The sequence below is a fragment of the Ciconia boyciana genome, chromosome 1, assembly GCF_034638445.1.
Source record: "Ciconia boyciana chromosome 1, ASM3463844v1, whole genome shotgun sequence".
Classification (NCBI taxonomy): domain Eukaryota; kingdom Metazoa; phylum Chordata; class Aves; order Ciconiiformes; family Ciconiidae; genus Ciconia; species Ciconia boyciana.
In genome coordinates, this window is record NC_132934.1 from 63,097,458 (window position 1) to 63,241,636 (window position 144,179).

General features: G+C 37.0%; 4 protein-coding genes across 15 annotated transcripts; 3 read left to right on the forward strand and 1 right to left on the reverse strand.

The window, feature by feature from the left end:
• Positions 1 to 11,880: 11,880 nt before the first annotated feature.
• PARPBP (PARP1 binding protein) lies at positions 11,881 to 70,838 on the reverse strand. 11 transcript variants are annotated; one of them, XM_072871468.1, is made up of 12 exons: positions 70,578 to 70,774; positions 70,284 to 70,468; positions 69,200 to 69,352; positions 60,163 to 60,393; positions 58,286 to 58,381; positions 56,570 to 56,740; positions 54,045 to 54,199; positions 36,728 to 36,911; positions 33,371 to 33,549; positions 28,923 to 29,004; positions 18,184 to 18,334; positions 11,881 to 17,536 (listed from the first exon to the last, which is right to left on the reverse strand). In XM_072871468.1, the coding sequence occupies exons 2-12, from the start codon at positions 70,314 to 70,316 to the stop codon at positions 17,202 to 17,204; spliced, it is 1,770 nt and encodes a 589-aa protein (XP_072727569.1). In that variant the 5' UTR covers positions 70,317 to 70,468; positions 70,578 to 70,774; the 3' UTR covers positions 11,881 to 17,201. The 11 variants fall into 11 exon arrangements, with proteins under 11 accessions (XP_072727569.1, XP_072727577.1, XP_072727598.1 ...); XM_072871476.1 differs by having other exon boundaries at positions 70,719 to 70,734; XM_072871497.1 differs by lacking the exons at positions 70,284 to 70,468; positions 70,578 to 70,774 and adding an exon at positions 70,784 to 70,838.
• Positions 15,544 to 16,831, forward strand: PMCH (pro-melanin concentrating hormone). The gene is made up of 3 exons (XM_072869107.1): positions 15,544 to 15,792; positions 16,312 to 16,513; positions 16,782 to 16,831. The coding sequence occupies exons 1-3, from the start codon at positions 15,544 to 15,546 to the stop codon at positions 16,829 to 16,831; spliced, it is 501 nt and encodes a 166-aa protein (XP_072725208.1).
• On the forward strand, positions 70,836 to 96,823 carry NUP37 (nucleoporin 37). 2 transcript variants are annotated; one of them, XM_072871577.1, is made up of 10 exons: positions 70,836 to 70,910; positions 72,279 to 72,498; positions 74,812 to 74,936; positions 75,926 to 75,998; positions 82,108 to 82,202; positions 91,806 to 91,896; positions 94,400 to 94,581; positions 95,131 to 95,181; positions 95,566 to 95,659; positions 96,472 to 96,823. In XM_072871577.1, the coding sequence occupies exons 2-10, from the start codon at positions 72,343 to 72,345 to the stop codon at positions 96,583 to 96,585; spliced, it is 981 nt and encodes a 326-aa protein (XP_072727678.1). In that variant the 5' UTR covers positions 70,836 to 70,910; positions 72,279 to 72,342; the 3' UTR covers positions 96,586 to 96,823. The 2 variants fall into 2 exon arrangements, with proteins under 2 accessions (XP_072727678.1, XP_072727669.1); XM_072871568.1 differs by having other exon boundaries at positions 70,867 to 70,933.
• A 7,442-nt stretch (positions 96,824 to 104,265) lies between these two features.
• Positions 104,266 to 120,986, forward strand: WASHC3 (WASH complex subunit 3). The gene is made up of 7 exons (XM_072871592.1): positions 104,266 to 104,423; positions 106,087 to 106,185; positions 108,489 to 108,554; positions 109,979 to 110,107; positions 111,678 to 111,788; positions 115,732 to 115,796; positions 119,193 to 120,986. The coding sequence occupies exons 1-7, from the start codon at positions 104,373 to 104,375 to the stop codon at positions 119,275 to 119,277; spliced, it is 606 nt and encodes a 201-aa protein (XP_072727693.1). The 5' UTR covers positions 104,266 to 104,372; the 3' UTR covers positions 119,278 to 120,986.
• The last annotated feature ends 23,193 nt before the right edge of the window (positions 120,987 to 144,179 follow it).

Genomic DNA, 144,179 nt, shown 5'->3' on the forward strand with positions numbered 1-144,179 from the left:
TCCTCTTTTAAACTTTTCCATTTATAGCTTAAACTCCTACAGCTGGATTACTACTCATTGCCTTATTATTTTAGAAGGCCAAATTCTCCATAGTGTTGCAAACTCAGAATATTTTCAAGGACTGCAAATACATTATGTGGTAAACAAATGAATCAACAAAGAATAAATGTGTTCTATAATTTCCTAACCGTTTTTTGTCAAAATTATCCTCCTAAATCTCTTTTTATCTTAATTTATCCTTTTAAAATTATCTTAATGTTTGTAACCTCTGTTCTTTATAACTTAAAAACAGATACAGTGTACATAGGCAACTATAAAAAACCCTCTGTGTTTCTCCACTAGCCTATGGCTAAAGCAATCTAACCCATATTTTGAGATTTTTTTTTTTAAGTGAATTTGAAATATGCCAGCTAAATGGCAAGTTACTAGAGCAGATACAGAAATTACTTAGAGAATTCTACAAGCTTTAATACACACAAAAAACCCCTGCCAGAAATGATCAGGAAACCTTAAAATTATAATGCTTCTTATGAAACAAGCAAGGATGATGTATTGGAGAGAGCACCCAAATTCTGTGTATAAATTATACAGAAACAGCAGAGCATGTTACACTAGTGGAGGAACGATAATAGATATAAGGATTAAGCTGTAGAAGTTAATGAATGGTTCATAACATTTGAAAGCATACTTGTGCATGTTATATGCCAGAAAAATACATGCAAAATCAAATATAATACCTCTTGCATACCTACCTATGGCAGGTGGACAACATTAAAGTAGAGTTCTGGTTGCTACTGGTACAATTTAAAAATATAGCTTCTATTCTCCTCATTCCAAAGATTTTTGCTTATATAAAAGATCAAATACTGGGCTCCAGTCACACTCTCAGATATGTGTGCATGAACCTAATCACCTATGCAGGTATTTCTTTTGTTAACAGGATACCTTTTTCAATGCCTGAATATATAGTCAGTCATGCTTAAACATGATTGTTCGGCAACTACTGTGCAGTTGCAGTTTCTTGCTCTTAGTATAGCCTTTTGGATAGTTCACATGGGACTGCAAAGACTGAAGGGGGATGATCTCTCATTAGTTTTGTGACCATCAATCAAGCACCATATGAAAAACTGTATATAGCATACTTCATGTTGACCCAAGCTTTATATAGCAAAACAGAGAAAAAAAATATATTTCTACATGTGCTTTTATTTTATTTTAGGTATTATAGTTGATTCATTATTTACTGATTAAATCTCCTTCCTAATTTGAAAACTTAAAGGAACAGAAAGTTCATAATTTACCATAGCTATCTATATGAACCTCTGATTAAACTGAGACATGTATCAAAGAAAGAACTGATATCTCACCTATTCCCAAAAGCACAGAGCCATCTTCCATAAACTTCCAGGGTTATCTTGCATTTTCAACTCAATATCAATTCAAAAAGTACATTCCTTTCATAGGTTCTGCAAACAGAGTACCATTAGACAAGATACAGTTCCATTGATACTGGAGCTAATAAACATGCTTGATTTTAATTTACAGACTAAACATGCATCTTAGGAAAGAACATGTTTCCTATGTTTATAAGAAAAGATTACAGGAAAATGAATGAGGGTGATAATTTTTGTGAAATTAAGGAGCCATGGTTCTCTTTTGAGCTGCAAAAATGATGTTAGACATGCAGGTAAAATGTACTATCGATATGTAGACAGAGCTTCTGTTTGTTCAGCATCCAGGGTTCACATCAAGAAAGGACTTATAGCCACAAATGAACATAAAAATTTAGCAGTAATGAAAGGAACCACTCTTACTCAAAGGAACCACTCTTACTCAAACTAAGAAAACATATAAGCACTCTTCTCCAAATAGGGGACAGCACATGATCAGCTTGAAAGGGAAAAAGCTACATTTAGTTCACAGCATAAACTTTCCTCATCAACAAGACCTACAAACATCTCTAAATCACAAACCAGTCTTACAGTCTATTGACTTGATGCTTTCCATCTTCACCAGCTGGCAGTAGCGATCTTCTAGGCTTTCCCTTTGGAAGCCTTCAAGTTGTTCTGCCCAGAGTAGCGAACATATCCCTTTTCTCTTTTGCAAACTAGAGTGCTCACAGTTAGAATTAATATTTACATACATATCTGACTCTCTTACTCTTCTTTTATAAAAGTAGCCAGCTGTCTCCAAGATCCAGTATTGCCAGACACTTAAAGGTGATGTAATATTACAAAATTTATTGCTGACCTTTGTCTGCATTACCTGCCTTTTGTCACCCTTTGCCAAGACTAACATGCCTAGCGTTTGGGGATTCCAACAAGCTAATAACTAATACTAGTAACTGCTGTTATTAGTATTATAAATAACTTGACAGAGAAACATTTACACTTCTCCATGTGAATTTTCCTCCCAAATACCAAATACTCTGACTCGAGGCTGAGTTCTATTCAGTCATATGCCAACAGCATTTTTTTTTAAGCTTGTGACATTTTAACATTTAAGATAGGTATTTCACTGTCTGGCTAAGCTAGAAATGTCAAGTCAATGCAAAGATCTCAACGAGACCCATCTCCTAGTCCCAGAATACTCAAAGATAATTAACTTCACTATGTTTTTGTCTATGTATACATTTACACGGATACTTTTACTTTAATGAAAAGCTATTGCTGGTCAATACCATAAGTGTTTTGCATTTATATTCATTCTGCTCTACCTATGAGCTCTTTTGGACTAACAGTAACTAGATATTCTGGCTGGTTTTGACCAAGGAATGCAAGAAAGTTGCATTCAGACTTTTTAATTCTTAAAACAATTGTTCTATAGCAGATGGTATCTACAGAATGTATTCAATGACACTACTTATATATGTCATGCATTTGACATTTGTGAGAGCATAAGACCTCAGCCTCCCACACACGAAATTTCTGTGTGACAGAGACCCACTGTGTTTTCAAATTATTGTAAACATAGGCACATACACACAGGTAACAAAACACTGCATTTTCCTTTGCAGGCTTAGTTCAACACGTATCATACTTTTCAAAATAAACAATGGAATACATCATCAACATAACTTTCTTATCTTTACATTTAAAACTATAATTAACATTTACTTTTGATATAAAAACAAACTGCTTTCTATTTCACCACATTTTCACTATTCTAGTTCATCATCTGATGGTCAAATTCTGCTGTTTCCTAAAACAGGTATAAGTCTAAGTCTAATTATAAGTTTAACTTCAGTGATCTCTTTTGGTTGATAAAATGCTTACTGATTTAACAAGCTTCATCTCTATATGATTACAAGAAATAACAAGTTAGTGTTTAAAATGGGAAGGAAATGTTATATAAGCTTCTCTTGATAATTAAAACCAATTTTTCATTAAGCACATTAAGCTCTCACAAAAATATGTAAAGTTAATGACAATACCTAGCAAAATGTAGAGCTTGCCTATTTCTAATGAAAAAAAATATTTAAAGGACTGCAATTAAGTACGTCATCGGAAGCGTGATTTTGCACAATCATCTTGTGGCAAATACTGCAGGGACAATCTTATTCGATATAATCAATGTCATATGTAACTGTTTAGCTTTTGTACCCATTTTAGTATGCTGATGATAAACAATTTCCTTACCATTCTAGAAATGTTTGACTGTTTATGAAAGAAAATTCAACAACAGGAAAAAATCCAGATGATTGCAATTGATACATTTTTCTAACATCAAAACACTGTTGGTTTTTAAGATTATCTATGACTTCATCTACAAAAATATTTGAGATTATGTAATCAGAAATGATGGTACAAAGAGAGTGCCAAATAAGGACCAATACTTAAGTGCTCTTAAGTACCAGTTTACTACAAAAATATCATAATAATGGTAAGAAACTTATTTTTGCTCTTTCAACTTACATATGTGAGGAGGAGGCAAATGAACCAGCTTGGCATCTACCCTGGACATCTTCATATCTTACCACACAGTTCTTCACATATTATTCCCGGATTTTTTTAACATATATATTCAGTTCAGAGCCAATATTACATATTATGCATAAATCAGAAATTAAGTCAGATTCAGAAGTCAAGTAGGTCATATTCTTTGTACAAAACTGTAAAGAAGTGTGGAACTGTACCACATGACTTGGCTTCTCTGTATTTTCTCTGACTTCTGTTTCTATTCATGCCTAACAACCCTATGGAATGTAATAAATATGCACTTGTTGCCCATTCATTAAATATGATGAAAAAAATGGCTCTTCACCACTTTCCACCAATGAATATATGGCTACATATATGGCTCTCCATCATTTGGCACCAATAAATACAACGTTTCCATATGCAAAAGTCTTGTATTAAATTTTCTGGAACATTCTATGGCTTTATTAAACATATTAACATAAAATACCTTAATGTAATTACATTTTAAAATTAAAAGTCATGATACATGTGTATGAAGTAGAATTCACAAATACAAATGCTGAGAAAAGTTGTTAATGATTAAAATTGTTCTTGCAAAAAGCAGTGATATTGCAAGACAGATATTTTTGACTTGCAAGACAGAAAGAACAAGCTCATCACTTCAGGTTAAAAATACTTATGCTAAATGTTAAACTTAGATATTTATCCATTAAATAAATGAACAAGAATAACTTTCATTACAAAAGATCAGAAAGAAAACCAGTTCACTCTGATCACCTACAGATCTTGTTGTTATTAAACTTGTTTTGACTCACTTTTACATCCTGAAGAAAGCATTTTTGTTGAATATTCCAGATTCTTTCGTAGATGAACTAATAAAACAGATAGACAATGCAGGTTAAAGAGTCATCTGCTGAAGCAGGAGATATAAATTAAAAGAAAGTTAAGCTAATGGTATACTAATGTTTAGGAAAATGTAAATTTAGCAAACATGAGATTCCACTGAGATGTAAAAATTAATTCAGAATTATGAATCACAGAATGGTTGAGGTTGGAAAGGACCTCATGTGATCTAGCCCAACCCGCTGCTCAACACAGGGATATCCCCCTTATGTATGTCCAGTTTGTTTAAATGTCCCCTAACCTGATCCTCCTCTACCGAGGGAAAGTCCAGATGCTCCCTCTGGACTCAGGGGCATGGGATTCTTGAAGGCAAATTCTATCTGTAGAGACCGAGGCAAAACCAGCATTGAGTACCCTAGCCTTTTTATGTCCTTTAGTGCCCAGTCCCCTGCCCCTTTCAGCAGCGGACTCACATTTTCCAAATTCTTCCTTTTTCTACTGATAGAGCTATAGAACTCATTTTTGCCCTTTGCACCTCTCACCCGATTCAACTCCATTTCGTCTTTGGTTTTTCTAAGCCAGTCCCCACACACTCAGTGTCTCTCTATAGTCTCCCAGGTTACCTGTCCCTACTTCCACATCCCTTATGATTATGTTTGAGTTTTGTCAGGAGCTTCTTGTTGATCAATGCAGGCCTCCTGCCACCTCCCTTGACTTTCAGATAGACAAATCTTAAGTTTAGAGGAGGTGACCCAGCAATCCTGGACCACTCTTCTCTATGTCCCATGGGTTTGTCCCAAGCAGAACCCTAAACAGAGCAAAGTTTGTTCTTCTGAAATTCAAAGTTATGATCCTATTTGCCTTGTTCTCTTCTCTCAGGATCCTGAACTCCACCATTTCATGGTCACTGCAGCCAAGGCCATGACAATCTGCACAACCAGTTCCTAATTATTGGTACCAGGTCCATCAGAGTGCTTCCACTCATCAGCTCTTCAGTCAATCTGCGTCAAGAAGTCATCATCAGTGCACTCCAGATGTCTCCTGGACTGCTTGTGACCCGCTGTGTTGCCCTTCCAGCAGGAAGGAATTTATAGATTTTACAATAAAATCTAATCTTAAAACCTGATTGTTCTTTGCCAGGAATTGCCCAGTATGTTTATTTAAAATTAATGATTGTAATTATAGATGGCATCTCTGAATCAACAGGTAGTGGCAACCAGTTCTTGATCATGACTGCATATTAGTAATATCTTAGAAATCGTAAATGAGTTCAACTGAATCCAATCTTAGCAATTCAGAAAAACAGCTAATGGCTAAAATTCCATTAAGCAGCAATTTTTAAGCATGAAATCTGTGAAATGATTAGTAGCTCAAGTTTCCAAAAATTTTGAATTAGGCTTGGGTAAGCAATGGGTAAATGCAATCTCTGTCTTCCATTTTGGTCAAGAAAAACATTTGTCAAAAACATAGATGAGATTTCAAGATTATACCATCCCTACATAATACTAATTAAGACAGTGCTGGGGTTTGGTTTTTTTTTAATAGTCCCATTATTTTGAAGGGCAAGCTGGTCTGAAGTGTGATACAGTAAACAAGGGTTCAGTAGATGGTGAGGAGCAAAATCTATCGCTGAGTTCAGATCCTAAGTAGAACAACACTGGCAAATCACTATATATCCAAAAAGAATCACTATCCATACAAAGTAGCAATGAGTCATACAGCTGAAGCTGTAATCTATATTGGTTCTATTCTTTGTGTATATGTACCACTTCCATTTAAAAAAATGAAGATCTCATATATAAATATCACGTGTACCCAGCTGCCTCATACCCACATGTGTAGGATAAAGGGAACCCTTGCTCCCTTAAAAGTCACTTACAGCTCAATGTCCATAGCAGGCAGGGCCAGCAAAAATGAAACCAGAGTATGTTATGGGATGCATGCTGATAACATCTCAGAGAATCAAACACATTGTCAGCAAGTAATTATTCTTTGAATAGTGAATCAATGTGGATACAATATGAATGGCAGACAGCATCCCCCAAAATGGTGAGACAGAGTGATTTCAGCTGCAAACAGTACTTTTATCCAAAACTTGACATCTAAATGAATCACCAAGTTGAAGTCAATGTTTGGCAAAAGTCATTGCGGCAGTACATTTCTCAAAGAAGATAGCTGATGTTGCTTGCCCTTGGGCAAAATGACCCTTAATATTCAAAATAAGAGGTATGCCAAACGTGCTAAACACAGGGAAATACTAGGCTAACCATTTCAATTTTTTGCTGGGAAATTAACTGAGTCTTACAAAATATAACTCTGGCTAAGGCAAACCTTTCACAATTCTATATCAATGCAAAAAATTACTGATATTTCACCAACAACAGCGCTATCTTCCATTAAAGACATCCCATCCAGCATTAGTTCATAACTAGAATGAGATAATTGAAAAGCACGTTGGTTTTGCTTCTCATTAACTAAAGTTTTGTGTAATTCTTTACCTTGTGGCATTGATCTTTGTAAACCTTGATGCTCATCAGTCCAGCGGACTGCTGCCACAGTTAACAATCCTGGCGCCAGTGTTTATAGACTTGTTCAAAGCTTGCTGAAAGCACTGGATAACAACAATCCACCCATCTGGATTGTCAACACTAAAGAAACAGACATCTGCCAGAGTAATTTGGCTGACTCCAACAGGCCCTCATTTATGGGAATTACAAGGCATGCTGGCATAGAGGTACATAATATGTCCAGAAACTTATGTGATTTCTCCTGGATAGCTTCCATTGGAATCTCCAGTGTGACTGCCATTCTGTGCAGTAACTCTTGAAAACTTTTGTAAGTATCTGGCTGTACTTTTGATTATCAGTCATAGCACAGTCTCATCTGCAGACAAAGGTAATACAGTGTAGAAACTGTATGATTAACAGCCTGCAAATCCTCTTCCTCAGAGTCTGAGACAGATGTTTGAATCATATACAAAGTTCACATGCTTGGGATGAAAAAGACCTGACTGTAATTGATATAACAGAAGCAGGTACAATTTGGCTAGATTGCTGACATAGATAATAGTCAAGAAAAAGTATTGCAAGGATACAATAGTCACTAAATCATAATATCACTCCTAGATCTTGCATAACAATCACAAGCATTGCAATAATGACCTACTGCTGTAATTAAGAGATCACAAATATTGTAAGGTTCTGTACACCACAGTGCTAATACCATATGAATGGCAGGAGTAAACAGTAGAACAGTCAGTATCAAGGACTAGTATGGCAAACAAAAGAGAGAATACCAGGTGGGTCCCTTGTAGGTTTTGAATTTTACTTCACAATAACAGAATGAAAAGAGATCTGATTCCTCGTGCTAGGACCCAGGAGGAGAAACCCAGACCCATGCCTTAGGTATGTGGCTCAACTTACCACATGAAAAGTATACTAGAGCATTTCTGTGTTCTCTGTGGCATCACAGCTTCTTGTAAACACCTCTGACCTTTGTGTTCATTTCAAGAATTACTTACAAAATAGCATCTCTCAAGAATGTTCCTCACATCCAAAGCAGTGTAAAAATACTTTGTGGACTCATAATGCAATGTTATTGCTTCACAAGAAACAAGATTCTTAAAACCTGAGGTTTATACTCTGTCGTAAGAACAAAACATTAGTAGAAACAACTCAGATGAAAATGCAATTATTTTTAAAAGGGAATGGAATGTAAAAAAGAACTAAATAAAAATTAACATTATTGGTAAAAAAAAATAATCAGGTAACAAACAACTAAGTGTTTGGATTTTTACAAAGTGCAGATTTACTGTATGCCTGGTCTGTGAAAAGGAATTGTGGTAGAATTGGATTCATTCATCTTATAGCCCCATGTGAGCAGTATGTCAACTCTCATCATGCAAACAGACTCAGAGGATTCAGCTCTCTAAAAGAATCTGTACTGACACGCATGGACCACAAATACACCTTCAGCAGAATTTATGGATAAGACCCGTGACAACATTGGTAATAACATTCTTTTACCTTACCCAGACTTCTTTCATAAAAAGTTGCAAATAGAAGAACTGCTTCTCCTCTCAAAATGCAAGTCACCGTCAGTCTTATGATCATTGTGTATCAGCAATAGTATTCGCTGCTGTTTAGAGGGCTTGATCCTCTAATGGTTCTATTAGCATTGGTCCAGCACTTTCAAGAGGCAATACTTCCAAATAAATTCTCCTGCCTCAGTGTTAGGCAAAAACAAATTACTCACCTCAGCACTATCAAAACCATATGAACAATAATGGTGAAGAGTAGAAATCACAGGAATTCTAGCAGACTTGTACTGGATAGCCAAGTTCATGACCTCTCACAGATATCATGTACTCAAATGAAGTTCAAAATTGCAGTTGCACCTCCTGCTTTTTCCTGTATTTTTTCTTGGCTGAAATCCTCTCATCTGCCTGCAAAGAAAAGGGGCCCGGTCTTTCTTAGTGTCCTGGTTTCCGCTGGGATAGAGCTAATTTTCTTCCTAGTAGCTGGTATAGTGCTATGTTTTGGATTTTAGTATGAGAATAATGTTGATAACACACTGATGTTTTGGCTGTTGCTAAGTGGTGTTTACACTGGTCAAGGACTTTTTCAGCTTCCCATGCTCTGCCAGGTGCATAAGAAGCTGGGACAGGGCACAGCCAGGATAGTTGATCCAAACTGACCAAAGGGCTATTCCATACCGTATGATGTTATGCCCAGTATAGAAACTGAGGGAGTTGGCCGGGGGGTAGCAATCACTGCTCGGGGACTGGCTGGGTGTCGGTTGGCAGGTGGTGAGCGGTTGTATCATTTTTATTTTATTTTATTTGTCTTTTTCCCTCCCTTGGGTTTTGTTCCTCTATCTCTCTTGTTGTTTTCCTTCTCATTACAATTCATTATTATTATTATTACTATTATTTTGTTCCAATTATTAAACTGTTCTTATCTCAACCCACGAGTTTTCTTACTTTTGCTCTTCTGATTCTCTCCCCCATCCCACCCGGAGGGAGTGAGTGAGCGGCTGCATGGTGCTTAGCTGCTGGCTGGGGCTAAACCACGACACTTAGCCTCTTGATTATGCTTATAAGGAAGTTCCTGCTGTTGGTTGGTTTCAGAAAAATTGACTGTGGCTCATCCACAATAATTTTGTGCACTAGGGACTTCTCTCAGAAATGCAGATTCTTACATCAAAACAGACTAATTCAAACTTTTTTTACAGAATACAAATGTAAGTGCAAAGATGGATATATAAAATACAGTTTGTTTGATGAGGTACAGTTGACTGAAGAGAAACCAAATAGTCTAAAAAGACATACACAAAGGCCAGGCATTCTGGCAGACATAGCAAAGCCTTCTAAGGCAGACTGAGGTTAATAAAGCTCAAAAAAATGACATAAGTATTTCATCTATACTCTCAAGTCCAAAGCTATTCCTTGGGTTATGATACCAATAAGCTTCTCTGCTTACAGATTTACCTTGAATCTAACAGCAGGTAAAAATTTATTTGAATCTGTTGTAATCAATAGGTCGATATTTGTAATTCTGTTATTCAATTTTCGCCTAGTAGTCTACCTTTTATACAGCATGTTCACCATCACCACTGCTTTTTTCTTCATTAAGAAGCTAATATTGCTTGAGGAATCTTCCTCCCTCTTTCCACTTTACTAATTGGGAATCCCTTAATAGAGTTACATATGGACTGTTTTGCAAAAGGTCTTTCAGAATAAGAAACTTAGTTTTTGGGAGGGAGGATTGGTTTCTGGGTTTGTTTGTTTGTTTTTAAACAGTGAAAAGAACAGTTCAATTAATTTTAAGCATAGTGTATTGGCAAATTATTCCCACGAGAACAGACCATTTTATTCAGTAGGAAGAATCCTAAGAAAGGACACAATGACCAATACACCTATCATTATCTTTTGCTAGAAGGAACTATACATGCATTATTCAGTTCTTCTGCTGAGTACAATTCCTTAAGAAATATGTATGTTTCTATGCAGTTCCTCCAAATGAAATTCTGAAATTCCTTTCAAAATAACAAACAGCAGAAAATATTTTAAAGTTTTCCAAACTATGAAATTTATTTGTAACACAACCAAATGCAACATTTCATTCTATAAATACATAGACTATAATTCAAGAGAGGACTAAAATGGCTATTCTGGGTCTTGGGCAGAAATTCAGTAAAAGTCACCTAGTTTGCAGGGATTCATCCCCACCCTTTCCTTGTACATTCTCCTGCCACATAAACAGAAGATGATTTTAACTTCTCCAAATATTTAGAGCTGTGCTCCTGCACAAGTCCAGAGCTGTCCCTTTATAAGCAGCATAGTGCCTCCTTCATGCTAAATCAACTTGTTTATTCTAGGTGACTACCAAGTCAATAGGGACGAACAATGAATCAGTGCTAGGCAAGAGTCTTAATTTCCTACAGTCAATAATGAAGTGTGCTAATTACCTCTGTTATGTCCTGTGAACTGCAGATCAGAAGTTCTGTCCATTAATAGCACAAGGAATCTCCACTTTAGCACCTACTTGTTGGATTAGGGGTGGGAGGTGTTTGGAACTAAAACACTTATGTTAGGTACTTAAGACAGACAGTCTATGCAATGAGGTGCTAAGGTCACTTAAATAAAGTGTCCATCTTGCAAGAGAAAGTTCTAGGCCCTGGGTCCAAAATGAGCAAATATATGGGTAAATATACATGATACAGCTAATACCCAAGAAGGGGTTGGGATTTCAGACACAACTCATAACCTCATTACTTCCTACTGACTGGCTGTAGCCAGCTTCTTGTCAAATGTGCTTGCTAGATTCCATTTGCATTCTAGTTTGAAGCAAAACAACTGGCTAGCCCAAAACCAGTATGGAAAATACAGGATTCCTCTTCAAGGCTTAGGAAGGAACGGCAGTTCCTAAGCAAATAAATCCTTTCTGGAATTTTTTAACCTCCATTTGTATGAGTGCTAAACAAAATGCACAAATCAACAATTAATACCATCAATCTATTCTTTTTACTCTGTCCAAGATCACAAGAAAAAGGATCAGGAAAAAAAAATAAATCTGTGCCTGAGAAATTAAAACAGGTTCACCTAAGTTTCTGACACAATGCACAATGTATGTTGTTAACTCTATTGCAAAAATGGATCTCTTAATAAAATAAATGCCACAAATTCCTTTTTTCTAATACAAAAAATCTAATATATTCAGTTATTTATCAAGGTAAGAAAATGCTTTGTTGTTACTCAAAACTACTCAAATGTTTTAAGTGCCCTGGAAATACATCTCATGCACATAACTCCATCCTTTTACATTCTGTAGGGATAACAAAGACAGCCTGCATTTTCTTCTCTGCTACTAGAGGATCACACAAATGAACAAGTACATTATGAAGAGTTTGGGGTTGGTTTTAAATCAGTCTTCCAAACTCTCAGTATGTGTGGCTCTTGGTTCAAATGACAAATATCTTCTAACTGCACTCAAAAAGGACTGAAATACAGCTGTTTATATAAAATCTACAAGATCCAAACTAAAAACAAACAAACCAACCCCCTCCAAACACACCATCTTTTAAAATCAGAAGTAGTATGCTACTGGGCAAATTAACATTGACCAGGTATTTTTGTGCTATTTTAAGAATCAGTAAAATTATTTGTTAAGGTTGCTTAAATACTCTCTCTTGCATTGCAAAGTTTTTCAATTCTGATAATAGTAAAAGAAAATATTTGGCTTTATATAAAATATACCTGTTTTATTTATTGTTCAATCAATACTAGGCATTAGGCTCAAACACTTGTACGTGGAAATTACCATAGTTACAAGACCAAATAAAACTATTACAATTGTTTCGTAACCCATTCCTAGAAGAATTCAAAATGAGTATATGAGAAATTCCAGGCACATTATCACCTAGATTTTATTTACTCACATATACCACATCAGATTTCAGATGTTAAGAGTTCACATTTCATTGTAACAAGACGCAGTGTAGAAGCAAGAAGAGTTTATCAAAATAATTGTTATTGCTCTGTAAGCAGCACTAGTTATTATTTACTATAAAAATAAAAAGCCAATTTGATAAAAAATGATAAAACATAGAAGCTGGTATATTAAAACATTTTACATTTTTACTAAAATTGAAAGTTTCAAGATGAAAAGGAAAAAATGTGTTAGGATTCCCAAAGGCATTATGAAGAGATATACACAGTGCATTGCAAAGCTGCAGGTGTACAAACGTTATCTACTGCTCTGAACAGGCAGAAAAGTCACCGAATTTATAGACATATGCTATTGATCTATTGATTTCTTCACAGTCTAATTAGGAGGTTCTACTAATTATCACTAGAACCACCTCAGATTTTCAGCAATCCTTAAAAATTAACAGCCAGTTCAAGAAGGATACTGGGGGCAGTACCATAAGTTTACCCTGATCTTATATTCTTCCACAGACATCAGCTTAAAGACACAGTAGACAACTAAACAGACACTGTAGATGGACTTTCCAATTGATCCAGGTCAGTTGTTCTTAGTTTAACTGTGCCTTGTATTAAATGAAAGAGAAGCATTTGAAAGCAAGCCATATATGATACGCTCTACATACCTGTGGGTACTATAGCTTCAGATAAGCAGAAGCTCTTGCCACATACACAATTACTGGGTGGATAGCTTGTTCCCCAACTCTTAATTTATATACCAAAATATAAAGAGAAAGGTTTGCAGCCAATGGCAGCTCCAAAGCACTCCTCCTGTTCTGCCTAAGGCTGAGCTAAATGAAAAGTACCATCACAGAGCATACATGGCTTTTGCTTTATTAATTGAACAAAACTGTACAAATACTGAATGTGAGGGAAGAAGAACTGAATGTGAGGGAATGTGAAATACTGAATGTGAAATACTGAATGTGAGGGAAGAACACAAATTAGCAAAGGGAGGTTGGATGAGAAGTATAAAACCATATACAATTGACTTTCAAATTTGTCTCCTCTGTAGCCAGGCAATTAAAGTCAAAGAAAAGAAACCACTTCAATTGCCCAGAGGCAAGTACAGGCTCTACAGCAAGGAAATTAAAAGAATGAGAAACAATAATTCTATTTGTCAGAGATGCTCTGCCCGGAAAGGATTAAATGCACTTTCCTCATGTGAGGAAAAGTGGGTATACCCAAAATGTCTTAGTCAAAATCTGCTTAGTCCAGCAGGACATATTTTCCCATGAAACTTCTTACTGAGAAGTTACTTTGGCAAGGCAGTCTTCTTTTCCAGGAAGTTTAGTAGTGAACAATGATTAAAAATACCACAGTTACAACAACACTGGTCAGTTCTTCTACATAACATCCTCAGTCTGTGGATTAGTGTTGTATCATTGCCTGTTTTCAGCAGGAATCATTATTATTCTTTCTGTACTTCCCTAAGACTATGCAACACCCCTTGGCAGCACTCATATTTCCTCCTTGGACTTCTTGTAACAAGTATAAAGGCAAAATATATACTTGCTATCTGCGACTCCCATTGATGTGTTGTGGACTTGCCTAGACTATTAAATATCAATCTTACTTTCTCCTTCACACCACATCAGTGGTAGGTACTAGTGAAGACCATCAGAAAATCAGTACAAAAAAGTGAACCACTGTTAGAAATCACTTTTGCTAATAAAAGCTTACATTTTGTTCCTAGTGTATGACAGTACAGAGAAAAAGCAGGAAAAGCAAAATGGAGAGTGAGTGAGGAAAACAAGGGGGAAGCAGTACTCTTTCTGCTTAGTCAGTTTCTTGTTCAATTTCCTAGTGGTTTGCCTTGACTAGCAGGATGTTTGGTTCCCTGCACTAACCTAAAGGTTAAAAAACCCATGGATTTAAGAGATGGGAACCAGCTAAGAGGTACACAGCCACTGAATAGGTGGTTTGTATCACTGACATTAAGATTAGCTAAATTTGAGGTGGCCCCATTTGCTTTCCAGATTAGGTAAAAAAAAAAACCAAACCAAAAACAAAAGTTATGAGGAAATTCCTACATTTCCTTCCACAGGGCAACAGGTAGACTTCAAAGACTTTTTAAATGAAAAACTGAAGTTTACTTTTCTGTCTACTTTCTTAGCAAGCGTATCTGACTACATTATATTTGTATCTGGGAAAGGTCCATTTTCAGAAAGAAAATGCAGACAAATATAATTACTTAGGTATTAATAAAGATTTCTAGATATGAGCTCTGAAAAATGTAACCTGACATAACGGACTTCGAAATATAAATTAATGATTTCAGCTCTAACACTGTAGCAGTCTAAGCTTGTTAAATTTCAAGCTTTTCAACTCTTTAGTGAATCAGTTTTGATCAAAAACTATGACAGATCACACCTTTACAACAGTTCTGCTTACTTATGTAGATTAGTTCCGTTTCTTAAATTGCCTTAACTGGAAGTAAGGCTTTATAAACAACACAAATGGACATCACTTCTTCTGTGAACTTTGTTATACTGATCCATCAAAAGGAACTAATCTGTACTGTTCTAAAAACATACAAAGAAACAAGCTATCCATGCTAAAGAAATGTTTAAGTAGTTCTAAACAACAGATGGGATTAGAAGGATTATAGAAAAGGTTACTTCTTAATATGAGTCATTTTAAAAGAGTGAACTCATCAGCCATTGAAGTAGTTTCCATTCAATCTGTAAAATATATAAAGTGGGCACAGATGGAGAACATATTAATTTACAACTGGAAAGCTTTCTTAAAATTTGAAAACTGCTTAACCTCTATGCAAGCATTAAGTAACTAAGAATGTGTATCTCATCATACATGTTAATTCTCTCTCTCTCTCTTTTCTCTCAAGGTTTTCTATTCTCAGTTTCAAAATCTCTGCAAAAGGTAGAAGATGAAGATATGTTGCTAACCACGTTAAAGCTAGGAAAAACTCTTCGAAACGGAGATAGAACTGCAAACAGAGGAGCTATACCTTTGCTGAAACATTATAAGACTGAAGACAGCAGTGTTTTGGACGAAGAGGATGACAGAAACATGAAGTTTTTGGTGAGTTTTCAGGTTTACATTTTGGCTTAATTTTAAAATGGAAATTCTCTTTATAGTCTTTTAGAAACAAGTACAATAACTTAAAGCAATAACCTGGTGAATATACAAAAATATCAGTTTAACATACTATAGCCAAGAATAAATTTTCAACTGTAAGTATCTAATTCCAAGATTTTGAATGTGTAACTTGGACAGTTGAATAAGAGAAATCTGATTTTTACAGAACTATATGTAGCCAAAACTTGTGGGGGAAAAAGCCTGTATTTATGTTTCATTCAGCATGTCCCTATATGCAGCAACAGGTTTTTAACTTCACCAAATATAAGACTCATTATTTTATCATGTTCTTAACCATAAAAATATTTCAGCCAAAGATGTAACGCAGGTCATTACTTTTAAAATATCATCTTGAAAGACAAAATACTTGCACTGCTAAGTATGAAGTATAAAATATCAAGTACAGAAAGTGAACACAACTGACTTTAAATAAACTGCTACCCTTGTTTTCCCTTAAAACAGGACACAGGTTCCAGACATGATTTCTTAAATCATGTTATGCCAATCAACTTAGGTAGAAAGCAACTACCTTATCTTGCACTGAAGGGAGCCATGGCTTTTCCAGCTGACACTGAAATTCGAAATATTGAATCAATACAGGAAAGAGAGACTGCAGATGAAGAAAATTTAGCTAAATTCCCTATAGGAAGAAGGGATTTTGACAGTAAGTATATTTTCATTTTTACACAAAACTTATATCATTCTGGTAAAGTATAATGCAATGTCTATATAGCAATTTGATAAAGGTTCATTTAGAAACTCCATGTCATGTTTGGGATTTCCCAGGGCTGATGAAATCTTGCATTTCCAGTTTACATCTATTGTGATTTGGTGCACAGGGGAGGAAGCATTTGTTAAATTCATATTTCCAGAGGTCATAAAGAATTATATCTGTTTGATGATTTAACCTTTCAGATTTTTTTTTCCTGTAGTGCTCAGGTGTATGCTGGGAAGAGTCTATCGACCTTGTTGGCAAGTCTGAAACCTAATGGTCTACACCACCTTCTTTGAAGATTAAACGTTTTATTATGAATTTAATGTAATTTGAAGTTACTGTGTTTTAGTGTGGCTATACATATGCATCCAAAAATACTTTCCCATTGCATTGTAGAGGGAAACATAATTCATTACCAAAGAGAACATAGCTGTAATTACTAATGATGTACTGTTATCAAAAAATAAAAGACTCCTGCATAATCTAGACTTCTAAGTATTTGTCTAATATTACACACAAGCTACTTCCACTTATTTGAGTATGAAAGGAAGCAATTAATGAATTTCACCCTTTTCTCACAAAATTTTACAACTTCTGGACCAGTCAATGTACCATGTATGTCAAAACAAGAAGAACCTTATAGTAAAAAAAAGTGAGTTAATTTTGCCTGACCAGCAATTAACTTATTCTTGCTGGCGGTTTTGCTGTGTTTTCTCTTTCCACCAATTTTGCTGTCCAATTCCTTCTGAGGGTTGTTTGAAGTCTTAAGTCTTTTAGCATTTTTTTGCAAAGATGGTTCACTTTCCTTATCACAGATTACTTTGTCATTATTCAAATCCATCTGTTCATTCTTGGAGTTCTTGTTTCTTGGCTGACAATTCAGCTTTCCCATTTCTGCATAACTTCTAGTCTGGTGAACATTTTCAGAAATAGTTCCAAGCATTGGTACATCAAGACATGAATTCATACCTTCTGTCATGTAAGAATATAAAAAAACATATGTGAAGAAATAAAAAGTTACCTGCAATTATTCATCTTTTTTCTATCAGAGAACTGCCATGTGAATTTTTTAATCAAAACTAGTGCTTTATCAGTAAAACAAAACTATGCTGGTCATTGCAGTTACATTTGCTATGCGTTCATAAATGTACTGCCAACTTAAAATGACATTGCTCAAAACCATATAATAGCAACTAACTTCGGGAAGTGGATTTATAACTTTAAGATATTGGAAAAGATGTTTAAAGGGCCTAGAAATTATATATATGATATGTTTTATAGTAGTACAACAAATTTTTCCCTTTTATGAATGGCAAAAATACAAATTTCACTTAGCTTACTTTTGTAAAATAAGAAGAAACATTATGTATGTAAAATGTATTAATTTTTTTACCTCAAGATAGCATCAATACAAATTTTTCAAACAGATTTATATTCTCAAAGCATTAGCATTACAATTTTAATGCAAAGACATTTAACTGCTCATAGCATACACAGAGGATTGAGACATCTTTTTTTTCTTGAAAACATATTTATACTTGAGTTTTACTAAAGCCTTGTTTGATAACATTTGAAATACCAGCTATCACATTTATTTACTCAATCCTACTACAGCTTACCTATGAGATATCCAGCTTTTAAATGTTGCTTTGGTGCAGGATGTATGCAGGTTGGAATTTGGCTACTGCTGAGGAAATGCTGACCTTTTATTTCACTCAACTCATTTTTATATGTACATGCAAACTGAGATTTGATTGAAGATTGCTTCATCTGCAAATAGCAATCCAGTATTAGCTTTAATTATTTACAAAAGTAAAAGACAACACCTGCAGGACTAGTAAAATAATAAGTTTCCCCATTCTTCCATCTGGAAAGCTTTTAGGTCACACAAGATACCAGAAAAATTAGTATGCTCACATAAAAAATATTTATGAAGTATTCATTTAAAAAGTGTAAAAGATTTCAAGAATACTAATAAATTATTCTATTAAAGTCCTAAAATAATTTTAAAACCTTTTTTCGTCTCTTTCAGAAAGTTACGCATTAACTTTTAAAGCTGTCAAAGCCCCCTTTTTTGATAGACTGCAGACTCTACCATTTTGAGTAGCTGTCATAGCTACTACAGTCAATTATCATATTTCTACAGGTCATCATCTCCGAGATGTCAGTAATATAAACTAAGCTTTAATATACTTATACCTAAAACTGGAATATAAAGTATTATTTCAGATCTATCTTTGGCAAATTTCAGATTTCCCATTTACTCACAAAATAAAGGCATTTCCTCATTGAATGCCAATGTCTAACTCCACATTTGTCAAAACATACCCATTGTGCTGGTTTTGGCTGGGATAGAGCTAATTTTCTTCATAGAAGCTAGTATGGGGCTATGTTTTAGATTTGTGCTGAAAACAGCGTTGATAACACAGAGATGTTTTAGTTGTTGCTAAGTAGTGTTTACACTAGCCAAGGACTTTTCAGCTTCCCATGCTCTGCCAGGCGCACAAGAAGTTGGGAGGGGGCACAGCCAGGGTAGTTGATCCAAACTGGCCAAAGGGCTATTCCATACCATATGACGTCATGCTCAGTATATAAAGCTGGGGAAGAAGAAGGAAGAGGTGACATTTGGAGTGATGGCGTTTGTTTTCCCAAGTAAGCGTTATGCGTGATGGAGCCCTGCTTTCCTGGAGATGGCTGAACACCTGCCTGCCCATGGGAAGTAGTGAATGAATTCCTCGTTTTGCTTTGCTTGTGTGCATGGCTTTTGCTTTCCCTATTAAACTGTCTTTATCTCAACCCACGAGTTTTCTCACTTCTACTCTTCTGATTCTCTTCCCCATCCCACTGAGGGGGAGTGAGCGAGCGGCTGTGTGGTGCTTAGTTGCTGGCTGGGCTTAAACCACGACACCCATATAGCGTAAGCTGCCAGAAATCTACAGTATTAAAGAACACTATTGTATCTGGTTCTGCATGCTCATCTCCACCTCCTAGTCTTGGAAACAGTGAACCTAGTCTCATAGCACAGGCAAATCCAAATATTTGGTTCACTACAAGAAATTAAATAAAGTTTTTCAATATATTCAATATATCCATATTTAATGGAATCAATGGTTACAGGTCAAAATTCCTCAGTTTACACTTAAGTCACAGCTTCACATCAGCTTAGAATTTCAGGGTCAAGCTTTCTAATTTCTGGCCCATTTATCACAAATGCCAAAGACTCTGCAAGACAAACTCTGCCCTCACTTCCATTTGAAAGCCTACTGGATTATACAAAAGATGTTGAAAGGTATAGCACAGAGCAGATAATTAAAATATATTAGGATTTTTAGCTAATAATTCTATTACAACAGCACAGGTAAATTCAAATAAATTCGAGCTGAACAGGTGCTACAGTACAAACACCAGGAAAAAGAAAAAGCAAGAAACATTGTAACAAAATAAGTGTTGCTATATATATAGATAACAGAATGATTTGTCAAATAAAAGGTTTACATTCCGATTAAAGGTTTCCGATTAAAACGTTTGCATTATGCAAGTCTACTTTTCTTCTTAACAAAAGCATGTTTAAATCTTACAGTTCAGGTTTGACCCTTATAGATATATTTTTCTTTCAACTCAAAATCTCAGATTTAGACAGAAAGAAAATGTTCCCAGAAGCCTCCTTTCACACAGGCCTTCATCCACAAAATTCAGTCACAACTTATGCCACTTTCATCAGATACTGTTTTCATCCATATAAGCTAACAGACTGTAGCTTTTTATCATTGAGATGCAACTTAAGTATCTCTTCATGATACTGCAGTTGGCCAGGTGAACACACCTACAGTCTTTTTGGAAAAAATATCCCATTTATTTACAGAAATGTAGTTTTTCTTTCTGACTTAATATGTCTGTACATATATAGTTTTACTGTAAACTCAGTATTCCCTTCAGGACTTAAGACGACCCAGTTTTCCTAGTTGCCCATCACTCTCAAACTTCAATTTCTCTATGCCAGATAACAGCCTGAGAAAGAAAGACAGATTTAACAGGGAGAACTAGCTAGCCTGACTCTCAACAATTCTAATCTTTTTTAAATGTTAATCTACTCTGTACTTAAAACATTTACCATAAGGTAAGACTATATACATAGACATTTACAACGTTTTGTGTGCTTCAAGTTTATGCCTTAGCTCACCGAGTCATTAAGTGTATGTCATTAAGTTTATACTCTTTTCAGAAAGTGTTTTGAAGGGTAGAGAAGCTATACCCAGAATAAGGTTAAGAATTTGAAAGAATTAAAAATGCAACTCCAATCTAGTTTAAACTTAATCAACATCCTATTGTACAGTTACAATATTTAGAATATAAGGGGCTTACATTTTCTTTAAGCTTAAGGTTACTGTAATATTAATGAAAAATATTTTCCTGTATTTGCTGTTTCTTAAACACTTAATCTTAATTCTTTAAAATTCCCTCAATTCTTAATGATTGTTCAGCAAATGACACACATCAAAAATTATGCAACAATAACTTGCACAGAGTTCTATCACATATTCATATTGCAAGAGGCAAATAAGCTACAATTTGTGCTGAGCTGATGAAGATATAATAAACACAGCATGAAGAACATCAAACTGGAGCAAGAAAGCCCGATAGTTACCATTCTATAATCAACAATAAATCCAGATATTTTTTGGGACATCAGGATTTTTTTTTTATCACCCCCATCTGACACTTCATTAATTCAGTTTGCAGGGATTAGAATATGCGGAGTCAAAGGACAGAAGTCAAGTTCAAATACCAAAAAACCTGCAGCACAAACCCATCTGTCTCTTTCAACTTCACTGAAGCTTGAAATATGCCTCAAAACTTCACTGTGTATTGCATCACATACCATTTAGTCATTTGCAATCAGTGTACAAAGCTCTACCAAATATGACTGTTTCAGCTGATGCTAGTACTAATCTAGAGGGTATACATAAATCAAGAGTGCAAGACTAAATTTCCTGAAGCAAACTTCCCAACTAGTCTAGGAATGTATATTCACTACTAAAATCAACTGTATTACACTGAGTGAGGTAGCAATAAGTAAATTTTAATAGCCTGAAGGCAGAACAAAAGAGCACAAGTCTAGTGCTGAATTAAAAAGTAGCGCTCCACTGGAACGGTTTTGAAGAAAAAAGAGCAACTTAAAACTTGATTGAAGCACACATAATAAAGCCTGTCAACAACTTGAAATAACCCTTAGAAATTAGAGTTCTTTTACATTAAATTCCCTGAAATCCACTGCTTTGAGGGCACCATCCCAATGACCCACAGCTCTGGGAGAGCAAAAAGATGTCGGGAGCTCAATTTGCTAATCAAGTAGTTGCACACAGATGGCGTGCAATGAGTTCAGACTTACTATCCCCTCTCCTCTTCACAAGCAAGTGAGATGTTGCTGTTATCCCTATACAAAGAAAGAAATTCTGCTGCATTTCAGAAAAAGGGGTTTGCTGATACCGCTGTTCAGCTGGAAGAAAGTATGATAGAATTTAAGACAGTGTTTCAGCACACGTAGGTCAATTAGTAGTCCTAATGAGTAGGTAAAGCAGGACATTCTCCCACCTTGACTTCTATATCTAGAGAAGTTTCAGTTGTTCGAGATGCCAATATAAAACATTCACTTTTATATGAAATATCAATGGTGCATGCTCTATTTATTTCTAAAAGTTAGTTGATAATCTATTCCAGATCTCCTTCCAGCATCTGCATACAGATAGTACTGCCAATATTTAGTCAGTAAGAATGTTGAGATTTGGTTTTTATACACTGGAATGGCATAACAGAATTTGAAAACCTACATCAGTAACAACAAACACATGTTTTTATTTTCTAGCCAAACAATTAGAGTACTATTTGGAAAAGAGATAAAAAGAGAAAATGTCTTTTCTCCACCCTTTCCCGTGTCATTTTAGAAAAAAATATTAAAGGTAAGTTGAAAGAGAAAGTTGAAAAAGGGAAGGGAGTGAAAAGGGAAGAGTAACAAAACAATAAACGGTAAGTATCGTTGCCAAACCAAGGCATCGTGTTATTCAAACATGAAAAGTGTCCTGAATAGCTCAGGTGATAGCAAGCTTTTATTGTACTGAAACTATGAAATTTTTTTAGCATGACATCGTACCAGCCTTTTGCTATCCCAAATTAACCTACTAGTGTTTGGAGAACATTTAGCCTCAAATCACCTCATTATTGGATTTTGAAAGTACTCAAAACTCACAGCTATGGATCCTAGGAAAGTAGTTTAGCAGTCTTGTAGAAACAAAAATGGTATTTTCTACACAAGTGTGGTTTATCAACTGACACTAATAATGAAGTCTTTCTTCAGATTTTGTGCTGAACATAACCTTTTCCTCCCCTCCGCCTCTCTCCTCCAGATACTCATTTTTAGCATACTCCATACACATTGAAACTACTAATCAGCTTAGTGTTCTCCATAATTCTATTCCACTTAGAAATAAATATCTCTTGCTACAACAGACGAGACTACTACCTGAAGAAGATTGTTTCCTCTATTACTATGAATTTTCTGCTTCCAATTATAGTGGACATACAGAAAACTCTTGATAACTTCCTGTTGATAGTTTTCCAAGTCACAGTTTATTTGTACTGGAATCACAAATAGGCAAAACAATTCTCTCAAGTAACAGCATTTAGAGAACTAAGCAATGAAAAATAACAGCAGTGCATGAAGCTAGATATTAAGTCATTTTATATAGGCATGAAGAAGTCACATGAGAAAGGCAGACTGGGATTTTTTGCTTTGTGGAGCTTTTTCCTTGGAAGGATTTCTATACACAGTAAAATTACAATGAACTTCAACCATGCCAAGATTTGTTAGAGTTCTTAAGCCACAAATTCTTTTTAAAACTAAAACTACAGTTATGTTCCCAACTGGAGGGAAATAGTGCCTCATATACAAAAGGTTGTCTCCAGTTACATTAAATAAAAAACATGCCAAACTACTGAAATTCCTTGCAGCTGTTTCAGGGTAAATGTGTTAACAATGCAGCAGGATTTCTAACACAATGTATCAAAAGGCCAAAACAATCCTAAGTTTACAAAAAAAGATCTGTTACTCTCTCATATATCGCATGCTCACAGACTAATAGCTTTTGTTCCTTTCTTCTTAACTCCTGAAGTTCTCAGTTTCACCCAATCCCATTAGTCCAGGAACAATATTTTACCTACAACTTGAAAGTCTAATTAATCTTTTCTGGTGCAGAAAAAAGATGAAAATCTTATTATGCAACATTTTTGTTGTCTTAAGTTGCTCTTTAACCTAAACAAAGCGGGTGATTGTAACAGTCCTTCCATTCCTCTCTCACCAATAAGCAGGACTTACATAACTCAATTGAAATCAACAAAATAAGTAGTCAAACAATAGGGTATCTACCCATTTCAGATAAATGGACGTATGATTCAAAGAAGCAGACATAAGGTTGGATGAACCCTTTTTAGATAAAATACCTCTCTCCTGTCCAATTAAACTTTCTATAAAGTATTTTTCTATAAAGTATGTATAAAGTATTTTTTATAAAGCAGAAAGGAGTGGTAAGGACAACTGACAACAAGAGACATAACTCAGTAGATATTCTACAGACCTTTCTGAATTAAAGACTACTTCCACAAATTACCATTCACCAGAAGACACTTCTCTTAAACAATAGATCACAAACTTGAAACTCTATACTGTCTCTCTAAGGAAGACTGAGTTTCTTCTTCTTATTCTTACCTGCTTCTGCTGGAGGGAATGGAAAAAAATGCAACATGCTAGTTCCACAGACTTCTTTCTCCTCAAGGGATAAGAGCGACAGCTTTGCCTCCCAACAAATGCTGTTACAGTTAGGTGATCTTTCTGCATCTCTTCCAGTATTTAATAAGGATTGAAAGACAAAAATATTTCTTTGACTTTCACTGTTGCCAGGAATTTGTTTTGGCACAAGGGAAATACCCACAGATTTATTTTATTTTTAAACACCGATGCCAGTTCATAGCTACCTGTTTACTTTATCCACTCTCCATATTTTTAGATGCTAAACATATATGCATGATGTTGTGCCTTAGGTCTAGATATTATCAATCTGCACTCCTCCACATAATTCTGCAGAAGTTGAGAGATCTGTTCATCTTAAGGAAGGAGAGGGCATCATGATTCCCCCCCTTCTTTTTTTTTTTTTTAATTTAGAGAAGTGTTTCTCCTTTCAATTCCTAGATTTTCCTAAATTCCTTTATTCAATACATACATCTTGATGGGACTCAGCATACAACCATACTAATCATCACTACTGTGTTTTTCTTCCCCCTCAAATATAATGGAAAATGAGACTTTTATGGGACAAGTTCTAATTAGAGATCATGAATATGTACTCTAGACTAACCATCCAACTAACCACCTATCAGAGGTAGCATGGAAAAATGATCCTTAGGACAATTTTATGGAACTAAAGCTACCATCACACATACTGCATAAGAAACTTCTCAGAAGAATCATTGACATTGAGAAGAAACATCATGTTGCTATTGTCTTATTCAAAAAACATATGTATTTTGTCTCTTCTGAGTCAATTGTTAAAATGAGTGTATTATGCATAACAAAATTCACAACTGTGAATTTTAAAAGCAGCCTGCACACATTTCAAGATGGTTGTAATGAAATAATAATGAATACTGATATTCAAAGTAAGAAGGTGATAAATATTACTACAGCACTTGAGATCTATGGTCATGGACAAGGAATTCATTGTGCTATGTGCTGCACAGTAAAGGCAGAACAAAATTTATTTCTACCAAGAGACATTACAATCCAAGACAAGAAATATATGGATTCATAGAGAAAGGAACTGAAACTAGTCGTTGTAATGGGCATCCATCTCAACACAAAGCACTGCTAAGTTTTGGGGAGAGGTTGATTTAAAGGCACTGAAAAAGGTTTTAAAAGGAGGCTAATGAGTTCTGCAGATACCTATAGGAAATCTCTTCAGCCATAAGAAAGTATAAAACAGACAGCTGAAAAAGCTAGTCTGAAAATTAACAAACCAACAATGAAGATTGGTATTGCAGGCTGAATGTAAGCAAGGACAGATATCTCTAAGCAGCAAATCAGAAACAATCAATGGGGTGGGGTGGGTGAAAACAAGTAGCTTGTACCTACTACAACTTAAAGGAACAGATTGAGATGCAAACAGAAAATGGCACCTAGTGTCTCATCACTTTGATAACTTTTTGTACAGCAATCTCAGTGAAGAAAGGCCAAAGCTGCAACTGTCAAGTTCAAGAAAAATACATGGCAGCACATCAAAAAGCAAAATGAATCTTTAATAAATTATAGTTGAGTGGACATATGGATAGAGAAGAATATATTCCAGAGGTGTTACGGAGTGAAAAAGTAACAGGTAGGATACTGTCCTCAATGTTAAATATACCAGGAAAGATAGACGTACCAACTCAAGATCAACAGCTGGGTATTCACAGGATGGTACAGAAGTAACAAAAGATGTCAGTTTTGACAGAAGGGACGCTTAGGTCAGATGTAGATCTGTGAACTGTTCATATATAGACGATAGCTGAACTTCTGTTTGTAGATGTATTCATCCACAAAGAAGGTACTGAAAAAGAAAAGAGAAAGACAGGGCCCTATAAAGTTTTCATAGAAAAAGGAAGAAAAGGAAGGAGAAGAAATATGCAAAAGAAACTCTGTATAAATTGTTAGAAAGGTAGAAAGAAAACCAGAAAGAGACAAAATGAAAGATGAACATTTCAAGAAAGAAAATAGGATTTTATGTGAGAGGATGGAGATCAAAGATGAATGGCAGAGAACTATCTGAGTTTCAGTTAGAAAAGTCATTAGCTGTTTCGCAACAGCAATTTTAGTTCACTGGAAGGAGAAGCAAGACTAGAGTGAACATAGGAATACCAGAAGAATAATTCCAGACTTCACAGGAACATAGTGAAGTTTAGATGGCAATGTTTGGCTGATACACGGAAAAGAGAATTGCAAACATAATGTGAAACACTTAGAATTCTTATCTTGAGTAAGAGGACTCTGTGCTGATACATAATTGAGGAACATTTACACTCTGAACTGCTTGATTTTTATTTTCACTTTTTTAAATGGAAAAACATCTTGAGATATTCGGCCTCAGTTCCATGCTGTACTTTGTCTCTCTGGTACAATAGGATATACTGGAAGAAAGCCACAAAGACTGATTGTGATTACTAGAGGCAGTTTAGCAGCCTCAATGTTGCTCTAAGATATGAGTTGTATAGCTCCAAGCAGCCATTCAATTTAACATGTTAATTACATGTTATCATCCACATTGTTAAAGTAGGGGAAGAGAGTCCACCATTGCAGATATAATCTACAAAAGATAACACTATAAGCAAGCTTTACAGTCTTCTAAGATGCCAAAGAAAGTTTGGAAGTATGAACCACAGACTTTAGACCTGTTGCTTGTTCTCTTTGAATTTGGGTTTTCATAAGAGAAAAGGTCATTTATATTTCAAAATAATCATCCTCAACTATACTAGGCACCTGGTGAGCATCAAAATCAGTTCTAGAAGTTGATTGAAAGATCTCAAAAATTATTGGCTAAAAGCATTAGATGTTTCATTCTGTTTTGCTACAGGTACATTCTATTTCATCAATCATGGTGAAATAAAACTAGGACAAGAATCCTACAGAAAAAGTCAGATTCTTGTATTGTATTAACAAGGATCATTGGAGTCACAGAACCTTTACTAGAGTCAGGCACTACAAAAGCAGCATAGGAGACTGTCATGATGAACCTTTGCATGCAATTCCTGCTCCTGAAGTAGAATTCATTCAATTATTCAGAGACCTTTGAAAGAACTACTATTTGCACAGAAATTATGGTAGCTAATCTGGTATTTTTCACTAGCAAAAGAGTATATCCAAAAAACCCGCCATAGTTTCATAATAAGAATCAGCCTGAAGACACATATTTTTGATACTTTGTGTCAAAAACCTTGTAAGTTTCCAGAAAAGGTCTCAAATGTGACAGGTAATTACTTTTAGATAATAATTTTTATACTTTGATACTGAACACAGCTGTTCATGAATCCAAATACAAAACCTCCATTTAGATAAGAAAACTATGTATTTCAATGTATTATGCAAACAGCATATCACATTTTTGCTATTTGATGAGTAAAGCTGCAATTTAAATATGCTGCTTACTGTGAAATTAATATAATGAAGATCCTTTATCATCTTCAATCTTTCATAATCTGCCTATGAGTTTTAAGCTAAATTTCACCATAATTAGTGCACGTATCCAAAACACCTATCATCCACCCCACCCCCATTCCAAAAAAGCACTCGGAATGAAGTTGGAGTATATTTAAAACACATGCTGGAAAAATTAACAGTGCTTCTCATTTTACTTCCTTTTAATGACTTTCTACTTCTCAAACATGTAATATGTTAAAATTCCCCTTATGTCTAGTGGCAGAAAGATATCTTCCATTGTGCTGTTCTAGAACTAATTCTGATGGCTTAAAACACCTCTGTTTCCTTCCTTATATACTAATTACATTTGTGTTTTTACCTGTTGTCAGGACTAAGTTTGTAAAAAATATTAAGTCACTACTTTTATTTAGCTCTCTGTTGAAATGCTGTGGAAGATACAAGCTCTGTCTCTTTCCATAGTCCCAACATTCAAGTTCGACAATCCTGAGGGAAAAAAGACCATGTAAAATGCAGTACACTGGAAGACTGCAATTTTCAGAAACGTTGAAGTTGTACTTGTGAACGGTGCTACTCACACCACCAACATACTCTTCTAATGTTCCATTTCATCTACAAAATAGCAAACATTAGCATATTTTATTGTTCACAAAGCAATGTTATGGAAATATCCTCAGAACGTCACAAATAAAAAGCATCCCAAAAAATGCAACAAAAAAGTCATTATTACACTTTTAGAATGCCTATATTATCAAAACTGAAATCAGGTGCCTGTGTTCAGTTTTATCTCGTTTTTCACATAGCTTCAGCTTTATTTCTATAGTCCTGAAATACACAGATGGTTAAATGAAGAGATATAGATTAACTCAGTACATCTCCATTAAGAGATCTTCATTAAGAAGTACTTTTAAGTTTAAAGTCTTTCTCTTCTGGAGTTTTAGATATTTCCATTCATATTACAACACTGCTTGAGTTGGGCCAATTACCACAAGTTAATCACAATTACATTTCTCTAGCTATGGGATACATTTCAGCCAAGTATTTGATAATTTTAACACTGTTATTTTCATTTTAGTATAATTATTTCAGTGCATCTATAGTCGCATAGCAATTCCTACACAGTACCTTAATTTTTTTTTCATCCATAGATTTCTGAATACGTTGTCTAAGAGGTTTTGGAGAAGATCCATTGGATTGTGCTGGAGATCTATATTAAAAAGAGATAAGAAGTATTTAGAACATGTAAAAGCAATTAGTTAAGAAAAATGTTACCATACCAAGTTCCTCAGAGACAGGAAGGCAAGTATCTTCACTCTCCAAGCCTTACTTTGTTTTCTCCCTTCCTAAGTAACCACATGTACTCTGACAACTGAAGACACCATAATGAAACCAAACCTACAGTTCCAATTTCTGGTATCATTTTGCAGAATGTTTATAATATTATAATTCTGCAGCCACAGTGTTATTTGTAATGCTGGTGATGAGTTACCAAGTCACCATTCTACTTACACCCCCTTGAATAGCATCTGGTTGACATCCAGAATAATTTTCCTCATATTTACAGACTTTTCAATAGAAGTACTCTCACAAACAAAATGCCTCCACCCTCCTATATTTCCGTATGTGAACAGTTATGTACATTAATCAAAAACTTTGATGCATATAATGCAAAAAATTATTGATGCTTATAAAAGGGGACTTTTTGGTCTTGAAATGAGAACTAATCTGTGCATCTGTAAATAATTACTTCTCCATTTATGCTTATGGGAGGCCAGTGTGCATATGAGGACAGTTTTTTAAAAAATAACTCATTCTTTATTTTATTTATTTAGCTCATTCTATCCAATTATTCTATAAATAAAATTTATTTTATTATAGCTCATTCTTTATTTCTTTATATTTGTCTGTGGTTCAAAATTTCTGCAGGACCTTGCAATGTTTTTGCTATTTAAATTGCCAAAATATGTAGCTTCAGCATGCTCCTGTTCTATGCTGCTGTTCTGGTTCATGAGTCCTCTTTGTAACCCGTAATGACAAAATTCTCAGCATCCCACTTTTCCAACAACTGATGATTCCTCAGGATAAGTGGCTGATTTAACCATCACTGCTTCTCCAGTGCATGGATACATTAGTTTCCTTTTCAGTGCCCACAGAAATGGATTTTCAAGAGATTCTTTGTTTTATACACCAGATCAACATGGGTATTCCTTAAATAGAAGGAAATTTTAAAAAGCAAGAAAAGAAATGAGCAAGTAGTAATGACTGGCTTTAACATTAATAGGATAGGAAGATGATGGGAATGATATGAAAAACAGCAGGAAAAAAAAAATAATTCCCCAAACCCTGAATAGCTGTTGAACCTGCAAAACCAGAAAAAGACAACCTTTATTGCAAAAAGTTATGAAAATACTTAATCCATGGTCATGCAAATTTTAACTCTAAAATATAAATAATATCATTAATTATATCAGAATCACCTTACTTTGATTTAATATCATCATTACATTTTTATGTTTGCTTAAAAAATGTAAAAATACTATGGGAAAAATAGCACACTTCTGCCTTGCATGCAGCTTCAAAATGCAAAAAAATAGCAAGAGAATTTTATTTGAACTTCTATAATACATATCTAAAAAGAATATTTTCCAGGAGATTGAAATGAGATGGTTACAGAAGGAAAATATTTGATGGATATTCTAAAGGACAGATTAAGTAAGAAAAACTTCAGCTTGGTTAGGATGTTCTAAAACACTGAGGATGTATTGTCAGTGCTTACATTTTCAGTTCCCAAGTACACATGTGTTTCACAAATTACAATGAAAATATTTTTAATTAAAGAAAGCCAACAAAAAGTTAAACAACACAGTAGCTGCTTCTCAGCAGTAGCTTTTTTGCAGGATTTCAGTGCAGAGAGATAAATCTGCCCAATTGATCTAGAATTTTATTATAGGAGTAACAAAGCAAGAAAAAATCCTGAAATGCTGACGTTTTGAAAAAGAGGTGCTCTTATTTAACCTCAGTCTTCACCTGAAAACTAACAGAGCTCTCTTAAACTGACCAGAACCCAGACAAAACTACTCACAAACTTTAAACGTATTTTGGGATTCTTCAGTAATGAAGTCTCTAGAAGTAACAAAAAGCATTGCAAAAAACCTCAAAACAATAACTACCATGTGATCAAAAACCATAAAACAATAACTACCATATGAGGTGACCAATCTGATACACAGAATCAGCTTAGCAAAAAAGAATCTGAAAACTGCAGTGACATTTACTGCCAAAGGTACTGCCATTTATTCTGTAAACTGTTCCAGATTTACTATTAACAATAGATTGGCAAAAAGACTGCAAACACTCTAGATCAAATATTTACGACATAAGCATTAACAAAAAAGTGCTGTAACCATAGAGGTGCCTGTACATTGATGCAAGTCAAGAGTGACACTTTAGCTACTATCCTGTGTAGCATTAATGTGTTCAACATTCAAAGCAATTGAGCTTTACAGTAAAGCTGCTAGAGAAATACAGAACACAAAGATTTGATTATTTGTTTCATTTCAAGTTTCATTTCAGTTTTTGCTAAGTTTTTTATTCCTAAACCAATTATTTAGTATCATAAATTCAATACTTTGAATAAATTACTTTTAAATCAAATTTTTAAATGGAAGCATACAGATAATATTAAAAAAATTATATACTAGAAAATAAAATCTAAAACAAATTGACCACTCAGAATTACTAAGGAAAACACAAGAATTGTCTAGATTACAATATAAATTCCCAGACAGCAGTACCTGCTTACATGTACACCAAGATTTTAAGTCAAACAAATGTCTTATCCCTTTGGGGAAAATTCAAGAAAATTAAGTAATCTGAAAAATCAAATGAGGTACGTGAAACCAAAGCACTCAGTGGGCACTCTTATTCAAAAATAAGTGGTTTAAAGCCCATTTTAAATTGAAGAGTTACTTAAAAAAAAAAAAAGATTTCTAGCTCTGAATAATAGCAGTGTTTAATTCAGAAGAATTCAGGTGGGCCTTGACTCCATTCACATAGAGCATTAACCTAAATCTGATTAAGCTCCTTTTCATTCTGATAAAAATACAACCACAATGAGGTTTATTAAATTAATGAACCAATTTAAAAAGTGATGTGGATCAGTTTTCCTGAATCTGAAGTAATGGAAAAATAAGAGACTGAAATCAGGGTTATTTTGAGCTTGTTACATAATGAAATCGAAATGTATAGCTACAGCTATCCACAGATATTTGAGGGTGAAAGAAATATTCCACAATAAGTTGTTACAAGCTGCCTTTTATATTAAAAATTATTACAGATTTATTTAGAATTCTTATTAGTGAAACTATTTTGTTTAAGTTTTATTAGAATGTGCTTGTTCCTTTGGTTTCTTAAAAGAGGTCTAACAATAAATCTAAGGGAGTCCTTAAATTCTTCGACTTTTAAGATCCTCCATCTTCCAGTTTAGGACCTATCACTGTTTTTCTCTTTCCTTGCTGTTATCCTCGCAACCTGGCACCTGTACATTCTGATAGTGGTGTTATGGTGGGCTCTCATGGAAAGCAACTGCCACCAGCATAAGAAACACCCGCTTCTTCCCCACTTTTCCTACCCTTTCCATTGCAGCTCTTCTTTTATGTTAGGGAACCCAAAAATGTATATGCACAGAGCTTAATAAGAAACTGGCCATGCAGCCCCTGCCCTGATGAACAGACGCTTCAATCACCGCTAAAGGCACCAAAAGCAGGGACAACCAATAAGGGGTTTGAGCAGGTCCTTATAAAGACAATATAGTTACCCTCGGGAAAGCACTATTGGGGAACCAATCACTGTACTACAGAGGATGCTTGTCTGGGAACCCTGGCTGCTTTACTTCCCAGATGGCCATCAGAGAGAGTTTTCTCTTTCCTCTCCTCTCCCTCCTCTTCTGATTTTATTCTTCCCCAAAAGCAACTTTCACCATTAGAGTAAATGTATGCCATCAGCTACAGACCCTACTAATAAATCTTCATGCATATGAATGTTCCAACACCCTTTGTGCAATACCATCCTGATTGGTGGATCATGATGTGAAACACTATTTAACTATTTAAAACTGTCTCCATGAAATAATTACTACGTAGGAAGAAAACAGGATATAATCCAAAAATCTCTTGTGTCATAGCTAGACAAAGGAGGCATCTTCAAATTGAATAATAATCTAATTAGCTACTGATCAGACAGTATTTGAACTTAGGAGTTCAAACTTGAGGGGTATTTGGAAGGTTTGTTGCAAAGGATATTCCTTCATGGGTTTTGTGCAGCCCAGAAAGGTACTAGCTCAAAAAGTCCATATTACAAAAGTATCTTGAAGATACAGAAAATGCAAATGAGGAGGCAGAATACTTTTGAGAACTTGAGACTGTTCTAAGAATGCTTTCGCTTTACACCTAACCTCACCACAGACTGCATTTGGTCATTTGCTTTGTGTAAGTAATATCAATGCTTTGTTAGCCACTCAGTATAAGATCTTGAAAAACAAACAAACCCAACACAAAAAACCTTCTAGTACTCACCTGAACAGTGTCAAAACAGAGGTGATTCCAAACAAGTTTAAGCTTTCGTCATCATATAATAGTTCTGCTTTGTTCTGGGTAGGAGGATTGACAGCTTCTTCATCCAGAAGAACTAGTAAGACCTTTACAGTATCTCTGCCACAATACACAGTGCCATGATTTATGGAATGCAATTTTGGCTAAAAGTAAATACAAATAAAAGGAACATACAACAGGAAAGGTTAGCAAGCCAGACCAAGAGCTAACCTGCAAAAGCAACCCATATCAGCACAAGGTGCGCGAATCCCCTCCTTCCCTTTCACAATAAGCATTTACGGGGAACCTGCCCATGGGAAAGTTTCTTCCTCATCCCAAGCAATTAGTAGAGTTTAGATCACTGCCAGCTGGAGGTATACACTGATGAGCAAGTCACACAGATAAATATAAAAATCTGTGATGAAACCATGCAGCAGAAATTAACATATTATTTTCTCACAACCAATTTGAGTGCTATGAGGTACACAAACACATTCTGGTGAAGTCCAACTCCTCTGACTAACTGAATCTGCTAAAGCAGTTGGTTAAAACTGAGGTTTCCATCAAGATTTGACAACAGAGGTACTTGGCATAATCTCCTGTTGTTTGGAACAGGATGAATTCCTCACGATTTTCCACAAGAATAAAGAATTCCTTAAAGAAAATAATAATCCACATCTGGAAGTGCTCAATGCTACAGTCAGCAGTACAGATGTAGAACTCCATAGCCACTATGGGACTGCAAGAATTGCAAGTTTGCTATATTTTTCTTTAAAAGTACTAGGAGTTCCACAGAGAAATTCAGTGCTTAATACACAGTAGTAGATTTTAAAAACTATAGGCTTTCTTATTTACCAATACACAGAAACATTGCATAGCCTGACTTTGTTCAGAAGGACAGGACAAGCAATGAACTGCATTTATCTAATCAGTTAACTGCTTTTAAACACAGACTTGAAAAGATCAAACTCTATTTCTCTCTCTATTTGATTACATCAATTAGTGTATGTAGTTTTCAAGAAACCATAGCAACACGTCAGTCAGTTACTATAAGTCATAATCAATAGCTAGAAATAGCAATTACAGAAATGGTTGTTACTTGGCTTTACAGAATTGGCCTATTTCAGTACCATTTAATTTCCTCAAAATTTATTCTGAACCTTATCCATGAGCTGCAGAAGGACAACCTGCATCACCATGGTCTTCATCATGGGCTGCAGGGGAATCTCTGCTCTGGTGCCTGGAGCACCTCCTCCCCCTCCTTCTTCACTGAGCTTGGTGTCTGCAGAGTTGGTTCTCTCGTGTATTCTCAAATCCTCTCTCCCAACTGCCGTTGCACAGCATTTTTCACCCTTTCTTAAATGTTATCACAGAGGCACTACTACCATCACTGATTGGCTCAGCTTTGGCCAGCAGTGGGTCCATCTTGGAACCAGCTGGAACTGGCTCTGTCCAACATGGCCACAGCTTCTCATGTCTTCACAGAAGCCACCCCTGCAGCCCTCCCCATTACCGAAACCTTGCCACGTAAACCCAATACAGCACTAGATTTGTCAAGCCAAGCAGCACATCAGTCACATCCAGACCGCAGTCATCTCTGATGGCTCTCAGTTGCATCCGTACTGTGGTGAGTATGGATGGACTGTAGTGAGTATGGTGGAAAGGATTAGCTAAAAGCTCATCATCCTCTGCTATGTACTCAAGTTTCCTCACTGAGAAGAACTATAGTAGAATCTGTCCATCCACTAATAGATGGCATGTTCCAGCTATCAATTAACTTAAACTCAAGAACTGGCAAAAACTTAAACACAGAACCACAGACTCACAGTATACAATTAAGTTCATAAGCTGCCCTCCGGTGCCCATTTTGAGAAAAATATTAACTTCACACTGCTCTCAATGGGATTAAGTATTTAACCACATTTCCTAACAACATCAGGATACAACCATCTTTGCTATCTTCTGCCTCAACAAGGATACTGGTGAACATTTCTACAGAGTCATTAGGCTATGAACTTCATCTATGGAGAACAATAAGAAACACTAACCATTTTGGAAAAGCCATTTTTTGGTGAATTTCTCTGAAGAATGAAGTTTTATTAAAATAGTTTTACCTGGCTTATAATGATCTAAATTTTAAAAAAATTTATCAGGAATACAAGTAGCTAAATACAGAACTGATAACGGTGATCAAGTTTTCAGATGGGGAAGAGAAAGAAATAGAAGGATATGAAAGGGAAACAGGGAAATGCAGCGATGAAAGATTCAGGGGAAACAGGAAAATGAGGATAAAATATATACTCCAACTGCTCAGTGGAAACACACATTTTAACCAGTTTAAGTAGCCACTAGGGTCTGGCTGATTTTAGCTCTCATAGAAAATAAAAGGCATATTGGAAGTCTGATTAAAAATCTTATGTTACCATGGGGTAATTCCAGTGATTTCACAAAACAAAGCATTCTAACAATGTACACACATTCAAAGCGTCTATAAGTTTTAAAAAGTTTTAGATAAAAATACATTACATTAGATATTTTATAAATCAACAACATAAAATAATTAAAGCTGGTTTATGTTTTCATCACAAAAAACCATCATAATATAAACCTGACTAGATTCAAAGTACAGAAACCACAAATAGAAATCCTGTATTTTGCTCTTCACACCTGACTTAATGATTTTAGTTTCACGGAAAGAATCAGGATATTTAAAGTTCTTTAATAGTTTCATTAGTGTCTTGAAACACTAAAAGATAAAAACTTACATGTTGATTGTTTGGGGTTTTATTTTTATTCCCCTCCCACTCCACATTTCACCATGTTTTGGACTTCTTCCATATTTAACCTTATTTTGAATGCCTTACCCTTAGAAATACTTGATGCTGAGCTAATTAAAACCTGTGTATTTAAATCAAAATTACTGATACATTACTGATAGAGATTCTCAAATCTTAATTTCACTTTCATGCGTTTTTCTGTTTGGAAATGTGTTATAGCTCTACTGCCTTGAAATTAGTGGCAAATCTGACAGTTAAAAGTATCTAGATCTGTAACAACTGCATGAAGAAACTAAATTTTGAAGAGTATATTATTTACAATTTTGAGGTAAGAAGTTTAGTTTAAGTAAATGAGCTTTTCAATATCCACACTGTAATCCTCAAGTGTAAGTCTTTCAACAAGTTTAAAACCACAATGTAGAGGAAATGACACCGCTCTGTACTGTTAGGAAAAGATAATACTCTATAGAAAGTCCTTTAAAAATAAAAAAGAAACAAAACAGGCGAAAGACATTTGCTTTCTTGTAAAGCTAAACAGTAAAAAGAACAAAAGAAGTCCCATTACCCGTGCTGGACTGACTCCAGTAGTGCTGGCAGTCAAGACTTCATGTTGCGAATCGATAATATTTTTAATCTTCAAATCCAAATCTTGTACAACTTCCTCTACTGCCTGACAGAAAGGATCCCCATTGCTTCGGCCTTTTATCAAATGCATCTTCACTGTTGACAGAATTCGCCCCCCTGCAATTCTGAAAATAGGCACAGGGTCATCTCCACATTAATCCTGGCAACACTTTAGTATACCTATTAGTGTTGAACATAGCCAGTCTTCACAGTTAATCAAAACTCTTCAGAGAACAGCTTTGATCTTTTAAATCAAACAGCAGTGTAGAAGTATTGTCCAACATAATAGTTTGGAAAAAAAAAGATTATAAGGAAAGGTAATGAATTCAGCATTTAGTAATACTCTGAGCTGCAACACAAAACTGACTTCTCCATATAAGTTCAAAGAAAAGTACTTTCTTTAAACCTACAGTTACTGTTTTGCTCATAAGCTGTTAAGTGTAAACAAAACGTTTCACTGGAACATGCATTCCAATTTAACAGCCTATTAGATTTTTGAGTCTTTTGTGCTTCATGAAAGTGCTTCAAAATATCAATCTGCTTTCAATTTTATTTAAATAGATAGTAATTAGACTAGATGAACATCACTGTTTGCCATAAAGGCACACACTATTAATCTCTTTTTTTCATCAACTAGAAAAAATGCCTACAGAAAAGAATTTAGTAGTTTAATTATGAAATGTCCACGCAGTTTGACATAAAAAATATAAATAATTGAATCTGATTGATATAGGGGCTTTATTTCAACTCTTCTTATAGAAGGATTAGAAGACATTTGTGAGTGCACCTAAACTATGTGTAGACTGTTAATTTCACTTCATGGTCCTGTACCTTGAAACATCCACATTGCATGTATGATAGACTACTTTTGGGATGACTTTTGGATTAGAACTACCAGGTCTCTCCCCACTGAAACTCCTGAGTGATTAGCAGTTACAGTTGTACAGATGATGCTCCAATAGGCAGTACTGAGAAAACTGCACAGTGTCTTGCTCCCTCAGACTTGCAAGATCCACAAATGTTATAAAAATGGAAATATAACAGGCTGCCAGGTAGACTGCATTATCCTGAGTATGTAAAAAAAAGAAAAAAAAAACAATAATCAATTCTTAAAGAATCACAAGAAAACCCAAAGATCTTGTGTCCAAAAAATGGCTACAGGGACTGAGGCTCTTGTGACAGTGCACCTTGATTTACGCAGACCTGGTGAATGAGAAGCAGTAGTTACAATTCCAAGAATTCCACTGACCATTTGTAAGTGCATCTTTCTACTCAGGGGTTGCAAGTGCTGCCCTGAACAATGCTGCTCAAAATTAGTAAAATAAAATAACTTCAAGCTTATAATGAGAGTGAGCATAGTCACATCACAAGAATGGAAAATCCAAGTGTTAGGAGTGAATTGCTCGTTTTGCAAGTGCAATGTGGGGCAAGTCGGTGCAAAAGCCATATGGAGGTATGAAGGTAGGAATCACTAGTCATGAGGCACTATTATGAACTATGACTATGAACCAAGTTAAGTAAAATTAGCTAGGGATTCACAGATCATATCTCAGATGATCAAAAACTATATTGAGACAGCAAATGTGTCTTGACTACTTTGATGAAGATTTAGTGAAAGACAGAATAAACCCCTTGAGTTAAATGCTTAATAATTTTGTCCAGTACCTACACAAAACATAAGTGAAAGACTGTATGTTTTAGCATTGCTTGAGTTTGGGCAAATAAAAAAAAACATTACAAGAACCACTCAGCTCTCCTACATCATAACGCATCTCTTCTCAAAAGCTTTTTGAAGTTGCATGCTGTTTGGAAACTTTACCAATTCTCCAGTCTTCTCAGAACATGAACCCACCACTCAGACTGACAAAGTTGATTATAATCAAGATTCCCCTCACCCCTCCAAGCAATCATTTATCATCTGTTTAACATCACATATATATAAAGGACTTCATTATTTCCCCATGACATTTTGTCTTCAATTTTATTCTCTTTCTGCTTATTTTCCTCAACCTTTTCAGACTGTGGTATTCCATATTTTTAGCTCCAATTTATAGGGGTTTTTTAATTGATTCCCTCCTCTTTTACTTTTTCATGTACAGAGTTATTTTCACCTTTGAATACCAGCTGATAACACATGTAAGAATAAAGAAAGAAATAAAATAACAACAAGAGGCACAAAGGACCCACTCTTAAAAAAAAAAAACAACTCATTCCCAGGAAAAATAGGTAGAACTCTGTGTTCAGAAAATTCCCTGAACGGAAATTAGAGATTGAGACAGCACTCAGGAGAAGTACCATAAACGTTTTCTCTGTTCTTACAAGGCATGTATTTATTGCCAGTGTTGGAGAGAAGATCCTGTGCTTGTGGACCTCTTTGAAGTTGTACAATCACATTTCAAATCCTTAAAATAATGTAGATTCTCTGCAGTGACAGTAGTGACTCAAAAAATTAAATGAAAACCAGCAAAAAAAACCCCCAGCCTTCCAGTCACCATGTTTTTGACAAAAAATTTCCAATGAAGCTAGATATGCTCGTGATGCTAAGTTCAGTTATGAGACTTATTTCCTGTCAGCTTGTTGTTGTTGTTTTTTGTTTGGTTGGTTGGGTTTTGCTTTTGGGGTTTTTTTAAGTTTTGTAAAGCCTAAGTTTATACTTATTGTCAGGCAAAAGCAGCAAAAGCAACAAAAGCAATTCTGTTCATTCTGAACTCCTGCTCTAAGAATTTTTCCTTTGCAGTCAATCTGCTTCATGATCTATTGCAATAATTCATCTTCCCTTTCTTACTCTTTCTTTTTCCAGACTTTAAGAAACATTAGCCACCTTCCTCCAACATGTAATAATTGGATAGGATGGCCAACCCTAAAAAAAAGGGTAGCCTGTTAAATCTTGCCTTTAACAGCAGAATTACTGAAGTTTTATTTTTTTTCCCCTAAGAGTTAGGTTTATAGTCCAAATCAAAGCAGAAATGCAGCATGTTGAGTGTAACCTAACATCAGTCTATCTAGCTCAGACACCAATAGCTTTGATTTAACTATACCATGGACTGTACAAAACAACTCCATATTTATTCACACACCCTGAACTCTTGAGTTGCTATTGGCACCTACAGTAGAATTTTTAGATACATCTATGATGCTGCAAATCACAGCTCTGCCAAAAAACCCCAAAGCAATGGCAATGGCTTTATTACTCTACATGACATAGCCAAGTGTGAGATGATGACCAATTTTTCAACTTCCTCCATGCTTCTGCCTATATACCCTAAAAGGATACCTTGCAAATTGAAGGAAAGGTATATTTTGTAGACATTAAATTCTGAAGAAGAATTTTAGAATTCTAGTTGGGAGAACCTCCATCAAATGAAACTCTGCATGTCTACATTCACATAAAATATAAAGTAAGTGGGCAGAGCTAGGTAAGAATAGGAATCAAGTCAGAGGAAAACTAGTTTGTTTATATTGTTTCCTGTTAAAATACATGGAGGGAACTGGGCCAGAGACCTTGCTGGTTTGGCTTATTCTGGCTGAACAAGACTCCCGTAAATAACTTAGAAAACCTGAAGTTAACTTGAAACTTTTTTTTGGCTTTTTTCCAGGTCAAAACCAAATATTTCCACACAATTCTCAGCTTTAACTTTCACAGATTAAAGATTATTCAATTCACATTAGATTTGCAGGCTTTTTTAAACAGAAAAACTTGTGCTTTGCAGAAATTTAAGCACAATGTATGCACTTAGCCAAAAGAAAAGTCACCATATGAAGTCTCTCTGCACACAGGTCAAGAACCATCCAGATCTTAGAAAAGATAGTTAAAAAAAAAAAAAAAAAGGAAAAAATATGCTGGTGTACCTCTGCTCCAAAAACCACAATTCAGTCTAACCACAAGAGAATGAAAAGTTCAAGGGAAAAAAAAAATCATCCAGTGCAAGTTGTCAAGAGGTAAGAAGAGAGCACTGCTGAAGAAAAGTTCTGTCTCAGAGATGCATACAGGAACTGTAGCCAAGTCTCCTGATGCTTCTTGCCAAAATGCTTTATTTCCCTCAGCCCTAAACTGACACTTTCCAAAATAATACCCTTAAATGACAAAAGCATTGTATTAAATGAGTAGTATCTGTTTCATAAATATTGCACTGAACCCAGAACTCCATGACAAACAAGCAGGTGAAGGGATTGACTGAAGCTGTCTTTGAAAGCCAGGTTCAGTCCTTTCTGTCTACAGATATCTTGAGCTTATCTACATCATTATAATTTTCACACATTTTACATACATGTAAATGTATGTATGCTGGAAGAAAAAGTATTATTATACAGATAGCACTGGGCATCAGTTAATTAAGATAATCATGCCCTTAATTTAAATGCTATGCTCTGTATGTAACTCGACTACCTTGTAGTTTTTGCTAAGGGGGAAAAAAAAAACAAACCACAAACATAGAAAATGTTTTTATCAGTTTTTATTTTTTTGCCTCTTCTACCCAATGCCAACTAAGGCTATTTGCTATTAGAAGTAAAGTTCATTTAATCTCTTTTTCTCCCCGTATTCCTTCTTCTTTTCCAGGAAAGAGTTCCAGTCCCCCATCAGATATACACAGTACTAACTGGAGCAAAGAAAAGGAAAAGTTTATTCATACTTCAACTAGAATTTATATAAACCAAGACATAAAATGCTGATCTAACGTGTGTGGATTAGTATTGAAACACTGTGCCATAGCTTATGCCATTTTACCCCAGGATATGATATAACAAAATAAGTTATGTTGTGAGATTTGTTTTATTAGTCTTGAATTTATTTATAAAATGTTGAATCCACCTCATTTGTGCTATTTCATGAATATTTCAAAGCTTTCTACAGAAAGCTCTAACTATGCCTAGCAGTTTCAAAAAGTACAGTCAAGCCAGTCTCAGTAGGAGAGGCATTTTTTTAATCTCTTTGTATATGCCATCTAGAGCACAAATGGAGATGGCTAGGTCTCTGTCCATGTTTATAGAGTGCTTTCTGTGGTAAAGAGTATCATCCCTTTCCCAGAAAAAACAATTCACTGGATCAAAAAACAACTTAACAAATAACCATCTTGAAGATGAAACTATAAATTAATTCAACAATAAATATAATAGTTCTGTTTAAAGCAATCAAATAAGTTACCTGAGCAACTTCAGATCCACTAGTAGGACTTCATTTTTAGTGAGGTTTAAAAAGATTAACTAAAAGCATGAAGATAAAAGGAAAATGTGGTAAAGATGCAACTTGGGGTTTTGGGGGTATGTTTGTTTGTGGGTTTTTGTTTTGTTGGGGTTTTTTTGTTTTTGACAAAAAGGAGGCCCTATGCCAGATTGCTCTGATATTACTCTTTTATAGGTTTATATTATTTGGAAAATCAGTTGAGCTTAAATGAACTTTAAAATATCTGGCATTGCACTAGAAAAAATAATGTTTATATGAACAGAGTAAGGTTGAAAACTATTATCCACTTTGCAGTTCCTAACAGCTAGAAGGGCAGCAAAACCTTGAATATGGAATTACATGGGCAAAGTTATCTGTCTTCAGATAATTTTTACAGCAGCAAAAGTTAAGAATTTTAGTTCTTAATTCTGAAAGAGGAGCAAGAAACTTAACTGAATTCAAGAATGAACTTGATACATTAAACAAAGCAATGCCATTTGTCTAAGGCAACAGAGAACTGGAGAGACCTCGTCCCTTTCTAGGCAGGGTGACTGCTAACAAGCTTTCTCTGATGTTTCATTCAGATCATAGGCTGCTGACATGAAGTATTCTAGGTTAAAGAGCTTCAGTCTCGCATCCATGGCCTTTTAAATCATATTGAAGGAGGACCCTTATCAAATCCAGTTAGCAGTAAACATTTGTCAGTTACCACTATGACAGATGTAAAATAGCAATTTTTTGTAAACACTAATAAAATGATCTTCTGTTCAGAGTCATATGTAACAATTCTTCTTTGTTCAAAAGGTATGAACTGAAAGAAACCTCAACTAGAAAATCCACTGCTATCTTTACCTATGATAGAGACAACCAAAGAAAATCCATCAGAGTAATTATAAATGCTAAAAGAATCAACCCTTTAGAAACATCCACCTTCCCCCGTCCAGCAGGGAACGTTCAGACACAAAAGCCTGGATCCAACAGTACAGTGGTGATCTTCCACTAAGTGGACTCAGCAAAGTCCAAATGTGTCCATCAGCATGTCTATCTAGTATTCCATAGTAAGTCCATAGCAGAAGAGACCTAGAACCAAGCACCCTTTCACTTCTTTCACGGCCTGCACTATTCTTCATTTGCTTCAGCCAGCTGGAAAGGGTCCAAAAAATGCTACCATCTTCCATTACACAGTCTCAATTTACACTCTTATTTCCTATCCACAAAAGCCAGGACTGCCGGGTGGGTGGGTGAGGGGAAAGCATGTGATAGCACAATTAAAGATTATGTTAATGCATGCATCTCAGATGACTGAACTAAGACTTCACTGGCAGCCTCTAAGTGTTTAGTTTTACAGATAATGTTCAGTTAATTTTTTTTTTTTTAATTAACAAGTTCCCAAACATTTTAGATCAACTGACAGAAGGAATGGCTTACCATCTTCAGCATGAACCAGCACTAAAAGAGGAGTAGACAGTTCAGGTGGGATTCATCTCACCTGTCTCATAGCCAAAGAAAAACAGATGTCTACACAAAGATAAAATGAATCACATGCTAAAAATGCCTTATTCGCATCAGTGCTTCTAACAGGAGTTTAAAGTAATAGTACAATGTAAAATTCTACCTGTTAACTAGGCATTGTATAAATCATATCTTCTGTCACTTGTTGCTTCTACTAAAAATATTCTCAGATCTTGTGCCTGCTTGAACCCCATCATCTGTGTACCAGTCCTATCTATTTCTATCTCATTTTCCTTATCAAACCATCTTTTCTTATGTTGATGTAACTCATTTATAAGAAAGTAATTGCATGCCTTGTCTACTTTGTTCGTACTGAGATTACCACATAAAGAAGCTCCTCTGCTTACCTAAAATCTAAATGAAATCAGCAAGAGCTCTTCTTACAGAACTGGGGCCTTAGTGTGCAAAGTTAATATGATGCAGAAGCGCTTCTCTATTTTCTGGAAATGCATCTTTTGTGGAAAAGACTAAAGTAGCATACAGAAGGAAAAAAAAAAAAGAGTTGAGGATATGGACAATATTCAAAACCTGATAAAAACCAGAACAGACTCCTGAAGCCTATTCCAAGAACAGAAGAGAATATATCAAAATTCTATTATCCTAAAGTCAACATTTTTATTCATTCATTTTAACTTCTCCAATCAAGGTAAAAAATAGATGACAAATATACAGCTATCTAACTTATGTAGTGGAAACATATGTCTTAAAACGCATTACAAATACCAAGTGATCATAGGGCGGGAGGGGATCACAGCCTTTTTCTTTGTTATGGATTTAGGAAGCTGTTTTAGAACTCGATAAGAACTGAACAGTTATCCAATTTTTGAATTTAGAACTATATGAAGAGAGTAGTGATCTAATTCTATTCTCAAACGCAAAGAAGCAGGATGTCAACTAGAGCTTCACCTACCTGGGTTAGAAGAGTGGGACAAAATTTATCTGAGAAACAATACAAAATACAAATGCTCTTAACAGAGCAGTAACTGTGCCTTTAAAGCAAACCCAACATTTTTTCTAATTATGTTATATGCATTTAAAAAAATTAGTTCATGTTAATTTAGATTACAAAATTTCAACAATAAAATCATATCAGTGAACTTATCTAGATTTTAAATATATCTGTAAAAGAAAAAACTAACTATATCAACTAACTACTACTCATAGTAGTAGTTAGTTGATACTACTCATAGTAGTAACTATATCAAACTAACTACACTCATAGTACTCAAAAGTTCCATCTCAAACAATGGATGCACGCATTATTACTCTAATTTTTTAAACTATACAGAACTAAATATTAGGTGAAGACCCTACCTTAGGCCCTTCAGAGTTGTGCAGTTTACTAGATCCACAATAAAAGCACAGCAAAAAAGAATCCTGTTGCTAAGTATTCTTCCATGTTGCTCCTGCCGCTTTTGCTGTATTGCCAAAAATGTCTATCTTTTAGCTTGGTGGAAGAAACAGAGTGACCCTTCCTCAGGAAGTGCCACCATCTAAAAGATCTGGTACCTTCCCAATAACTTACTGCAAAAAACAAAGTTGGTGTTCTGTCAGTGTTTGCTCTCACCAAGATTAATTTTGGATATCCTCCATACCAAGCAATGCTCCTCAAGTCCGGTGACAAAGCTACTATAAAATTAAACAAGTATTCTTCTCAGAATAAGATTCTTGATGAGCAGCCATGCGCATTCCATGCTACAGTTTCATTGTTCCACCATAACATAACCAACTTGATAGTTCCCTCTAGACATAATCACTTTCCTGAAATTTACTGAAAGTTAACAGGATTGGAATTATGGGCAGGGAGCTGCCAGACTGCTTCTCAAATCTGAATTAAAGGGAGGCCATGGAAACAGATGAACTACTAGTTTGGTATCTGCATGATGGCATGAGGGTAAGGCTTTTCAATCCAGCACTGATATAAAAGTGCCATAGAACCACAGCCTCCATGTCTTCTTTTTAATTAAGGGACTATACTTGAATTTCAATATCTAGGACATAACAGTCAGTGTATTCTCCAGCACCAGCCTAAATTAGGAAGTTAAGGAAAGGGACAGCAAATTACAAAAATCGCAATTTAATTAAATGCAGTATTGTACAATTGGAGCACTTAAGAGACCACACTTCACCTGTGATGTCTTAAGTCAGACTTACTTCAAAAGATCAGCTTTCTCAACTAAAGTTTTCTATTTTCTTGCAAATCCAATTTAAACCACAATTCGGTTTATTTAAAAAATTATTTACTTCTAAATATATTTTAAAACATTCTCAACATTAAATTTAAATTATGACAACCAGATTAAAGTATATCAGTATTTCCATTATAAAGTTAAATGTGTAGGTAAAGCAGATAATTTACTCCAAAATTATGTTAAAGCATGGTAGTCTTTGAAGTGGCAAGCATTTTCAGGGAAAAAATTTTTAAGAGTCTGGTTTCAGCCTAATTTTTTTTCTTATAAAATAATTATTTTCTTATGTAAGCCTTTCTGATATTTTTCTATTTCTTCAAAATGTAAGAACATTTTTAATTAAGTCACAAGCACAATGTTTGTTAACGTGGTAGAATGGTAATATAGTCTTAATTTGGGTCATTCTATACAATCAGTAACTTCCACTGCAAATATTTAAACGCCAAAATATTCTTCATTTCAATGATGCTGAGTTGAGAAACTAAGGTTTGAGTGTCTAAGTTCTCAGTATTTTACTGAGAAACAGCACATTGCAAATACTCTAAAACAGTGTAAAGACATTTATCCAGTAAAACACAACAAAACAAGTTAGAAGGAATATAAGCTCCTCATGGGTACAGAACTACAACTTCATTGGAATAAGCAAGACACGGTGGGACAGCCTGACAGCTGGAGTGCTGCAAAGGATGAATACAACAAGCTCTTCAGGAAGACAAGGTGGGGGAGTGCCCTCTATATGCAGGAGCAGCACAGAGGTATGGAGGAGCTCTTCTATCGGACAGACCAGAGGCTCATTGAGAGCTTGTGAAGCAGGGTCAGAGTTTGTTATAGACAACCCAACACAGGAGGAAATGGGCAAAGTATTCTTAAAGCAACTCTCAGCAGGCTCTGTATCACAGACCCTGGTTCTTACAGGGCGCTTTACCACCACCACCCCAACATCTGCTGGAAGAGCATCACAATGGGATGCAAGCAGTCAAGATTTCTAGAGGGTGTCAGGGATACTGGATGGGTGACACATGGAGTTACAGACAGCTGAGTCTGCAATTCACTAACAAGGAAGAATTGGCCAGGGATGTGGAGAGAGAGGAGGGAAAAAAAAAAATCTCAATGGCAGCCTTGGCTGTAGCAATCATGAAGTAGTGGACTTCAAGATCCTAGGGGAGTGAGGAAAGAAAGCAAGTAGCAGAGTATAGACTGACTTCAGGAGAGCAGATTTCAGTTTATTCAGTGGACTGGTACATGGAATCCCATGTGAGAAAGTTCTAAAAGGCAAAGGTGCTCAGGAAAGCTGACATGTTATTAATGACAGCATATTACAAGCACAAGAATAGTCCATCACAATACTCAGGAAAACATGTAGAAATATCCGTAGAGCAGCTTGGCTAAACAGTGAACTGCTGACAGAGCTTCAATGTAAAAAGGCTTTACACAGGATGGTGAAAAAGGGATGGGTTACAAAGAAATAATCTAGAAACATTCCCCGGGCATTTAGGGCTGTTGTCAGGAAAGCCAAAGCTCAGCTGAAGTTGAGACTTGCAAGGAATGTTAAAGTAGCTTCACCTGCTGCTTTTGTATTAAAAGGCTGAACAAAGAAAATGAGGGACCTTTGCTGAAAGGCAGGAGATTTTGCAACAGTGGACACAGATAAAACTGAGGTACTCCATGCCTTCTTTGCCTCAGTCTTCATCAACATGGTCTCCCAGGCCTCTGATTAGAGAAAGTTTTCAGAGAACTGCCAGCAGTGGATAAGGATCAAGTCAGGGTTTACTTGACAGAACTGAGCCCATATAAGTCCATAGAACCAAATGGGCTGCATCCAAGAGCACTAATAGAACTGGCTGATGTCCTTGTAAGGTCACTCTATACCATCTTTGAAAAGTCATTGTGATCATGTAGTATAACAGGAGCTGGTGGAAGGCCAGGACTTATGTAAAGTTGATAAGGGGGACTCAGACTGGACTGTCTAAACAAGAATTACTGTCCTTGGGAGAGAAGGACATCCTGGAGAAATATGTAAGCTAACTAAGATGTTTTGGGAACCATCTGAAACAACTAGTAGAAGTGTGATAAGAAGCACCCTCACATAAACTATCCTCATTATAAAACTAAAAGTCACACCCCTTGAGCTGGAGACCCCAGCCCAAGCAGAGACCCCTCACATTTGACCATGTGCAGAATATTAAAGTAGCACTGTAGCTTTAAGTTGAAATAAGAGAAATGTAGACCAATAGAAAACTGCTTTGTGTAATTACTTATGCATAACTAGACCGTATAAATACTATACCTGCATGACCAAACTTTGTGCTAGCTTTGTGGAGCTACCACCTAGCACCCATCTCTGTGCAGACATGAAATAAAATACCTCTGCCCTCTGTGTATACTGGCGTCTCGCACACCAGGTAAATGACCTCACACTTGTGGGATAACAATCAGGAGAGGTTCCTAACAAATGGAAAAAAGCAAATTTTGCAAAAAAGACCAAAAGGACAGTTTGGGGAACCACAGGTTCATCAGCCTCACTTTGGTCCCTGAGAGAATAATGTAAACAGTCCTCTGAGAAAACATTTCTGGGCATGTGAAGGATTAAGTGGTGGCTGGTAACTGTAAGTATGGATTTATCAAGTGTAAATTATGCCTGACCAATCTGATTGCCTCCTATAATAAAATGACTGGCTTTGCAGACCAGGGGAGAATGGTGGATGCCATTTACCTTGACTGTAGCAAGGCTTTCAACACTGTCAGAAAATACTTTCAACATACAAGTTTGGTTGTTACAGTCTGGATGGATGGACAACTAGGTGAGTTAAAAACTGGTTGGATGATCAGGCTCAGAAGGTAGTAAACATGTTGTACTGTATCTGGAGTCCAGTAACAAATGGAGTACCACAGGGGACTATCCTGGAACCTTTTTTTTTTTCTTTTAAATAAAATCTTTAAATCTTTTCTTTTATCACTCAGTGATAAAAATACATGCTCATCAAGTTTGCAGATGACACCAAATTGGATGGAACGGTCAGTATGCTTGAGGGCAGAGCTGCCATGCAGAGATGCCTGAACAGATGGGAGGAATGGGCTGACAGGAACCATATGAAATCCAACAGGACATGCAAAGTCTTGGAAAGGGATAACCCTTTGCAATGATACAGGCTGGGGAGCAGCTCTATGTAAAACAACCTGGGAGTCTTCATGCATGTTCAGCAAGCTAACCGTGAGCCAGGAGTGTGCCTTGGCAGCAAAGAAGGCCAACAGTATCCTTGGCTGCATCAACAGTAGCGTAGCCAGTAGTCTGAGGAATGTGATTATCCTTCTCTAATCAGCACTTGTTGGACCAAATTTAGAATACTGCATCCAGTTTTGGGGCCCCCAATCCAGGAAAGACACTGATAAACTGGAGCAAGTTCAGCAGAGGGCTGCCAAGATGGTCAGGGAGACATGCCCTGTGAGAAGCAGCTAAGGGAACAGCTTGTTCAGTCCGGAGAAGAGAAGGCTTCAGGGGGATCTCCTAACAGCTTTCCAATACCGACAAGAAGGTCACCAAGAAGATGGAGCCAGGCTCCTCATGCTGGCAGTTAGTGGAAGGAAAAGAGACAACAGGCATAAATTGAAACAAGAGAGGTCCCAACTTGATATAAGGAAAAACACTTTTCACCCTGAGGACACTCAAGCAGTGGAACAGGTTGCCAAGAGGGAGATTGAAAACCTGAGGATGGAAACGGCATGAAGCTTGACTGGATCAAGCCCTGATTAACCTAGGCTGACCCCATAATTGAACCTGCTTTGAGCAGGATGTTGGACCAAAAACTTTCTGATGTTCCTTCCAACCTGAATTATTCACAGAATCATATAGGTTGGAAAAGACCTTTAAGATCATCAAGTCCAACTGTAAACCTAACACTACCAAGACCACCACTACACCATGTCCATAAGCACCTCATCCAAACGTCTTTTAAATACCTCCAGGGATGGTGACTCAACCACTTCCCTGGGCAGCCTGTTCCAATGCTGGACAACCCTTTCAGTGAAGTAAAATTTCCTAATATCCAACCTAAACCTCCCCTGGCACAACTTGAGGCCATTTCCTCTTGTCCTATCACTCGTTACTTGGGAGAAGAGACTGACACCCACCTCACTACAACCTCCTTTCAGGTAGTTGTAGAGAGCAATAAGGTCTCCCCTCTGCCTCTGCTTCTCCAGACTAAACAATCCCAGTTCCCTCAGCTGCTCCTCATAAGACTTGCTCTCCAGACCCTTCACCAGCTTCGTTGCCCTTCTCTGGACAAGCTCCAGCACCTCAATGTCCTTCTTGTACTGAGGGGCCCAAAACTGAACACAGTATTCGAGGTGTGGCCTCACCAGTGCCGAGCACAGGGACACGATCACTTCCCTGCTCCTGCTGGCCACACTATTCCTGATACAAGCCAGGATGCTGTTGGCTTTCTTGGCCACCTGGGCACACTGCCAGCTCATGTTCAAGTGGCTGTCAACCAACACGCCCAGGTCCTTCTCTGCTGGGCAGCTTTCCAGCCACTCTTCCCCAAGCCTGTAGCGTTGCATGGGGTTGTGGTGACCCAGTGCAGGACCCGGCACTTGGCCTTGTTAAACCTCATACAATTGGCCTCGGCCCATCGATCCAGCCTGTCCAGATCCCTCTGCAGAGCCTTCCTACCCTTGAGCAGATTAACACTCCTGCCCAGTTTGGTGTCATCTGCAAACTTACTGAGGGTGCACTCAATCCCCTCATCCAGATCATTCTATGATCATTCTATTCTATGATCTAAGTTTAAGAAGCCCTATAGACAATGTTTTGAACACGCTTGCACAACTTTCCAGCAACTTCAGAACACAAAACCCCAGGGCTGCGTGAATGCTATCCAATTAACTCAAACATTCAGCACAAGACCAGATAAAGTCTCATATGCTTTCTCTCCCAAAATACTACTGCATCTCCAGACGCAATCACAGCTTCATAAAGACAACACATAAGAAATAGCATTTTCCCTGTCAAGGGAAAGCTCAATGCACTAATCCACGTGCATGATTAAGTCAAGCTGTATAACTTCTACAACAGACTGTAGAAGACTGCTCACGGACCTGAAATGAAAACCCACTCCAAAGCATCACACTCGCTCAAACGTGTTGAATGAAACAATACAGCTAACTTCACATTTAAACAACTACTAATGTGGGCTGTGCAATGGTGTCACCTAGCGGTCAGTGCTTACAGCGAAGTCAGGGCCCAATTCAAGAAGAAAATCTACTGCCCATCTACCAACTTTGCTACTCTACAAAAGCAGTGGGGATTTTTAAAGTATGTGTGTGTGTGTGTATATATATATATACACACACACACCCCCCTATATGAACCAACAAGTGCAGTAACCAATAAGACAAATGCCTTTCTGTCATTCAGTTTTAAGTCACACACATCTTTTACGAACTTGAAAAAAAGTCATTCCGGAAGTTGAATAAGTCAGTCCTTTCCAGACGCAAGAAGCATTATTGTCTGACCTAAAAGAGAAGGATTTCCAGAATGATGGATTAGTACTGCACTTCTTCATTTATACCAAAAGAAAAGAGTTTCCAGATCCTCAGGTGTATGAAAATAATCCACTTCGCTAACAAATACAACATTGCTACGTATCTTGTCAAGAAACAGGCACAAAAAGTAGAACATCCAAGCTCTCTATTTACTGCATAAATATTGTCCAAGTCTTGCATGTACAGAATCTGTAAATAGTTTTAGGGTTACAAGTTTCACAGCATCCCCAAACTTTAAGAAATGTTTATGCTACTGATTCTTGAAACATTAGTGATTTCTTAGACATCTGGAGAATGAGGAGAGGCAAAGTTGAACTATTTCAGAATTCCAGAGATTTGTAAGAATGTTTTCATTCTGCTCAGTGAATACACCTTGAAACTACCAAAGTTCATTATATCTTTCCTTTTCTCCTGCTACCAGGTCTGCTTACACTTTGTGCCATATTTGAATCAAATAATCATAATTTCATTAAATTTCCACTCTGGTTGACAGCTTTCCTTTCCCTCATCTCGTCTACTGTTCACTTTCTTAGCCAAATGACTTGGGGATGAGAAACACAGTTTTGTTATTCTCCATAGGTTAGCAGATACTTGGTTGCACCGTATCTCCTACTATGTTCAAAATACTCTTAAGGACATCCCATCACTGTCCAACTTCAGTTCGGTTTCCAGAGCAAAGGAACTTGACTCAGGCAGATGAAGAAAGACTCTTTTCAACATGTGTTCCACAATGACCCTGCATTTATTTGGCTACTTTGTATTTTATGCAAGTTCAAGTTTCATAAGATCTCCACTGTAACAAGATGAAACTGAAATAACAGACTTCTAATCATTAAGTAAACAACCGAAAATACTGCATTTTTCTTGTGGCATAGCAAATACTAAGACCTGGGTTTTGCACCTTGGCTAATCTCTACATCAGAGAAAGAGCAATACCACAGATAGGTTGTCCAGTTTGCTTTTAGATTTCTCAGCAGGCTTCTAAAGCCTAAGCAACTGAAACTTTTGCTGCACTGTTGCTTTTTTCCCCTCTGTTCTTTAGATTGCAGCAGTAACAGAACTAGAGAAATTTCTTGTGTAAAACTACATCTTCTGGAATTCATAACAACTGTCACATCACAGGCAGGGCATACAGACAGTCCTTGCTCATATCACCTTCCAAACACTTAAGAAAAATATCTTTTTGTTCACCAATGTTGTGACCCTTACAGTTTCTAAGCTGTATACTAGTCCTATAATATTTGAGAACTTCAGCATACTAATGAAGATTCTTTCGAAGACAACCGATTGGTATATTTCTATAAGCACTGAGCTGCTATATAGATACATATATAAAAACAACAGTAGTATTTTACATCAGGAGGTTATAAAGCCCATATAAAGTACAAGAGATTCTAGAAACACCACAGTCAACTAGCTTCCATTCTTGGTCAGTAATAACAACCAACACCACCTACACGTGTACATGCAATCTAATGAACATGCCAGAATCTGATGTCAATGAGATATATATCTGAGAATAAATGAGACAGCAGGTACAGCAGAGAAAGCAACAGAATAAATAGCTGAATGCTGAAAAGAATTCCCAAGCTCTAGAGAATTCTCCCAATTAGAAACTGGTAAATCCCAGCAACTATCCCACTCTGATTTTTCTCACATGCCTTAAACAGAAGGGCAATTAACAAGATGTAGCATTTTATGTTACACTTCGATGAACTGTACATATCTGAAAAAGTGGTCTTTCCACCCTAAGAAGTAAGTTCATGCACATAAATGTTTTTCCATTTCTTGTTTTTATCAATGTACAGTGCCAGATATGATTAAAATAAAGAAAAAAGCACACATGAGATGTTGAGTCAAAATTTTTCTTTAATCACCACAGACAGCATGTCTCTGGTATCCAGGATGTTGAAAAGAAAGAACGAAGAAGCAGAATTAAAAAGTAAAACAAGAGCTGCAAAATAGCTTCAGAAATACTTCCCACTTCCAGCTTCAATGCAATCTGAACAGTAATTTAAATAATGCTTATGGTTTGCTTATAACATTGTTTTCAACTGTGTGGATTAGACTCAATTCCAACTAAAAAAAAAGATTCTTTAGTAGCAAGGACAGAACTATTACATCTGATTTGCTAAAGTTTTGTATAGAAAAATTACTGATTATAAATTAAAAAAATTACTAACTTCTATAATGCTTAAGAAAATCGCTCTTCTCTCTGTACTAATGCCAGCACTTACCAATTCAAATTCCTGTGTTACACTTACACTTCTCTCTAATTAATCTCACATTTATAAGCCTGCCCAAAAGACTACCTTCAGGTCTTCAAAAACATTTAAAATCAGTGGCTTCACCAGAACCTTCCTAAGAAATAATTCTTATGCCTCACTTATGTAGTTAAAGAGAAGAGAAGAGAAAAGAAAGGCTAAATAACCAATGTCATCATTTGTCAGCAGCAATAAAGACTCCTTTATATAAGGGTATATACAATGAAATGACAAAAAGGAAGTAACTAATGAGCAAGACAAAGTAAAGCACATATCAGTTCATGTACTTACCAGACCCACAATATTGAAATCTTTGGAAGTTCATTTACAACTAGGGAACTAATCAAATAGCCATACATACATTAATTTGATAAAAATTTAATACAAAGAATAACCTCAAAAATCTATAAGCTTACCCCAATTGTTTTTCAAATATTTATATTTTCTAATAAGGTTTAAATTGTAAACATTTACTCTGAATTATTTAATAAGTAAATGATTAGGTTTTCTTTTGTTCCCCCTCCTCGAGACACATGCACAAGAAAAAAAAAGGAGCTCAACAAGACAAAAATATAACAGAAATTCTATTACCTTGGATTTAAGATTTCACCAACAATTTCTTGCAGCTTGTCAATAAAATTAACAAAGTCTGAAAGCCCCTTTACATGGACTCTTAAAGGATCAAATAATGAAGATGCACAGCCTCTTCCTCCAAGTTCTACGGTTCGGATAAAAGATATTGCCATCTATTTGGAGAAATATTCAGAAATACGAAACTTTAGACCTATGTGACATGTATGCATGTTGAAGTGAGCCTCTCCTACAGATTTGCAAACCGTGTATAACAGCTGGTTGATAGCAGAAATAATTTAACTGAAATCAATAGAATACCTCTTAATGGCAAGCCTTGTACATCTCACCATAAATATTTTCAAGATCAATGCTTAAATAGTGCAGCAGTATTAAAAAAACCCACAAGCCAAAGCAAAAATGACCCAGCTAATTTGATATTTACATTGGCCTTTTGGCAGCTTAGAAAAAACTTTATTAACACAGGGTATAGAATTTTTTTGTTGTTGCTGCTGCTGTTTAAATGCTTGTGCTGACCTCACAAGAACTACTCTTCTACTCAGAGAGCTGTCTATGACCCAAGAACAATTTTAACATAAGCATGTAAAAGTTGACTTCAGTAGTATATTTATTTTTAGAGGTGCAAATAAAAATAATGTATACTCAAAGGTTCTGAGAAATTATGACAGTTAAAACTTCTATCATCACAGGTACCCAATTCTGAAAGTTTCCATGTATTTTTATATGCTATAAAGACACTGAAAACAAGAGATGTCCCAAAAGCAGTACGCCTTAGAGGACAACCCCTCAAATTTTAAGGGAACAGTCAGAATAAAAAGCTCAGCAGTTCTCCAGAAAGGTGAAAGTAAAGATAACAATCCAATACGCTTGACACAGATGCAGTAATATTAATTCTGCATATAAATTTTAATTTCAGACTATACAGCTAAAACATAAAGCTCTTAAGACTGGAAAGAGTACAACTGGAATTACTCTAGCAAAGAAAGTAAACCTGCCAGTATTCCTGCCTTTGTGCTAAAGATTTCCTGTGGATCAAGTACAGTTCATAGGACCTTGCCTTCCCAATGGAAAATATTCTGGCTTTGCAAGATTTCTAGAAGACACAGATGCCAGAAAAGAAGACTTCTTTACACGGTAGAGAAGTTTCCCCTCTGGCAACTGTGAGGAAGAGGTAATAAATCCAGTCCAAACACATACTTTTTTTATACAATGTTAACAGAGCATTAGGAGCTAAAATAATTAATCCTGGAACTGAGATTTCACAAATTTTCCATATTTATTCAACCATAAAAATCTGAGAATGCAGCTGCTTCAGCGACTGTTACATACCCATACTGTTTTTCCTTGGTCTGCTCTTGTCTGCACTGAGGCCACTGTGCATGCAAAATTTGATTATTTTGAATATGAGGGACTACAGTGGTTCTTTGGAGAAAGAATTCTTACTCATCTTATTCCAACTATTTTTGAGAGGGCTCTGTGCTGACTATAACTACTGTAAGTACAAATGCACCTCACATACCAAACTAGATTCTTTAGCAACAAGCCTCTGTGAGCACTGCACATTGATGCTGTAACTTTTTATATCCCTATACAAGGGCATTGAGAAAAGAGTATACCACTGTCTCAAGAGGGTTTTTTTCCAGCTGTGTGCCTTTGAGAATAAAATGAGCAGGAATGCCCCATACTAATCACATCTTGAAGAGTATTTCAAGACTAATCAAGCTGCAAATGACTGGAAAGCATTACCTTCCCTAAATTCTGGGTCAAAACTGAAAAAAAATGCAATACTGGCCTTTCAAATTTCAGCCTCTGTCCTAGTGTACGTGTCAAAGGCAGGATTTTGTCACCAGGTTGCTCTAAGAAAAGCAATTTATACACAGAAATACTTCAGGTTCCAGATGTCTCAAGTTTAACAAACACACAGAAAAATGCTGGTATACTATTTAACCAAAACACTTACTCACAGCGCTGAAATGCATTGTAGTGCATTGTTAGTGGCTTGGTTTTGTTAATGTTAGTACTGCTTTGTGATATTTATTTAACCCAACCTCATTGCTTTTAGAGGTATTTGGTAAGCAGCGACATCTAGTCTAATGCCATCTTTTCTTCGTCTTTTTTCTTTGATATGCATACTCATGACCTCACTTCACACTAGTTATGAAGATTTCAAAATTTTAAAAGCAAATCTTATATTCATGTTTAAGATAGCAAACTTTTTCAGGATTTCAGTCACTGTTTTGGATGAACAGTCTCAATGCCTGTTTTCACGTCACACTTTAGAGCTCTAGAGGTACACATGCATGCGATTATTTCTCTGTGCATCTTTAGATCTCATGACCAAGCGAACACCCATTTCTTCACATAGAATCTCTGTTGTGTCTTTTTAACCTAGAAACCATGTTTATGGTGGTATTTGACTTGGCTTGCAAATGTCAGTCTTGCATATGAGATTAAAGCAACATTTTATGTTTATAGATCTATTTCATTGCCTCTGATCTACAGCAAGTTTCATTTGACACACATACCAGGAAAATGGACATTTTTCTCTTCTGTGAGGCATGTTTTAGGTTAGTGAAGGCTTCTCTACCAAGTCCTCTGTCAGGAACATTTAGAATATGAGCCAATGCCAGATCATCCTTAGAATTCACCAACAGGCTTAAATATGAGCAAAAACACTTCTTTGCCAAGATTGTCACCTGTATAAGAAAGCATCACACAAATTGGTCATCCCACTGCTAAATTATGTTCTTTTTTTTTTTTAAAGCTAATTAGATATGTACTGATATGATTTTTGGAAAAGTAAGAATTTCACCTTGCATAATTTCAAAATGCTGCTTTATGTATGGGGATTCTGGAAGTATTGACAAAAGCAAGCATGATTAATATGTTAATATTACGTACACTGTACTTGAATATTCACAAAATATTTGAGGGTTGGATCTCTAGCTATTAAAATTGGCTATCAATTTCTACTTAGAAACCTCTTCACAGATTCCTTTTCTATCCCAAGGCAAAATACTAGCACTATTAAACTACATAAGGATTTGTCATTAATTTCAAATAGGCTAAGATTTTAAACCACTCACCAGCTCTGCACCAGATTCAGTAATTTTTCCCTTAGCTCCCTGAGGATTTCAATCACGGAAACTCCACTGATTGAGTTTTGACATGAATTGTGACCCAGCTCCACCCACATAACCAAAACATAACATTGTAATTGCTTATATTGGAGCACTGTTCTGCACCCTGTAAGAACAACAGGACTGAAGAATTTACAGTTTTGTTGCAAGTAAAGAAAACAAAGACCAAAAAAGGCCATTAACAAAAGGAAAGATAATGAGAAAACCTATATTTGCTATGGAATTCTTATTCTTCTTATTCAACAGGATGTATACAACAAAAATGTAGGCAGTAAAAAAAACAAACGTGTATGTGTGACAGTCTGAAAAGACAGATTTAAGAGGAGGAAAAAAGAGCAAGGAATATTTTTACTACACAAGTCAGAGCAGCAAGAAAGCCATTATGTTAGTGGTAAAAGTGCTATCTAGGGGAGAACCTTAGTTCAGAAAATATTTTCTTGTTAAGAAATATTTTGAGTTGTAACCAAATATTGAATTGAAATTGCCACTTATGAGAAAAGCAAGTTCGGAAATGACTAAAGTTCCAGCACTTCAAGCATTGTTGTATAGTACTCTGAGATTCTTGTTTTAGGGGTTGAAAGAGTAAAAGGAAAGAATCCAGTATTCCCAGAAAGTCCTCAAGTCTTCTACTGGGACAGACAAACCTTTTTTGCTTTCCTACAGCTATCACTACAGTGGCTATTCAGATTTCTTCCGTATGTAAGGGAGTATGAGCTAATAAAATGAAATCAAAGAAGTTTACTTCACCTACCACTTCACTTTGCAGCATTGGGCAAATCATTTAACTCTTAGTCAAGACAATGTCTGAGTGATGGTGTACTTGTAGAAAATTTATTCCCTGGTGTTTCAAGGCAGATTAAGTCTACATCAAGTGCCTGCCATAAGAGGACTGTCCTCCAGAATATAAATTTCTGCACTTGGCCGCATGCACACACCTACAATATACTCAAGTGATACAGAGTTTAAATACTGGTTTGTTAAATGCTCTGGTTTGTTAAGCCAGCAACATTTTAATACCAATAACTGGAAAAGGAAACTATGTTATATTTCATCTTTTCAATATATACAGAACATTACAAAAGATACAGAAATAATTTTTACCTTTACATTCTCCTGGCCTTGTCTGTTGACTGGTGTAGAAGGAATAGAAAGAACAGAATCATTCATTACACCAGACATAAATTCCAACAGCTGAACCTTTAATAAAAAGATTAGAATAAACTTAATCATGAAGATGACTAGAAAGCAAAAGTAGTATTAAAACCTGGTGAAACTGTGTCTCTGCCAGTTTGCTAGTGTTTTGAGGTTAACGCAGCCCTTACAACCTACTTTTGGTTTTAGTCTTTAAAAGTACAACTGTTTCAGCAGAGAAATGAGGTGCAAGATTCACATTAACTTAGAAAAGATATCTCAAACAGTTATGTAACACACTTGCACTAAAAGTAGCTGCTTATATTTTGGAGAACATTTAACATGTTACACCATGTTTAGGAAGAGCTCATTAACCCACCCAAGTTCTTTATCTTCCCTATGAAAACAGGAAGAAAAAAAAAATTAAAAAAAAACACCACACAAAAAAACCAAACCACTGCAGTTTCCATGCCCTTCCTGAACTTCATTTCTCCTTATAATCTCTTTTGTGCCTAATAATCACATGAGTGTTTGAGTGTAGGTTCTCCAAACCTTTAAGGAAGTAAGCAAGCTGGTTACAAGCATACTTGTCATAGAATCATACAATAACTTAGGTTAAAAGGCACCTATAGAGATCATCTAGTACAAACCCATGCTTGAAGCAGGACGAGTTTGACCAGGTTGCTCAGTGACATGCTGAGCCAAGTTTTTAATATCTCCAAAGATGAGATTCCACACCCTCTCTGGGCAACTGTTCCAATATTTGACCACTTTTTCATGGAGAAAGCTTTTCATTCTTACCAGGGCTGGAAGGTAAGCAGTTTTAATTATGCTATAACTAGTAATTCATGGTATGTTCATAATATACCTCAGTTCAATTAATGTTCAGTTAATGATACAGGTTCCCTCCTTAAAATGACCATCTAATTAAATATACATCAAATTCAGAAGATGAACTAAACAGTAATTTGTTTAAGTCTGCTGTGCTGACAGTGGGCAGTAAAAGCAGACAATTAACTCCTCTCTAACTTTCATTACAAGCTAGAATTATGTGCATCTAAATCCAACATTCATTATTTTTTTCAGTATCAATATCCTTTGTCTTCTGACCTTTCCATGCTCGAGAGAGCACAGAATCAAATAAAATCATGTGGAATGCTTGTGTTTCAAACTTATCTTAATTGCTACTTACACATATATTTTATCCAATAACACAGAGATTAATCAAATTCATTTTTCATAGACTTTCATAGACTAAGAGTGGAACACACACTAGAACTTCTTTAGCCTAGAGCATAGCCTCACATGCAGTGTCATAAGAACACCTGAGCTGCAATAAACCAACCACAACAGAGCTGCTGACTGAGTGGCTGAAGTGGAATCTCTTCTGGTTTCTGGAAAAATCTAACATGGGACTACATGTAGCATAGGGAAGTTTTTCCTTTTAAGAGCATGGTATTTTTAAAATAACCATTAAAAATATTTTGATTGCATATCAACATACAACCAAAACTCCATGACACGTATTGACCACTAAGCTTTGTTCCAGTCTTATCAAATCTCTACAGTTCATTTTTCAGTTCCATTTCTGACAGAGTGATATACTCATAGAAGAGCTGTGGGACCCACCCATCCAGCAGGACAGCAGAAAGAAATAATTTTTGAGTGAATTTAAGATTTCTTTAAAAGATGTAGTAATTTAAACTCATCTGCTTCCCCAATAGAAGAGCAAAGTAACTTGTGAATAATTCAGAGCTCCTGTGTATATTTAGAAGTGTCATAAATCCATAACTGGAATGAAAAATATGTCAAAACAATATCAGAGATCAAACAAACAAAATACTTACAGGGGCTATGCTTTCATCTTCAGATACAAGTCCAAGACCATAGCACTTCTGACATATGTCTATTAGATCTAACATATTGCTTCTTGCTAAGAAGGCATGATAGGCTTTTTTTAGATCAGCATAATTTTCAGGTTCTTTCATGTTTTCATGCAACAATCCCAGTTTGTCATGTAACAAATATTTCCAAGTTTCCAACACATCACTAAGTGATACTGTGAAATCTCCATGGTGCTAATAGAACAGAAAAAAGCAAAAATACTATGTTTTGTATTCAGCATAGCTTTAAAAATAACTTTAAAACAAGCTGCATATATGTTTTTTAAAAAACTATTATAATCTAAATATTTAAGTTTATAATAAACAAAGTCTTACTTATAGTTGAAATTCTTCCAGTGCTTTGCCTTTACAATTGAGTTTTGTTATATGTAGTATTTGCTCCTAATCTTTAAAATAGCAGGTATGCATATGGAACTTTACTCATAAGAAGAGACATACTGACTTTTGCAGAACTACTACTTACATAAAGTTATTTATTTGCAGAAATAGTTTTCTGCATGGCAAGCATTTACATCCCAAAGACAGTAAACAGAGCTCTATTACCTTGCTTCAAGCATTAATCTGGGAAAACATATGCCATGTCAAAAAAAAAAAAGAAAAAAAGAGCTTTTTTTCCTGTGTTAGTACAGTTATACTTTAGCATAACACTGATAGTGCTGCTACATAGATCTAACAAATACATTAAAGCAATACACACCTATCTGTTACTAGTACCATAACTAACATTAACTATACAGTATAGGCTACAATCTTATACCCAGCTTCTGGCCCACTCTCCCTGTCAAAAATATTAGATTACATTCCATGTGCCCCTCTGTCTTCTCCCCAACCTCCAAAAAGGAAAAAAGAATTACAGCTTAACAGAAAATTAGCAGAATTAATAGACATTAATAGAAAGTTAATTTAAAAGAGCAGATAAAGTGGGTAAATGACAACAAATACACTGGTAGCAAAATAACAGCATTTTATTAGCAACTGAAGAGCATTTTCCTATTTTAGGTGAAAAAGAAAATTCAAATTTATCACAAAGTAACTTAAGACACTTGTATCAGTTAGAAGACCCTTTCTTCTTTCCAGCTCTTGAGAGTAGTGCTCTATTGACCTTTGGTGGACAGAAGCAGAAAATATATCAACAGAAATTACTAAAATCATGTTTAATTTACATATTAGTTTATCATATTTTTTTCAAAGGATTTACATCAAAGTGGGGACATCTACTATTACTGCATTTATATGTAGGGGTGTATTAAGTAATCATGCCTAAGCACTTCTTAGAAGAATGAACACTTAACTGTAAAGCAATAAGCTTGCAGTTTTGTTGTACCATTCTAAACCAAAAGGAAAAAAGGGCATAAACTTTTCTTAAAATGTTATCTCTACATGGGAGAACAGAAGAGACTAAGAATGAGAGAGACTGTATATAGTCCATAATGCTACATGTAATCTCATTTATGAAGCAGAATTAACTAAAGAACCAAAGTTGTTAGCAAACCTGGCCTAGTTGGAGGTTACAGGTATGGCAGCAGAGCACAAATGACAAACAAAAAGGTGAAGGTGTCACAGCAGATAGGAACAGATAGTGGAGGCGGAATTCACAGAAATTTAAAAACAAGCTGAGTAAGTGACAAAGCCCTGTTGTTTGAGTCACAAACCAAGTGATGTGCTACTGAAGGAGGCAGGATGCAAGCCAGCTACCATCCAGTTGTATCAGTAAGAAGCTAGAGGAGAGAACAGTTATTGCTGCACCCTAAGAAAGAAATAATTAGGTACAATATATAATCCTATTTTTTTAAACCCTGACATTGTCTTTTTCACTTTCAGTAAAGCACTGTTTTTTAAACCAAGTGATTCACAGTTGTGCGGGGGGAGTAGAAATCAGCTCCCTGATCATCAGACAGTTTAATTAAGTTTTCCAGTTCAGTGTGGGAGTACAAGGAACTGCAAGAAATCTAAGCCTGTCTCTTGTGGCTGCCAATAAAAGGAGATGAGTGTATTGTCAATGGTTAAAGACTGCAACACTGAGGAAGCCAGAAAATCAGTTTCAAACCCTGTAAGCCAAGCTATGCCTGCGAAGAAAGAATTGCACTAAGATACTGCTTATATAAGTGAAAATACATAGTAGCAGAGAATTCTGCTACTAATTAGATTGAGCTAAAGGTAACAGACAAAACACAGGGTTTGGGATGCAGGAGTACACACATATTTCTGGCCTCTCTAATTCAGAATTTGGTCCTTTATTCACTAATGACTTGTTAACCTGCTTTTCATCTCTTGACCACCAACCCTGGACTTTCACTCCTGTACTGTTCTCTGCCTTTCCAAAATTCTAGCTAGGAGTTGCTAATCTCCCTACACACCCGTACCTCATTAAATTCTGTGCCTGTTTTCACCTTGCTTCCAAATCTTGGTGTCTTATCCAATGTCCATCACAATCTCTGTTTTCTCATAGCTATCTTTACTGCAGACCTTTCCATACTCTACATCCTCCCGATACCAACTTCCCCACCACCATCTCCTCTTTCCCCTGAAATCTGTGACTTCCTTGCTACTTGCTCTTATCCCTTCCTCTTTCACAACTAGACTCCTCATTTTCATCCACACTCTGCTCTTTGATCTATGTGCCAGTCCCCACTTCATGCTGTTAAACTTTTTCAGATGAGGTCCTTCTATTTGAATTAGACCTCAGGATACATGCAACAAGTAATTTTGCAACTGTAGCAAATTGTTCAGTTTTCACCAAAGAAACAGAGTTCAGGTATCTAAAGCATTGCCCAGTATATGGCAGCAAAAAAAAAGCATTATAGGGTCATGTAATTAATTATGTAACATGATATAAATGCCCTGCGACTGAGTGCAATGGTCATTTGCTATGTCAATAACGGCAGATAACTCCCATCTAGTGCAAAGATTTTATTTTATTTCATGCCATTTTCACATTAAGCAACTTTAATCTGGATAAAATAATTACCTGCAAACACCATTAGCAACTGAATACCAAACTAAATACAAAAACAGGTCAGGAGAAATTCTAATAATTTAAGTTGTTCCAGCCCAAAAGATGCTTCCTTAGGGCTCTAGCATACTTAGCACAACTTTCCCAATAGACCTGGTTAAATATACCATTCCAAAGTCCTGAAAGTCAACTACTTTGATATTGCCTAGACAAAGAACTAGGAGTGAAAATGAAAGAGTACTCATGCATATTACTTTCAGAGCACTTTTTTGCCTTCTAATTTGTGCATGGGTTACAAATAATTCAGCGCTATGAACTTGCATGCTATTCCACAGATTACCAGAATACTAAAATAGCATATGTTTTCTGAAAAGCACTTGTTTTCCATTTCAGCCCCTCAAAAAATTAAACTTATAATCATATTATAACCCAATTTAAAGAGGTCAAAACAGTCATAGGTTGGAGAAAAAAAAAAAATGTTTTCTCACTTTGTTTTGAAACAAAATCTTCCAGGCGTACCAAGTTAAAGTACAACTTCAATATAGTATCTAATAAATCAAAAACTTTCCTCACCAGACCAAGGACCTGCAGAGATTAGCAAAGTTTATATTAGTGCTGCAAAAATATTTTAAATCCAAATAAAATTGCACTCCAGATATTAACCTTCATGATCAGGTGCTCACTGTGACTGTATTCTATTACTTATACAGTCAATTTGTCAAGAGTCTCTGGTTTTAAAATTAATTAAAAAAATGTGGTGTTTTGCAGTAAGCATATGCCAACTGGCTAATAGCTCAAGGAAGTTCAAAAAGTTCCACACTTCATTCCATGACAGACATGGCAAGTATTGTGTTTCATAGGCATAGAAACAATAAAGTATTGTAAAGCATCTTCACTTCCTGGTAGTACAGTATGTTAAGTTTCCTTGCACTCTTATTTTAGAATGTCTGAAATCCAGTAGCAACATTTCATGCCTAAAGACACCATTTTTTAGCATTTTGTAGGTATTACAAGCTTTCTAGGGCTAACTACATAGCAAAGCAACTTCTATTTTGACAAAAAATCATTTTAAAAAACAGAAAGTGATGTGTATTTCAGCAATATCATGTTCTCTCCTACCTTCCCCAAATAGTCACTAACCTTTTTTGGAATATGGTTCCAAGACTGCTGTGCTTAACCATCACCCAGGTGTTGTCTCTAGTTCTATTATTTTCAGGCATACTCCTAGACTGCAGTATTGCTGTCTGGCATTGCCCTCGAGTTGTGCAATTCTGCAGTCTTGTCACCTCTGGTCCTACTGAGCCTTCATTGCTTGTGTGTGCTCTCATACAAGAGAGAAGTTCCCAAATTGTGGTACATAAAACACATTGAAGTAGTATAAAGCAGCATTTTTAATAAATTTTCCATTCCAGTGGATGTTGATAGTGCCATGCACAGATTTAGAAACTGGTTCATATAAGCACAAGTGTATAGACATAAGCATCTGATAGTTGTTATATTGCAATCTGATAGAAGCAAAGCCAGTGAAGTTACAGGCCAATATACCAAGCTTAGAGAAACGCCAGTATACCTTGCATGGGTAATTGTTTGGGACTGAACATCTTGGCGGGGGGCTGTCAAGGGGAAAAGTACCAGGGTCAAAGAGAACACAGGTATGCTCTGTTTAAGGCAGACTAGAGAGCTACTGTATGTATGGGTCAGTAGAACAGTTAGTACTTGCAACAATAGGATCCTGAAACAGACAAAGTAAAAACTGTACTCATCCAAGCAACAAACTATTGCTTTCTAAAGTCAACTCTATCAACTATAGTGGTAATAAAAACAAGATAGAAATTTTAGCACACTTTTGATTAAAAAGAAAAAAAAAAACAACCAAAAAGCCCCCACGCTACATTCTTGCTTGCCCTTCCACCCCTCCAAACAGAAACCTGTAATACTATAGAGAAGGGGAGTGGGAGGGAGAAGAGGAGAAAGTCCTATTGATAAGCTAGGGAGGATGCCTCAAGATTTAAGTAGCAACAGTTTTAACACAGTTAAAACCACTCCAGCTGTTAAGCAACACAAAAATACAAGAAACAATAATTTAACCACTTACTATTTTTTTACACAGGGTATGGGAAAGACAGTAGAACAGTCTCAATATATCATTTGCTTTTAAAAAATCCAATATTCATCTACTTCAACATTTTTTTCTAAAAAAGAGCCTGTCCCTTATAGAGAAGAATACTCAGCACTGGTGAGACCACATCTGAGTACTGTGTCCAGTTCTGGGCTCCTCAATACAAGGGAGACACACTGACATACTGGAGAGAGTCCAGCAAAGTCCAATGAATCATCCACAAAGATGATTAAGGGACAGGAGCATCTCGCATATGAGGAAAGGCTGAGAGAGCTGGGGCTGTTTAGGCTGGAGAAGAGAATGCTCAGGGAGGATCTCATCAATGTATATAAATATCTGAAGGGAGGGTGCAAAGAGGATGGAGCCAGGCTCTTTTGTAAGGTGCCCAGTGGCAGGACCAGAGGGAATGGGCACAAACTGAAAGAAACACAGGAGGCTCCCTCAGAACATCAGGAAACACTTTTTCCACTGTGAGGGTGACTGAACAGTGGCACAGGTTGCTCAGGGAGGTTATGGAGTCTCTGTCCTTGGAGACATTTGAAAGCCATCTGGACATGGTCCTGGGCAACTGTCACTAGGTGGCCCTGCTTGAGGAGGGAGGTTGAACAAGATGACCTCCAGAGGTCCCTTCCAACCTCAACTGTCCTGTGATTCTGTGAAAAACAAATCATACTGAAGAACAGCCAAGACAATGTCTCTTGGTAGCATCATTACAATATGTTACAAGCAACATATTACATAAAATTGCTACAAAGTTGGTAGGAATCTCTCATTACCAAAAGGGAGACAGAAACAACAGTTTAAGGGAGTAACACTGTAAAACAACTTTGTGTTTTTCTTTATTTGCCAACATGGAAACAGGATGATTTGGGAAAACATTTCAAGAAATACAGCTTACTGAACAGAACATAATATTCTTCAGACAGTGTACAAGATGCACTCATGGAAGCACAGGGCAGAACTAAACCATACACCAAACCTGATTTCATCCAGAATCAGAGAGAGACAAACACAAATTTCTAAAGGGAAAATGTATTTCTAAAATCAACAATGAAGCACTTTTTCTTCCAGTCTCACAGTCCTAGTGCTAGAATAGAGATTTACAAAACATTTCAGACAAGTCTGAGAATTTAAATTCACAGACTCAGGAAAAACAATTGTTTTATATGATGTCTCAGTTTCCCCCACTACTCGCTAGAACTGCCATGGTCTGAAAATGACAAGTGATTATTTGTCCTAATAACCTATTTCCTACCCCTCCTAACCCTCAGGTGCAAATATAGTCAACTTACAGCAATTACCCTCAACAGAACGTCAACTTAAAAATTGTTATTGCTATTTCAAACCTTAAGAAAGGTTCTTCTTCTCGGAAGCTTTCCTAGATTTTAGACCTATACTAATCAGTCTAGGTAAAAGGTATTAACTTTCACCACAGACCACATGCCACGTGTCTTTATGCCATATGGCTACAACTGTGCTACAACACAAAGTATTTTCACAGAATTCAAAGCATAGATTTTTTTTTTCCTTTCATCCCTGCTATTTGATCGATGTTTATCACACTGTTTGCTACCCTTATTCTTGGTGAAATTTAAGACTAATAAATTATGAGACTTTTAAACTTTTCTGGAGTTCTCCAAAAAGCTTTGTTATTTTTCATATCTACTGCAGATACAGATAACAGTTAAAACACCAAATCCATTAAAATTGTCCAGGCTGCTAAAGAAAGAGAATAGTTGTTTGTGGTAGGTTGTTCGTTTTGGTTTTTGGTTTGGTTTTTTTTTTTTTTCAATCCAGTCAGTCAATAGCCTGTCAGTACAGTTATTCTTCTTGCAGTAATTGACTTTATCATAATAGACTTCTATTCTACAGGTGTTATATTTACAATACGAAATTATTGTACTTAAATCAGAGACCTAACAAGGGACATGCCTACAACTGTAATACTCTGCATCTTAGTTTGAAGTTTCAGTGCCAAAAAAAAAAAAAACAGCCATATTTTACTGTAACACTATAAACATCAAAATGGACATTTAACTGAAGAAATTGAACTTCAGAGATGGCACAGGCAAATGTTAAAATAGTTTTAATCCACATATGCAAGACAAGGTTTACACATACTGCTAATTTGTCTTATTAGACCAACTAGTATAATCAGAAAAAACAAATTAGATTTTGAGCACTCGGTCCTTCTTCAGATTTGAAGTAAAAGCAGTATATTTCAAAATTAAATGAGTTGAAAATAATTGCTTTAATTTTTGTTAGATCATCTGTGAAAGAACAGACACTTTTAGTGGGGAGTAATCTTTGCTGGAGGAGAAAAAAAGGAGAAAGTGGAATAAACTAGTTACCTCCAGGGGAAGGAAAGAGCTTATTGTAAGCTGTTAGGAAAGAAGTAGCAATGAACCATAAAAATATCATCTTTATCACGTCTGTAATATTTGACATCCAACAGAATAACACATTTTAGTTCCCAGAGTTGGCTTTGGAAAAATGTTGTATTTTTCCCTTGAGAATCACAACAAACATGACAAAAAGTGATTGCCTCCACAGATAGTTTCACATTATTGTCCTTTACCAGTTCTCCAAGAGTTCATTTGGTGCACAATAATTTTGTAGTTTTACCTACACAGGTATTGTGAGGACATTGGGATCCTGGCTGGAATATATTACATTCTATGAGGTACAAATGCAGAATCTTGGGATTCTAATATTTCTGCTGTTATGTGTATTACAGTGGGGATGAATTGACCAGTTTTATACTTATTGTTTCGACAAGTGACACCCCCATTCTGCACATTTTGGACTACAAAGCTTTTTCTGGTGATGAATTCAGTTAGGTTAAAGAGTGGTTCTGGAAATATTTCTTCCAACATATAAGCTTCTTCCAGTACAAGTGGCAATTTTTAAAATAATATGTTGTAACTAGAAGGGTACAAACTGAAGCAGGTTTTCTGTTTGTTTGGGGTTTTTTGTTGGTTTGCAGGGGTTGGTTTTGTTGTTTGCAGTGTGTTTATTTTTCTTTTTTTTAAAACTAAAGACTTGTACTACGTGTTTAATTTACTATGCAACATTTGGGTAAGTCTTCCAACAACGGTAATTTGTTTTCATCAATAAATGAGGTTGACCTAAAAAGATATCTTTAGATTATCAAAGTAACTATTGCAATTGTTCTCATTAGATGAGACACATGCAAAGGCCTGACTGTATGTTGCAACAGTTTTTGGTATGTTTCAGATGATTGCTAATGCCCAAACTTCCAGCTGTGACAAGCTCCAGTGCTTCTTACAGAGACACTTCAGGGTTACATCTCCTGTTCATCATTTGACAGACTTCTCGTACATATGCAAAGAAGGCCATATATTTCCTACTGGTACTGGGTGCACACTCACAACTTATAGGTATAGGTCTTCATCTGATGAGCCTCAGGAAAAACAGCAGCCAAGAATGGACTGCTCCAAGCACAACTCATACAGCCTATACCAAATCAGTTTTATACTCATGTTCTTCTCAGGTCATTCCAAAGCATTTTCAGAGCACTCAAAAAAAAGACGCATCCCAAATGCCATAGTTCTCCCACTCTGATCGACAGCACAGAAGAAACATTTGATGGAAATAAACAGAAGTTACATGATCAGCAAAAATACACTAGTATTTAATATTAAAGTTTAGAACTCAGACATACACTTAAAACACTTCCATTCTCCCATCTGTCTTGTGGTTCTTTTTCTAAGCCCTGATTGTTAAACCATATTAGTTTTAGTGCCTTGCTGCATCTGACCCTCAGTTAAAACAACAACAAAGTGACAAAAACTGCCATTTCAAGTAGGTGCCCAAGTAAAAAGTCCAGTAAGTGAGCCAAGTTTGAGACATGCTAAGTACCAAGAATGTACTGAAAGAATGCTAACCTGTTTATTGACTTCAGCTATTGACAGTTGTAACACCATCAGCATGCGGTCTGCTCCACATACAGTAGTCCTTTCAGAGTTTGAAAATAAAGGCCATTGTCTTCTGAAACACTTGATCAAGTTTAAAATTTTTTGCTGGAAAGCAATCATTGTCTAGAGAAGAAAACAGAAATAATTAAGAGAAAAATGAATATAATATGCAAGAGGCCTATGCACGTCTTCACCTTCCAATAAGCTGTGCAAATCCTGTTGTATCTTCTTACAGATCAAGTTCCTAGAATAAATTCTTCCCACTAAACCAAAAGTCTAGTGAGACTCACCTCACTATGGCAGAGCAACTATGAAGATAAGGGGTTAAAAGTGCTTATGTATGACACGTCTTCATGAAGACCCCTTACTTTCCTTGTACATTATGCCAACATAAAAGAATAAACATTATCACAATTATGACAGCCTTTTATCTCTGAAAGCAGCCAGTCTGAATGTCCCAGCATGTCTTCTGCACTATCTGCATTCACGATACATTCAGATCAGCATCTATCAGAATGTTTTAAACCTGGAAATAAGATTTCTAAGACTTACTAACAAAGATATCTCTAAATGCTTTTGTTACCTATATACCTGCTTTTGTCTTTTTTCTTTTTTTCATTCCATAAGTCATTATCTCCCCTATTTCCTTTGGCAATGAGTTTCAGTATCACTTTTGAACTTGACTACTTCACTGCTTTGGTCTTTTTCCGCTTTCTTGCATTTGTCAAGACACAGGTACACGAGACTCCAAAAAATTTGCCTTCTTTAAACTTGTTCTTTCCTGAAACACAGTTCCCTAACACTGCAGTGACAGTACAGGAGCAATACCCATACCATTTACTTTCAGAACACAAACCCAACCTTTCCCTTTATTTCACCTAGCTAAGGCACAGTCCACAGCAGTTTTCTTGGTGATTGGTACGATCATGAAAAATGATGAGGCATGGGAGAGGGACAGGGAAAACAGCAGACATCAGGTAGCAAGCAAGACTGTAACAGCAACTGCAATTGCTTACTCCCCAAAATGTCTGAAGAGGACAGCCTGCTTTATTACCTTACGTTGGCATAAACGAAACATGCAGGCCATAGAGGATGAAACAGGTGGGCAGGTACGAGTCAGTGTTGGGCAGACAAAAATCTCTCCGGAGGCGCTTCTCTCTCTCCCCCCACTCTGAGAGGCTTCCAAGGGACAAGACCTGCCACTCGGAGCGAGCGCCCAGCCCGAGCAAGCCAAAAAGCCTGCGAAACAAGCCCCAAATCCTAAACCCCAAGAGCTGACATTACCACCACCGCCCCGCTTCCTTAGCGGAAAACTCCCGGCTGTGGCCGCCTCAGGGCCCCCTCGCACCTCGGTCCAGCCTTGCGCAGCTCCCTCGCCCCAGGTACAACGCGAAGTCGCGGCACCCCCACCTCTCCCGGAGGAAGAGCACAACCTTTACACCCCACCCGCAGACCGGCTGAAGCGCTCCTGCTGTTCCAGCGGAGCTACCTGCGTGACCGGGAAGTCAGAGCCCCTCACACAGCGAGACAGTTAGAACGCGTAACTGCTCTCACCGGCGGTTTAAATTTAAATCCTCCGTAGCTGCCCAATTAGAGAGTGGGAGCCGTTGACCCGGAAGCACAGGATTGCTGCGCCGGGGGTGGGAGGTGCTGCTGGCTGTTGGCGGGAGAGGCGGTGCCGGTGGGTGATTTGGGGCTGCAGAGGTGCGTGTGAGGCGGGGGTAGGGGGGTGTCCCCTCCCGGGGTGAGGGGGAACTCGGAGCTTCGCCCGGTCAGACCCAGGAGCCGGGCCGGCTTAGCCGCTGTGCGGACGAGCCCGGGCCCTCGCCCTTGCCTGAGGAGCGGTAGCGCTGTGGGACCGGCACGGTCTCTGGCAGCCTCGCTCGGGAGTAGCAGCTGGGCCCTGAAGGGAAAAGGAGGGAGTGGGAGGTTAAAGAAGGAGGCAGAGGAGGTAACGGGCACCCACACGGCTCAGTTGCTCGAATTGTGTTTCCCAAAGGGAGGAAGCTAATAGCGTCCTTGGTATTTTCACTTAAAGCCAGTCTGGTGGCCTGTGTTTGTGGGAAGCCTTAAGGGAAGAACACTATGGATAGAGTTAAAATTTGCATTTGGCCTTAGGAGCATAGCTATATAAGTTATGGCTAAAGTATTTATATTAATATGGTGGTTTGTCGTATTAATTAATAAATAAACATTGCAACTATGGAGAGCGTCTTTGCGTCTCAGTGATGCCTGTGTCAAACCTGGGTGGCTCCCAAGCAAAATATTCCAGTCTTGGATGCAGATACCTTCAGATCGTTAACACAGCAAAATCTGTCAAAGGTCTGAGATTTAAAGCTGTTCCCCGTGGTGTGTAATTAAAGGTCTGATTTCCCAAAAAGGCTTAAACTAGTGTCAAATCTGTACTGGGACTAAAAGGAGTGATTCTGAAATCAGTTGTGTATCTCGGCCTCTTGTGTTCTAGCACAGGAGCCTGATTTTCTTGAAAAGTGGTTGAATACAGTAAAGCACAAGTTCTTTGGTACACAGGGGTATAGGTGCTCTGTCTGCAGTTGGGGTGGCTTAAGTCATGGAACCATGTTTAAATATTATGCATGACGGTATTCTCATTTACAGTTTTGCAGCCTTGATTAACTCTGCTTTTAGTTAGACACATACAGCCTTTAAAGAGGTACACAAAGAGAATTGGAAGGTAGTAATGTATCATTTCTTGTCATTTGGTTGAAAATGTAAAAATTCTGTATGTGTCTCTTCTGGTGTGTGCAGTTACTTAATTTCTTGTCTTGGTGTTGGGTTGCCAACAGTAGCGCAAAATCTGCAGTTATTGCTGAGGTCTGTAGAGACAGTTTTGAATGGATGTTAGGTAGGTTAGTTAATCTTTTGATTGATGAAACTACATGCTACATCTAAAAATAATGAGCTTAAGCACAGCTTTTGTGTTCTTAACTATGATGTTACAGGAAATTTTGATTTGTTGTGTCACAAATACCTTTTAGATTTTTTCTTCATGCAAATGAGTAATGCATGCTTTTTAAAACTTTCTATGTAGGAATGTAGATTTCCATCCTGGAGAAGACATCAATTCTGTGATACCTTGACTTAGTCCACTGAAAATGAAGCAAGATTCTACTAGAAACACTGCTTACACTGTGGATTGTGAAGATTATGTGCACGTGGTAAAATTCAATCCATTTGATAGTGGAGATGCATGTTCCCTCATTGCATATGGTGGCAATAATTACGTAGTTGTTGGGACATGCAGATTTCAGGTTAGTTTGTGTTATTGTTGATTTTATTAGTTGCTTCCTGAAACTTACTTTGCTAGCACCTCTACTGCACAATGACCCTGGTTGCTTTCTTGTTTCCTCCCCTCCCCATGTAATCAGGGGAGAGTTTTACTTGTTTATTACATTAATAAGTCTGGGATATTTGTTTTCCAAGAAAATATGTATATATATAAGTATATATATAAAATACACACTGGTGTAAATTACCATCCTGCTGGTATAAAGTTCCTTTTGAATAGAATCATGGAATCATAGAATGGCTTGGGTTGGAAGGGACCTTAAAGGTCATCTCGTCCGACCCCCCTGCCATGGCCAGGGACATCTTCCACTAGATCAGGTTGCTCAAAGCCTCATCCAACCTGGCCTTGAACACTTCCAGGGAGGGGCCATCCCCAACTTCTCAGGGCAACCTGTTCCAGTGTCTCACCACCCTCACAGTAAATAATTTCGTCCTAATATCTAATCTAAACCTACTCTCTTTCAGTTTAAAGCCATTACCTCTTGTCCTGTCACTGCACTCCTTGAATAGACTGCAAAGAAAACAGGAGTGCTCTACTGGAAGAGTAATCCCATTTTAGTATCTCTTGCTAATGTTGGTGACTGCTATCTGAGAACTTAAGTGTGCAACTTTGGAAATATGTGACTTAATATTTGCTGTACGTTGTTCTTTATCATCACAGGGTAATTGGCTCCTTTTGTGCACAGTTATATTTTTGTTCTATGTACATTTGCTATTTAGATTAAATTATTTTCCAAAGCTTTCAGCTACCCTGCGAAACAGGAAAGATTACAGCTACTTTCAACTTTACAACTAAAGTGTCTGTGTTAATTTTATAGATATTTCTTTTAAGGAAGGACTGTAGAAATAATTACCTTCCCTTTTTTTTTTTTGCTTTCCCAATTGTTTTTATTGGATCTCTCTCACAGACTGTTAGAAACAGTAAAATATGTTTTCTTACCTTGAAATTATTTAGAGTCATCATATTATGAAAGTTTTTAAAATGTAAAATGCTGTGTACTGTATATTTTTATACTGTATAAGATTTCTTTAATTAGGGGGTTTTTTGCCTAGATGCTTGAAAATCAATAGGAGACAACTTTGGAATCTATTTTTAAGCATTTTTTCTTCAAGTCACTTCTCTGTTATACAGTATTATTTTTGTACTTTATCTGGTCTTTTTATTATTATTATTCCCCAAAGTCTTACTGTTGGAAACTTTCTGAAAAGCACCTAGTGCTAACCACAAACACCTCTTGTCATCTGTGTTGCCCTCTATCTTGTTTCTGGTGTAGGCCTTGAAAAGAAACTAATTAAAATTTTGACAACGACTGGTACAAGGTAGTTTTTCTGTAATTTTCATATCCTCCCTTTCCTTCCACATGTGGAGTGATTGAGTATTTCGAAGTAGGGGAAGAAAATGCTGTTCTTGCTCCTTGCTTCAAGAAGCATTGAAAAACTCTGGATAATTTCATGCTTCCTCAGCTAGGTTCTTCCTAGGCTCTACGTTATGCAGAGGGCATACAGAGAGGTTCTTCACCTTAAAGGTGAATTGTGACATAGAGAAAATTTTGTAGAAATATCCTTTGAGGTGCTCCATTAGATGTTTTGAAAACTCTTAAAGGTTTTTTTTAGAGGTCAACTGATAGACTGAATCCACAACTCCGACTCTTGTTTCACCTTTCCCACCATCCAGTGTGCTCACCAGCAGGAAGGATAGACAAGTTAGTAATTTTGGTCATGTTAGATGACAGAGGGTACCTTTCTAGCTCCTGCTGTTTGAATAATGTTGTTCTGGAAGTGCTAGCATTTTTTCATAGTGCAAAAACAACTTGGAGAGAAGATAGGTTAAATGACGTGCTTGTGCAAAAACAACTTGGAGAGAAGATAGGTTAAATGACGTGCTTGCTTTTGTTCCCATTGTTTCTTCTCATTGCAGTGTGTACTTACCACGCTGCTATAAGTGGCTTTAGTTGTATCTGTGAAGATATTACTTGTGCAAAGAATGGGCTCAGCATCTTTGTAGCTCTGTTCTGATTTTCGTGCTCTGCATTGGCCTCTGGCTTGAGACTGCAATAATTTCATGTATTTTTAAGTACTTACATATTTCAAGTTAATACTTTCTTTATGTTCCAGATTTTCACTTCGAGGGTGTTACAATCTAAAAAGATCTCAGACACATGTAATTTTGAAAGCCCTTCAAAATTGTATCAGTTCATATCATATTCATATCAATCTCAATTTTTAGAAGTCATCAAGACATTGTTCAGGATTAGCTAACTACAGTATTTCTATAGGAGGAGGATGCAGAAGTGGAATGCATGCAATATAAGACACTGAGAACGTTTCATCATGGAATCCGAGTTGATGCCATAGCATGGAGTCCAGAAACTAGACTTGATGCTTTACCTCCCCAGATAAGGTATTTATGATAAACGAGTACAATGAATCCTTGTCTCTTATCTGTTTTCCCCAATTCCTTAATATTGGACTAAGTTTAAAGCTTATGGGTGAAATCTAACTCTTTAGAAATCACTGACGAAGTCTCTGAACACTTCAGTAGAACAACATTTTCATTCTTAGAGTCATTCTTTTTTGGGGTTTTTTGTTCTACTTCTTGTCCCCCTTGCCCTGTCCCCCAGTCAACTACCAGTAAATAATTTTTTTTTTTCCTTATTCATTATTTTAATGAACCCAAAATGTAGCGAGTTCTTTCTTTGTACATCTGCAAAGAAGGAATTCTTTTAAGAACTTTACCAGGGATGAGACTATTGTAATGGCCTGCTTTATAAAGCTATTTGTAATGGTCTGCATAGTATGAGCTGTGTTTAGGAGTAGGTCAGATGCTATTTGTGAGACCCATTGAGGTGTACATCTAGAAAGACAGTTAACTATTAAATATGCACTTAAGAATTAAAATGTTCTCAAGTTTGTAAGCCTCTTCAAAATTATGGTGGCTGCTTACTGCTGCATTTTTGTACAGTCTTTTATTTAAAATGTGTTAGAAATTGGTTTATGAATTTATGTTTCAGTATTTTAAAACACTGATAATGAGGGTTCTTTTTCATGCTCTGCCACTTAACTTCTTCCAAGGGAAGTATCAATGGGAGTTATGAGAGATATTTCAGGTAATTCACAGTTGATTCAGATTTAGCTTTGTAAAATATTTTGTGTTTCTTTCCATGAAAATATTCTTGGCACTCGATACACACTATTTTATAGATAAGTTCCAATTATAACTCTGCTTGTTGCCAAAGCAGAAAAATTAAGATAGAAGCTTTTGGGTTTTTTCAAAATCTGAATTTCCCTTTGCATGTCACTTTGCAGGTTTAAACTGAAGGGAAACTGATAAAAAGTCAACTATTGCAGTGTTAATTGACTGAAGAGCTTTTCTTTGTCTGTTGAGCGTAGGTTTTGCACTGCGGCTTCTGATAGGAAGTTAAGGCTATTTACTTCAGACCTGCAGGACAAGAATGAATTTAAGGTAAGGGCAGCTAAGCTGATTTTTAAAAAATTATTTAGTCTTTAGTGAAGTCTAACCTTTAAGTGCCCTTCTGCCCCATTTCTCTTAATGTACTGTATGAGAGAGCACTGAACTGTGACAGATCCTATATCCATCATCTCTAGGGAAAATAATTATATTGTATATACCTTTCTGTCTTTAAAGTGGGAATAACTGTAATTACCAGCTACAAGATCTTTGATTTAAAAGTATTTCTGTAACAATTTAACCAAATTGAAGAAAAGCGAGTGGAGGTTTATGGATCATCTAAAATATACTCATAAACAGAATGTTCTACAGGTGAATTTCAAGTACCATGTTGGATAAGGTTCCTTTATATAGAGACCTGTAAAATTTTATGTGGTATTGGTTATTGGACTCCTCAATACGAAAAGCAAATTTAGTAATTTCTCTTTCATGGGGGACTGGAAGTTGCAATTCAACTCTTTCAAACAGTAGAAAATTTAAAGAAAGAATACTGAATTTAGTACATAGGTGCAGACAGGTACACTAAGTATGCCTATAGGCTGTCACTTGTTTATTTCTAAGATAGAAACAAAGGAAATGTCTACTTCAAATACAATTTCACTTCCCCTTCTTTCAGTGTAGGTGATAGTGTTCTTAAACCAGTGATATAAAAGAAGCCACGTCTAAATACTGTCTTCACTTTATAAGCTGAAGATTGGTTTTCTGGAGATTTCTTTTGTTTGCAAGACATATCAACTCCTCTGTCACTTGCATGTGTACATATTCTTCAAAATTCTGCCTTTGAAACAATGTCCCAGTCCAAGTACTAATATTAATTAGATGTTTGTGCTAACCAGTTTGAATTTGTTTTGTTGAGGTCTCAGCCAAGAATAAGCAAGGCTAATTAATACTAAAAAACTGGGGCAGAGGGTTCCTTCTTTTTTAGTCCTTTAGAATATGATAATGCCTCTTTTGGTGAGAGTTGTGTATTGAGTATAAAGGAGAAAATAATAGACTTTCATTTGTGGTTTGGTAATTTCTATTAGTAAGACAATGATATTTGTCATACAGAAACAAAGTGAATTGCAGATGTCACTGCATACTGATAATGGAATGAATAAAGGCATGGCATAAGAAGTAAAGATGGATATTACTAAAAAACAGAACGTCTTTTCTTTAAAGAAAATACTTGTTATCTTACTTCATACATGGACATACCCTTAATTTCTTTCTTTTGTGTTTGGTCATCTTACATGGCTTTGTCACCCAGGCAGTGCGATAACTGACATAGTTACAATCAACTTGGGTGGCACTTCTGACGAAATATTTCTAAAAGTTCTTAATGCTGTTTGCTTGTGAGTTGATGTCTGTCATTCCTTATTTAAGTTATCTGTATAATTTCTGCCAGTTTTATGATATTGCAGACAACAGGCTTTAATGTTAAGTTGTGAATGAAATCTTTTAACTTTTTAGCAGAATGTTAAGTTACTTATTAATTATGTATGTCTATTGCAATTTGAGAAATTTATAGAATTGTTTGTACGCACACAGAAGAAAGAGAATGGATGAAATCATTAATAATAGTGTAGATGATGGATGGTTAATAAGTGGAAATAATCAAACATATGGATGAACCTGGTACTACAGGCTCCATTCGGCTAAATTCAGCATCTAAATTCTAATTAATTTATTTTGGATTAACAAGGGACCTGATGGACTGTCTGCTAAAATCAGTGAGAAGTCTCTTGACTTCAGTGGACACTGGTTCAAGCCATGGATGAGTGGTTTTTTCAAAGTTTAATAAATATGAAAGCTGTTAATTATTTTTATTGGGGGTTAATTAATGATCAACAATTTTCTGTGTTTTTGCCAAAAATTGAATGTGATAGCTGTGATAGTTCATAATTTTCATACCTCTTCCTGTTCATACATCATCTGGTCCTTAGCAAAAGGTACTCTTCTATACGTTCCAGAGTAGCCTTCTTGTCTACACCAGCTTTCAGACTCTCCACATTGATGTGGGATACAGCCCAGACTTAACACTAGGAATTACCAATGGGATCTGCCATTTTGCTCATTAGGAACTAATTGCTTCCAGAGAAATAATCAGTATTACAACTTCACACAAACACATCTTTGATAATTCGTGAGCTTAAACTTCTAACATACAAGTTCAAATAAGCAAGTTTATTCTAATGAAGAATTCTAGTAAGCTGTTTATTATTGAATTTGAATGAGATTACAAACAACACACTTTAAAAATAACAATAATTTTGAATATATCCAATGAAATTATTATTTTCTAGCTTATTATCAGTGCATGCTCTGTATTACAACCAGAGAAGCAAAGGGGGCAACTCAGTAGCACAGTCTGTTGAGTGCTGTTTTTAAAGAATAGAATTTCTGTGATGGGTTATTGTTTTCCCAGTTCTGACAAGACTTTTTTCTGGTATCTGACCAACACAAATGACACTTTAAAACATGCACTTCTAATTTAGGGGAATTTATTACACAGTAGCTTTGACTGGATGCCTAGAAATAAATCTGAAATGCCACATTTACATTTCCATTAAGATCGCAATTATTTTTCATACAAAAAGGTTCTTTGGAGAACTGATTCATCTACCCTTAGGAGTTCTTTCTACACAAAACGCTATGACTTGCAGTTATGAAATTCTACTGCAAATGTATGTTCATTGCATAACAGATCAGAATAATTTTTTATTATAGGTAGTGAGTATAGAGACCACAGAGCATTAATACAACAGGTGTTGGGTGTTAGAATGTGGTATTTAGGCTGAACAGCCACAGCTGTAAGTACTACAAGTATAGAAGTTATTTTGCCCCAAAAGGAAACAAGCAATTACAATACCTTAATTATTCAACTCCAGTTGATATGAATAAGCTCCTCCAGTGTCTAATGTAGACAGAAAGATCATAGAATTTGAGTTTTGTCAGCTGAAGATATCATGGATGCTTCTTCATTTTTGACTCCACATAAGACTAAAGATTGTTTGGTGCTTATGCAATACAAATGAGAAGTGTTGGCTCGAATTTAACAGTAAAGCTATTAGCTTTGTTTATGTCAGCTCCATCACTGGAATTAACAGTCTAAGAACTTCATTAAGGATGTACTGAGACTGAGGAAAAAGTAAAAATTCATACTGTTACTGGATCAGGCTTGGTCTAATGTTCAAAATAATCAGAAAACAGCTAAAAATACATATTTTTACCTAATAGCAAGGAACTCATTAGTGAAAAGGAAGAATGTGGACTAGTGTGTTTATATTGGTAAAAATGTCTATGAGACTATCTTCTGGGTTATTTTCCACACTTTTTGTCAAAAAACTTTCTCTGGGTAATCATCTTAATTTCTTATACCTGGATGATCATTGTACTATATACTTCTTGTCAAGGAAAAAGGAACACCTAACTCTGATTTAAAGTATTTGCAAAATCTCAGGTGTTTACAAATACTCGGTGAGCTATGCTGAGCTGGCTTTCAATAAACTTTGATACAGTGCTTTCTTAGTCACAGTCAATTGATACCTCAGAAAAGCTATTTCATAAACCTGAGGTTGAAGTCATGAAGAACACTTGGAAGACTTTGATCCATTGTACAGTACACACTTTACACATGGAATTTTCAGGAGAGGTACAAAATGTGCAAACAAAGCTGAAGGAAGTATGTGATTACAGTCAAAATGTAATCTCTGAACATTTTGTCTTTTATAGTAAACAATTAGTATGTGTTGCTTCTGGAGGGATGGACGGAGTGATCTTACTCTGTTTTCCCAGTAGAAAAACTGTCTTGATGTAATTATCAACAAGGAACTTGAAGCATACTGAGTTTTCCATTACTTTGTCAACACAACTAATCCAAAATTTATGGGTTGGATCAAGCCCAGAACAACAAACAAAAGGTAAAATGACGGCAATGACTGATGGATCTTCGTGAAATCTTTTTCTTCTTTTGAGGTTTTCATTTGGAAATTAATTCTGGCTTCCTTCTCCTGCTTCAAATTTTATTTAATAAAAAGCATATTTCATCAGAACTGTGGAAGTAAAATGAGGCAGGATATTTGAATTCAGAATGCTGAAAATTTTCAAAAGACTTGGCATTTCTGTCTAAATAGTTTAGCATCATCTTAGGATGTATTAGTTCTAGTATAATCCACTAGGTTTTAATAAAATTATGAGCTATTGGAAAAAATTAAGTTGGCTGCTGAAAATGTTTCTGTATTGAATTGATGAGGCATTCATAAAATTTTTAGAGAGGGGTATTTAGTTATTGTGCATGCTTGAGAGATTTTTTTTTTATTTTTTTTTTTATGCTGCATTTGTTCCTCAGAATAGCTACACTTAGAGAACAGTGTGTTTTCCTTTCAGAAAACTGTGGAACTGGTTGTTTTCATTCGACCTTTTTTTCCTCTGCAATCTTTCCATGTCATGCTATTATCCAGAGGATATTTTTGTCTCCTTTTTATGATACCTTGCTGGGCAAAACAAGAGCAGCTATGCCCTGATACTTAATCAGTGGGACTGAAGAGGATGGAACAGCAACACATAGAACATCTACACATGGACATTTGCTTGACTTAAAATTTTAAGTGTGATTTCTGTCAGAAAGACCATAGAAGTAGTTAATGAGAGAAAATACATATAAACCCTCAGATAGAGCAAACTGATATCTTAACTAGCTACAGATTTTCTAATGAGACTAGAGGTGATTTATTCATACCTAGCCCCCATGTGAATGAATTTGAATGTGCTTTAAACTTTGACTGGACCCTAAATGAGATTAGTTTTGCATGCTTGCTTAATGCTAAATCTGTATAAGTTCTTTCACTTAGGTTTTTGAGGATACTGTAAACCTCAGAAGATTACTCATGTCTGTAGATAAGTACAAAACACTTAACAGAATTGAGAAAAAAAAAGGTGTCTTGATATTACGGCCAAGATAGCTGAAAAGCCTTCGAAATACGTAAAAATTATCTAACATTTAATTTTTTCTAAAACAGGGATTTTGCTTTTATTCAGAAAAGCTATGCTGCTAAGTTGTTTTTTATTGTAGATAAATTATTGTCAGTAATTTGAAATAAAAATACCATGATTAAGAAGCTTCAGGTGAGAACAATTACACAGTAATAAGGTTTCCTTTGAAATGACTTCATGCTTTCTGATACAACTGTAAATGTTTGCTTTTGAGTGACAGTTCATATGTACATTCACACCATGAGTCCTCATATCCTATTATTTGAGAATGGATGATCTATTAATTCACAGTAAAAGTGTATACTATACCCCATTTTCTTTCCTCTTCAGCACAACAGAATATAAAGCAGAGAGCACAAAGCACTATGTCTGTTCTTCTCAAATGCTTAACAGAAATTGTGCTTTATTGCTAAAGTGGTGTATGGCTTGCTTGCTTTTGCTTGTACTGTTTTTCCTCATTTTTGGTTTTCTTGAAGTCTTCAGTGTGCATTGTCTTCTGTTTCATCTTCTTTCACTGAGAGTTTTTTTCACTGTTTTTTCTAAAGGTAGTCTTTTGGTCTGCCATCTTTTGTGGACATATGCTCTTAGGCAATTTGTGTGCTGACTGCTTGGAAAACGCCGTATACTGGACAAGTGGCTGGTTTACTGCTCCTTCAGGAAAAAACTCTTGCTGCTTGCAGGAACCCCTAGTAAAAACTACTATTCAGAGATAAGAGTTACTTACCAGTAATCAGAGTTCTCTAAGATATGTAGATCATGCATACATTCACTTCCTGCTCTTTCTTCTCTTTCTTTCTGAGATTTATTATCTTCTACCTTTGAAATTCAGTGGTTAAAAGGAGGATAAAAAGTTCTGGTGCAATTTACTGATCTCTGTCAAGCAAGAGCATCAGGCTGACCTCTGGTAACTACAAGGAATAGTGGGGGGTCTTTTCACCTACAGTATGAATCTACACATGAATTAGATATTTTAAAGAACTCCAGTTACTGATAAATACTCTTTTTACCTTCCGTGTAAAATGATGGCTTTATCTTAACACTTCTACATCTTTCCTTTAGTGGGTCTATTAAATGGGCTGATGGAACAGTCAGCTTTAAGGTGAAGGTATTTCTTTTTTCTGCTTGACAGACATTTGATGGCCACTCAGATTACATTAATGATCTGGTGTTTGCTCCCAAAGAAGGTCAAGAAGTTGCAAGTGTAAGTGATGATCACACCTGCAGGTATGCATTTTGTTCAAAAACGTTATTGAAATAGTAGTGTTTGGCTTTTTCTGTGCGTGTATGCTTTATATGTTTGCTTAAATAAATAAGCATTTACTTATTTATTTTTAGTGGGCCTTCATAGCCTGCCAACAAGACTAGTCCACTAACAAGACAACAAGTGGACTAGTCTTGTTTAACTAGGTTGTGGACTGGCTTTTTGTTGTGACTTGTGGATTGGTTTTTTGCAAAGCAACATTTTGAACTAACTAGATACAATGTGAAGAAAACTGTTCTGTCTTGGAATTATGTACTATAATTTCCCCTGGTGGGACAGGAATAAAAGGTATGAGAATTGGAGAGAGAAAACATGCATAGCTCAGCACTGAACTGCACAGACCCTCTCTATCCATTCTGTTATCAGATGAGTCAAGTTTAAAACCAGTGTATGTATGTGAAATTGTCCGTTTACCCAAATTTATTAGCCTTACTAGGAGGTGGGATTACATAGCCTAAGGACAGTACCATACTAATGCAGTGGTACTGCCAGCTCATAATACCATGATTATAGCTGCTTCAAACCCATGTATTTAGTTATTTGTAACTGGAAGTAAAAGGGAAGCATGGTTAAATACTTTGAAAAATGCTGGTTAAGGTTTTTTAGTACAGGACTTTTTCCTTGTCAAAAGGTCCTCCATCCTCCTCTTCTAGCAGTGCACATGAATCTATAAAGCTGCTATTATTATCCCTCCAACGCAGCTCACAGTTGGAGAGATCAGGAGGGCAGCTATGCAGGCTTTGCAAGTCATTGCAGTAGCAGCAAGAGACTTGAGAAAGCATCATCTTTGATTTTTCTTTGTCATAGCTGTGATAACTCAAAACTTGTCTCAATTAGGAACTGTTTTAGTTTTTTCTCTGATTATGTGAATTATATATTTGCTCTTTGAAGTTACCACCATATCAATTCGTATATAAATGACAAGGTAGTGCTCAGGAGAAAAAAGTAATTTTTCACTTAAGGTATCTTCTACCTGCTAAGAGAGAAGGGACTAGCTCTTAGAATGATTATTCTGTGTATGAGATTTTGTAAGGGGTAGATCATCAACTGGTATAAATCACAGTTTAGTAGCTTTAGTTGAGCTACTCTGTCCTACATAAATTGAAAATCTAAAAGGACTGTGATTTTAACACCCCTAGGGAACTCAGAAATACTTCTTTGACCAGTAGGCAGATTTTTCCATAGATGACCTGTCCATATTCCCAACAAAATCATTAGAAATGAATAGTAGAAATGTATGACTTATTCGTAGCTTGTTCTGATTTATTTCCTATCCTTGATTTCTTCCTTAAATCTAAACTAATATTGGGCTTATTCAGCAAAGAGCTGTTTGAATGTGTGGCCTTTTTTGTTTATTTTATGAAATACTCAGTGTTCCTGGGATAAGAGACCTGTTTTAAAACTAGTAGTCTAATTGATACTAAATTAAAAGGAAATAAAAATCATATAATTAATGTATGCTATCAAGATTTCAACTTAGTAACTCTGAAAGACATTTTATGCAGTAACCCATAAAGTCTTTGGTTAAAAGCCATGGGAAATAAGTAGGATTTTTTTTGGCTACTTGAGTTCTTATTTTTTCCATTCATGCATGTGGAGCATGAAGACTTTTTTTATTGAATTTAAAGGTTACACTTTCAAAACTAATGGAAAATGCATTCCCTGGGACTTACCAAAATCATTCCTTACTTACTGTGTAATTTGCTTCAGCAGTAATGTAAGAAGAGGAATAATTCTTCTGTCTGTACTGAGTTTCTATCCTGAAATTGTTCTCAGGATACATCATCTGCTAATACCTTTGGAATAAAGTTCTAGAACAATTAGTGCAAGAACATAAAGTTTTGAGTATTTGGGTATTGTTCTGTTAGAGTTCCACTTTTAAATCTTAATAATGTCTTAATACAATGTCTCAGTATGTACAGAATATATACAAACATGTTTAGATCTTCCCTGGTTTTCACTCAGTAGTAAGTTTAGCAGAGATCTCTAAGGAACCCAAATTTTCAGTTTTCATGCACTAAACAATCTTGCCACAAGCTGCTGCAACAGTGATATCTGAGAGCTGGGTTCAGTCATTTTGGTTGGAAGACAGTGTAAGTCAGATACTGGTTGAAGAGGCTGTGTTGATATATTCAGTGTTCTTACCTTTGAATTGCTGCTATGTCATTCAGGAATTCTTGTTTCTTGTTGGCCATAGTCTTTGTTGGCCTTGTTGGTCTCACAACACAAGACTTTTTCCCAGCTGTGAAGTAGAACTGAATTAAAAATACTCTTGCATAAAAATAATTGCAGTAGCCATCTATGTTATCTAGTTGTGAATAAAAGTGTTGTGTGCATTCATAGACGAGTGAAGAGGTGTTGGTAAATATGTTGTACACTTTAATAATCTCGCATTTCTCTGCACTGAGAATCTCAAAACTAATATAACCTTAAAAATAATTGCTTTTCTGAAAGAAGAGACCTTTGGAAGAGTCTTACAACCCACCATGTTGCAGTTACTCACAACTGTATTTATATTAAAGATCTAAATTCCTGTAGCTAAAATTACATCTGCAAAGTTGATTGAAAAATTCAGATCGTGGGTCCTAAATATCATATATTACTTCCTTCATTTTGTCCCAAGGATGGCTATGTTACAAGATGGATGAACCTCTTCACAAGCATATAGTTAATTTATATCTTTGGCAGGGTATTGTAATTTTCAAATTTTGCTTATTTTATACTATAATATGTAGTAAATTAATATTGAGGAACTCACAGGATAGTTTCCTGTATTTAACTTTTTTACGCATTTCATAATTGCTTTACTCTTTCTTAAAAAATAGAAAATAAAATTATTTTTAAAGTTTGATTGCAAAATTTAAAGAAAATGGTAAAAGACTGGCAGAGGAAATAGCTAAAATAACTACTGTTATAGTAAGCAAAAATTTGAATCAGTTTTGTTTATAAGTCATATGTGTTAACATTGAGTACAATTGAAGTAAAAATAAATAAAAGTAAATATCTTGTGTATACATTTAAAAAATCAAATTTAGGGTATTTATACATTTCTGCTGAAAGCCAAACTTGGTCATGACAGAAAAGAAAAATAAATTACCTCTTGGATTTAATCTAATTGTTTTTTTTCAAATCTAGTTGTTTTTTCTTCATGATCTACCTTTCATATGTCAGTTTCAAAACTCTATATAATATTTATGTGTAATTAAAGTAATTTGCTTGTCCATTGCTTGGTATCATAAGAGCATGTTTAATGAATAAGAAAAAATCTTTTATGATAGCTTTAAGGAATATTTCATTTAATTCCTTAAAATTATAAAGCATTATACACTTCTTTGAACATTTGCATTATGTGTAGGAACACATGCATCTCTCTGTGCACCACTCTTAAGAAAAGAAAAATTATTGCTGGCTTTTTCATTACAATTTGGAAACACAATATAGGAGGCTGCAGGGATTCAGATGTACAAATCATTTTGTTCTGATACTTAATGAATCCTCTGCAAAAAGAACATAAGAAATGTTTGGAAAACAGTACGAGCTTAACAGACAGCCCTCCACTGTTGGTAGTTTTTGACACTATCTGATGTTCTTGAAGTATTTCATGCAAAATACCATCCTGGTAAAACCCACTAGTCTCATATGCATGCTAAAAATTAACCTCTAACTGTTAAAAGGTTAAGTCAGTCTGATTGATAACCACCTCATACTCCATCCTCATATTGAACTGAAAGATTAGTGACAGTGTCAGGCCCTTAATAATAGTAGCACGGCAATTTCTTATGGTCATCAAGTGCTGGATTGGCTTGTATTTTAAAAAGCTGAAAAGGACTCATCCATCCTTCTCTCTCCTTTCCTCTGTCTTTTTTTTATTATTCCTTAAACTACATCATCTCCCTCTCTTTTTGTGTGTGTAATAGAAAAGAAAGTACAGTTGACTTATCTTCTATTTTATCTGTGAATGTATTTGCCCTTTGATTTCTTTCTGAGTTCTGTTCAGTTACTTATTCCATGGCTCATGTTGCTTCATAAGGCAGGACTTTGTGAATTTATTTATCATTCACTGTCAAGTTCAGCCTTCTCTGTTGCACATACCACAACTGCCAGTCCATCAGAAGGTTAGTTTTGCTCCCTGGACAGAGATTCAGGGGAAAGGTTTGATATCACTGGAAACTAAATTAACTAGAGTCTCAAAATTTATTGTAGTGTTTCGTCTGTTTTTAGGGTTTTTTTAATCTGTAGTGTAGTTGTTTATATGGTACTCTTATGTCTTAGTTATTTTGTGTAGGTCTTTCTCTAGACAATATGAAGTAAAGCCAATGGTAACTCTTCTTCAGTTTTTGTCTTGCCAGCGCTTGTTGCACTTGAGTCTTACCTTCTTAATTCAATAAATATTTCAGTCTTTGGCTATATTGAAAAGTTGCCATTCTCACTTATTCCTGCCTCCAAAATTATATTTTATTTATATCTTCCCATTCCTAGTGCACTCAATTATGGATTTTTGCCAAAAATTTTTAAAAATGGTATTTTATTTCATGTTGTTCTATCTTCATCTGTTTGTTGTGATAGAATTCCCCAGTGCCTCTTCATACAAGAAATGTCATACCAAAATATTTATCCTTTCTGAGGTATGCTGATTACAATTATCAAGCTAGTTATGCATTATAATTGATGAAAATAAAGGAGAGTTTTGGATTATTTTTAAGAGTCTAGTCTTTGAATTTGCACACTTTTTTAATGCACCCCTGTATGTCCCCCAAATTTAGTCTTACACAATTTCTGTTATACTTTACAGCCATAATGCACGTATTAACCAACAACTTAAGTTGTACTTCACAGTCACTATGCGAGAATAAACTGGTCTGTTACAGTATCCAGTCAGCTTAAAAAAAAAAAAAAAAAAAAAATCACTTTCTGAATCAAATGTTTGGAACATTATTTCAGTCTGGTCTTAAGCGTGGATGAATAAGCCTTTAGTTAGGAAGTCTTTCAAAATAAGCGGATGAAATGGTAGCTATTTCCTATGTGACGCATTATGACTTATGTTAAGGGTCACACAGTCCTAGAATGTAGTCTAGCCTATAAATTGTTCTAAATAGAAATCATTGCATTAGATTTGTTTAGCAGTTACCTTGTATTTTAGAAACTCATTGGCAGAATTGTAACTGGGTTTCTCAGTAACAGTCATCCCGCAGAAGCATTTAGTTTTATGTCTACATTGGAAATGATAAGCTGGTAACTCTAACAGCTGATTTTCTTTGGCTGAAAGGATACAACTGAAGCTTCACATTTTTGCAAAAATACTGCTTAGTCTCTGGCTTTGCTTTAGATAACTTTAAGGGTATGGCAGTAGCAGTAGTAGTGTGTATTTCTTGAACTTACTTCTGAGTGTGCATGTTCTGAAATGCATATTAGCAAAGAACAGTCAGTTGAGATGCTTGAGATAGTACATGTGCAGCTCCCTGCCTCTCCTACTTCTACTAACATTGCAGGGGATAATCAGAATCACATCCCACAGTTACCAGTGAAAAATAGATCAATGCTTGCATATCCAAGTAGATATTACAAGAAGGTAGAGGTAACATGGATTTTAATGCCCAAATCCGAAAGATTCTAATTACTAATTCTTTAATAACATTGACATTTCCTTTGACCACCAAAATAAAACGTTGAACATGGGTCAACTTTCTGAAAGAGTATTTACACATTTACTCTATGAAAAGGCTTTTATTTCACAGATCAAAAATAAGTGAAGGAAATGCTCTGCAAGCACACATATAGGAAAATGTATGCTGAGTCAGGAGATAGTTAAGATGGCTGTGCCTGGTGGACTAGTGCTAGGCAGCACAGATGAATTTCCCCTTTCTCCCCAGGCAACCATTTTTGTGGCTTGTTTCGCACAGTGTGCTGAATAGGGAGTTCTGCTACCTAATTCTGCTACAGATTCTGCAGCGGTGAACCATTAGTTGGGCAGTGCATTACCTGATTTATAAAAACTTACATTCTTTATTTTGTCAGTAAAATAAAATAAATTACTAGAAATTTAATATTACACCTTTCTCTTCTTCTGAACAGCTAGAGGGGATTTCTGCAGTTCTGCTTCAGCCTTCTGTTCTTTCATGTCCTACCTAGTATCCTCTTCGGATCTTTGATAACCACCTCCATACGGAGTTGGCAGAAGACCTGAGACAAGGCCAGTGTTGGTTGTATTCTCCACAGTGTTAACTAATATCTGCACTTCCATTTTCCTTTTCTGAGATCTTCCTCTCCTCACTCCTTGTGCTCAGTGAGGAACAACTTTGCTCTTTACTTTCGTTGTGTGATCTCTGTAACAGGAATCTCTCCCTTCTCCATAGTCCTCTAGGCTTTTCAGGGGTGATAGGATTTTCCTCACACATGGAATATGTCTGATGGAGATAGAAAGAAACATCAGCAAGGGATATTTAAGTTAGATATTATTAAAAAAAAACAAAAACGTTGGGCATTTTTAAAAGTAGGTCAGACAGTAATCTGTGAGTAATGGTTCAAGTATAGTTGATGATACTTCGTGGTTGGGAATGGTATCAGATGTCAAGGTTTGTTCTAGCCCCCACCCCACTCACTAAAATTGTTGGAAATCTTACATTGAAAGAATTCCCCTTTTTACTTCCATCTTCTGGGGATTTGAGAAACACCTGAAGGTTGCAATATGGTTTTGTTCTTTTACGATTGCAAATGATGGGTTTTATTCAGTTAGGATTTGGTTTTGCACTCTGGTTAGAATTATTCAGAATTCAGAAAGTTAGAATATAAAATAAGGATCATCTCCATTGCTGCAAGGCAGGTTTTCAGATGTTCTAATGAATATTTTGCCAACTTTAATAAAAGTCCATTGTGTGATAAAATTACTGCACATATGCAGCATGTCATTATCCATATTCATGCATACAACATACAATATAGTTGTTCCAATGTAGCTGGAATATCTTCATGCTTTGAGATAACTGCAGTTGTCATTTGTTTGTTTCATCATAGGATGTGAGTGACAAGAGAAATGTACTAATCTCTCAAGAATTTTCTTTAACGGCATTTGCAACTACCTGTATTTTGTGTTAGTTTAAATTTTGTGAGCACTGCAGCATATAATTTCTCAGTCCTTAGTTACTTAATAAATAATGAATTTACTGAACAGATTAATATTATTTTTGAGGCTTTCCATTATTCAAACTTTGGCCCTCATTTCAACTGTGGTTATTCAAACTTTTCCCCTTTAAATTTATTGTGGAAGCTTTTTTAAATAACAAAAAAATACCACAAGCCCAATAACAAGTCTATACAACCATAGTTGGTGGGAGGAGGAGAAGTAAGAGGGTGACACATTGCAGGGTTACAAAAAATAAAGATGTTTGGAGAAAAGCAGACACTAGTTTGCTTTGGTATAAAATCATGGTAATATTAGTAAAGTTTCAAGAGCTTTGAATGAGAGACAAAATGCTCCATCTTTTTGGATTGATTTACGTGATAGGAACGTGGACAAAACTAGAGGGTTTTTTTAGCATCTGTAGCTGATTTGGTTATGATTACTAAGTAATTGAGTAACTGAAATTCAGTTTGGCTAAATTTTTGGTCTTTGCACATTTTTTACTTGGGTTAGTCACAAAGAAATATTGAAAAGAGTTAATTGAACACATATGTAATTGTAAACTTCCATACCAGCATGGACTTGATGCCTTGAGACAAGGATCTATTTTGATATGTATTGCCTGGTTGGTTGGTTGGTTGGTTTTTTTAAACTAAATGATACCATCTTTGTTATCAATAAAGAAAGCAGAAAATATAAGGGGGGCATTTATCCTTTTTTCCTCCCTCCTATACTGTTTGCTACTAACAATCTTACCATTCTTACAAAGTAAGACATACAAATTTGGCATTTTATAAATAACAAAGTTAGGGAGGTAGAAAGCATAAATTTCTGTCTCAACACCTAATAACCTCACTCACTTCAGGGAAGGAAACATGATGGCATGCTCCTTTGGCCAAAATGATTCACCGTCTTCTGTTATATCATCATTTTCTCTCTGCACAGTAAATACACATGGAAGGTGTTGATTTGACTTGGACAAATCTACAAGGCAAAATTTTTGGCAGTAGAAGAAAGTATTGTATGTTTCTAAATTACCTAATCAAGTAGATATTTCATTTTTTAAACGGTTGTCAGGTTTTTGTTTTGACTTTTTTAATAAGGACACTGATCCTTCAAGATTAGAGACCCTGTGTTTTCTACAGGGAAAACAAATATTTGATCTGTTGTGGTTTGGCATAAGAAAACAACATTGTTCATTAAATATATTTACTTTATTCCCATATATTTTGTCTAGACTTATGATTTATTATTTAAGAATTTTTTGAAATCTCTTAAATGTAAGGCTCTAAGCACCCTGGTGAGATATAAACTGAAAAAGTCTGGAGGAAGTCAGCAAAAATCCTCTAGAATAAACAATAATAGTACATAGCCACTCATCTAACTCGAAAGACTGGGCAGAACACTACTTAAAAAATTGTCTGTTTCTGAGGTTTTGCATGTCAGGGAGGAAGGATATATGTGTATGTTTCAGTGTGAAAATGCATATAAATAGTATGAAGCCTTGTGGTTCAGACTGATGTTCACAACTGCGATGTCTTTGTCCTACAACTGAGCTACTGATTTTGTAGGAAAAGAGGCAGTTGAGCAGTGGCTATGAGGTAAAATAGTCTCAGTTTTGGTTTTGTTGCACTTTATAAACCAAGTAGCGTCATGGCTCATTAACACTCATATTGAATGCATCCAAAAACTCATCACCTAACCTAGTTTTGGTGTTTCATCATATGCTTCCCTGTCAATCCATATTGACCAAATATTGTTGATTTTTAAAGTTGTTTTTTTTAACTGCTTGATATGCACTGTAGGTGCTTCTAAAGGAAAAGGTTAAACTGGCACATGTGATTTATTTGTTGAAAGCTTGCCAAGACCTTTTGTTAGGCTAGCGTTACATCTGCCGTAGATCCTTTTGCTTGCCTTAGCTTCATTTTTAGTTTCTTATATTTCCATTACTCAATCTTGTCTTACCAGGAAAAAATGGAAATTCATGTATTAGACAAACAAAACACTTTAGTGCATGGTCTTATCCTTTACGTGGTAATGTCGATGATTTAAGTTGCTTGGTACTTCACTCTAGCTTGTATCAGCTAGACCAACACTGACCTTCCTGCTTTGTATTGTCTCACTGTTATTTGTGGTATAGTACAAAGGCTGTATTGTTGACTTACGAATAAAGTGGGAACGTATCATCTAGATTTCATGTCTAGACAACTAAACTTGTCAAATTATTTGGACATTGCCCTTTTAAACAGAGGCTCTGCGTAGTTCATCAATGTTAAAATACATTATCTTCAGCACTGAACAATTTTACTGAATTCTTGAAGTGATAAAGCACGAACACTATTTCATTTGTTCACTTTGTGAATGTATTGAGGCACTGAAAGTTAATGTATTTGCAGTCAAATGGCAATAAATAGTTTAATACTTTGCTTTCTTTTTTTTTTTGCTTTAGGGTCTGGGATTTGGAAGGAAATGAGAAGGCCCATTTTGTTTTACGTTCTCCTGGAATGAGTGTTTGCTGGCATCCTGAGGAGGCTTTTAAGGTTGTGTTTTCTGGCTCTTCACCCTCACCATCTTTAAAATAACAGGAGGGTGGACTTACCTAAACTATGAATCTTTGATGCTGTAGTAAGATAGAAGTTTGGGGAGCTAGTGTACATTGTAACTGGATATTGGTTGGATCTGCTAATGTGAAGTCACTGTAAATGAATTCTCATTCCCATCATTTTACCCTCAGTCCCTCACTCCTCCCATCAGAAATATTCCTTCTTGATTACATACATCAATTGTTGTTGATAACTATTCTGCTGATTGCATATTAACTTACAGTTACCAGAGAAAAGTTCAAGTTTTTCTCAGTCATGGTAACATGGTTCACCAATAACATAGACTCTTAGAAAGCACGCCAAGTTTTGAAAAGGATCTGTTTGAAGTTAGCAAGGGATTTTTTTGTTGTTGTTCTTGCTTGGAATAGATGAAATATGTGCTGAAAAATCAAAACAAATCAATAAACTGCGATTTTATACTTATCTGTTTATTGTACTGGGGAGGATTAATCAGCTGATATATACCAAAATATTCAGCTTCATTAATGGTCTAGTCCTTGCAATCTTGGATTTATTATTCCTGTTGTGCCAATCAATAACTGCCTTAAGCAGCTACAAATTGTTGTTCAGATTGCCACAAAAACACACACTTAAAACAGAGAAAAGCAGTCAAATAAGGTATCAAAATATTTACATAGCAATAGGGAAGAAGGATCTCTATTCTCACTACACTTTCCACCAATATCAATATCCGGTCCTTACTAAGAAAACTAGGAAAACTGCTTATTCAGGTGGTATCACAATTGAATGTGTTTGTTACTCTTTGCTACTGGGCAACTTTGTTAGCACAACAAAATTACTAGACTAGCCAAAAAATACTGCAATATTACACCAATCTTACATATTAGCTTGTCTTTTATTTGATCCTCATCAAAGAGTAGGCACAACTTTTTTTTTTTTTTTTTTAAAGAAAACCCCCTTCAAAAAGCTAGTAAAACTTGACAGACTGATGGTTGCTGAAAAGTTTATTGCAGGTCAAAATGCTTACTGCACCATGTCTCTTAGTTTGCAGAAGAGCATGTTTTGGTGACAGCTCTCTTTTTCCAAACCAACTTGGATGTTATTGGAGTATTGTTTTTAATGCTTCTTTGCCTTCCTTAATTATTGTTCATGACTATCTGAGAACCATTGTCTCCTCATGGAGAAAAGCTCTTTCACCATTAATCAGAAAGCTCTCTCTACAATACTTAATAAACAACTACTTGAATACATTACTTGAATAGAAAAAGTTTAGATAAAATCTGTTGTGAACTGTTATAGCATGAAGCAAGAGATGGTATATAAATTCAGTAAGCATGAAACCAGATTCTACAGTTACACTGATCAATATTGTTGTTTCCTTGTACAGCACTATGTCTGTCAGACAGTTCTTTGTAGGAACTTTTTAATTTTAAAATAATAACTTTTCGCTTTACAATTCTAAAAGCACAGTGCATCTGTGGGTAAGAACTGGTGCTTCTAAATGCCAAAATTATATACGTAGATATCTAAAGATATGTAGAGATAAAATCATGTAATCACTATGTATAACAATGTGACAGTAGTATAGATTAAAGTGCTTTTTATTTATTGGTGGAAGAGTGTTCAGGAGAATGTTTTCTGGTATAGAGTGAAAAATTGTACCTATTTTAATATTATTATTTGCTTGAAAGTATGCTAGGTTTGCTATAGAGTAGAATCACAGAATCATAGAATGGTTTGGGTTGGAAGGGACCTTTAAAGGTCATCTAGTCCAACCCCCCTGCAACGAGCCCCCTTTAAGTATTGAAAGGCTGCAATAAGGTCTCCCCGGAGCCTTCTCTTCTCCAGGCTGAACAACCCCAGCTCTCTCAGCCTTTCCTCACAGGAGAGGTGTTCCATCCCTCTGATCATTTTCATGGCCCTCCTCTGGACCTGCTCCAACAGGTCCATGTCTTTCCTGTGCTGAGGACTCCAGAGCTGGACGCAGTACTCTGGGGGGGGTCTCACAAGAGTGGAGTAGAGGGGCAGAATCCCTTCCCTCGACCTGCTGGCCACGCTTCTTTTGATGCAGCCCAGGATACGGTTGGCTTTCCACACTGCGAGTGCACATGGCCGGCTCATGTCCAGCTTTTCATCCACCAATACCCCCAAGTCCTTTTCCGCAGGGCTGCTCTTGATTCCTTCATCCCCCAGCCTGTATTGATACCAGGGGTTGCCCCGACCCAGGTGGAGGACCTTGCACTTGGCCTTGTTGAACCTCATGAGGTTCACATGAGCCCACTTCTCCAGCTTGTCCAGGTCCCTCTGGATGGCATCCTGTCCCTCAGGCCTGTCAGCCACACCACTCAGCTTGGTGTCATCTGTAAATTTGCTGAGGGTGCACTCAATCCCACTGTCTGTGTCACTGATGAAGATATTAAACAGTACTAAGATTCATTACATGCTAAGTTTACAATGTTCTATTAATTTCTCTTAACAGCTGATGGTAGCGGAGAAGAATGGAACAATACGATTCTATGATCTAATTACACAGCAGGCCATTCTCTCCCTAGAGTGTGAACAAACACCGCTGATGTCAGCAGACTGGTGTTTAAAAAATACTCTTAAAATTGGAGCAGTTGCTGGAAGTGATTGGCTAATCTGGGATATCACTCGCTCCAGGTATTTTTATGCACATGAGATAGGTTTCTTTATTCTTTTCTTAAGCAGTACATGAAGAGATGTGGCTACTTTGCTAATATAGCACTTAAATGCACTATGTATTATATTACCTATTCAGTAAATAAATGAACATTCATCAGGAAGTATGAAATCAATACAGATCATTCCCTGGCATTCTTTGTTTCATCTTTATCTGTCAATATTTATCTATTAAAAATAACATTGTCTGTCTTTTTTCCATTTGAGACAGCACCTCACTACTGTTTACCTCTCACTGTACATTCTATGTGTTTGTTAAAATTTCATTCTAAGTCATAAATACATCATTATTGAACTATAATAAACTGAATAACTCCTTCAGTTTTCCTGCTCCAAATTGAGATGTAAGCTGCAGGAATGCTCTGGTTTTCCCTCAGCTTCTTCACAGAGAGCAGACAATGTTTAAAATTATACATGCCCTCACTGTTTAAATGATACATGCTTTTGGTACTTACTGTATGAGCTGTAGTTGTTTGCGGAACAGTTTTTTACCCTGAATGTCTGTTTTAGTTATCCACAGGATAAGAGACCTGTCCATGTTGATCGAGCCAGATTATTCAGGTATAAGTGTTGTCTCTATTCTGTGGTTTTTGTCTATATAAATCTACGTATATGCAAGCAGTTGTGAGTTTAGGGACCTGGTTGTGTCTCACTTAAATAATTTTTAGGGGGACCTGGTTTATAAACTTCGTGAAATTTGTGAATGACCTGTATTTAGTACATATGTGTAACATTCCCATGATTTTTTTCTGTTTTACAACAACATGCATATGGGGCTGCGGGTGGTGAATCATTTACAAGCCATTTCTCTGAATTTATTTCTCTGGTGTTAGTGGAGTATCTGACAGCTTCACACAGTTAACCACAAGGGAGAGAACTCCGCTTTGCGTGCACTTCTGATAGTCTGATAGGTATATTTGAAAAGTATGTTCATTTTATTCATAGGTGGTCCCAAGTGAATGAAAATCTGTTTGCAACCACTGGATATCCAGGAAAGACAACTACTCAACTGCTTGTTCATCATTTAGGACATCCCCAGGTAAATTTCTGAGTTCAGCTTTTGACTGGAATTGCATCTATTCTCTTCAAATCAGGCTCATAAATTGTTAAAAGCTACAGTTAAAAACTAGCCCAAACAATCCAGAAATGCTGCTTGGTCTACCTATTTTATTTTGGTTTGTGTCATCCATGCTAAGGAAAGAAAAATCACTCCGTGCTTAACCTGCTATTTAAAATGCTGCTTGATCTATATGTTTTATTTTGCTTTGCCTTATTGGTGCTAAGGGGAAGAAAAACACATTTAACCTATTATTTAATACATTTCTCAGTACTTCTAATTCTAAAGAGGCTAAAAACAGCTGGTTGTGTATTTTACAGGTTTGACATTAATGAAAATATATCCAGAGACAATGAATGTAAAGTATAGGAAATATTTTGGTTTTGCTGGAGTTAGTATATATTTCTAACACTTACAGTAAAAATATTACCTCCAAACATACTAGTTGTGAGTACACTTAAATAACATGAAGTAACTTCATTTAAAAAGGTTTCTAAGTTAGAAAGTATGCCTTTAAAATAATAATAGTGTTAATAATAATGAAAATAGTTGAAACAATTTGTTATCATGGAATATTTTGCTGCATCTTACTTAAATGTGGTAAGTAGCTACTGGAACCAAGTAGCAGACAATCAGATTTTTCAGTTGGATTTTTGTTGTATTTTAAGCATATTTGTTAAGGAGTACTAAATCTATGGTGTTTATTTGTCTATGCAGCTTGGTATATGTGGTATAGTAATCATTTATATGGTAAGTTGTATTGATATTTCTCTCTCTCTTTTCTTTTTTTAAAGCCCATTCTTACCAGCACTGCAGCTGTAGGATCTGGTTTGACATGGCACAGAACTCTTCCACTATGTGCAGTTGGAGGAGATCATAAAATTTTCTTCTGGGTAACTGAAATGTAAAATAAACATTTGCCTTCAATATGAAACTTTACAGCATAATGTCTCTTTCCTAGTAAAACAAAGGAATTTACTCTTTGTACTGGTATTTATTCACTTGGAGAACATAAGAAAGGAACAAGTAAAATATGGAACCTTTGTGTTTGATTTTTACCTTGCAAATACAAGAGCTTCTGTAAAATCAGTTACCATACATCTGATACTTGGTTACTTCCCTTAAAATAAAATGCACACTTTTTTAACATGGTATTTGGTGTGAAATGGGTTTTTTAAAGTTTTTTTTTTTAAGAGATTTTGTATCCAGCAATCTCAGTCTGGCAATCTCACTCAGAAAACACAGCTCAAATACTCTGAAATTGTCCAGAGTACCTACAGAAAGTACACCTGTGTCTGTATTAACTTTCCAACTGTTGTGGTTTAGCCCCAGTTGGCAATTAAGGACCATACAGCCGCTCGTTCACCCTCCCCCTGCCTTGGTGGGATGGGGGAGAGAATCAGAAGAGCAAAAGTAAGAAAACTCATGAGTTGAGATAAGAACAGTTTAATAATTGGAACAAAAAAAAAAATTGTAATGAGAAGGAAAACAACAAGAGAGTGAGAGAGGAACAAAACCCAAGGCGGGGAGGGGGGAACGGGACCAAAAAAAAACCCCAGTGATACAACTGCTCACCACCCGCCAACCAATGGCCAGCCAGTCCCCGAGCAGCGATCGCTGCCACCCGGCCAACTCCCCCGTTTATATACTGAGCATGATGTCATATGGTATGGAATAGCCCTTTGGTCAGTTTGGATCAACTATCCTGGCTGTGCCCCCTCCCAGCTTCTTGTGCACCTGGCAGAGCATGGGAAGCTGAAAAGTCCTTGACCAGTGTAAACACCACTTAGCAACAGTCAAAACATCAGCATGTTATCAATATTATTCTCATACTAAAATCCAAAACACAGCACTATACCAGCTACTAGGAAGAAAATTATCTCTATCCCAGCCAAAACCAGGACACTGACCATCACTGTCTGATAAGAAAGAAGTACAATAATATACTGTCATAAAAAGTTATCTGTGAATGTATTTGCTGAATAAACTAGTTATCACTAACAGTGAAGAAGCTAATGCTATAATCAGAATTCTAATTTTAAGAAGTATTATTTATCTTAAGATGACAGAGGGATTTATTTCAAGTATGCCAAACAGCATGTGGTTTTTTTCTGTTTACAGCCTTTTACTTCCAGCCTTTTACAGAAAAATCAAAGACATTCTGCTTTCTAGAAGCATATTTTTCTTGCCCCTCCCATACAAGACCCAGAAGTGAAGTAAAAGAGGAAAGAGTAAAAGACAGAGACAACTCCTGTCTTCAGTATCCTTTTTGCATGCCTTTGCAAGTTAAGTGATATTGAGATGTTCAGCTAGTGTCACAGCTCCTTACAGCACCATAGCCATCCTTATTTGCAGTAGTTAGATTTTAAAATAGTCTCTTGTTTGTCCCCATTTATGCTGGACACATACAACCAATTCAGAATTAGGACAGCAAAAAGTGACATTACAGCCACCTTTAAAAAAGTAAGACAATATTTTATTTCTCATCATTTCTTATCATTGAGAAACTTTGTTTTCCAACTGCCACCAAAATTTACTTAAAAGATGAATACAAAGTTCCTCATAGATTAATCTATTTTCAGCATTGTCTATTGAATCTCATCCTTTGTAGGAGAAAGGACTTAATTTCCTAAAGGTTTTAAAGTTCTGTTTATTTTATTCACAAAGCTGTTCTACTGACTGCCCACTTTAAAAAGTCAAATGTGTAAAGCAGTCCTCTAAGGCTTCTTTTTCTGGAAAAGTTGCATTCCTTTTTTTTTGTTAAGTACTATTGTACTTTTAAAGCATGTTCCTTTAATTATGATACCTGTTAAGGTTTTTAAGTAACCCTGGGTTGTGGACTAATTAAAAAAAACAAAAGTCATTCTAATGCAAAAATTTTTAATACCCGCAAGTAAGCAATACAGACATTATTTTTAGGTGAAATGTATTATTTGTGCTTTAAATTATTATTTCCCTCCAGAAGGCTGGCTATTTGATGCAGAACCCACATAAATGATGCACCAGCATACAAGTGAAATTTTCACAGTGCGGATAAGCAGCCCTGGTGTAGGGACCTTCACCACTCTTCCCTTGTAATGCAGCAAGTGGACTTCCTGTGCCTAATACGCTTCCTGTACTGAGCAGCAGTCCAACTCATCACCTGCCTGCCACCAGCCAGGGGACCTTTTCCAGGGAGGTGCAAATAACTTGTGTTACTATAAGACTCGGGTCCTTGGAGTCCATATAACGTAGAACTCTTGTATGTTCTGTTTGCCAGATACACACAAAATGTTTGCCATGTGGACTCGACTGACAGCCATAAAATAAGTTTTCTCTTTTTTGGCTTAGGCAGTAGAGAGTTAAAAGCAACTGTCTGAATATATGCAACCAAAAGGAAACCCCAGTGTGTAGGGAAACAAAATGCTGGGCTAGAACTTACACAACTTGTTAACTTTAAGATGGGGCTGCAAGACACTCCAGTCTTGACTGGTGTATGCTTAAACTGCAAAATAAGCAGAGTGGAGGACGTTTCAAGATACAGCACTTTGTTCATCTCGTATTCAGAGTTTGACCAGAGAGTACAGGCTTCATGGGAGGTTTAATTGGCTCGTAGACACAGATAAAAATCTTTGTGGGTCTGAGAGAAAGGATTGGACTGGGGCACTGCAGTCCTTCTGGATGTGTAGTGAAACTGAAACAGATTTTTTTTTTCCGTCCACTCTCAGAGCAAAGCTTTACATAGCATGTAGCTATGCAGAATACCGTGCACTATACTCAGCACCCATATTGACAAAGACAATTTGCGTTAGGTATGTGCAGGTGCATTTTGACTAAGACTTTTTTTATTTAGAATTGCTCAAAACCCAAGGGGGCAGAGGGCAGAAATTCTTTTGTTCTGTAGTTAATTCAGAAGCTAAGATGCTTGGTTTTAATACTCTGTTTTTAAGGACTACTTAAAAATATTTACCAAGGATGGGAATGATCTTGCCAAGTTCAAGGTTCTTCATATTACTTCTTTCCAGTATAAAATGGGTATTTAGGAAAAAAAAAAAAGAGCAGCTAATGTTTTTAGCATGTTCCCCATGTTCTTCCATACAGAACAAAATAATTAGTTAATCCTCTGATGTTGCCTTAGCACAGTACTTGGAAAACTGAAACTCAAAGAAAGAGCCATATTCAGAGAACTGCAAACTATTTATCATTTAATTTCAGTTTTGCTTTTTTTAAATGAACCTACATAACACCTGACATTTGTATTTCTCAGTCTATCTAACTGTCAAGGGCTGGTAATTCTCTGAACCTTCTGTTTGCTAAATTTGTACATATTCTGACATACCTAAATTATTGAGATAGACTTTTTTTTAAAATTCAGTTGAGGGAAAAATCATTGAGGCAGTATCAGTTTCATACAGAAAGCTTTGCCAGAATACCCTTTGCAAGCATGGATTTAGAAGACTCCATGGGAAATCAAAAAAATGTCAATCCACATTCTGACCTTTTCAGCTGTTCATTGGACTACCTTAGTAAAAACAACTTTTGCCCCTATGGAGGATCAGGTGACACCATGTCTGGAAATTTTTTTGGATCAGCTTTTTGTTTCTGCTTAACTTGCCTCTCAATTCTATAGCTATTTGAGTTCTGTGCCGATTTTAACAGAATATTGTGTCTTGGGACCTGTAACAGTATATAAGCATATAAAATGCATATGAACATGGTAAATTACAGTAGCACTTGCCCATTTTTTTCAGTTTGTGCAGTTTTGTTTTGCAATTGACAAGAGGCTCTGATTTTGTGCAATATAAAAATATATGTAGCAGATCAATTTTGGTGCTTTGAAACCCATGCTGTTGCCTTTACTTTTTAGTGTATGCTAATCACAAGACAAAGTATTTTTTACTAATGATGCAGACAAAGCTTTGATCAGTTTTCTGTACAAACAGCTTTTGCACTCCAAGTTAGCCTCAGCATCTCTAAGGTTAACATCTTCAAAATACTAATGTTCAACTGAACTGCATTTCAGTAACCGTTACGTAGTCTTTAATCTTTACTTTACTGAAAGGTGGAGCTATGTGGCTGTGTCTTTAAATGCCTGCATAGATATGTACACATACATAGGCTATAAACTGCCAGCAGTTACGTACTGTGCAATATTTATTCCTTAATTTGACATTTATCATCCAGTATGGGTGCTGGTACAAAATACGTTTTCAAATTGTACACCCTGTAAATCTGGATTATCAATTATTTTTTATAAATCCTCCCATTGGGGTTCAGTCATTAATAGTTCCAGTTTAAAAAAACAGTTCAATTAAAACATTTTTTAAGAGGTTTTGGAAAAATTTGCATCATTTTCCTCTATTCTCTGTTTTTCAGTTTTCATACCCTGCATTTCCTAATTCCAGCTGGGAAAAAGAGCACTGTGTTGCACTTTCTATGCAGTATTTTTGGCCAAATTAAAAGCAGGAAGAACTAGAAAGTTCACAGAAGAGCATATTCTTGTGAGATGTCTTGTCCAGCTTTACAGACCAAGAGATTCAGATAAGATTTGACTAAGCATTTACATTATTACATTTCTGTGGCATTGCCTGGAAAGCTTGTATTACAGACATTTTATGGTAAATGAGATTAAGTCTTCTTGAATATAACGTAGGGGGTTTTTTGAGGTAATTAAGGTGGGAAGATCATTCACTTAGATAATTTAAACAAACAGGTCCTTTGCCCAACAAAAATTTGCACAATTCCTATAAGCTAGATTAAACCTATTGAACTTTGTAGGCTAACCCCTTGTCCTTCCTTTGGGAGATGTGAGAAATTGCCAACTACATGTCATTGCTCCAAAACATGGTATGAAATACAGGTTGTTCAATAATTCAAACAGTATGGGCAAAAAGACTTTGCTATAGTATTTTAGTATGAAAGTAATAAGGATATGTGTATGACAGCAGGTTAGTAATGTATTATGAATGTACTAAATATAAAATCAAAGAAAAGCTGCTTCAGTACATAAATGAGAATTTTATGTAAACTTGAGTAACAGATCTAAGTGTTCTGTGTGCAGCTACCATGGATTCTGTATATGAGTTTGTAAAATGCTTAGCAAACTGAAATCATTTGGAAGTAAATTGAGAATTTTGTTAAATTTTAAACCAAAATTAGCATAGCACATTCGGGTTCTAATCTTCAAGGTATTAAAGTAATGAGTGCGTTTTAATTCATCTAATCACATGAGAACTTCCTACTGATAGCCTCAGACTATGGTAGATTCTTAACTGCTCTAAATTTAAGATCATTTTGAAATTAAATATAGCAGTATTTAGATGTAACCATGAAGAATTTTCACTAAATATTTTCTCCACTACATTCTATTTGGATTCCCTGCTGTAAACAAGGACCCCAAATCACCCTGATTTGTCTTGCCTTCCAGTAGTACACAACTTTAGAATTTAAATGAAGTAAAGTTTTACTTAACAGGTTGAGCTGTTGGTAATCTTTTTTTCCAATGTTATAACAAACATGGCACACATCATCATTCTAGGATTTTTCATTGCTTAGCCTAGATTCTCCAAAACTTAGCCCAGACATCAGGACTGGGAAATCAGTGTTCAGTTTGACATCCCAACCCTTTTCCAAAGGATAGATTCTTTTCTGAATTGATTATTGCTGGCTAACATGAGAATAAATTCTGAGAGTCAACAATAGTTTTCATAGAATAACCCAATAGAGGCAATTTCCATATACTGTTCGAGTTAGTGTTTACTTACAAATGCAAGTGTGCGTAATGCTCTGTCTGGAGCCATGTCTTTGGGGATTTAAAGGTCATTTCTCATCTTTCATTCATAGTTAATCAGCCTGGGGGTTAGATGCATGATCTACATGCAACTGCCATTCCTGACTCTCCACAGAGGCAACATGTCCTCAAATGTTTGATGACTTGTTCTTTAATGGCTTTGATCCCAATCAGTTGTCTGGCTGATCAGTCCCATAGAATAGATGTCTTAGCTCATAGAAGACCTGTTGAAGATGCAGGAACCAGATTATTTAATATTATATAAGATGGGAACAAATATACTTTCTGTTCAGCTCACAATCTCTTGTACATAATGGTGTATAACTGTAGGTATCACATTCAAAATTTTATTAGCACAGATGGTAGACAAATTGGCAGTACCAGAAGATCAGGTCCTTTTCCTAAGCTTTCACTGTGCCTATCAGTTTCAGCCAGTAGAGCTCAATCAAGCACAACATAAAAGATCAGATCTTTGTTGTGTCCAACAAAGAAGTATTTCTGTTGCTCTTCTCCTGAAATGTCACGGGTGAAGTTGCATGAGGTAGCAGAGTTATCTGTATTTTTGCTACCAAAGCCAGAAAGGTCTTACTCTGTGGCTGATTTGATTCAACACATGAACCAAGCAGAAAATAGACCCTCCTCTAATGCTCGTTCTCTGCCAAGATGGCAATTTGAACTGCCTTAAGGAAGGGATCACCATGTGCTATAACTGACAAATGGTAAAATGAACGCATGTAGCTGTCAGCGGGAGCAAGACAGATGGGAAACCTTTTCTGATGATGCAACCCATTAGAGTGGTTCCACCTATCTTCATATTGGGATCCCACTTCTAAATGGTCCGATCAGTTCTTTCAATCTGTTGTAGAGAAAAATAATACAAGCAACCACTCAAAGATAAAAAAAACAGATTGGTTATTTTCCAGTTAGGGAATTCTTCCAGAGGAACATTTGCAAACCTACAGACTATTCTCCCTTTTCTTGGAGCTGGGTACCTCTTGAGGTTCCTTGGCTGAAAAGGAACAGACCTATGCTTGAGAATCAAGTGAAAGCAGTGATGGGTATTGCTGAACAAAACAAAAACGTTAGACAGGCCACAGCTAGGTTTACCATACCCTCTTTTTTCCTTTTGCGTAAGCACTGAAGTACAGGAATCTTTCCTAACGTGGTTACAGCCATGCTTTTGTCTTTTTCAGAAAATCCCAGGGTCATTCAGTGCTTGTTATTTTTATTCCCCATATTCAAAGTGTGGCCCTTCACCACCCGAATTATGCATATGAACACAGAAAAAGTTTCTTCGCTGGCTTTTCTCATTATTTCTTCGATGTTTAACCGCCGGGGAAGATGCTTTATCTTCACAACCTACGTTACCCAGGGCCTTGCCCTGAGGCTGTGGGCTGGTGTCCGTACCAGTGTGAGTCACCGTGACCTGAAGCAGGACAATGCCGGCCCCCCCCTGCCCGGCCGGAGCCCCTCTGCGGCAGGGACGATTTACAGAACCAACCGCTCAAGTTTTGGGAGAAGCAGTGCCTTTATACTTCAGGAGCATCTAGCCACGATGGCTTGGTCTGTGCGTTGTCCTGCGGCAGAGGCGGGTTACAAAGAGACGGGCGGGGGCCGCAGGAGGTGAGAAGGCAAAAGCCCCGCAGGGCGAAGGGCTCCGGCCCGCCCCGGCCCCGCGGCGCCCGCTGCCGCCCTCCCTCCCCCGGACTACGCTTCCCATGACGCATTGCGTTGGTAGGGGAGACTGCGCATGCGCAGGCGCACGGGCACGGCCTCACGCTCCTCGGAGTGGAGATTTTGCTTCCGGGCCGAGATGAAGAGGTCGCGTACGGAGCGCCAGGGGCTTCCGGGGTGCGCCGGGAGGTGGCTGGCGGGTGCGGGGCTGCTCTCCGTCCCGCGGCCTCGGACCCGCGCGGAGCCGCGGGGATGGACGAGGACGGGCTGCCCATTGTGGGCTCCGGCATTGACCTCACCAAGGTACGGGCTGTGGTAGCCCGGGGGTCCGGAGCTGTCCCGCTTCCTCCCCCGGCAGCGGCTGCGCTGGCCCTGGTGCTGGGCGAGCCCCATCTCCCCCCCCCCCTCACTCAGCTGCCCGGCCCGGCCCGGCGGTGGGGCTCGCCCCTGAGCCCGGCCGCGGCCTCTCCGGACCCCCCGGGCGCCCCTCTGCAGCCGCGGGCGAGGAGAGCTGCTTCTGGGGCGGTGTGCTGGGGCTGCCGAGACGGTGCCCTCAGCACCTGCTGCCTCCGTACCAGCGGCCGAGTTCCCGCAGCGAGGTCGCAGGAGGACAAGGCGGTTCGTCTTGCCTTAAGCTGTGTCTCCCGGAGTGCGGTGTTAACGTTTTCCAAAGGCATTGTGCTACAAGTTCTGTGATAGCGTTATATTTAAAGGCTAAGCCATTTCAGTCTTGGAACTGCAAATCCCGTTCAAAGCTGCTTATTCGTGGCTTTTAATAATGCAAAACCATTTTTTAGCTTTGTTTCTCCAATATAGAGCATAAAGGTAGAACAGTTCCAATTGCCGCAATGATCCTTCCATCCGTTGTGCTACTCCATAAATTTCTGATAAGGTCATAAGCACTGTTTGACAGTTTTGGAACTACAGAATTGAACTTTAGCAAACCGTGCCATACAGGTGCACAGGCTGAAAACTTGAGATAGTAGCAACAAAGGTCTCACAAAAAATCCGGATGTCTTAAGATTTGCAAAGTGTAGTGAATGGTAATGCTGGCAAATGGAAGACCAGAGAAGAGGTGAAGACCAGAGAGTCACTATATTCACAAACTGTTGTTCAGTGCAGCTGAAGCTTGGCTGCAAATATTTTTCCTTGTAAATCCTTCACTTTAACCAATTACAATTCCATAGAGTAATTTCCTGTGTGAAGTTTAAGACTTAAAGAACTGTCCAAGGTAATTAACCCTGAGGCACTATAATTTTATACATAAACATTTGTGAATGTTCTTGATTCCAGTCTTGTGTCATGGTTTAAATAAAAATGCCAACTGTCTGTTACGTTATGAGCACCAGGCTTTTTTGTGACAACTTTCTACCTTTTAGTCTTAAGAGTATGTCTGCATTGGGTCTGACTTGGAGGAGTGACACTAAAGTGTAATTTTAGGATAGTCTGGGCCTGCAAATAAGAAAAAGTATAGGTAGCCACTAAAGACTGAGATGGCAATTTCACTATTTATTTTTTATTATGGTGTTGGTTGTAACTGAGTATTCCTATGGATGACCAAGTTTTCTTTTCCTTCTTACGTTTCAGAAGGAAAGATTCTGATTTCCTCTCTGTTTTTAAAAAGTTTTAACATTTTTTCAGGAATGTTCACAATTTCATCTAAAAATTTTCTTAAATAAGATAACAGTCCTTCATTTATGTGGCTCTTGTTGCCTTTTCTGTGTATCCTGCAACTTTTCAACTGCCATGTTAGTAGATTTTTAGTGAAAAAGGATTTTTATACATGTATACGTGTATATCTGTTAAAAAATTGTGTGTATATATATGCATTCATAGCAAGCACACTTAAAGCAGATTTCGAAAATAATTTATTCTAAAACATTTGCATTTTTTAACAGGTCTTTGAATCCAAGTGTGAGAATTGACATCTATGTATAATCTAATTTTCTTATATTATTTAATGCAGGTTCCTGCTATTCAGCAGAAAAGAACTGTAGCATTTCTAAACCAGTTTGTGGTTCACACAGTGCAGTTTCTCAACCGCTTTTCTACTGTTTGTGAAGAGGTATGTTTATTATTTTCCTAACTGTCAATTTATACAATGAAAAAAAATCTTAGAAATGAGAACCATTCACTTTCAGTATTTTTGATGCAATAATACTGGTAGCTTAAACCAAAAAAATTTAGTCTGCTTTCTGTTCAAGGTTTCTCTTGAGCAAGTGCTTAAGACAGATTTTTTTCCCCAAGGTACCCACATGAACTGCTGATTATACCACACTTAATCCTGTTTCCTTAAGCTTTGCCGTTTGGCACAGTCTTTGAACTTTTTGATACATGGAATTTGTTCTGAGCAGCTCCATCTGTGGATATCATCTTGTTTTGGAAGAAGGATGCCATATTCCTGTGGTACTGAATCCATTTTGACACTCAGTATCCCTCTCATCTGTGTCCTAGGATATTGCATCAAAACTTGCTTTCAGATTTTACCACCTTTAATTTAAAAGGGTCATACATTAAGATCTGAATGTAAATAATTTTAATGTGGAAAAAAAGACATTTTTGGCAAGTGATTAATATGGAACATGAAGCAGTTAATTTTAGTGTCTTGTGAAAAAGAAAAAAATAAAAATACTTAGTATTAACCAGTTTTTATGGTGACTTTATTGTCAATGGAAATATACCAGACTGACAGGACTAGAATTGTCCACTGAACAGGACAAGAGTGCTTCCTCCCTTGTAGAAAGGGTGTTTTCTAATGTGGCTTTGAGCTTAACCTTTATGTCATTAGTGGTTTTTTTGTAACTGTTTGCTAGTTTATTTGATAAAGACTACTATATAGCCTAGCCAGCAGGGCTATATAGGGAAGCAGTCAAATCCAATTAGACTAAGCCGTGTAATCTGATAAATTGTGTTATTTGTTAGTAACGTTTAGAGCCAGACCCATGTCAAGTATAAAATTTGGCTACCACATCAACATATGGAGCTTCAGAGGAAAAAAAAGTAATTTTTTTCTAGATTTTTAAACTTATTGTAACTTGATACGTGGGCCTGGTGATGCTGTTGTCAGTAGTCCAAAACTTGTTTCACACATAATCTCAGTATTGCCTCTTACATAGGCACTATGGAAATCGGAACACATATATTTAAAGCCATCTTGAGCACGCAGCAATGCTGTGACATCTAGTTAATAAAACAGTTATTAGTTAACCTAAACGTGTTGTTACCCAAGAGACTAAATAGTTGCTTTATAAACTGCTTGAAAAGTTTTTTGTATTTATGAAGTACAGAAGTGTTTTTAATGTGAAAGGTCCCAATCTAAATCAACAGAAGCTAAGAAATTCAAAATTAGGGCTGACACCATCCTTAACCTAAATTTCTTGGCTCTTGTCTAGTCAAACTGACCCGTAAAGTTATATAACTCTCTTTTGTATATCTTTCATCCCCTTTCTGCAGCTACATGTAGGGCACATAGTTCCTTCCAATAGGATCTAACTCCTCTTCATGAACGAAGAACCATCTGTAAACAAGTCAGTGCACTATCCAAAAAGACTAACTCCTGTCAGTCTCCTTTTACTTTTTCTAGCATATTGGCAGAACTGCCATTTTCTTAGGGTGTTAAAGTTCTGCTTCAGAGCCAAGCAGAATCTTGCAACATGCCAGAAAGCTGTCAGAGTGGTACATATCTGCCAGCCACCGTGCTAGCCAACTTCACTTGGACAGGTCTGGTAGAGTATGGTAGTGATTAGTTAAAAGCGTGACAGTTCTTATAGAGTAATTTAGAAAAACTTAAGTTGTATTTAAAAAAAAAAAAGGTGTCAAAATTTGATTGAGGTGCACCTGGAGCATATAAAGCTTCTGGTTAGTTCTGGTTCACTGTGCATTTTGACTATATAGGACTTTCAATCACCTGCTGTATTCTTTATCAGATTTTTCTACTTTGTGTTTGCTCAGTTACATACACACACATCACATCTTTTCATCTTCCACATTTGGAAAAAACTTTGAAGAAAGATGTTTTGGTAACTGTGAGAGTACAGTATGTCTACCATTATTCTCCAGTTACTCAAAATAATACCCTATTTACTTTGGCTTTCTTTTGTACATAGTCTGTCTTCATTTCTGTCAGTCATTATTTGGGAAAACTAACTGCCTAGTAAAATTATTTAAAATTTGAACTACTGTAGCTACTGTACTAAAAAGGGATGTCATTGCTTCATTTATTTCATAACTTTATCATCTCATTTACACTCTACTCTGCCTTCAGCAGGTTGAAGACAAAAGTGATTTTGTTTAGCTAGATGTGAACTGTTTTATATGTACAAGTGGTCTAGGGGAGTGTTTTCACATCCTAATTGTTTTCTGTTCTAGAAATTGTCAGCGCTCTCTCTCCGTATCCAACAAATTGAAACAACACTCAATATTTTGGATGCAAAGGTTTGTATGGATACAGACTTTGTCTTCTAACAGTGACAGCCTCTTAGATTACATGAACTAGCTTAATTTTCATAGTCTGAATTGAGCAAATAAGTTTTCATAATTATTTGAAGGAGCTAATACAAAATTCTCACATGGCAAATTCTCTCTTTGCGTGCCTTGCCACTTACGTTGTATAACATTTGAACATGTAGTTGATATGGAAGAAAGGAACCAACATCACGTAGTGGAAATGTTGGGTTTGTCTCTGTTAAGCATATTGAACAGGAAAGAAGCACTTGGATCTTGAAAGGGCAACTGAACTGTATGGCAGTTTACTTGTGTGGATTTTATTGCAATGTTTGAGTTTAAGAAAATGGAGATAAGTTTTCCAATATTAAAATACGCAACTTGTGTTGCAGGGTTGCAGTACAAAATTGCATTTCCCATGCAAACTCTAATAAGAAATTTTTGCCCCCTTTATAAAGCAGAAGTATCTTTGTAAATGTTACCAGACTGTAAGGATTTCAACTGGTATAAATAACTAGACAGATGCCTTGTAAACCTTTTGATATTGAAATGTGACCTGAATTGGATCTAAGCTAACACAAATGTGTCTGATGTATCTTCTTTGGCTAAAATGACAAAAGGATATAATCTGTAGTCATGTATTATCATATAATTTGCTAAAAGAAAAAAAAAACAAACCCCAAAACTAAAAAAACACCCACTGTAAAGTTTTAACCAATCCTTCTTTAATAATGATGGAAGCAATTTTGGTTGGCTTTTCTAGGAGCAAGGGTAGGACATTTTGAAACCATTTATTAAGGTGTTTGTGAAAAAAATACTGTAGTAGTACAAACAGTGCTTACTAACTCCTATTTATTTCCAAATATTTAGAAATTATCAGTATTGATAATTTTTGCAGAATGCTTCATAATCATGTTTAATAGAATTTCCTTTAAATAAATATGTGGCGTATTGAATATCCACTCTCAGCATTTCCTTGAAAAAGAGTGAAAGATGAAGAAAATTGCAAAATCTGTAACCAGTTACCCATCTGTTAGGTAATAGAGCTGTTCTTGTCATGATTTCTTTCACTACAGAGGAAGTAGCAGAGAAGATGGCACAGCTCTTGTGTGGTTGATAAGTGCAGTAGCAAAATGCTGGGAAGGTGTTGAAGCCTTTCCTGCACTGCAACCCTGTGTTAACAGTGAAAGCTGTAATGGAGTGTTTTGGGGTTTTTGTTGTAGAAGCCACCTGAATAGAAAAATATATTTTTTTTTTTGCCAATCAAAATACCAAAACTAGTGATAAAAAGTTACGATTTTACTAATGTGAAACCTACCTGGGGAATACGTGGTAAGCAGCATACTGCAGGTTTTATTGTACATGTAGACTTATGATATGCTCATTGCTTATTTGATTATGTTTTGTACATTCAGTTATCCTCTATTCCTGGCCTAGAAGATGTCAAATTTGAAGTGTCCAGTGCAAATATGAATAGTGTTACAAATGGTCCTGTGGCACAAGCTACTACGGATCAACAGACAGCTGTATCACCTCAATCTGGAGTAAGTAATGAAGCATAACTAATACATTGAAGGAATATACCTCTCCGTGTCAAGTTTCTAGTCTCATTTGAAATAGATGGAAGAAGCAAGTCTATTGGAAGAGAGCAATCAACTGTAAAGATCTAAAACTATGTTTTTCACTAATGAAACTGTTTTAACGACTGACTTAAAACAAAAAAGGGTATACCCTTTCTTGAATATCTGGCTTAAATAATTAGAACTAACTCAAATCTAATGGTAAATGCCTCCTTCCTCTTCTTTAGTCACACTAAAATATGAACGTGAATTACATCAGGGGACTGGGAAGGTCATGAATGAAAATAACGATTCAAATCACATAATTTCAACTCTTTTCTCCTTCCTTTAGAATGTGAGCTTTCAGCTCAAATTGGACTTTCTAGCATACTTTATTTTAACGAGATTATTACAGTGAATGTTTTCTACATATTATCATCTATGTACAGAAAATGGCAGCTATTATAAGTGATCAACATTAAGATTCTATCCCTACAATTAATTTTTTGTTGGGGTTTTTGTGTGTGTGTGTGCTTGGTTGGTTGGTTTTTTAACCCAGACTTAAATCCTGTGATCATCACTTCACTAAGTGAGGCTTTCTGGCTCATTTGTAGATGGAGTTCTTTCCTCAGTTTCCTATTATAGTTTCTTTTCTTGGAATCTCCAATTCCAATCTCTGCTCATTCTCTTATTTGGTGGAAGTTGCTGTGGAGCAGCAATAGCTGGAGAACTCTGCTGCCTTTCCCTGCCTGTTAAAGATTGTAATTCTAATTTGCAGCCAGCAACATGGGAGACAGAATGGACAGTTAGCATTGCATGTTTCAGTCATGTTAGAGAATGACTCCCAGTTACTTCATTTTCTTTAAAATGTTCCTCCTCTCAGATATTACAGTAGGGACAGATATTCCTGAAAGGAGGTTCCCAATGCTACTTTCAAATGGTTAGTTTAATAGCAAATATGCAGCTTTCTGTTGTCCTTCAAATAGTACTACAGCTTCTTGTCATTTTTCATTTTTTTAATAAATTACTCTCAAGGATTCTTTGCTTTCATTACGTTATCCTTTAGGTTAATGGTTTATACTAAAAAGTATAGTTTAAAAGTTATACAGTCTGTATGAAACATTTGTCAGGGAATTAAATAAATATTTTGAGGAAAAAATGCATTGGACCACTAGGGGACATATAAAGATATAATCCTTAAAAGATTATTTTTTTCTAAAGTGAGCATTTAAATTCAGTTCTGTTTTATTCATTAAATACAACAAACTTAACAGGGCTATTATAGGCTAGGTTTTTTTTTTTCATGTATTGTGCAATAACTTAAAATTGTCACTAAAAGTAGAAAGTCACACTTGTAACAGTCAATAATGAAAGAGCTGATTTTTGTGTATTCGTACATCTTGGAAATCTCTAATACTATGAGTGTAGATCAGAATAATCTTGATGTAAGAAGACTTGCACTTTACGCGTAAATTACAAATTTTATGGATTGAAATCTGTCCATTCTTCTGTTCTGCATGGCTAACCATTAAAGTGTCATCTTCTTTGTATACAGCACAACAATATACATGAAGAAGGGTTACAGAAAACGGAGGTAGTAACAGAAAATGTCAGAACTGTGGCCAAGGATCCAAGATATGCCAGATATCTCAAAATGGTACAAGTGGTAAGTCAGTTCTCTTATAATTCTTTGGGTACTCCATTATTTTTAGGTGGAATGTCACACACAGCTGTAAGTGAACATGAAATGTCTGAAGACTTATATTGCATCAGTAATCTTTAAGCTAGGATAACATCACAGTATTTCTAGCACATCTTCTCTAATAAATGAGTTGACATAATATATTCCCTCAGCTTCAGGCAAGATCTTTCAACAAAATTCTGCCAATATACTTGTAAACTGAAGGTGTGAAGATGTGTAAATGCAGAGTGATATTAGCTGGAGTCACAGAAGATGCCACTGAAAGTGTAGTTATTCTGGCAGAATTGGTGTCATTCCCTACACACAAACATGATTACAGTTTGGTTTTGCTGTAGAGTACAAAATGCAGCTTTGCTACTATAGTCCAGAGCAGGAGTATTTGATATTTCTGTAGGGTTCAAAATAGAGATAGAAGAATTGCTTCACTACTTGGTTCCACTTCAGTTTCCTGTTATTCATGATGCAGGTTTTGTTTACCTCTTTATCTGTGGGCTGTTCTACAGATGAATAGGAAATAAATGAATGTAATCTCAATGTTTACATGTGTGAAAACTAATGAAGGAGTGAAAAGGTGAATGGGATACATTTTTTAAGAGCTCTTTTTTTCATGCCCACAAAATTAAAAATGAGATTGGAAACAAAGAAGAAAATCTGTCTTTATTTTCAAGCTGTCAGTGGAAATTTTCCTCTAAAATATATATTATAATTCTGGAAAATATGACTGTGGCATAGTATTAGTAAAGTGTTGCTTATGTTAAAACCAACTTCATGGTTTCACTCCCTCTTCAGAGCAATTATTACAATTGGTGTGCTTTGTACTTTGGATGATGTTCCAGACCTTATTTTTCATTTGAATCACGAATTGGAACTTTATTGGTAGCGTATTACACACCCTTTGGAAAACCTAGCAGTGGGGTATTAGCAAGAGTAGAATGCTATGTTAGTGTATTGATTTAATGCCAGACTTCAAAGTGGATGTGAAAGTGCTGGATGGTCTAATTACTTTGACTTTTTTTTTGGTGACTGCTAGAGGAGTGAGATCTCACTTTCCACATTTATCCTTTGTATTGGCAGTTCCTGGTGACTTCTCTGCCAGTTGTAAACAGCGTGGTAGGAAAGTCAAACTAACATACTACAAATTAATGTGTGTTTTTGTATTTGCCAGACTTGTCTTCTCATCCAGTCACATGTCATTTATTTGCCCAAATTAAGTTTCTAGCTGAAGATTTGTTTGAACTGATCATTTGTTTATTGCTCACAATATTTGTAGTATTTAAGAATTAACACCATGAAGAGATATTTCTCTTACACTAAAGATAGCTGTTCTGTGAAATAGTTACAAATGATGGAGTGCAGCTGAGCATACTAAATTCATATTTTTTAAAATTACAACAATAATATTCAAGCAAACCTTACAAAAGCAATATATTTTTTGCTACAATAAACGTTCAGAACACTTCTATTGATAGTGTGAGAGGAGCAGTCTATGATTTCAGATAAACTTCATGTTTAAAATACAAATACTCTTTATTACTAAGCACCAAACATGACTGCATAGACGCCAAGATACTGACTGGCCTGATATAGATTGGTCCTTGCTTTAAAGGACTGAAATAAAAACCAAACATGGAGAGTGCACTGATCTTCAGTGCATTGCCAGCACTGATGGTGTGTGACCTCTTTCTGCACTATGGCGAACCAAAACCTATTTTGCAACAAGATTGCTACTTGCATTGTGGCTTCTCCAGAACCTGTGCACTTCCCAAGCTGCAGGACCAGGGTGGGAGTAGGGCTGGGGTACGCTGTGTTGAATGTGTAGTGATTTGGATTATTTCAAATCTTAACTGGGTGGAGACAAACGCGATGGAAATTTAGTATTGGCTCCTATGTTAGAAAAGTACACCTGTGCCATTTCAGTGGACCTGTATGCTCAGTGTAGTTACTGTTTAGATTTAAAATAGTTGTCTGTTTTATTTTAGTAAGATTTAGGGTCACAGCAGTATTAGGCTCTGATTTTCCAGGTTAAAACTTACAGAAGTGTGAAAGATAAAGTAATTGTAATGCCCTAATTGTATTATAAACAGATATAGGTACAATCTTACTTGTTTTCTTTCAGGAAAAAAGTGCACTGTTAAAGGGTATTTTGATTAAACTTAAGATCAATTTTGTAAATATATGATATATGGGGGTACTGAGAGGTTTTTTTCTTACATATTTTGATGCATACAATTTTGGAATAAAACACTTCTCCAAGTGTGAACATAAAAACATAACAGTTTCTGACCCATTCTTAGAAGTTCATATACCAAGCTGCCTTTCATTGAGAGCAATACGAATTCTCCTTTGCCTGATCTGACTCAATCTGGTTTTCACATGGTTCGAATTGATGCATAAACACTTCATCAGTGACTTCTGAGCTGGGGAAAGGAACCCTAAGAGCAGTCAAGCGAGGAAAAAAACATTAGATGGTACAAGACAGTGTATAGGCACACAGTTCCTGGTGTCCAAATCTACTCTAGAATAAGTGAATATTTTAAACTGTCATGAAATATTCAAATGCTTTCCCTTTTGTAATGTACATTAGTTGTGAATTACTGAGAAATTCTTTATTACAAGTGAATACTTCACAACTATTTGAGTCATGTTTTTGCCAATATGTCTAATAGATTGCTAAAACTATGTACCTGTCTGTGTGCTGGAATCTTCAAACAAAAGTCTTGATTGTGATTCTTACTGTGAAACTGCACAAGGAAAACACAGTAAGACAGCTAGCTTACGCTTTGCCAGGTTAGCTACTGCAACTGTCACTAGTTTCTCTGCCACATGCTTCTCTGGAACATTAGTCATGGCTGCCCTTTATTTTATCACTATTTTACTTACTTTGGACAACAGAGATTTGTCCTGTGCCAAAAGAATCCTGCACTATTTTTCATTTAGGTTGTGAGGCGTCTTCTGACTTTCCTAGACCACCAATGGCTTTGTCCCTTGGAAATCTTGGAAATCAGAAATTGTATCCTCTTTTTTTTTTTTTTTCCCCTCCTATCTTGGCATGCAGTGGTCCAGGTGGTGTTTCTGATGGTTTGTAACAGGGGATGGCAAAGCAACAACTTGTCTTTGAGCAACTCTAGTGGAAACATAGGAGCAGTTTGTTGGAATGTATCTCATGAGACGATGTGGGTCAAAGTGTTCTTGGGTATGCGATCCAAGATGAGGGGATGTTTAGGTGTTGCTGAATAAAATAAAGTGCAGAAGCTTTGGAAGGACTTGCAGTGAAAGGAAGGAATTTTTTTTAACACGTACGTAGTTGGCTAAAATCTGTCCACAAGTCATAGAAGATTCAAGCCTGACTGTACAAGCACTTGCATTCAGAGGAATAACTTTTAAATTGTGCTTCTGTTCTCATGTCCTGTTTGTCTTTTTATGCATGCTTTTTAAAGCCTTTTCCAATTTTTAGCACTGCCTTAAGGTATCCTTCCGGAGCTGTAGCAGATGCACTTTCCGGGTTTTCCTTCCTCTTTGGCTATACCTTCAACATGTCCGAGTCTTCTTCATCTTTCTGGCACAACTGTTCTCTGGTGTCTTTGTGCTGTTTTGTGCTTTCTTCACATTTTCATCCATACTCATGACTTCAGCTTCCTGGTTTTGTCTGCATGAATTGCAAATATATCTCTCTCCCTGCAACTTTCTCTAGATGCTTTGCCATAAACATAAGGATTAAAAGGGCCTTTGATCTCAGTCATTTCTCACTTCTAGGTTCATAGTGATGGCAACTGAGATTATCATTCCATGCTCTTGTTCAACAAGTGACATGCATAAATTTGTATGAAAGTGTAGCCTAAAAGAACCTGTGGAATTTAGTTCACCTGTTTGTGTCCAGTAGTTTCATATTATTCTTCCTCCTACACAGGGTGTTCCTGTAATGGCAATACGAAACAAAATGATTTCTGAAGGGCTAAATCCAGATCTTCTTGAGTAAGTAACTTGTAACTTTCAGTAGGGCTGGAATGCAACCATGTGTTTAAAAAACTTGGAAAAAAGTGTGCTTAGTAAAGATTTTTTATGGTATTGTGAATCTAAATTATCAGCATTAAAATGGGTTTTGAAGTCTTCCGTGAAAGACGTTTTTAGCATTTTATAGGTCTGAAGAGGGCCATCAGTACCAAAGGAGGAGGGATGCAATCTCAAGTATGAGCTGTCTTTTCAGTATTGTCTAGTCCAAGGCAAAGCCCAGGAAATACAGAGACTGGAATATAAATGGATAAGTACTGCACCCTCCCAAACAGGAAGTTGCAGGACTTTACCATTCAGACTTGAGAGGAAATGGAAGAGCTTCTTCCAAGCCCAGCAGAGGTGGTGCAGTTCAAGGAAAAGGATATAGCAATGACAAGGTAACATTTGTCAATGTGCATTTAGCGATGAGGAATCAAATAATACGTCACTAGCCATTTTCACTGTACTGTTTAGAGTATGAGGTTTTTCCCAGATATTTTCTTCCAACACTTCAATAACAAAATGTCATCATTGTAGAGTAATAAGAACAAACTCTATTTTATTTTGCCAGATGCATGAGGGACAACACAGTTTTTTCCAGATTCCCTCAGTAGATGGAGTGTACAGCTTGACTCCAACATTGACAGTGTAAATTGAAGTCAGCAGTTCGAAATTGTGACTGTTGATTGAGATAACCTCTTGTGAAGACTACTAAGAATAGATACTCATTTTCAGAGCTACTTTTCTGGCCTTAAGCATGAATTTTAAGCTTATTTTACATTTGACATGTAATTTAGTTTTACTGTACTATTTCACAGAATCTGTTAAACTGATGAAAATATTAACTTTGATTCTTACATCATAGCCACTAAACTGTTTGAAACACTTTTGCATCCTCTTCAGAAACTGTCAATGTATTAGAAAGATGGCTTCTCCTTTCCAGTGAAGTCTTTTTACATTTTGTAAAGGCTTATTCTGAAAATAGCAATTGTTTAATAAAATAAATAAAAATATAGGAAAACTGAAGTATCATCGTACGTTGAGTTGCTTTATCTCCCAGCTACTTCCTGGTGTCTAAATAAGCCTAAAGTCGTTATTCCTCATTTGATATTTTTACTGATCGAATGAGAAATAAGAAAAAGAACACAAGAAAGAACCTGTGCAAATCTGAGACAGGGTTATCAAACATGGTTTTACTATGTGTGTGTTAAATGTGTTGTATTTCTTCATCTGCGTTTCTGGTCCATACCTTGCTGTAAATGCTGCTATTTCTTCATGTTTGGATGGATTTTTATAGCAGATAAAAATAAGATAATAGGTTAAAAATTCAAAAGCTTTTTAAAAAAAGTACCTGCTTTTGGATTGTCTATTTTGGGTTAAGACAGAAATATTATTACTGTGGATTGGGGCTCACAGAATATGTTTGGGGTTTGGTCTCAAAGTCCATCTTCAAAGATTCTGTGCAACACTAATGCTTAGGCAGATTTTCTTTAAAATGTTATTGGTTTGAAAACCATGTAGCAAATCTACCTGGTTAAAGAAAGCTAATTATTTGGCAAGGTGCATAATGCCTCTTTGAAGAATTGGTATTACTTGAAATAATTTTTTAATATTTTAAGGAGTCAGGGGTGACCTTTCTTTTAATCTTCTTGCTTTCTTGCCTCAGTATCATAGACTTTTTTTTTTTTTAATATGTATCTTGCCATTCACACCACCTTAGGTGTTCGGGTTCCTTAGGCCTGCTCACTCAGTCTCAGTGAAAATTAGGAAAATGTACATGTTGCTGTATGCTCAGTCACTTATTGCAGACTCTCCCAGCTACTTGCCAGTTACTAAGCATGTTTTTTCTGTGGCTGCAGAGATGCTAGTTGTAATAATATGGAGTTGTTTATACTCTCTTCCTTCAGCTGTTTTACTTCTGTTATCGCTCCTTTCTCAACTTTTCAGAGTTTGCCTATTCTATCAAGCTCCCAATTTATCTGTTTTTAACTTTTGTTTCTTATCCTTCCTCTCTTGCCTGTCTACAGTTCCAGGAGAGTTTGTCCTGCCCTCGCGAACTAAAGGAATTCATTGCCATCTTCCTCTCCTTACTAGAGGAGAGTTTTTGCACTGGTCTCTCCAGATCACATGTCTTTGCACAGCTCTTCTGTTTTGTCATTACCACGGCAACAAGGCATAATATTGTGAAGTGGTATTTGCATGAGAAAGCAAACGCTTTCTTAATTTATTTTGGAGGTGTGCAGGGGGGAGGGAGAAGGCTCTCTCACAGTTCTTTAATGCACTTCTCATTTTTGCACCCAAAATGTTTAGAAACGCTTTAAAGGTACCTTAGGGATTTCCAACAGAGAAATTGTAATAAACAGAACTAAAGTTGGAAAAGAAATTCTGTGGCATGACACACAGGGATAGCCCCAAGATAAATAACAACGGGACAAATAATATTATTGTCAGCTTAGTTTAAAATGTAGTATTTTATCAAAGAGAGCAGTTAACTGTCATACAGGAAGCTAGTTTCTGTGAAGATCATCCTTCCCATTCCCCAAGTATAATTGCGTGTATATTTTCTGCCTTGGTTTCAGAATTTACTAGGCTCAGTCTTGCTTGTGTTGTCAAACTCATTACATACTTAGGAGTGAGACTCCAGGAGAGCCAGCATCTTCAGTCAGTACTGCTGGTTAGTCTTTAGATGGCTTGCTTCTCTCCCCTTCATTCCCAGTAGATTCCCTGAGCAAATGTTTTGACACAATGTTAAGATCCATCTTAAATATTCTCTTCAAAACTAAATACAAGAGATCTGATCATTTATAGTCAATAAAAATCCCATGGCTGCTCTTGCATGTCAAATTTAACCCAGTGTTCTAGCCAAATTCCACTCTGAGTAATTCTTTTTTGCTTCTCTAAATTATCCCTGCAGTTTTAGTTGGATACAATATTGTTCATTTCCTGTCTTATTTTTTTCATGTACTATTTACACTGCTTCATGGTGTACAGCGTGTTCCTTTCAGCCCAAGAACCTCTGAAGTTTGAAAAAATTTGAATTAATCAGTATTGCCTGCTTTCAACTCTTTCTACAAGTGTTTGCCACTTCTCAGTGATCTGTCATTATTTCCGATAACCTCAAAGGTGTGCATTCAAACTGATGTCTGCGGAGTTTTGATGTCCAGTGAGTTACAGTTTCTAGTGTTTATCTTTCAGTTGTAAGTGAAGCAATACCAATAAGGTGTAAGTTTGTAAACCGTAAACAGTTAATGTGTTAAATTTTGCAGATATAAAGTGCATGCAGTTGTAGTGAAAGGACATCAGCATTAAACGCTAAGTTGCTTGCGTTCTCAGCTGCCTTCTAGGATTTATGACATACAACATTTTTGTTGCCTGCAGGACCCCCGATGCCCCTGTGCCTGCCTGGGGAGATGATGGGAATGCAGAAGACAGTTCTGATAGTGAATCTTCATTTAGTGACTAAATAAACTGATTTTGGCCTTTGGAAACCTCTGTTAAGTGCTAATGTGTTTGGAGCTTTAGCAGACAATAGTTTTGCGTGGGTCACATGGGTGACGTGATTTATCTGACAGCATTTTTAAGAACTAAGATCGTCCATGTTCTCTCCCAGAAAGTTTGAACAGGCAGCGTGTTTCAACCTGAACCTTTCCACCATGAAAATTAGTCGTGAGATCCTTGCAATTTTTATGCTGCATCATTTCAGATTCCTTTCTGATTCTTCTGAAATTACTTTGTAAAACTCTAAAAATTCCACGCCTCTAAGCCTCCAGGTCTCTAAGACTGCATTCTGGTCATTATTGGATTTTCTACATAACACTTTTAACCTAAGTTGCCTTCTTTCTGTCCCATAACGTACAGGTGAAGTAACTTTTCAAAATGAAATTGTTTAATTGTAATCTGATGAAGTGTATTTTTCTCTAATATACTATATTCTGAAGTGACGCAACAAGAATTACACAGAAGTCAACTATCTTATGGTGATTGCAAATTAGTGACACTGTTTTGAAAGAAACTAAAATACAAATGAAAAATATATTAAAAACCAATCTGAATCTGTTTTCAAAGTATATACTGGTATTCGATTTCATGCTAGAGTCAGTACAAAGTTGTTAGAGATTCCTGCTCTGTAGAAGAGTTCATTTATCAAATTCAGGTTACAGTGGTGTAGAATGCTACAAATATTGCAAGATTGGTTTGAAAATGACACTGTGAAAGAAGCAAGTGACTGGGAGATTATTAATGGAATACCAGATTCTCACTACTTGTTCACTGTCACATGGGTCAGCAAGCAACCACTTTCTGACTGCTCTTGGGCTTATTGGAAAGCAGCTGTGGCTAAGCAGTTTGCATAGGATAAGAAATCACTTCCAAGTTGGTGCCTTTGCTGATAATTTCAGCAAAGAAACCAAAATTCAGTTTGTATAATGATAAAACTACCTTGCTACCTCTTGAGGTATGCATTGAGGAACAACGTAAAGAAATCCACTGGAAGCCTGACTGGCCCTGAAGACTTCCCTCCAAAGTACTTAATCTACTCCATGAGTCAAAAATGACATTTCATTAAAGAATCTTCTTTAATATAATTTGTTCCACATGAAATTCTTCACAAACTATTTGAATTCCCCAGATTACTGTGATTATACCAGAATGCTGTGGGCCAGGCAATCATTCGCTTTCTGGTATTTCGCATTCTTCCTGAGACCAAGAAGAGACTAAAACTGAAGCTCTAAGTATATAAATTTGTTAGCTTTTATGACTGAGTCATTATGTTCTCTCTTAGTTATTTATGCCACTTCAGTAGGTTAGCTGCCTTTTTTTCTGTAACTTAAGCATGGCTCCCACTTGTGTCTAGCAGACATATTTAAACTTTTCATAACCTGTAAATCAGAGTAATGCCTGAATCCCTACGAAAGTATGTATGCATTAGAGGATGTCTAGAGATGGCATTTCAATAATGAGTTAATTATTATTGAACACTTAAACAAAAATATTCAATAGTTAACACTTGGTAAAACTTGACAAATAAGAACATATTAGCAATAAGTATTTCTAAAGTAAATGTCATAATGTTATTTCAGAAAGCATATATTAAAACACTGGTGACTTCTTGAAATCTGTATTTGAAAACTCATTGAAGCAATCTGTATAAGTAAAGCTATGTTTTGTAAACCAAAGTTGTGGTTCTGTTTTATTCCTATATGTTGTTTCAAACAGGATAATGAAAATTCTTCTGAAGTCTCTGCAATTTGTGTTTCTCCAAAACTAGTTATGCTGAAGTTGCATCAATCTACTACCTGAAGGGGAGAGTTTCGAAAATAGGGGTTTGGAGTTTAACCTAAGCCATGTTAGCACTCTGACTAGAGGAGAACTGAACATCCCATAGCTGCTATTCTAACAAGAACATTTAAGGAAGACTGAAATGAATGAGGACTGTATGTTCGATACTCTTGAACTGATACTAACCTATGTAAGGAAATAGCATGATTTAAAGAGTTGACTTGAGACATAGTAGTTAATTATTTTTTAAAGAAATAAGGTTACCAAAACATATTAAAGGAGGTGTGACTTCCATTGTTTATCATTTTGAAGAAGCCTTTTGTGTAATTTTAGTCTGAAAAACCTAAAATCAATTGTCTTTTACACTACTACAGATGTATTTTTATGTGTAATGAGAAAGAAAGCCTCTAGCCTACTGTCACTTGTTAAAATAAGGGATAATTAATTGGTAATTACATATGTCACAGAATAACAATTTCATTAGTAGGCACGCTGAATGTAATTGCTTAAGACTTGGGGTTTTTTTCAGGGTGGCTGTTTACTTTGGAATAGTGCAATGTTGGTAGGCTTGCAGAAACGTTAAGAAAAGTCTTGCCACTTTGTCTCCTCTCCCACTGGAGTGGTGGCGTACCGCACAGTAAAAATCCAAGCGTTTGAACTGTGAGGAACCAGGGAGAAAAAGATAAAACCTTCCTTTTTTACCTTCAGTGCATCAGCCGCCATAATGCTTCCACTGCCTTCGGAACCTCTGACCGCATTAAGCTCCTCTGTTCCTGCCAGTCTCATCTGCTAAACACATCCCTCTACTCTTAGGTTGTAGCCAAGTTCAATCATCTGAGATGTTTCAGCTTAGGACACATGCTGACACAAGAAGCTATTAAGTATGGGAAGGTTGGTTTGAGACTGAATTATGTCAGCTGTGCTAGTCCTCCTTGATCTACAGCAGTTTTCTAGTGAGATGGTGCTAACCCAGAAAGTTGGAAAGTCCTTAACCGCAAGCTAAATACTATAAGCAGAGAATATTCCAACTTGCTCATTATTTGCCATCTGTTTTGGCATAGGAGATGGAGGGATTATTTCAACTTGGCTGCATAGTAATCAGATATACGTAGTACTTTCAAGGGAAGAAGTCCATTTTTAAGTAAGTAAGTAAGTGACTTATTTTAAAAAAGTTTCCAACAGCAATTAACTTTTAAAAGATGCAGTATACATTAAAAGGTGTCAGTCATACATATCTAATATACACAAATTTTACATGGATTTAAAATCATCATCCGGGGCAATATTACAATTTGTAGGCATAAGAACTACTTCAGCTTGTTGCTGGAATAACTCTTGAATGCATCTGTTAATACTAATTGTGTACTAATTATGTACTGTTAGTAAATTATGTACTCGATGGTTAAACAAGCTTTTTTTTTTTCTTTACCCCATCACCATCTTCCTCATTTTGCAGGTGAACTGGAGTGCAGAATGTATAAAGGTCTGTTTCTTAAAGTTATTACAGGCATTTTAAACGCATATGGGGGCCTTAAGACTAGATATATATCTGTATTTATGTAAGTGAAACCTCAAACAACTGTCAAAGGCAGAAACAACATCTGGACATGATAATAACTTTACACTGAAGTCCTCGTTTAGCACTCTTAATCATTAATCTGTTCCCTCTCAACTCTCCTGTTCAGCGACATTTGAAAAGAAAATTGATGGTTCTTTTTCCGAGCTGGGTCTCTTCCTCTCTCTTGTTTTTCTTTCCAGTGTGTGTTATTTACACCAGTGAGTAAGTGTATAGTTTGACATTCTGTGAAAAAAAGTCATAAGAAGCTATAGCCTGTACTTGGAAAAAGAGAGTATCACTAAGATCAGCACTGAGTTGCGTGTGATCAGGTCGATTTTGCTTTCCATAATGTTATGTAGCAAGAAACTGAAGTTCATCATGGTCTTAAGCTTCCTGGGAGTCCAGTTTTATCTCTGAAAAAGCTGATACAAGGTTACAGCATTACAATGGATTCGTCTGCAAAATTTTCTTAATCCAGAAAATTTGGCAACCTGTTGCCTGAGATGGCTGCAGGTCAAATGCCTGCACTAGTGCCCAAAGCATTATTCTCCTGATACCTCATGTGATGGCGTCTCCATTCAGACCACTTCACAGGCAAGACAGGAGCTGCCACATTAGCTCAGGCCTGTGGCTCGCTTAGTCTTGCAGTTCTGTCTCTGGTAAAAATCAATACTTCAGTGGAAGGTGTGAGGAGTACTGCAGTGCTCTGGCAGTTCCTTTTCCTGCCACCAAGATTTTACTCCAGCTGTGAGCAGAGACTGATGTGCAGTGCTAAATTACAAGTTTGTTAGTGCTTCCAAAAACGTTTGCATTAGTTCTGGGAAGCTCTGGATATTCCTGCCTTGTGTTTGACTGTCTAACTTTGCTAATACAATATTGCTTTAAGGGAGTTCCATGGGCTAGTTCGTTATGAGGGAAACTAAGCAGAAAATTAAAATAACATACCCCATACCCTACAGAAAATGAGTGACAGAAACAAGCTTAGCATAGGATGTGTTTCCACATACTTATACTCATTTTGAGGAAACAAGTTTAAATGGCTGTAAATTAAAATGCAGGTCATTGGGTGAGGACAGATGTAGCATGAAACACTCACTTTTATTTGTTTTTTTTTTTTAAAAAAAAGTTGTTTAAGTCAAGTGTCTTGACCTGAAACAAGTGGATTATTTTCTTATTCAGTGTATGAATGAGCAGGTCATCTTGAGTGCCATCACACGGCATGTGGATAACCAAGGGATCAAGCCCAGCCAGCATGGGTTTAGGAAAGGCAGGTCCTGCTTGACCAACCTGATCTCCTTCTACGACAAAGTGACCCACCTAAGGGATGAGGGGAAGGCTGTGGGTGTTGTCTATCTAGACTTCAGTAAAGCCTTTGACACTGTGTCCCACAGCATTGTCCTGGAGAAACTGGCTGCTCATGGCTTGGACGGGTGTACTCTTCGCTGGGTAAAGAACTGGCTGGATGGCTGGGCCCAAAGAGTGGTGGTGAATGGAGTTTACTCCAGTTGGCAGCTGGTCACAAGCAGTGGTCCCCAGGGCTCTGTGTTGGGGCCAGTTCTGTTTAATATCTTTATCAATGATCTGGATGAAGGGATCGAGTGCACCCTCAGTCAGTTTACAAACGACACCAAGTTGTGCAGGAGTGTTGATCTGCTTGAGGGTAGGAAGGCTCTACAGAGGGACCTGGACAGGCTGGATCGATGGGCCGAGGCCAACTGTATGAGGTTTAACAAGGCCAAGTGCAAGGTCCTGCACTTGGGCCACAGCAACCCCATGCAACACTACAGGCTTGGGGAAGAGTGGCTGGAAAGCTGCCAGGCAGAAAAGGACCTGGGGGTGTTGGTTGACAGCCACCTGAATATGAGCCAGCAGCGTTCCCAGGTGGCCAAGAAAGCCAATGGCATCCTGGCTTGTATCAGGAATAGTGTGGCCAGCAGGAGTAGGGACGTGATCGTGCCCCTGTACTCGGCGCTGGTGAGGCTGCACCTTGAACACTGTGTTCAGTTTTGGGCCCCTCAGTACAAGAAGGACATTGAGGTGCTGGAGCGTGTCCAGAGAAGGGCAACGAAGCTGGTGAAGGGTCTGGAGCACAAGTCCTATGAGGAGCAGCTGAGGGAACTGGGATTGTTTAGTCTGGAGGAAAGGAGGCTGAGGGGAGACCTTATGGCTCTCTACAACTGCCTGAAAGGAGGTTGTAGCGAGGTGGGGGTTGGTCTCTTCTCCCAGGGAACAAGTGATAGGACAAGAGGAAATGGCCTGAAGTTGTGCCAGGGGAGGTTTAGACTGGATATTAGGAAATTTTACTTCACTGAAAGGGTTGTCCAGCATTGGAACAGGCTGCCCAGGGAAGTGGTTGAGTCGCCATCCCTGGAGGTATTTGAAAGATGTTTGGATGTGGTGCTTATGGACATGGTGTAGTGGTGGTCTTGGTAGTGCTAGGTTTATGGTTGTACTTGATGATCTTAAAGGTCTTTTCCAACCTATACTATTCTGTGATTCTGTGATTCTGTATTTCCCATTTTCAGGTAAATGGGTGGAAAGGAAAATTCTGAACAAACATTCACTTTTCAGACAGTTGATTTTTTTTGCATCAAACTTCATAACTGGTACCCTCTGCCTGAAGTAATGAAATGGTAAATAATATTCTCTGATTTAGGTAATATACATTTTGCTTATCAAGTTCTTGCATGTTCTAGTATATGAGCTTGTACTTGAAAGCTGTCTACTCCATCTGAGGACATGCTATTCCCTCTACACTGGAAATCCCTTTTTGTGCTTCATTATCACTTTCTGTCCTGGTCTGTGGAATCAGAAATTGTACTAAAATGGATGCTGGGCTTGGGACCAATCTGTTACTGGAAAGAGACACATCTGAGTGCTGAAAAGGACGGGTCAGAAGAAAGGGATCTGGGAGTAATTTTTTACGTTTATATGAGCAGTTCTTTTTATAGGTGATTATCATCAACTGTTTAATTAACCTTTATGTCACTTGTAGTAGTGAGAACTTGAGTACACTTGAATTACCCTGCTGTGAAGAACTGGACAGTGGAAAAAACTTGTAAGGCCCATTTTAAATGATAACTCTCCTAAGAATTGTGATTATCCTTTTTGCTTTCAGACAAATGATCTCTAGTGTTCAGCTGACTCCATGCTCCCAACAGATTTCATAATCCTTGTGTGATTTCTTGTGGCACAGTTTACACCATTTTTCAGGGGCATGGGGAATCCCTCCCCAGTGAGAGTTAAACTGTTCACAATGAACATCTTAGGGTGTTGATTTCTCTATACTGCTTCCCAACAGTTCTTTGAAAAGGAATACTTTTGCATGCGGAGATGATCCTTTGATCTTCTGGATCCAGTTCACCTACTTTTAAAGTACAGTAGAAGTAGGGAGGGGGATGAACAGGGAAAAAGAGGAGTGTCTTTTTCTCAGTTGTTTCATCATTTGCTTTTTGTGTGCAGTGCTTTTAGGGAACTGCCAAATAATAACAATGGAGATTTTTTTCAAGAAACCTTGAACAACACTGTCTTGTTTGCCCAGCATGATGCCTGGCATCATCAAAAGCAAAGGGTGAAATAGGCGGCAGCCAGTATTTTTTTAATAATGGATTAGGTGAAAAATGGTTCATAATGCTTTATCATGTGTTCGGTGTGGTTTAGGGAACCGATGTCAAAAGCTTGCCTGCCTGCACAAAAGCATATATCGAGAAGGCAATTTCAAAGCAGCTGAATACAGTTAAAATATCATGGGTGGGGGGTGATTATTAGTATTTTTCTTACTGTAACTTCTCTTTGCCTCTGACTTGGCTTTTGTGTCTGCCTCCTCTTCTATTGTAAACGTTAGGCTTTGTTATTGTTCTTCAGCCTCCTGGCATCCTTGCTCTTCAAACATTGTTGAATTGACCTATTACCATAGTTTAAAACTCTCTTATGCATGCAAATATCTCTTTTGACATCTTCCATTTTATAGGATGACTCTATGATAGCTTCGGTGTAATGTTTTAATTGTGGAAAGTGTTTCAGCCTGATTTACTATGAAAACACCATCGCTTTGTACATGTGTCTGTCCTTAGTTTTCCTCAACTTTCAGAATCTATTGGCTAGTTTCAGTCATATTTTGGTAGGGGAGAGACGAAGACATCTCAAAGATCAGGGTCTCTATGGGTTTGATGAAAGTAACTGGGTAAAAGAGAGAGATAATGTAATAGTATTTGAGCTGAAGAAAGGCTGCATCCCTGGCTGAAGCCTTCTTAGACCCCAAGTGATCAATGTCAGAAAGAGGTGTTATAAAAGTACCCATTTATACTTTTCCTCTAAGGTTAGACCCTCTCATCAGCCAGAAGCCTTTAGACCTCTCTAGTTACAGCCCTAACTCAATTCTGGATTTTCTTTATTTGGCAATGGGTCAATCAGCAGAACAGCACAACACTGATACATGGCCAGTGAGATTATAACCAGTGGCAACTGGTCTGCCCAGCAGCTAGAACCTGAGGTTCACTAAGCAGGGTTTCCATTGTCTCCAACAGATTTTTATGAGCATATGGCCATGGTCTGTAGCCCTGCTATACGAAATGTACACATAGAACTTCCATCTTAGAAATCAAAGCCAGTCAGGCACATGCTTGAGCTCCCTAGGAAATCAAATTCTGTTCATTTCCCTGAACTTCTTGCTCTAAGTATACAGTTACCAGAAAACATTTCAAAATGTGACCAGCTTGGATGAAGAGAGATGCCTTGCTTTTGTGGCGACTGAAGCTTTGGCAGAGAGGACAGGAACAATAGGACAGTTCTCTTCGGGAATTATTTATATTGTGCTCACAAGCGGGCCACGCTGTGCTAGTGTTGTGTAAGGCAGTCCTCAGAAATCAGGTGGGAGTACAAACTTTCCTTTTGCCGTATAAACAGAGTGGGTTGCATAACCGAACTTGTATTTCTCCTGTTCTGGACGTTTTTTCCTTTCAATTATTGTGTCTATATTGTCATACATATCAGCACATGCTGCACTAACTGTTTTTTCCAGGACCTGCCTCTCCTGGGCATCCATCCCTTTGCTCCATTACATGCTGTTGCCCTCCACAGGATTTCCAGGCATTACAATGAGCCTCAGCCACCAGCAGCACAAAGTACAGCTACCCATCGTCAGGCCCCAGCTGGCTGCTGCACGGTGTGTTGCTAATCTCACCTCTCCCAGGGACTGAATTGCTCAATCTTGCCCAAGTATTTGACACTGGATTCTTTCATCAGATGCCTTCACTAGGGCAGTGTGATAAGTAATGGACGCGCTGTCAGTAGGGGGGTTTGCCAGACAATGGGGCTCTGCTGACCCAATAACCTGACTTCAGGAGCCATGAGCCCCACCTTCCCCCAAGAGGGCTTCCTTTTTCCTTTTTTAAAAGAGGTTATGATTTTTTTTTTGTTAGCTTTTAGTATGTCTCTGTTGGGCATCTTAACTACCATTTTATTCACACACTGAACACATGATCAAGCTATAGCCACATTTATCGTCACAAATAGCCACAATTATCGTCACAATCAGTTCAGGTACTAGCCATGCAACTTTGAATACCATATTTTGGCCATTTTTCAGTATGCATCCTTATTGTGTGAGACTCCTTATCACGCAGGAATCACCCACCAAGAGTATCACCCTGCCGTAGAGAGAAACTTCTGATCAGCAGTCATTTTGCTCATCCCTTCCAGGTTTCGTATCTGTCAGTTGCAAGCAATTGTCCACCGATGCCGTTTATGTCCTTTCTCTGATAACACATGCAGTTCATACTTAGCTAGAAGATAGACAGCATTTCTGATTTTAGGTTTGCACTGCAGATTCACTTTAGTGCCAGTCTTCACTTAATAGTTTTGCTTGCTTGATCTATTTTTTCTCTAGCCTACATATGAAAACACAGTAAACTGGGGAGAAAAAAGCATTCATTGATGGTTAACTTGAAAATGGATAGAGTCTTTATCCTTAGGTTTTGAAAGTGTTTATTATATAAACTCTTTCACTTCACAAGAAATGCATCCACACGTACACATTCCCACATACTTCTCAAACTTCTCAAACATGTTTACATTTTTAGTTCCAGTTTCCAACACTTCATCTGTTCCTGAGCAGTGCACATTCTTTATTTATGTCCAAGACCCAAGCAAACAAAATTCCTTCAAACATCTTTCTGAATTAGAGGAGAGATGACAGTGAAAAAAAGCAAAACAATTAAATCCTCTCCCACTTAAATGAAAATTTTACTGAGGCTTGTTTTGTTACATAGTGTTATAGTGAAAACAGATGGTATTTGAAACTTGGCTTTGAAGCAAGCCTCCCTTCAGCCTCCACAGGCAACCAGACATTCCCCCTCTGCACATCACTTCCAACAGCTCTTTAGTGCAAAATATTTCCGTGTTTATCCTCCAGACAAATTACAATTGCTGATCTTAAGTCATTTGTGTACTAAGAAAATGATGTGTTGTCAACCCCAAATCCCGTTCTTCTTTATAAATCCTTTCTTTCATAAAGAATTAAATGAAACGAAGAGGGAATTCATTGCATTTCTTTCTTTTCTTTTAAAATATTAGGATGGCTTCAATGGAATCAGCTCATCAGTGGAAAGTGCAGTGAGCAGCATATACAATTAGCCTATGTAGCTTGACCCCGGAGCGCTCTGGTAGCTTGCATATTGCCCAGGCAGAGGGAGCTGAGGCTCAGCAGTACTCCTGACACTAGAAGTGCAGATGTTGGATATACCTCCCCTAATCTGTGTTCTTTACAAAATGACTGTGAACCATTTATCAAAATGTTTAGCTTGTTTTGATAGCTGGACTAAATTGTAAACAAATGGTAACCACATGTTATTTACGGCAGAATAATTTTGCTTTGTTTGGTTTTATGACAGCATTTACACAGTATTTTATGCAACCTTAGTGACCTACATAAGGTTTTGGTCTACAAGTTATACTCTTTTTCTGAAAAACCAAAGAATTAACAAAATAGATGATGGCAGGATTTGTTTTTAACCATAGCAGCTGGTAATTTGATGGAAAAAAAACCAGTAAAACTTCTTTGGTGTTTTCAGAGATCAGAAATTCTCTTTTCTGCTGTCCCAAGGGCCTTTAAAAATATGCAGACTTGTTGTTGAAGTTCATTAAGTCATGGAGTGATAGCAATACACATTACCATCCCTAATTTCAACTAAGTTCCCCTAATTCCTGCCATCACAAGCCATTTCCTGGCTTCTCCTCACCTTGCTCTGAAGTGTTTTTTCTTTGGTTTATGGTTTTTTGTTACTCAAGAATTGGGAAAAAGGGGGAACATTGTGATGAAACCTTCTGTAAAATCACTGGAACCATTACACCGCAGTTACAGCTCTGGTCTATTTGCCTTTAGGCACAAGCCAAGATCAGATGGTTCTAGATCAGCAAAGAAGAAATGGGGAAGGGAAAGCCACATAAAAGCTTTTCTCCTCCCTAGCACTTCCATTCAAGAGTCCCAGAGGGAAATCACAAATACATTAGGCCAGCCTTACAAAAATCATTCTTTAACAAAACAGAAGTGAAAAAACCCCCCACACCCCAAAACACTAGGGCGTGCAATATCGGAATTATTTCATAGTAATGTTGGAAAAGTAGTAGCTGAATAATTTTGTGGCTTGGTTGTTGTTTTCAAGACAGTTTTGTAAAGTTGCATGAGAGGGAACAGAAACCTCTTGGTTAGGATTTGTAAATAGAAAACATCCTAAGGCTGCTGTCCCTTTCCTCTTCTCCTGGATCATTACTCTCAGGAAGCCACCTGTAATTCTCTTTGTAAATGGTCTGTGCTTCATGTGAAAGAAGGAAGGAAGAAAGGAAAAAAAAACCCAAAAAACAAATTTGCTGAACAGAACACAGAAAAGTAAGTATTTTTGAAAATTAGTTTTCCAGGAGGGATGTCTCCAGTTTTTGGTTCTCTGGTACGTGTGGAAGGGAAAGTTACAGCTGCTTTAAGCACTATCAGCTCCATTTTACTGCCAAGATGACATACTTACCTGTGAACTGCAAATATAGGAAACACCAGTGCTAGTATTTCTCAGTGTTGCTCTATGATTTTTTTATGTTATATGCAGAAGCTTTTTCAGTGAAAGGGACAGCATTAAATCATTAACAAAGACTTTCGTTTCCCCGTAGTTAAATCAGTCACTGAGCTTAAACAAAGGCTAAAGTTAAGGAGTCTGACTTAAGAGTCCCTTTCACTTCTACTACCCAATTTAGTGTCTTGACTTACGGGTTGTCATATTTTTCATTCCTTCTAAACCCTTTCTGCATGACGTTCATTTGCATAAACAATCCCATGGCAATAGCAGGAATAATATTTAGCCATCTAAACCAGAGCGTTCATCCATATTTCCCAAAAGTATGTCAGCTCTGAGTGCGACTGGTCAAGACGCCTCTTGAAATTCCTGCCTGCTCTCTTACACTGTGATGGTGAATCTGAGCTGGATGCAGCAGCTTGAGTCAATTTTCAGCTCATGTTTCTTTCATAGGAATGACTGGAGCTCCCAGAGAGGAAAGACTCACCTTCTGCTCCTTTTGCTTCCTCTAGCTCCTTCACGATGCCTCGCTGACTTGCCCAGTCCCCTCTTTCCATGCTTATCCTCATTCCTTGCGTCCATTTCTTGCAAAATCGCACAGAAGTATTTACAAAAATTTCAGAGCCACTTAAAGCAGATTTTTAGACCCGCCATGTTTCAACCACTGGAGCGAAACGTTCCAGACGAGGTGCCCTTCTTGGGATGATTTGTTTCTGAACAGTTTCATTCAAAAGGTCTTCTTGAGAAAGTTAGGGAAAAGAAGTCTTTTTTATGTATTTTTTAAAAATAGTATTTTTGAGAAGCTTCAGTGTCCTCACGTTTAGATCAGAGGGGAAGCCTTTGTCAGGGAGCAGCAAGGCCAGGTTCCCTTTCCTTGAGGGAGGGCGAGACAGGACCTAGGCTGGTGGCAAGGCAGGAGCAGGGTACAGAGCTGGCCAGCATGGGTGCAGTCCCACAGCGCCCGGGAGAGGTGAACAGAGAGGGTCCCGTGACGGGAGCCAAGTTTGACCAAGAGTCCAGATCACCAGGCAAGTCCTTAGTGATGAGACAGGTTTGAGGTCAGGCTGAGTTTGCAATTCGGGATCAGGTCCAGAGACAAACGCCCTGGTCATTACACAGTCCAGGGATCACCATGCATGTTCGTAGTGTGGAGGAAAGTCTGAAGTCAAGCTAGAAAATCAGATCTGAGGGTTTTCTCAAAGAGTTCCAAGATTGGCGACTGGCCTCCTTGATCGTCTATCTCCTCCTAGTGAAGTCCAGCCCCACCAGAACTTTACAACCTTCAGTAAAATCTTTGTAAGCCCATTTCCCCCTTGTGCCAAGAGGGGACGGTGCCCCTGGCAGCACCAAGCCCAGCACCACAACGCGCTGGAGTGGGAGGGACGCAGGACCTGCGCAGCAGCCCGCAGCAGGGACTTCCCTGGCCATTTGTGCTACAACATTTCCTGCTGAGCTCCCCTCAGCTTAAAAGCATCAGAGCACCATGTGCAAAAACCACGAAAGTGATGGTTGCCCTGCACCACTCTCCAGGAAAGAGAATGAATGGGAGGCTCCCTGTGGAAATATAGGGCATAACTGCAAAATTAAAACACAAATGGCAGTACACTTGCAGAGGAGGCTCAGATTGTACTGTTGCACAGGTAGCTTTAAAACTGACGATTTACAGCTTGCATGTTTATGGGAAAAAACGCGTGACGGTTGCAAAGCCCAGTTTTGGCTTGAAATTTTAATACGTACAGGCAGCAGAGACTAAGAGAAAAGGGTTGACTCATTCTTCTTGTGTGGGGAGGGATAGTGTGGAAAAGATACCAAATAACACCTAATAAAAAATAGGCAGTGGTGCATATAAATTAGATGTTGGGAAGAGGTCTGGTAAAACTTTATTTTTTGGCACTAATAGCACACCCCAAAAGGGTCTCTGAATATTGGAGGGGTTTCTTGAGAGAAAACTGAAAACTCCAATTGTAATAAAAGGAAATAGTTTTCTGACAGAGCAGTAAAAAGGTGCAACAACAGATGCCCTGATAAACATACCCAGTTGCCACAGGCACCTACAACGCATCCTCTAAACACGTTTTTTTGGCTGGTGAAGTGGAAAAATGGGCAAATCTAGGATTAAAGAAAATTGCATCCCACTTTGAATGTCTGGAGAATGCCTGAATGGTACAAATTGTGTATCTTGGCCATCCCCAAATATATAGGCAGGCACTTGAGGAAAGGAGTTAGAACTGCATTTCCTCAGAGTCAAAACTCAGCTGCAGCCTTCAGTAAACTTGTATTTTTCCATCTAACACGGTTAGTGACTTGGATTCCTAATGAGAAAAAAAGATAGTAGCAAATAATAAAACACAGAAGTGGTGATGTATGTCCCATACGGTAGCAGGTTTTCTCAAATTGGTTAGGTGGAACCACAGAGATACTAAAAGTTAGTTTTTCCCTAAAACCAAAACACAAACAAACAAACAAGCCATCTAGTAAAATGATAGCCAGTATGACTCTGCATCATTCATTTGAGCTCTAGGGGGGCAGTAGGTTAAATTCCACAAATGCAAAAATGTTCATCTATGTTTGTGTAGATATTTTGTGTTCAGCAAATGAGTTCAATTTATCTGACAAAGTGAATGTTTGAAAGATTTAATGGAAAGATCTGGAAAGAACATTTTTTAACCAGTTTTCTGATTTTGACAGACTTCAAATTACTTGGAAGGAGGTATAATTGATTTGTATGAAACTTTTTAAAACAATCAGTTTTGTCACATTCCCTTTGGAATATTACAAATCTTTATGGTCAGTCAGAAATATTTGCGTAAAGCTGCTAAGATTGCCTTAATGAAGATATGATGTATTTTGTTCTTTTTATGTTATACTGTAGATGCTTTGGCTTTCTTTTTCATCCCAGTCCTGTCTTAAATTAAAAAATAGGAGTGGAGAGACTCCTATTTGTTCTACATACATAGCTTTTTAGATTAATTCATACTTAATCCAGATGCATTTTATTACCAAAGAGGAACTGAATGATCAAGAGAGCCCATACGTTGTCTCATATTTAAAACATGCAAATAGGAAATACCATGTTATGTGATTTTGCCTATTTGAAAAGCTGTAAGTCTTCCTAGTCTTTATTAACATTATCAGTATAAGATCTGTAACATCTGCTTATTAACTTTCCTAGCATCCTTGCAGTAAAAAGACTTGTACTTGCAAAAGGATGGATTGAATTGCACACTAGAAGTCACTTCTGATTGACAAAGTTCTACCAATGGTTGCATTCATTCCTTTTCTTGTCTACGTAGAAGATGATTTGTACACATGGGAGAGAAAGCCCCAAGAAAAAAGCGTGACTATGTAACAGTGCGTTGCAGGTATGAACTTTTTGGTTTTTGACATCACTTGCTCTGATCCTATACTCATCATGGCAAGACAGAAAGAGAGAGAGCAACTTAGACAAGCATGATAAAAGTTCTTTAAGGTCCCCAATAGGTATGGGTAGAGCAGAAAGTATGAGCTCCCGTTGAGAAAACCTTTGTCCCACATCAGCACATGTGTACGTGTGGCCAAGGGGTGACTGCTCCAAAAATTTGCTTGGCATCACCTGTTTTAAAATAGCAAGGATAATAATGCTTAAACTGTTGCAAAAGCACAGACATGCTATCTAAATTGAAATTATCATGTCTGACTGCTTTGAGACAGTTAGGCGAATATATGACAAAATATGAAATTCTAAATATCACGAGAGGCAGGAGCTTTTCCGCTGTCAGATCATTGTAAGAAACTTTAAAAGATTTAATGTTAAATTTTCAGTTTTGTTTTCCTTAGATGTCCTGACTTGGCAGCATTCAGTTCCAAAAGTGTCTGGTTTTGGTACAAATGACTCATAAATAAAAACTTACTGTAGAAGCTTTAAAGCTGGCGCATAGTTTTCCACAAAGCAAAATCATAAGGAACTTATTCTCAAAGTGGTAATACAAATACTAGAGTAAAAACACAGGGTGGCTTGGGGAGTGAGATGGAAGAGAGTTAATCACCTTAGTGCAGAAAGCTAAATTTAAAAGGTGGGGTTTTTTTGTTTTTTGGGGTTTTTTTGCTTCTTTTAAAGGCAAACAGTCCAAAAGTGCTCAAAAATCACATTCAATCCAAACTAATTCAATATTTAAAATATTTGCATTCCTTCATTACTGTTTGAATCACAGATACAAACCTTGGATCAAGGACACCTGTGGTGAGAGGTGCCAACAGAAATGTGGCAGACTAGTCAGTAAGAAAGCTTTAGTGATAGGAAGAGAATCAGATTTTGCTGCTTTATGATAATAAATGAGGACTGAAAACAAGCCTTTGTATAATTTCAGATTTTCCACATTTCAGACCTTTCCAGCCAGTTTATGGTTCCTGCACTCTGCTTTTTGCTAAAAATAACAATAATTGCCTCCCACTGATTTTGATCCACCAAAGGCAGGAAAAGTTGGAGTCCTCCTGCAGGCAGGCTGCAGGGAGTTGCCAGAGTTTTAGCTGCCATTTGGTCTAACTTGCTGAGAACAGAGCTGTACCTGAGATTTATAGCGGAGTCATGCTATTTAACCAAGCTAAGCGTTGTCAGCAAGACACCGAAAACTGAGCAAGCACGAACAAGAATGGGAGGTTATAGGAGAAATATTCGCTTGCATGCCAAGATTATTGTAGTGACAAACTGAAGTTAGGATGAGGGCAGCAGAAAAGAAGACTGGCTTTTTTCTTCATGGTGTACCGCAATGGCCCCTATTTGGGATTTTGTCCCCCTTGTCCTCAGCTTTCACAAACGGCATGAACCTTTCTGCGAGCCGGGAGCCCGCAGGTGTCTGTCCCAGCCACCATTTTATAGGGGCCTGCTGGAGACAAACCCACGTAGCCCTCTGTCTGTCTCACAGCAGGCTGCCCTCTTCTCTGGTTCTCATCAGTTGCTGCTGCCGGCCATTCATGTTTTCTGCTTCTTTAAAACCGCAGCTGAAACCTTGTTTTGGTGAATTAAGATAAAGTAAATGTAGCGTGGTTCCATCCTTCCTGCCACTGTTAGGCTGGCCAGACATGGAAACACCTGTCCTCCTTCATGTGCTGGCAAACCTTCGGAAAATAACCCCACCACCCTCTAACCTGAAAAAGGCAAGTATTCAGAGAGCAAATTTTCTTTCCAGTCAAATTACTCAAATTCTCATTTGATTTCAGATTTTATATTTACTGATCTGTCAGCATATTAACATTTTGGAAATACACTATATAAACTTTCACCCATTTTTTAAAAGAAATTATGTAGACAGTGCAAAATAAAGCCTGTTTTCTCCAGGTAAAGCATTAGTCGCCCTTGAAAAACTTGTTTTATTTCTAAATTTCCTGCAGGCAATTTGCAATAGCCAATTACGTAGTAAGGACAAAAAAAAAAATGCTTCCTAAACTATGTGCTGTAGACCAAACTCAGTGTAATACCTAAATGACTGCAGAAAGAATTTGTTTTTCTGAAAAAGAATTGAGAAAAAAATTATTCCAAGTCAGTAATAATTTAAAAAGTTAAAGCAATGAACTATTGTCAACCTTCAGATTTTGTCTGCCAGGAGCCTGGAGCATCGGTGGTTCTGAGGATTGCTGTGGATGACTAGTGGTCCACAAACTCTGCTTGGGAATCACTTTTCCAAACCGTAACTGAAATTATGACAACTTATAACTCCAGTTTGGCTTCTATATGAAAGGCAGAAATACAATATCACTGTGCAATTATTCACGTGTTGTTTGGTTTGGGTTTTTTTTTTGTGTCCAAGGACAACTGACATTCTGGTTGTTTCCCTGATGAAAGAGTGTGAACGAGTGCAGTGTCTGCAGCTAAGGCTAGGTATCGATTTACTTGGATATGGAAATACTGATGGACTTGACTTTCCTTTGAAACCTGAAGAATGCTAAGTCAGCATTGTGACAGCTGTGCCCCTGCTCACGTTTTGAACAAACTTTGTTTTGGATTCCTGGGCCTGACTGCTTCTTAGCTTTATATTTATTTTACACTTTAAAGTTCATGTTACAAGATAGGTGCTCCTGCCTCTTTTTTCTCCATTTTGTTATAAATAAACAAATCTCAGCATCACACAAAGTTCATGGAGTTTAGAGTTTGATTTTCTTCATTTGGTTGGCCTGCCTCCAGAAAAGAAATAAATACTTTTTTTTAAGTTCTTGCTTTTAGGTGTATTCTTTCAGAATGAATGGACTTTCCTGCCCAAACTGTTGCCATTTGTTCCTCAAAAAGCCCAGAGTAATTCCTGTAAAGACAGCTTTCTTCTTTCATCTCATGAGGTGTAGTCTGGTGTACGGATAGTTAAGGATAGTGGTATCTCCCCAAACTCCCTCCTTCCCAGGGAATGACTTCCCAGGGAAGACTTTCCTTAGCTTTAATAATTAATAATAATACTAATATAGCACTTTTCTATCCTAGTCTAATGGAATTCTGGTGACCAAGGGTGTAGATTTTCATAAGACAAGTTTGTCACCTATCTTTGCTTGCTTCTTTGTGAATTGCTGCAAGAACAAAAGGTTTGGTACTGAATGGTATTAGGTTACATGTAACATAGCCAGGGAGAATGTCTTCATTGCTACTTCCACCTTTGTGCAGTAAGACTGGAAGATCTGTTTTCCGAATGAAGGTGTTAGTTACTCCTTTCACAGGTGATACCCTGTGCCTCATGAACCGGCACAGCAAATGTACTCTGTTCTGAGACTGCAAGAAAGCTTATGTGCTGGGTAAGAGAGAAATGCAGCTGTACTCTTTGGGATGCCCTCCTAAATAAAGGCAAGTGCTTTGAAGCCCATGTGCTTGGCAGCTGTCGAGGGCTTCTTCCACATGAATATTGAAGCCTTGCTGCCCTGAATAGCTCCAGAAGACATGATCTAGCAGCTTTGGTCCAGGCACATAAAAGAATTTTCTTAATCTGATCTAATCACAGCATAAGTCTGGGGAGTTCATTTTTGCCATCATATCTGATGAACACTTGATTCTTGGCTATCTGTTCTCTAGATTTCTGGCCCCATCTAGCATAGAGTAATTTTAAATACAGGACTGATTAAAAAAAAAAGGGGAGAAAACAACCATTTGGAGACCAGTTCATGAAAACCACGACAAACATCTACTGAGCAGGTTACATCAGATGGAGGAGTAGCAGTCATTCGAAAGGATATTATGCAGAGGATACCTTTGAAACTTTCCATCCAGCAGTCCTTATTGTTGAATCTGGATACATCATCCACATCACATTTAGATAGTTCTGACTGCTACCTAATGAGGTAAGATATGTTTTTTGACACTACTCCAACAACCACGTCAAAGATGAGGTCACATATGCAGACTGGACTGATGAAGACAGCTGTCCAAGACTTCTACATCTGCAGCCTTATGAATGCTAAAAACTTAGCCTGCCAAGTCTGCTGGGCATTTCAACACTGTTGCCATAAAGGTATCAGCAAGCTCTTTTGTGAAGCCTGTAGTTTTTGGCAGAGTGTAAATGAGCACAAAACTTATGTTAGCTTTGGCTCTGGGTTCTCTTGCAAATGAATACGTTTTTATCAGTCTTGCTTTACATGAAGCACCATTTCTGGATAAGAGATTGAAAATTATGATAAATGGAGTGCCAGCTGTAATCTGCTAATTAACCCAGTGTGTCAAGGTGGATAGCCCAGGGCACGTGGTACCATCCAACCTGATCTCTGTGATACCCTTAATGTTATGCCATTGTATAGGACAGGTAGTTAGTTCTTTTCAGGAGAAGGTCATTTTTAATTGTTGTTTCACAGCAGTGCACAGAACTCATGGCCAGTTGTTCAAACATACCTAGGCTCAACTATAAGCACGTATATATTTATAGAACTAAGGACAAAATTTAGTTCATGCATTTAACTGCTGGACAGGTGATGACAAACAAGAAACAGCAATTATACAGACCAGCCCCATCAGTAACGTGTGCACTGAGTATTTCAATAGTCAGTAGATAAAAGTGGCATTGGTAACCACTGCTGTTTACCTGCCTCATAAGTTACTGTCAACCAAAAATAGTAAGCAGGGGTTTTTTTCTGCAGATGGCCCTCAAAGGCCTTTTCAAGGCAGTTAACATTGAGCAAATAAGTGTGACAGGAACAGAATGTGATTTAAATCCAAGCGGAGTGGAAAGATTCCACAGGATTTCGATGGTGTTGAATGAGTCCTCTCGTAAACAGCCTCCTTAACACAGCAGCTACCATGTAGCATGGTTAGGGGATCTCGTTTTCCTCCTGAGGCCAAATTTAAGTGCCCCAGTCTCTACTCCTTCTCTCCAATGAATCTGAAAAGGGCGACTGCTGCATAGCCCGCTGCTCAGTCTGGTTCATCTCTCATAATTGCACCATTATCACCCATAAGGAACCCATTAATGTGGAAGAGGTTTTGAAACCAAAGCCTCTCTTTTCAGAGCCCTGATCTAGGAATGCTTTAAGGGTATACGCCAGCTCAAGAATCAGATTCATTTTGGTTCTGGGAATCAAACCACAGCCTCTGAAAAACAATGGAATTCATGGCTTGTTCCAGAAAGTTAAGCAACAGCCTCAGCTTTTTGCTAAAAGAAGGCTAATAAGGTTTGATGTAACATCAGAGGAGCTAAATCAGATCTAATAACAATACTTGTTTTTTGAACACTTTAGCCTTAACACAAACAATTTCTCACTTCATAATTTTCCTTCCTAGGGCCTTCTTTTGGAATATCCTACAGGCAGATGTCCTACTTAACAGGAGACCCCTCATATTCTGCCAATTTCCATCTATGTTTAAGTATTTACTGATTGAGAACGTTTCAGCCATTAGGCAAAGAATCCTCTCTTTCTGTGTGGCATGCCAGATGTCAGCTGCAATACGATCTGCAGAAAGACACACTGTCTTAAGGCTACCTGAGCAGTAGTATGATGGGCTAAGTCATTTCTGCCTTATTTGAAACAGCACTGTCCCTATTTAGAAGTAGATGTTAAGAAGTAATGAGCTGTATATAAAGCAACGTGTTATGCACACAGTTGAGTGGCAGAGGAAAACTAGTTTACCCTGCACCAGCAGAAGAATTACCATGAGCAATATGGAGAATCAAAAGCAGCAGCAAACATGAAATGATCTCAAGGGAATGGACATTTCAGAATGTGATTTGATTTGTATTTCAAGTTTAAGAGGATTCATTACGAAAACATTTGCTCCCATCACTGTAAACGTAGATGCAAGAAGTAGCCAGCTACTCTGACCTTTATAAGCAGCCAGGAAATAACATAAGCCTAAATAATTCCAGTTTGTTCTAGGATCTTAAACTGCAGTTCTGATAAGGGGTGATAGCTAAGTGGGTGCGGGAAAGATGACACCAATTGGTATCCTTTAAAAAGAAGCAGGTTTAAAAACATAGTAAAAAAATACTGGGGGGGAAAAAAAGTGACAAAAATGGCTAGGTTTCCTGAAAGGAACTTGCACTGGAATTCATGTCCTGTTTACAGTATCTTCTGTAAACTTCAGCCTCTATAGCTTCCTCTTTGTACCCTGCACAGGTCTAATGTAGCTGTACACAGCTGAAACAAAGCTAGCTCTGTGTGCCTGTTCATGCACAGCATTGGAAAGAAGAACACAAGCTGCAAATGAAGTTGTTTTAAGAACAGGTTTTGAGATTATACTTTAATTGCTAGTGAAGCAGCTGGTGTCTGTTCAAATTTGTGCAAATCTGAGATGAGTAAGTTGGTTAAAAAAATATTTTTAAATCCTAGGAAGTTAAAGTCACTAAAGTGGCCATAAATAAACGTTAAAGAGTAAAACTAGATGTTGAAAAACAGACTCCCCAGATATGTTGGACAAGAGCCTACAAAAGCCTTCAAAAGAATTTTCTTCAAAACACTATGAAAGTTAACAGGAAACGCTCTATAGGAGACTTCATGATAATTATAAAGATGTTGTTTGGCACTTTCTGAATAATGCATTCCCTTGTTTAAAGAAAATGATACTGACAATTCACAATAGCCCAAAAATAAATGATTGGGGCAGCAACAAACGTATGCTAAGGAGTGAGTTCAGAGTAGCAATATTTTATGTTAAACACTAGACTAACAGAACTACCCTCTGTGCAGAGTATTTAGGAGATGAGAATTAATTCCATAGGTTTGGTTGGATGAAGTACGACAGCACATGTGATTGATCCTAATGCAGCCCACTGTAAACACAGGTAAGAAAAGCCATCTCCGCCTTTTCCTGCTGGAGTCTCTGTCCTCCTTCTGATTGTCAACAGATGTTTTAAGACTTCTTTACATATTATTTGATGGGTGGTCATTTACCCTGTGGCTCTTCCTGTTGCATCAGCATAATTCTCTTCCCCAGATCAGTACTGGTCCATTAGACTCACCAGAGGTTTGTAGTTCTGTATCTGTTTTATTTCCAATTTCACTGTTTTTCTTTCCTGTTTTTTTTGTTTGGTTTTTTAATTTTCAGTGATGAGTGTGGGGCTCCTGACTTACTTAGGTTTCTGTTTTCCCATCTTGTGATGTGAAGGGTTCTTGTGCATTGACTACTTGAGATGTATTTCAGCCATCACTTAGCCGCCAGGAGTGGAGAACCCATCGCGATCAAGCAAACCCTCCTTGCACCTGCAGTGACACCCTTTTCAGAGTCTCCCACATGGCACCGGAGACAGGAGCAGATCACCAGAGACATCTTTCCTGTGTAGCTCATTCCTCAGTGTTTCATTTCAGAGGCTCTGTTCCTCTTCTAGTTCTGTGATTTTGCTGGCAATAAACTCTCCTGTGTTCCCTATGGGCCTGCCAAACAAGCTGGTGTCTTCCCACCAGAAGCTACATGAGGACCTTTACAAGCAAGCACAATTTCCGGTTATCCCAAATTCTACACTGAAAATCCACAGATGGAAGAAATCCTCCTGGCTCTGACTGATCTGCTGCAATCGGTGAGCAGGTAGCTCTTCTCCAGGTCCTGTGACTGCAGTTACAATATAACTTTGCTCCTAAGAAACCTACCAAGATATTGATCCTTAGTATCTGGAAACTGGAGAAAAAGTGCTTCCTCTATGTACTGTGCTGTCATTTAATGGAATTGATTGTATATTCATTACAGGGTAATAAAGAGTTCTTTATGTTTTTCTTTATTTCTACAGAGGCCAGTGACAAGTGGCATGTTCATTTCCACAGGCTTTGAGGCAAACTCCTGTAGCCCTACCTTTTCCTTCCCCTCTTTTCTTATATGGGGACTCTCCTCTTTCTCGCCTGTTCTCTCAGCTTCTAAACTTTAGACCTGTTTCTGAGTCTGCATGTCTTGAGAGTAACTGACAAAACTGTCAAAAATGCAGGGAACTGCTGATTCTGTCATACGGTTACATAATTTCGTATTCCAGATGATGACCCATCTCCAGTTCCCCTTGAAGAAAACTGAGAGATCACTAATTCCCATTTTGCCATGCCATTTAACTGCTACCATGATTTATGGGATGCTTTCAATAACCCATCCATGTTATTTCTAGGATTTCGTTTTCCAACATTTCTGTTTTTCCAAAACCCAGAGGCATGTGCAAAGGCAGTGTTTCTATTATTTCTAGAAATCTGGGAGAGACTTATCTGTCCCCAGTCCTGAGTTGAATGCTTGATGCACAGCACTTTCTGCTCACTGAATTTAACTGGGTGGTTTGAGAGGCAACCCCCTTTCATCCCTCAACCCCTACTCAAGAAGACTCAGTGGTCTGCAGGACTGCGTTTTTACTCCAGATACTGTTTTTTATTTGTCTGTTTGTGCATTTTTCCATATTGAATTTTTATCTGACAGTGCAATGAACAGTTTCCAACCCTGTCTTTCTTTAGTTTCCTCTCACTCCTCTTTAGTCCTAACATTGTTAAATATTTTTGCAACCAGAAGGTATTTTTGGAGTGAATATACTGCCATGACTCTGTTTTCAATGGCAACGCTCAGTTCTGGCTGCCATGAGCAGACACAAGATGCCATGTAAAACTGCAAGTCGATTTTTAAAAAATCTGATTATATAATGTTTTACCATTCCTTTTGGTTGAAATTCCAGGAAAGTAGCAATAGGGATTTTGTATTGCCTACCCTAAACAGTAAGCATGTTTTAAATTCAGTTCAAGACTAAAAAGCTACGCTAATACAGTAATAATGTTCAAATTTTAAAGCTGTTTGGCAAGGAGGGGTACTGAAAAAATGTCAGCTTCACCCTTTGACAGCACTGGCAATCACCCTTTAAAATCTGCTATAATACTATAATTACCCCGAATATTTGGTTTAAACACTTTTAAGCTAACCAGCCATGCCAGCTGTAGGCAGGATCTCAGTTGAGAGTTGATTTTGGTTGGCAGTCAGGTCCAAGAGCACCCATGACTTACTACCTGCATACGTTTAAATTCCCCAGACATCAGATTGAGACCACAAAATGGAGGAAAGTAAGGCTAATTTGTTGACTGTCATGAAGAAAGATGATTTCTGGAACAGAATCATAGAAACCACATCCTAATACTAACATACTAGGAGAGCCATTTGCCAACACAATTTGTGTGAATTGAGTATTAGGTAACACAGAAGGACAGAGGACAAAGGGAGAAACAAGAAATGGCGCCATCTCCGTGCCCCCAAAACCAAGAGGAAGCCATGCCAATGGAAAGCTTCCACACTCCTGAGAAAATGAGTGCTTGCTGAAGCCTGGCTCCTGGTTCCTCAGTTGCTTCTAAGACTGTTACAGCTACTTGGGGACTTCTCAGATCTTGCCACAGTGCCATGATCTTTACACACAATAGCTTTTGCACTGAATTTCAAATTAAATGTTATTAGAGGCTTAATCAAAATGACATCCTTTTGCAATCTGTGGTATCACTTCACTTTGAACACTCCATTTCCATTTCTTCAGTAAGAAAACAAGTTGGGCTTAAGGAGCAGGAGCAGAACAAGCAGACAGTCTTAGAGCTTGACATCTCCTTCAAACTGCTTACAGAGAAATAACTTATTTTCCAGATTCATCCCTGAGGTTATTCTGCTGATTCCAGAAGCTATCCAGGAAACATCTCCAGGCCCTATGAACAACTTATGCACTTGCTGAGCAGAGCAAGAAATACAACAATTAAAGCCCGTAAAAGGCTTGTAATCTGATTTTAGTTGATTAAAGGTAAGAAGATCACTTTTCCTTCAAGTGAAGGTTCTTATCTCCTATTGAATTTGGATCTTCAAAGATTAAATAGCTGTCTATAAGAACAGAGTGATATTTCATCAAGAGGAATTTTTGAACATGACTTTTTTGCCTTAAGCTCAAGAGCTATGGTCAAAATCAGTTCTACGCAGTAAAGACAAGATTTTACGTGTAATCCTAGGTGAAAATTCAAATCTGTACAAAATTCTATTTGTAACTTTTTAAAGGAAAAAAGCCCACAAAATATTTTACTATGAAAAACTATCCTGGGGAAGAAACTAGCAAT

Bases quoted from the DNA above. Each gene is read 5' to 3' on its own strand.
- PARPBP (XM_072871468.1), bottom strand. From the start codon at position 70,316: ATGGCCTGCATGTTTCGTTTATGCCAACGTAAG. The intron at 69,353-70,283 runs GTAATAAAGCAG...TTTCTTCTCTAG, and splicing joins TTCGTTTATGCCAACGTAAG to ACAATGATTGCTTTCCAGCA. The intron at 18,335-28,922 runs GTACTGTGTAGG...TGCTATTTGCAG, and splicing joins TGGATGAAAAAAAAATTAAG to ATGAAGCAATCTTCAATCAA.
- NUP37 (XM_072871577.1), top strand. From the start codon at position 72,343: ATGAAGCAAGATTCTACTAGAAACACTGCTTACACTGTGGATTGTGAA. The intron at 75,999-82,107 runs GTAAGGGCAGCT...TCTGCTTGACAG, and splicing joins AGGACAAGAATGAATTTAAG to ACATTTGATGGCCACTCAGA. The intron at 91,897-94,399 runs GTTGTGTTTTCT...TTCTCTTAACAG, and splicing joins ATCCTGAGGAGGCTTTTAAG to CTGATGGTAGCGGAGAAGAA.
- PMCH (XM_072869107.1), top strand. From the start codon at position 15,544: ATGTGTATCTCATCATACATGTTAATTCTCTCTCTCTCTCTTTTCTCT. The intron at 15,793-16,311 runs GTGAGTTTTCAG...CCCTTAAAACAG, and splicing joins ACAGAAACATGAAGTTTTTG to GACACAGGTTCCAGACATGA. The intron at 16,514-16,781 runs GTAAGTATATTT...TTTTTCCTGTAG, and splicing joins AGGAAGAAGGGATTTTGACA to TGCTCAGGTGTATGCTGGGA.
- WASHC3 (XM_072871592.1), top strand. From the start codon at position 104,373: ATGGACGAGGACGGGCTGCCCATTGTGGGCTCCGGCATTGACCTCACC. The intron at 106,186-108,488 runs GTATGTTTATTA...TTTCTGTTCTAG, and splicing joins TTTCTACTGTTTGTGAAGAG to AAATTGTCAGCGCTCTCTCT. The intron at 108,555-109,978 runs GTTTGTATGGAT...TTGTACATTCAG, and splicing joins TCAATATTTTGGATGCAAAG to TTATCCTCTATTCCTGGCCT.